This window comes from Pipra filicauda, unplaced genomic scaffold (assembly GCF_003945595.2).
Source record: "Pipra filicauda isolate LSUMZ 115617 unplaced genomic scaffold, ASM394559v2 scaffold148_size1903560_pilon, whole genome shotgun sequence".
Classification (NCBI taxonomy): Eukaryota; Metazoa; Chordata; class Aves; order Passeriformes; family Pipridae; genus Pipra; species Pipra filicauda.
Genome location: NW_024103973.1, coordinates 1,784,767 through 1,903,483, shown reverse-complemented (window position 1 = coordinate 1,903,483; position 118,717 = coordinate 1,784,767). Strand labels below are relative to the sequence as shown.

Genomic DNA, 118,717 nt, shown 5'->3' with positions numbered 1-118,717 from the left:
GCCTAAAAAATATTAAACTGACAGAGCACTGATCCTGTGGTTCATTAATGGGCATCATTAAATAGAGCAGATTTTGAGGACCAGAGGCAATAGACATTTCTTGTTCAGGAAACAACTCTGGGTTTTGTGTATCAATGCCATTATTTTTCTACAAACTGGGGTATTTTTTGCAAGCACTTTCCTGTACAGTGTTTCTTTTCTTTCTGCTTATACTCAAAAGGAAATGAAAAGATCCATAAGACATGTCTGTATGGTCTTGCTGCATTTGCCATTGTATTTCAATGGATGTGCTATTATAGAGGCAAAATACTTTGTACACAAGGGAATAATACATTGAATGGTAAACTTCCTTTCTGTGCTGGTGTTTATTTCCAAGCTTTGGGTTCCTCGGAATGAGGGAGGGGAAGAATGTTGTTTATATATAACCCTGCACCAAGCCCACAATGGAGTCTGTGGACGAGGGACCATTTTGGAGAATGGCCGTGACTATCCACTCATGTCCTTCTGGTTGGATAGACTGATGGTCCCCAATTTCTGCCCAGTAGAGGAGTGCCCCAATGTGCAAAACATACACAAGCACATCCCAGAGGTGTTCAGAGATGCCTGGTGACCAGCTGGTGCTGCCTTCATTGACCAGGGACATCCTTTGCCATGGGATGATAAGGGAGAAAAACAGTTCAGTTTGCAAATGTTTTTGAAGGATGAGCTGGGATACTGGACCTGGTCCACACCACTAGCAGTGCTATTGAGAGAAATGTGGGGAAAAACCCCAACTTTTCTAAGCTGGGAAAAATAGCATCAAATATACCAGAAAATTCAGGTAGAAGAAATTTGAGTTAAAAGGAAGCAAACGTGGGGACCAGCTCCCAGGAGGACAATCACATGATGAATTGCAGCCACTCTGACATCACCACTACCCCAGAGACTGCAGGTAAGAGTGAAGAAGTTGCATTTTCTGTCCTCCCTTGTATGTTACTCAGGCATCGTGTCAGAAAATGCTGCAGATCTGTTACTGCTGGCAACTCTAGCTTTTTCCAGCTTCTGAGTTTTCAACCCAAAGGAGAGAGGATTCCTTCCTCATGCTGTCTGAAACACTGTCAGATGCAGAAAACAGCATACATTATTTCCAAAGCTCAATTCTTAGTTTCAATGACCAATCTCTTAAGGATATCTTTATTTTCTATCATTTATCCTTAATAAATGATTACAAATATTTTAAACATGGGCTGCTGTGGGATTAAGCAAACAGGGTGTGTGCACAGTCCCTGACTCATATTTAACCTTCCAGCCCTGTATAATGACAGGGTCATTTTAACACTTTTAGTGCTTAGGTCCTGTTATTCTATGCAAATTGCAGCACTCTTCTTCAGCCTTGTTGTACAGCTTCAGAGACAGAGGCGATTGCTTCATCTCTTCAGCCTTCTGCCCCAATAATGGGTATTTTTCCACTATAGAAAAATAAAATGCATTTTGTTGAAGGCTGTTGGAAAACACACATCTCAAGGAACTAGTGTTAAATCAAGACATTTGCTAGAAAACCTTCTTCTCCACATAGCCCCACTTACTGTATTGAAAAGTGCAGAGAGGCAGAAAAGACTAAGGAGGGGAAAAAAATTTTCCACTGAGGCACTTCCAGACCTGCTCTAGTGGGTCTTTCCAACACAACTCCTCTTCCCAAACCGATTGAGGGCTGACTTAGAGGAAAACATTCTGCTGGGGAAGAGCATTGAGGTGAGAGACTTCTTTTATTATCAGGCAAAGGCGCAGAAATTCAACCCAACCCAGGAGTCATTAACAGCTGAAGCAGCTCAACCCATGTGGTAAGTTCTCCCATTGCCTGAACTATTCAAATCTTCAAATCAGGTCGTTGTAAGAGACACATTTGAGTTCATCCAGAAGTCACCAACCTTTGTAGCTGTTGGTCATGCAGTGGGAGGGGATGAGTCCCTTTGCAGTAAACATTCCTGGAGGCAGCTCTCCAGCTTGTATTGAGCAGGAGGAAGGAGCTGATGACCAAAAGTGGTGCCTGTCGGTCTCACTCCAATATTTTCCAAGTATTTTTGCCTGTGGAGTTATGCAGGCAATCGGAATTGTAGCCCTCCAGAAGCAGATTTAGTTGACAAGTTTCTGACCTCTCTTTGCAATAGTGAGATGGAGAACGCTAAGAAGTTATTTTTGGCCTTCACAGAAGAGTCTGAGTTTCCACTTCAAAGTTGGCTTAATTTTTCAGCTATTTTATATTAGCAAACGTAAGGCAGAGTTTAAAAAAAAAAATCAAAAGGAGAAAAGAATAGTGTTTTGACTTAACCCAGATGCTTTTTATACTTTATTTCCTGGGAAGTTTTGTTTGTTTGTTCCACTTTAAAAAAACAAACAACAAACCTGCGAAATTTTCCATGAAATTATTTCTGCCTCTCTCTAGTTATAAATATTGCTTCTGAAGTGTTTGGAGATGTGATTAGTTGACTGTAAGCACGGGGAGATGTGTTGTAGGTACAATTTTAAGCCAAGGGAAGCTGCTCCAGGTCCTCCAAGGCAATGGCTGCATATGAAGTGCAGAGGCTGAGGCCATGCCCATCAATCCATTCCCACCAAGAAAACCTCAGTTCTGTTGGGAGCAGAATGGTTTCCACATTACATTTCACAGGCTTCAGCACATGCCTGGCTCTAACACTCAATCTGAGCTGCCAGCAGCAATACTAAGCTGCAGCTACTTAAACATTTGTTGGTATTCAGTGTCTCCATTTCTGAGGAGACAGCATGAGGAGAAGAGCCAGCAGTCTGGAGTAATCTCTGAATACAAACGCCTTTGTATGTGGGGCAGAGGGTGCAGGGGGAGGCAGGGCTCTGCCTATTCTCTCCCTTAAAATCATTACTTGGCTCCATTCATATGCTTATAACTTCTTCATCCTTCTTTTAATCTGCAACTATATTTCAGATGAGCAATTAAATTAATCAGGTCTTTGCTGCATTGTCCTTTTCTAATCCATCCTCTCTGGCTGGCTGACCTTCCTCTTTGAAGCTGTTCACTGCTCCCTGCCTGCCTTCCCCAGCCCCACGCAGAACAGAAAGCAGCATTTGCTGTGAAACGCTCACGGTAGCAGGGAAGCAGGAATGGATCCCTGCAAACTCACTGGCAAGAGCAGACATGTCCAGGTTAGTAGCTATGACTGGCAAATACAGGTGGTGCCTCTAAACCCCCCCTGCCCTGGCAGGTGGGAGCAAAGCCGCCTGCAGCAGAGGACGCAGGCAGGTACCAGATGCTGCCAGGGGCTGGAGCTCTGTTTTCATGCATGGCTTGGGCTCCCCTGATGAAGTTGTCTCAGCTTGGTGTCCCAGGTTTGACTATCCCTTTGGAGCAGGGGCCACGTGTGTCGTGGTGGGCGTGTGCAGTTCTGCACTCGCCCCTGAGGCTGGCGCCTTGCAGGAACTCAGAACAAGCAGGTACCCACTGGTCCATTCCTGCCCTGCTTCAGAAAACGCAGCATAGCTGAACTGGGAAAAAACTGAATAACAAACCACGTATGGTGCGGGCTGAGCTGCTGGAAGGAGGCACAGAGCAGCAGTGGCCATGGAGGTTTGATTCCTGGCAGCACAGGGAGCAGAATCCTGAGTCTGAGCCTTGTCTATGGGAGCAGGAGGCTCTGGCCCCTTATCTCATCTGTGCTGAGGCTCAGCTGCTGAAACGCTTTGCTGTCTTCCTCTCTCCTTCACTGCTCTCTTCCCAGGGGATCCCTGAGGATGCCATGTCTCTTCAAATCCATGTGTCTCAGGGGACAGTGCCACCTGGATCAGTGGCACAGGGTATCTAAGGAAACCCCAGCAGATCTCTCTGATGATTCTCACTTGAGCTGCTGCTCCATTCAGGTAGGGCAAAGGGAGAGGTGATGCCCTTCAGATCCACTTTTCAAAGATATTTCTAAATTCTGCTGACTGAATTGCATAAAGTGGGGTGTCCTCGAGTCCTTTCAACAGCTCTTGTCAACACCGACAGCTTCATCCTGCTCTGTGTGGAAAACACAGTGGGTGTGCCTTGTGCTGGTGCTCACCTGGAATAACCTTTGAGAGCTGCTCTGGGAGAGGCTGACACCCAAGATAACCTGAGTATATCCTCCTCTTTGTCGGCTTTCCTCCATGTTGTGCAAGTGGTATGTGAAGCTTTCCAGGTATGACTTGCATTCAGATTTCACTAATGGCATTTCCCCACTTGATCATTCCCAATGGCTTGGGGCCTTTCAAGAGCTTAAGTGTATGGAAGCATTTAACTTCTGAGAATCAGAAGCTTTTGACAGTAGGTAGATCCTGGGCTGTTTGCCCTGGCTAAAGAACCAGCATCTCCAGCAGGTAAAACCAATGTAAAACCTGACAACACTGGTGGCCATAAAAGAAAAAATTTCTGTCATCTCAGGGACCATAGACAAAGTTTTGTAGATTTTCCCTTTGACCAGCTACCTAATGTCTGGTGATCTCAGCTACTACCAGCAGCCCAGCTTTGCCACTCCCCTATTTATCAGCAGGTTTCAATCCTGTGAAACTGTAAGAAAAAGGCTGTTTTCTTTCTCTCCCAAAAAGAAGAGACAGTAAAGCAGCCTTAAAAATATGAGTAAAAGGACCTTTCCACCTGCAGGGTGGCAAATGAATGATTAACGTGAGGGACTGAAGGACATCTGTGACACTTCCAGTGCCGTGGCAAGGGAAGGGCAGGATGGGTCACTCCTGCCAGCTCACCTCCTGCCATGGCTGCTGACACCTGCCTCTGCACCACCTCCCCCAAACTGGTTTGGTTTTTTCTCATTTTCGGGAATGGTCCTGAGAAGTAAAAGCAGCATGGCAGGAATGTGAATTTACAGCTTAAAGCAAATAATTCTGCTGGACCAAAAGAGAGCTCGAGGGAGTGAGGGGGGATAGTAGAAAATTACTTGTTGCTATAGCACAAGGATGTTGTGTGTAAATTGGCAGAGCCCCATTTGATTGCTTTGTTTAGCCTCAAATTGAGAAGAATTAAGGAACCGCATGAACCGGGGCCATCCACCACCCACCCCTTGTCAGACAGGCAGGGAGAGCTGTGCCGGGGGACTTCTGAGCTCGACAGCAAAGAAATCCAGTTCTGGGAAAAGCTGCAGTGCTGTCATCTCATTTCAGGGAGTGAGTAAGAGCCTGAAGGACGAGGAGGGGGTTGGAAGAGGAGCAGGAGGGAGGGAAGCGGGATGCACAGCCTGCTGATACTTTGCCACACCAGCATCAGAGGCCAGGGTGCCCGAGGTCTCTCCAGCACCCCAGCAGCGCCCAACCTCCCCAGTTTGAGAGGGCAGGGCCCTTTTTGTGGGGGTAAGTTTTATGTATCCACTTGGCTTCGCATTTCATAGCAGGTGCTCCTCTCCACAGAGTGGGACTGGGCTCCAAGTTTTTATTGGTGTGGACTCCAACTCCCAAATGCTATTTACAGGGAAATTGAAGACCGCCTTCAAAATTAACAATAGATGGCTATAAATCTTACTCAGTTCCCTAGCAACTAACACAATAAAATCCTAAGGTTAAAAGGAGAAGAGTTATTTGGAGATACCTTGGGGAGCACATAATGGCCATTTGCATTCCTGGGTGGGAGGACAGAAAAAAAATTCCTAGGATATTTACAAATGAGTGTACTTATTAAGGATAAAAGGTGAAATTACTCAGTACGGTTTTAATCAAAATACCTCAGAACCAACAAATCTAACAAAAAATAGTAGTCAAATGCTGTGATAAAGAGAACTCGGAAAATGTATGGCAATCTACAGAACTGATGGAAGGGTTTATTAAGTTGCTAAGCCCACTTTGTTCCCGATTCTGACATCTGAAGTGTGTGTAGCACAGACTAACCGTGTAATAAACGTTCAGAGTGAATTTGACCATTATGTGCCTGATGGAATATGCCCCAGAAAAACCTACGCAGTGCAAAAAAAATTAAAAACTGAAGTAACATAGCATGATTCATCCCGGCCTGGGTTCCTGTTATGCACAGCACAGATTGAAATTCCATATCCCCACCTCAAACTCGGGTTTATGCACAGCCTTTTCTCTGCAGTAATTGCAAATCTTGGAGCCGGAATGAGCGGAAACACTGAACTGTTTCGCTCCTAAAAGACCCTCATGGGGGCACGTTTACCCAGGAAGAGGGAAGCTTGGTGGAGGAAGGATGCAGTAAAATAGATGCCTGTTCCCTAGCACACTCCTTCAGCAGCTATGGCACTTAGAGGTATTTTTAAGCCTTCCTTTTGCTTTTTGAAAGGCTTCAGACAATAACTGCCTAATAACAGTCAGACATTTATAACCTTTAGGGTACTAGATGGAGACAGGATTCGTGTTGAGCTGTAATTCACCTGCACAGGCTGCTGGCAGGAGGAAACACAAGGGGACTGACCCGGTCCGTAACAGCCAAATTCACCTTGACATCACAGAGGGGAGAAATGGATGGGCCCAGCATCAAAATGAGAACTGTTTTCTGCCTTACTCCACTGCTTTCTGCTAGTGGTACTGCTGCCTTGGTGCTGATGGTCAGGGCTGGACTGTAGGAAGCCCAGGAGTGTCAGAGCTCATGGAGGGATGCTGAGAGCTTTCTGCATGTGAATATTTTAGCGGTGATTTCCTGACATGAGGCATGGCTTGCAGGATAGAAGAGCCGGGGGCACTTTCCTGGAAAGACTAGCAAATTTTCCTGGCTTCATACACAAATGTGTTGTGTCTGCCAGCTAACTCCCATCCAGAATTGCTGGACCAGAGCTGGAGGCAGACTTTCCATGGTCTTTGGTGGCATAAGTTGTCTCCATATTTCCCATACCCTTGTTGCAGTTACTGCTGTGGACCTGCAGCTCCTCTTCCTGGGTGGTAAGGGTTGCCCACTGGGCTTGGACACAAGTCACTTCATTGCTGCTATTGCACAAGCTGGTGTCCCAGAGGGAATGAAGGTCACCAGGAGAGCAGAGCCCTGGTGGGAGCTCCTTTTCTCCATGTGCAGTGGTCGGACACAATACAAGATGAGTCTTGGCAGAGGTGCAAGGTTGGGCACACAGGCTGGGACTAGGCAAGCAGAACAGTTCTGCAGCAACATGAGTTTTTCCTTTTCACCTCCTGCTGCCAGAGGCTGAATTTGCTTGTAGAAGTGCATTTATCTGACCAGAAGGAATAGCATGTTGGACCAAGATGCTCTGCAGGGCTTGTGAGCAGACCCACTGAGCCATGAGGGCTCACAGAGCCTGGATACCTTGTGGCCACTGCCCTACATCCCGGACTGCTCTCCTACACAGATCCCTCCCACACCAGTCTCTGCTCCACCTACCCTGTGACAAAAGCTAACACAGGAGCCGCATTTCACCTTTTCTGAGCTCTTTGATTTTAATTATAGTTATTTCTGTAGTATCAGGTACAAGAGGGAGCAGGAAAAGAAGAGCATCCCTGTCATTTCCCTCCTCTTGGCCATCCACAACTTCAAAGGAAAATGGGTCCATCTCATAGTGCATGAATGGAGCAAACTGGGTTTTAAACTGGTTTGGTCATGAGAAGGGCTGGAAGAAGTGTCATCCCTAGGCAGGTTTGGTTGAAACAGAAATGGGAGGGGAAGATGACGTATGGAACAATTTAAGTGACAGCAGAAACAATAATTTGTCAGACAAACTGTCTGGCATGTATTATCCATGTGTGTCTGTTTCTGAGCCTATTTGACAGCAGTATCTGACACCCCCCACCTCCAAGCTGAGTCTGCCTCCTCTCAAGAGGAAGATCTCCATGTTTATAATAAAAACAATAATACAAAATCCCCTTTTGAAAGTACTTCTTGTGGCAGCACAGGTAGGGCTGGAGCTGTGTTGCTGTCCCCTGCCCACCCAGCCATGCCAGGATGGTGCATCATCCCCTTTGCACATGTTGAGAACAAGGGAGTGGGAGTTTATTTCCTGAGAGATCTTTACTCTTGGCAGCTTTTCTGGGGGAGGAAAGAGGAGCATTCAGGCCAATGAGATAATGTATCCCCTCCCTTTCCCAACTGCATCCCAGAGATGATGTTCTGGCCTGGCTGTTTCCTTATGTAGATGCAGCATCTGAGCATCCCTAAAATATGATTGAGTCCTCCTGACTGGCCTTTTATTTGTCCTGGATGTCCTTGGCCAGAGACAAACTGCTGTCCCCATGAAATATTTATGTGACCAGGAGTCCCTAAAGACCTGACTCCATTGGGGTCTGTGCTACCTGAATATTTTTATGGCTTTGGGTGTACATGATTTCCCCAGATCCTTCACCAGGCACACCAGGACAGAGGCAGTGAGCATCCCTCACCCTTCTTATCTGCATCTTAGGCAGTCCCTTCTGCCCTCATCTTCCCTCTTCTTTTGAACACACTGATGTAAGTCTTCATGCTCAGAGCCTCCCCTGCCTTTTGCCTGTGTATCAAGGAGTCACCCACCAGCGCCTGCAGTACCTGCTGGAAGGAGCCTAAGGATACAAGCGTGCAGGGTGACAGGAAGGTTTGGTAGCTCCATGGACAGCTTGGGATGGAGGGAGGGGACCAACCTGCCTTGTTTTATGTAGCAATTAAGGACCTGCATCTTCATCAGAAGACTGGAGCTGTGATTCAGCACAGCCACACCTCCAAGGAATTTACCCTCCAACTTTGACTTACTTTTGCTGTTTTAAACTTATAGCAGATGTCCTCACCAGCCCTGTTATTGAGGGCGCACGGCACCTCTTGCAACAGCAGAGCAATTAAAGAGGATTTGCAGGTCACCTTTAAAGCATTTCCCACAGCACGTTTAATCTTGTTATAAGTCTTGTATCCAATACTGCTTTTATTTCAGCAGTTTTAATTGGAGTTTTAAATATTCTGAATCTTATGCAAGACACCCAAAGTGCTGGAGATTTTCAGACCCTCTCTTGCACAGCGTCTGTTCCCTGAAATGCCATTGTCCTTCAGCAGAGATAACAGTAACTCAGCACCCTGATATTAATGTATTCCACACTTGATACAGGTTATAGGTGGAGGTGTTTCAATATGAGGTCAAACCCCACTTTGCAACCAGTTGCCCACTGTGTGATGAAATGTGTGTGTACTTGAAGAGATCGCCTCCTCCCTCGAGAGTTTATAATATATTCATGCACCACTGTATGAGTTGGAAACTGGGAGAGAAACCAAGAAGGAAAATGATGAGGAAATTTAGCAGAAGGGAACACTAGAGGGAAGATGGAGGGTTTTGGAAAGGTAAAAATAGCAACCATAGAAAAACAGAGCAGGGAGCATTCGATATTTTCCCAGTGACATCAAAAAAGACTGTGAAAAAGAAAATTTTCTCCATGATAAAATTGTCTGCGGTTTTTTGGGTTTTCTTTTTGTTTAAGAAAGCCCGGTATGGGAGGAAAGAGCAAAAATCTCCCTGAAACTTTTTACCTGAGACTCTTCAAGAAGTAACAATGCAGCTGCATAGCTCCCGGCCTCATTTCAGCCTCCTAGACAGGAAGATACAAGTGAAGAATTGACAAAAATGAGAATTGATTAAATGAAAAAAAAAATTATCAAAGCGTTATGGTTTTGACCACCTGTGAGGCAGCAAGGCAAAGGAACAAAGAGGCAGGGAAGGAGGGGAAGAGCTGGCAGGATCTGCAAACAACCACAACCATGGGTGAAGCTGTGAAATGCTAATAGCGAAGCTGCTCCAACGCCACTGGGGACAAGTTTCCGAGGAGCCCTGTGCTCTGTGAAGCGTGTTTGCTCCTTCCTCTCTCCCCATGGTTCGTTTTGCTCTGCCTTGCGCCAGATGTGCTGTTTGATTGCAGACCCCAGGGGTACAGGCTGGTTGTTGGCTGTGGGGATCCCTTTGTAGTGCACTGTGTACAGGGCACGAGCAGGCTGATATATGGGCTGCCCAACCTCTCCCAGCCCCATAGATCCCAGCCCCACAGCTCCCAGGCCCATGGCTCCTGACCCCACGGTCTCACACATCCCAGCCCTGCTGGCCCATATGTAGCTCTGGGGGGACCGTGAGCTCCGGAGCAGTAACAGGTGCTTTGTGTCCTGGCCCAGCATCTCAGGCTGCAAATATATTTCCTGTGACTGTGTTTCTCCTTCACCCTGTTCGTGTTTGTCGCCTAAACCTGTTGTCTTGAGGAGGGGATCAGAAGCCCAGCAGGAACCCAAGATGTTTGCTCCGTGCCTGTGCCAGTAAAACCCCCCTGGCACAGCGCAGCGTGCTCAGAGCTGTAACACCAGCGTTTGCCGCTCCAGCCCTGCTAAATCGCACCTCTGCCCTTCGAGAGCTCAGGTTCTTTACTAACAGCCGAGCGTAAGGAGCACACTGGGCTGTGCACTACAGACAGACCCGGCCGGGCGCGCTGCTCCCGAGGGCGGCGGGACAAGAGCGCCGGGAAGAGCAGGGGGAGCGACGCTCGCTCCGGAGCGGGGCGATGACAGCGGGGGCGATCCGGGGCGGGGGGAGCCGGGCCCTCCCGGGGCGGTGCCTGCCGGGCCGAGGGGCGGGTGAAGGGGCGGGAGCGGCGGAGGGGCGGCCGCCGGGGGGGCGGGACGGGCCGGGGCGGCCGCTGCTGCCGCGCACTCGGGCTGGGCTGCGCTGGGCTCGGTGCGGGGAGCGCTGCCATGTTCGGCCGCGGCTCCCGCAAGCGGCTCTCCAGCCGCTCGGTGAGTTGTCGAGGGGGTCTCTCTCTCTCTCTCTCCCCCTTCGTCCCCCCGCCCCGCTCCGCTCCAACCTGTGGCTCCGTCCCGCCGCCCGCTTCGGCGCCGTGCGGGTCCCCGCCCGCCCCCGCCGCCCGCATGTACCCCTTTCCCCGGGTGCGTCCCCCTCTCCGGCCCCTCCCCTGCCCTCTCCCAGCCGTGCGGGTGCCCCTTTCCCCCGAGCGTGCCCCCTTTCCCCCCCGGGTGCGTGTCCCCTGTCCCCCCATCCTCCCCCCCGTCCCGCAGCCGGCGCTGACTCTGCGGTTCGTTGCAGCTGACGGCGTCGGGGGAGCCGGAGAGGGGTCAGCCCTGCAACACCTGCGGGGACCAGTGTCCCGGCTTTGCCCTGCACAAGTGGAGGTAAGGCCCGGCGAGACCCCCGTGAACCCCCCGGCCCATCGCCCCGACTCCTGCGGGCAGCGGGACCCCGGTGGGTCCCTTCCAGCCTCTCTCTTCACAGGGTTTTTGTGGCTCCCTCCCCGGTTCTGTGCGCATCCGGGCTGCAGGTGTGGCTTTTTTTGGGGGAGCGTTTGTGTTAGTCCTAAGCGTGTTGCGCACCCGGGGTGGGGGTTCTGGAGGCGCGGGTGGGTTTGCCAGCCCCACACAGGTGTGCCCCACAGGTGTGCCCGTGGCGGCCGCTGGTGCGGGGTGCAGCAGGATCCAGACGCGGGACTGGGGTAACTGGTTTGGTAATTACCAACTCGCAACCTCCCCACTGCGGTCAGGGGCTCGTCCTGCTGCCCCGGATCATGCCGGGGGAGCTGAAGCCGCCCTCACCTGGCGGGGACAATCTGGGTGGGGTGGGAAGAGGGAAACGCGGCTGAAGGCGTTCTGATGGTTTGCACCAAACCACTGCGTGAAACTCCTGCCTCCCCCATGGCGGGATTTATCCCCTGTCAGTGATGCCAAGCAGAGATTTAGCTCTTGAAATGGATGGCGGTGTGTAGGAATGAACAAGTATTTTTGGCTATTTCTGTTGTGTGTCTTTACAAACTTGACAGCGCCAGCGAGCCCTGGCCTCGTGCTGGGTCAGCACTTCTCACCTCCCCTCGTTCTTCTGCCTCGAAATGAGTTCCTGCTGATGGGCGATCTGGGACTTGGCGATATTAAATCTGGGCTGTGGGCTCTGGGAACTGCACACAGACATAGTAGGCCAGGGAGCGTGTGGCGACCTTTTAACCTTATTTTTCAGGGTATATGTACCCTTTTCTCCAGTATCTGCTGTGCTTGGCATTCCTCCTGGTCCCTGCCCTACTTCTCAGAGATGCATCTCAGCTGCTTAAAGCTCAGGTTTAGAGCAAGGAGGGGGATTGATATACCCCCATTGAGTTGTATCTTAAAGTTCAGCCTTGCAAATCATCTGTTCCTGGTGGCATTTGCCCCAGGGTATGGTGGGACAGGTTCCATAGGCTGAGGTCTGCCCCGAGGGATGCACAGCGACAGGTGGGGCTCAGCTGAGGTTTCCCGTGTCCTCCAGCCTGGCCCTCCACAGGTGCTGATGGCACATCCAAGTGCTCAGACCTTCAGGAGCTGAAGGTGTCCCTTCCTCCTGGGCTGCAGGAGATGTGGTGTCCTGACACCCTCCCAGTGATCTGAATCTGCCACGTGTGTTAATAGATTTATAAGGTCACCCCTGAGTTGTCTTCTTTTCAGGGCTTATGAATGCTTTCTGGAGCTGTCCCAGGTTTCCTTGTGTCATTGCAGAGCTGCTTTATAATGCTAAAAGTGTCAAGGGGAAATTTCAAATACAGGATGAGAAGAAAAGCTGTAGTCACCAACAGTATTCCTACCCTGCTCCAAGGACTTTGTGAGGTGCTGTGGTTCCTGTTTTAATGTGTCAGAGGGTGCAACTATTCAGTGGCTTTTGAAGAATTAAGTGAATTTTGATAGCACCCCATCGGAGGCCAAACGACCCAGCAGAAGGGGCACCCACTACTTGAGTAGTGTCAGATGAGAGGAGCGTTGTGGCTCTTTTCAGGTTGTGCCCTCTGCACTGGCACATTGTGCCACTTGGCCCAATCCTGCCAAACTCTGTGTGCAGGAGGGTCCAGCCTGTCAGGACCATCCATAGCCATCTCTTTTCCTGAGGGACCCCAGACATGGGCAAGGATTTTGGCTGAAACAGTGTGGGTTGTTCTAGCAGCCTTTTCTCTACCTCCCCAACGGCAGGAGAAGATGGGCACCCTTTGGGTATGGGTGGGGTCAGCCCCCAGAGGCACTGCTGCCTGTGTGCTCCAGGTTTGCATCCTGCTGAGCAGGTTAGACCTTACACCAAATTGCCTTACGCTGGGACTTCATGAGCTGAGAGCCCTCCTGCACACATTCCCATTTAATTGCCTTGATATGGGAGTAATTACGCAATTAAACCAAATAAAGGCAACCCATTTGCCAGAACACAATAGAGAGGAAGCATGTTCATTTTTTACTAGCCAGTGGTCTATTAATGCCAGGAATAGGTAAGCAGGCAAATTATTCATAGTAGTTTTGCAGGTCAAAAACATGCTGAGGAGCCTGTGCCCTCTGCGCACGAGGTGGTGTAGCCAGGGCCTGCTGGGGCTGCTCACCTGAATGTGCAGAATGAGACTGGAAGGAAACAAGGGTTTGCAAGGAGTTCTGCAGATTAGGGATATAAATCCAGATCAATTAACCACTAGAGATTTGTAAGGCTTTTTATAATCCTTTAACAGCAGAGTTTTGCTGATAAATGTAAATGGGACTTTTTTTGCTTCAAAGATGCCGACTGGTGATGTGCTTTAGGGAGACAGAATTTGTAAGCTTGCAGGCACTGAAACCATTGCTGAGATAGGCATTGTCTTATACCTAATTATGCTGGACTGTGTATTTTCGACTTACCTGTGATTTTAGGTGTGATCAGCCACTCCATTCAGCAGGCAAATTGCTTTGTTAGACGAAGATTTCTGTGGTTGTATGTCCCCTTAAAAGCCACTTTTCTCAGAGATGGCTTTGAGTATTGGTTGAATTTATCATTCCTGAGCCAGGGAAACCTCCTGAAAATAAATTGTATTCTGCAGAACTGTTTTCAGAATAAACCTGATCTCTGTACTGCAGGTGATGTGCAAAAAGAAGATGAAAGGGAATTGTTAAGTAATTAAATAATGTCCCTGTTTTTTGAAGTTTGTTTTTGAATCTTAGTAATTTTGCTCTGCAATTTATAATCTCATATTCAAGGTAGTGGGTGAATTAGCGTGTAGCAGTGTCAGCATATTTAATGCTATTTGGGTGGAAGAGAGGAATTGAAAACACCTCAGTTAAACTGAAGCCCTGTGTTTTATGCTTTCAGAGCTCTCTGCTGAGTGCCACAGATCTCTGCCTCTTATTGTAAGGCAGAAGTTCAATTTTCAGTTTTAAATCATTTAGCCCTGAAGAGGAGAAAGTAAGCGGTTTGTCTGAAAAGACTGAAGATTGAATTCCACCCTCCTTGGGTGTGAAGTCTGTGAAGATGCTGCTATCAAACTATAACCAGTAAAACCCCCAATTTCTCATGGTCTGAGCAGCAAAACGACTCCTTCCTCTCCTCTCGTTGCTTTCTGCTGTGGTGGGTTGTCAGCAAAGTGCACATGGACTGAGTTCTTCTGTGTGGGCTGCGGTCTGAAGGATGGAAATGGGGTGTACATAACCAAATCCTCATTAATACAGGTCGATGGCTTTGTGTGGAAAAAGGGAAATCAAATTCAATAAAAATTGAACTCCTTAGGAGCCCGGTTACTGTTTTCTAATCAGATCTGCATTACATTAAACTGTGTGCCATTCAGCTTGTTAACAAGCTTTGGCATTAAATAAAGCTGTCACTGGAGTTTGGTGAATGAATAGCCATTAGGAGTGTCTTTTGCATAATGTCTTGCAGAGAAAAGCCTTCCAGGGAGGTGGTCCAGGAGGAGGGAAGGGAATTTATAACCTAGTCCTGATGCAATTAGTGTGAATATGCAAACCTTAAAGGTGACAAATGGTTGGCTTTTGCTGCTCTTAAGCTTACTGTGAAGAACTAATTTCAGATTTACTCTGGGTGAAGTAAAATTACAGCCTTAATGCTGTAGTTAAAATAGCGAATCCTTCGTGTTGGGAGATTGGCATGTGTTTAGCACATGGAGCCATGGTTGGTTTGCTCCTTGAGAAAGCCTTGCAAAAACCATACTCTTGCAATTGAACAGACCTTGCTGTTCCCTGCTCTCTGCCTTCCCCGGAACGACCAGCTAAAAGCATAGATGCAGCACACCCAGACCTCAGGGTGCTATTTGAGCTCTGGTTTGAGGAGGGGGGATGTACCACCTGGTTTGCTAAGCCTGCAGAGGCAGTAGCATACGGCCGGTTTTCTGAGGTTTTCTGTCACAGCATTCGGATGCTGTGACAGAGAAGACAAATTTAAAAATAGTGTCTGAAAACCTTTGGAGAAGTCTTTGTTGCCATAGTTATTCTTCTGGTTTGCAGAAGCATTTAAAAAGCAGTAATAAACATGACATAAACCCCTGGCAAATCAGTCTTCGTCTTTAGTTTCAGTGTGAGATTATGTTTTACATCTTTTCTTGGAATATCTTCTTCCTTGCATGTGTTGTGTAATCTTTGTCCCTTGGAATCACGTTTTGCCGGGGAAGAGATCTGCTTCTCTTCATGTGTTTCCATCACACGTCGTGGTCTTAACATCAGTGGGTGTGTGTTTGTACAGAACATAGTGCCTGGCCCTTACCTTCCAAGGCAAATTTATGTGACTTGACATAATATTCAGTAATATTCTATATTAACAAGTTTTGATCGTACAAGTGTTTTGAGCATTTATGTATTTCCGTAACTCGGCATCTTGCTAAATTCTACTGCAGTCAGTCCCACTGAAGTTTCATCTCATCTGGCCTCGTCAGATCAGGGAGCATCTGCAAGGATAAACTTTTCAGCTTCTCGGGAGAGATCCACCTAGAGATCCCAGGTGATCAACCCAAAGGGTTATGATTGACCACTTGATCACAAAAACCTACAGACAAGGAAAAAGAGACGCGTGTCACAAGACAGTGACCCACAAAGGGGTTGTTGGCGTGTTTGAGGTTGCTGGGTGATGGTGGATAAGTCGCTTTGCAACTCCCTTCTCTGCCTTGTTGACTGTAGGCAGGGAGTTGCTCGTGGCAGTGGATGTTTGTTTTCTTCCTGTGTTTGTCCAGCGCCCAGCGCTCCAGAGGGTCGGGTGCCTGTGCGTGGCGAGCACCAAGAAACTCCGTGTTTGCAGCCTCCCTCTACATTCCCCCAGCACTGGCCCTGCCCAGGCAGGCTCCCATACACATCCTGGGCGCCTTTGGGTCTCCAGTTTGATGCCTCTTTCCTCATCCAGAGAGCAGAAACAATAATATTTGTAACGCAGCACATGAACGAATAACACCGAGTTCTGAAGCATTTGTTTCTACTTCCAAAAAAAAAAAAAAAGTACAGATTATTGCTTCCATATGTTTTCAGCATTTTTCGTAGGTTATGTGTCTTTCACACACACGCTCCCAGCTTTTCCCTTTCATGAATAACAGGCTTTGTGCCTCACTCCTTTAGGATTCAGATATTCCACACTTCCATGCATGTTTATTTGAAAGGCTTTGGAGATGTGAGAATAGCAATACCTTATCTTGAATGGGCTATGGCTGCCACAGTGAATTGTACTGGCCTGGTGGGTTTTAGCAAATTTGTCATTTTGCAATGGAGAACCTGCTGAAATAGGCAACATTCAGCCAGTGCGGGTCCATCCCGGTGCTTATCCATCACAGCACTCCTGAGGTGAGTCCCTGGGGGACTGCAGAGGGGCCAAGTGTGCTGCTGTCCCTAGGAGACCTGTGCCTGTCCCCAGGGGTAGGCAGGAGTCACCTGCCTCCCAAGGATACTGCATCATGGTGGAGGGGATGCAAAAAAAAAAGTGAAAGCTTGGTTGTGTCTGCTGATTTTAAAGCCTTTCACAGAAGGGTTGCTATCGTTAGTTTGTCTTTAACGATATTTTTTGTTGTATTTATTTGGTCGTAAGCAGTTCAGAAAGGAGAGGCTGCTCCCTGCCAGGTTACTCAGTGACAGAGTCCGTGTCCTTCAGCCCCTGTGCTGGTTTGGGTGGGGGTGGTTTGGTGGGGGTGGCTGCTGTGTGCACTGAGGCTCAGCTTGGGGGGATGCTGGAGCGTGCACTTAGCTTGGCATCAATGACTTCAGCTGTCCTATTTACTCACACCTGCGAGGTTAAACACTTGTGTAAGTGTTTGGAAAATCAGGTCTACTTTTTCTTTGAGTTTTTCCCCCTCCGTGGTAGTAGGGACAGAACAGGATAAGTAGTGATGCTTGTGCTGATCCCACTGTTCCCAGAGCGTCTTTGCCAAGGGGCAGCTGGGCCATTGGGATGGAAGTTTGCATGGGTGTGGTGTAGGGATCAGCATTGTCCTGCCCTGGGACAGTCTTTTCCTAATGTTGCATGTACAGTTGCATTTAAGGATCTCCCAAACATTTTTTCTGGCTTGTCCATTCCATTCCTTCATGCCCTGCTGCTGAAACAGCACTTTAAACAGCCGAGACTGATAAGGTATCCTGTTTGTGTTGGCTGGGAGACACAATATGCACATTAGCAGAGCATTACAGTGTCGGAGGCAGTATTGTCCCTGGCAAAAAGCCTAAAATAAATTCTTTAATTTTTTTGTATGCGATGTACAAAAGAGCAGGTGAGGTATGTGCTTGTTTCCGGGCAAACTCAGGGAGCCTGTTTGAAGTCCTTTACAAGCCACTCAGGATTGTATTGCAAGAACTCAAAGGAGTTTGAGACACTTGTTGATTGAATTTCAGCTGAGCACGGAGCCCTGCTCTGCAGCTGCTCTAACTGGAGCTGCCCTGCCCTGCCCTGCTCCAGTGCCACTGAGCTGTTGGCAAAAGCCAAAAAAGCAGAATTTCTCCTAGAGAACGGGCAGTGTGGGTACGTTTTCTGTCTGTTTTGAAGTGGCCTTGTGCAATTCTAGTTTTATGAATGGGGTGAAAAACCACTAATAAGCTGTTGAGGGATTTGGGCTGGTTTGGGGGGGGGTTATTCTGTTTCTGGAGTGATTGTGAATGACACTGGTGATGGAGGGGGACAGAGCAGACAAACAGCGCATTCTGTGTTTACCTGATATTTTACTTCTAAACAAATAATTTTAAAGGTTGGTGGGGGTTTTTTGCACTGAGGTTTTTTGGAAAATGACTACAGCTGCTTCTTGGTATGCAGAGAGAGGAATGTTACATGCCTTGTGTGAGTGAGCGGGTTTTGCCATCCCGAAGGCAGAACGGTGGCCAGCAAGCACTTTCCTGGTGCCTCAGCCATGGGGTTGCGCTGGCAAAGCACAATTTCCTCACAGAGCCTTTCAAGATGGATTTACCCGAGAGAGAGCGCCACAGAAGTGGGATGGATTGGAAGCAGGATGGATTGGCTTGCAGTGGGGATCTCCTTCAAGTAGACAGCTGTCAGTGCTGGAGACTGAGGTTATGGATTTGGGAGCCGTGTCGGCTGTGATTTAGTGGGACGTAGTGAACTGATTTAACAGCTCCTGAGCTCCCTGTGCATCCACCCAAGCCCAGGGAAATGAGTTAAATCACTTGTTGAAGTCTCTGCTGGACTGATGCGAGGGAGGAGGTGGGAGATGAAGAGTCACATCGGTCCCGTGACAGGCAAAGCTGGGCTGGCGTCCCTATCCACTTACTGAATTTTCCTTCCCTGCCGTAGCCTCAGCCCTCTCGGTCCTCCTCACTGGCTCCCCAAGGAATGCCCTGAGTCCGCTCTCCTCGCAGGACGTGTCCTGCTGGAGCCCTGGCGGTGCTGTGCTGCGGTGGCTGCGATCGCCCGCCCGGAGCGTGTGGCGCATGTTCCGTGGGGAGAAAAACTCCTTTAATAGAGGGTTTGCAACAGGCCTTTCACGAGCGTGGTGTGGCGTGAAAGGGAAAGCTCCCGGTCACCAGTTTGGTTGGATACAAGGTGATGCCCGGGATTCCCAGCTGGAGGGGGCCGGGGCGCAGCTATTCGGCTGACGCCCACTGAGCGCTCCCCTCCTCTTTGTTGCTCTCGGCTGTAGAGGGCTGTTTAGTGCTTTCAAGAGTTTTTTCATTGGTTTTGTTCCCTTTCTGTTTGCCTTTAAACAGTCAATCTGCAGCCTTTTAGGTTTTTTCAAAAGACGGTCTCCCGCCACCCCGCCCTGTAATCCATCCTTATTACACCAGTGAGTCACTCTTCAAATAATCAATTGCGTTTTCATTGTCTGGCTTGTAAGTCTATCACCGAGCTTAAGGATGGCTGATAGTATCAGCTGAGACCTTTGGCAGCTGGTTTTGCAATTTGTGATGCTCATTTGGATATTTGCTTTTTTCTCCGATGAATAATCTCCCAGCCGTGGCGGGGAAAGCCAGACTCTTCCCGAGCGCAGCATCTCTGCGGTCACTATCTAATGTTGGAGGAATTTGTAACATTAGCAGAATTGTCTGATGTTAGGAAAATTTCAGGGTGAGCCTCGCGAGCATGGCTGTAAAGAGCGTTTTTCACGTGGGCTCTGGACGCTCATCAATGCAGCCCTGATGGCCAGGGCCTGTCTCAGGTTCAGAGGTGCTTGGGCCAAGAGGTGTGGAGAGAATTCAGGGTGCTCCTCTCCACTGCTGGAGAGACTGTTTCTTCCCATGTGTGGCTCTTTGCTCATCACAGGACCCTGATACCAGAGATTAACACTTCGAGAGCTCAGTGAGACAATTATTATTCTTGCCATGGAAGGAGGCACTTTGTACTCAGCCATTGCAGCAAATATTTCATCCCCTATCAATTGCCCTTGTGCAGATGCTGCCGCCGTGGTGATAAAAGACATAATGGCTGCTCTTGCTGATAAGGGGAGTGTATAAATATAATTATTGAAATCCCTACACAGAGCCTGTGGATGGATGGAGAGTCCCTCTCCCTGTGAGGGGTTTCTTTTGCTCAGAGCCTGTTTGGGCGAGCAGGAGTCTGCAGCTCCTGGCAGCTGAAGCTGGAGCTGCTCGGACACAGCTGTGAGCAATTAGTAAAGGATGTCTTTTCCCCTCCCTCCACTTTCTTTCCTCCTCTTCTGCTTGAAACCAAGCCATGTGCTCCGGGGAGCCTGGAGGAAAGCCCCAAGCAGCTCAGGTTAGAGATACTCCTGGACCAGCTTGCAGGCGGCTGGTACTCAGTGTGGTTACACTCCAGTATGGGGTGCAGGTCTACGGATCCAACCCAACCTTGCAGGAAGTGTACTGCAGCCAAGGAGCCAGAGATTATTTAGATCAAGCCAACAAAAAAGTATTTCCATGGCAGCAGTAACCATAGGAAACCTCCTTAGCGTGTCTTGGATGTTTCTTGTTTCCTTGCCTTCAGCTGTTTGCTCTGCAAGCAGAGCAGTGGTTGCAAGTGCTCAGTGCCCTTGGTGCCACCACGAGTGGCCAGTGAGCCCATCTGTCCCCAAGGGACGTGTTGCTGCTCCTGGTTTTCTCTTGCACTCTAGTTGGTAAAAAGATGCTTTTGGAGGCTTCTTTATACGCCATAAAGTTTCAAAGCCACCTTTTTACCTTGTGTCAGCTCACAAATGCGTGTTTGATCCTTAAATACCCAAGGCATAAAAGTGAATTGGCTCCCAGGGTCCAATTCTTCTTTTCTATAGTGTCTTAGAAAGATGCTTTTATATTCCCTCTGGCTCAGCTAGTGATGCTTGGCCTTCAACCAAGACGGGGAATCTAGGACAAGAATCTCTGAGAAGAGCAGGATGAAGAGTTATAAAAAACCACAACGTTTTGTTGGGAGAAAAAAAAATGCTGGTATAAGATTCTGTTTAAAAAAATAAACTGGAATATTTTTGGTCAGCTTCATGTGGACACATTTACAGGAGGGCGTAAGAGGAGGCTTGTTTTCCTGGGTAGTGCCTCCTCTAGGAAATCCAAACTGTGAGGCGAATACAAATGCTGGAAATGGAGAGGCTTTGCAGTGAGTCACTGGAAGGGATGGGGAACCAGTTGTGCCGGTTCCCATGAGCAACCAGCTCACGGAGCGGTGGGGACAGGGTGGCTGTGTGGAAGCACCTGGGGGCCTGGGCATCTGGAGACAGCACCCATGGGTGCTCTGACCCCACCGGCCCCCTCCCATCCTCCCAGGTCACTGTGGAGGTGTGCCCACGGAGCTCTGCAGAGCAGATGGGCCCTGCTTGCAGAGCCGAGGTGTTGCACAGAGACAGGTTAAAAAAAGATGTCTCCTTCTGTGGGAGTGTGACACAGGGAGAAAAAATACATTGTGGTGCTGGTAACTGGGATTTTGGTGCTTGTGTATCAGACGGTGCTGCTCCGACCTCCCCACGCCGTCAGGTGCTTGTCGTGGCAGGGTTTGCTCTATGGAGGAAGACCTGGGTGGTCTTCAACCCATCTGCCTTGGGTGGAGGTGGACCCCAGAGCAGAGATGCTGCTGGACTTGGTGCCCTGTATCTTATCCTGACTCTTTGCGGATGGTTTAATCCCTGTTTTCGCAAAAACCCAACTCTACAGTAGTCAGACTTTTGTTTAAAATTACACAACATTTGACGAAGAGGCAGCAAGGCAGAGACAAGGCTGATTCCTTTCCTCTTCTCGCCTGCCAAACAGTGGGAATGGTCTTGACAGAGGTGTGGCCCTGTCATATTATCTGCGTTCAGTGCCATAAAGGCCACATGCTGAAAGTGCAGCCCCTTTAAATGTCAGATTTGAGAAGAGCTGGGACGTGAGAAGATAATAAAAGTTAATATTTGAAAGTCAGGTTTGTGCAGCATAGCTTGGATTTTTAATATCAAGTGCATAATTTATTACAAGGTATAACGGTTTCAAATACATATATTTGAATATGTTTTAATATTATCTTTCCTTCCAGTAGCAGGAACAATGCTGCTTTACAATAGAAAAATGATTTCACGTTGCCACGTGACAGTTTCAGCGTGTACCTCTAATAGATGTGCGATTTGTTGAAGTGTGAAGGCTATCTGATAAATGCCTGAATAATAAAGCTATATTGTTTGCTCTGATTTCCCTTTGCTATTTTCAAATGTATAAATAAAACATTTTCACACTGTACCCAGTGTAGTTCCAGTCCAGGCTTATTTACTTTCTGCTGATGCAACTTGTGAGAGACATGAATCTTTCAGTCTGACAGGAGAAATCTGGTGGCACCGGTATTGCATGGTGCACTTGAAATGATCGAGTGTAATTTTAATATATATTTTGTCCTAAGAAAAGTTGTAAGCATTTAGAAAATATTTTTAAACAAAGAAACATTTGTCTCATGTACAGCAGAGGGCACTCTGCATCGCTGCTGTGCTGAGTGGCTGCTGATCCAGCTGCCTGAAGGGGAAAAAGAAATTCCTGTGCTTACATTATGTTTTGCAGAAATGAAATACTCTTGTGTGTGTGTTTGCTTATATAGGGGTGTGAGTGTGTATATAAAAAGACACAGGGTGGCATATATATAAAAATAATCCCAGCACATAATATAAAACTTAAATATTCGTAGTGGTCGCTGAAGTTGGATGAAGCGCATGTTGTGTTGATTAATACTCAGCCTGCTGTTACATTGAGCTTTGGAGGGGACTGAAGTGTGCTGAGAGGGGAAAAACGAGGAGGCCCTAGCCTAGTGAAGGGTTGCAATCATCATCTTCCTCCTGAAGACACAAAGTCTAGAGACATCTTAGGATGCTGGGAACTACCCAATTCAAGGAAAGGTCTTGAAAGATTGGTAATATTGGGGAATGCAGAATTATGAGTCCTTGTGTCTAGAAAAGCAGCACATCTGGGGACTTGGGGGTTTCTGTGCTAGAGTTTGCAGTGCTGAGGTCTTGGTCTCAGCGCCACCAAAACTAGTGGAGTTGCAGGGCTCTTGTGGAAGTCATTGAGATGGTTCTTACCCCTACTGTAGAGGTTATCATCTGTGTAAGGAAACTTGAAATACAGAGTTCATGGCTGGAGCAGAAGGCAGGGTGAGGTGGCAGGGCTTAAATGCTGGCTGGAACATTGTTAGTTAGATGATGAAGGACCTGCTTGCTAGTGAGGGACCCCATCCTGCAGGTGCGGAGGTGTGTACTTAATTGGTCACAGAGATTGGGACTTCATCTTCTGTAATAAGGTTTCTCCAACAGAAATGGACTTTATTCTTTAATCTTCCCTGTAGTTAATTGCACAGACACTACCAAGGTGTGTTTCTTGTTGAACTCTTTGTGAACCTTGTGTTTCTTTTAAGATGGAATAAAGAACTCCAAAGCCAAGTCCATGATCAGCTTTTGACTGCAATGTGGTGCTGTTAAAATATTCTGGGCAGCTGAATTTTGTGCCATGCTTCAGGTGATGTGTTTTCTGGTAAAACCATATGATACTATGCTGAATGTTCAGGTTTTAGTCATTAATTCAAGAAGAATTCAGATTTCCTCTATCTACCCCAGTGAGCTGCTTGGATTGGGCTTAATCTAAATCTCTCAAAGCAGGGCTCCTGCAAGAGGCTGGAAGTGTCAATGCTGTTGTATAAAATATGGGGCTGGTAACAAGAGTGAGAGGGCATGTGGTTCAAGATAACCAGTTTATGCAAAATACACAGCTGGGTGGATTTTGCTACAGAGTATCTGCAGAGTCTAAAACGTTCAGAGGAATATGGAAATGTTGGAGGGGCTTTATAATAATGGGCACTAATTATGATGAAATGGATTTGGGTGGTAGAGAGTAATCCAAGATTACAATAGTAAGGTTTTTTTAAAGTAGCCCCTGCTATTTGGGAGGGCAGCAGAGCTCCTTATTATAGGGTTTAAAGCAGCCTCTCTGTGGGATTGTCGCAAGCAGCGTTCGCCCTTTACTGGTTATTTCACAAGGGCTTGGTACAGCTCAGACATGACATATGTGAATAATTTCAAGGGTACAAGCTGGCCTGTGTGCTGAGAAGCACCTTCTCACTAGGATAAAGATGCTGTTATATTGATGTGCCTGGATAATTGCTTTCCTGGAGGTCTCGCCGGAGCTGGGCTCTGGGAGGGGACATTTTGTCCCGTTATGGTGATTCCTGCATTGCGTGTTTTGGAGCTGTGAGAGCAACATGATGCTGCCACCACCAGTTAGGTATTCCTGCCTGGACTGGTGGGCTGGGAAGTTTTAGGAGAACAGTACTGGGAATGAAGTGTTATAGGTCTGGGATTGGGACCAAAAGCAAAATGCAACACCACAGCCTGGAGCACAGGAGCCTGGTTCTGCCCCACTGGCTCCAGGTTTTTGGGTAGGAGCAGATATGCAGAGCCAGGCACATCTGCTCATGCTGCTTGGCTTTTCCTCTCTTTTAAGGCTCTCGTGGTCTTTTTTCAGCACTGACTGTGCCACAAAGACTGGACTTAGCACACTGAGTGCCTCAGGCACCCCTCTCCTTGGGAAATGATGGTTATGAAATGTTTTGCAGGAGCTTGTTGTTAAAGGAGATTTGGCAATATAGGGCTTGAAAGGCTGCACTGGTGAGCTGTCCAGCCTTGTGCTGGAGACTGGCAAGCCTTAAGACTCACCTTAGCCAATGTCAATAGAAATTAAACTATTTAAATACACAGTTAAAATATGTTGTTATGTTAGCATGTGGACCTCCATGCAAGCTTGCTCTTTAACTGGATCCATTAAAGGACCCCCATGGAAGATATGTAGGAGGCTGGTTAAAAAGAAAATCCCAGTCTTAACTGCTTGTTTGCTGCCAAGTGGATTTTGGGCTGAGGTGAAAGGCGCAAAGACACCTGGGCTTGTGGGATTTATCTCAACTTTGGGACTCCAAAACCTTGTAGGCATTGAAAAGAAATGGGTTAAAAAGATGATGTGTGCTTCCTTTCAGGTGATGAAATCCAGCTGCCCTGTCTGCTGGCTTTTCCCTTCCTTGCTCCCACGCACAGTGCCCGAGCCATGGTAGCAGAGGAGGTTGTTAGCGATGGCTGGCACGTCCTTGTGGTTTAGCTCGGCCGTCTTCCTCAGCTTTTCCAGATGATCCGGGAGCTTGAGTAGTTCATAAAAGGAGTGAGTAGCCAAATGGACCAATAAAAGAAGTTTGTGGAAAGGCCCAATATATTTTACGAAGAAAGAAATGGATCCTCTAACGTGAGGGTTGTGTCTTGTAAAATTTTGCAGGGCTGCTTGTGCTGTTAAGCACTGGCTTCCTGCTCCAACCGCTCCTTCAAGCACATGCAGCAACTGCCTAAACTTTCCTTTTGGCCTGAACTTTTCAAGTTTGAAGTGAAATCTTAACCTGGGGAAGTCATGTCGTGAATTTCCCAGGGACTGGGAAAGTGATCTTCAGTGACCTGTGATAACAGTCTTCAAATAAAACCTGTCTGGCCTTTGCAGGACATTCCAGGCGAGGTAAAACACAGCTTTACATCTTCTCAATGCTCTTTGATGGCAACAACTGCAGCGAGAAGGCCAAAAATTGGCCTGACCATAGTTATTGCTGGGAAATGCCTCTGCGTGATCCAGGAAAAGTGAAGCTGTTTGGATGTGAGCAGTGAGTGAGTTTGCAGAGCTGGACGCTCCGTGCACACGCGGTGCTTCCAGCCATGGTAACCCGAGGAGTGAAATTTCAGCCCGGCGCAGAGGGCAAGCGCAAGGCTGATCAATGATTTAAATCCCCCCCCCAAGCTGTTTAACAGGTTTGAAGCTGGCTGTGGCACAAGGAGCTGGGGTGCCCTGCCAGCTCGGGTGGCACCATCCACAGCTGCAGAGATCTCATCTGCCCATGGCACCCTGGAGCCTGTAGGATGGGGAGGCAGCAAATGGGGCACAGATGCTGAACCCCTTCCTATTGTTGGAGGGACAAGTAGGGAGTTGCAGGAAAGCAGAAAATGAGGATTTTGCTGCTGTTTCAGTGTTTTGTGTATCTGTGCACAGGAGTGTCTGCAGCTTTGACCTTGATGCTACCCGACCTGTGAGATTTTTAACTGAACCTTTTTTAGTATTCTCCTTGTGCAGTCTGAATTTATTCCACTGGGCTGCAGAGATGTGCTGGTGTTCAAACCAGGCTTGAGTTTCAGGATTGATAAAGATTTGATATCATTTTTCTGTCTTGGTCCCAAAGGGCAAAGCTGCAGAGCCTAGCTAATCTTATGAGATCCATGTCTTTTTGATCTGACAGCTCCCAAGAATGGTTTCTGCTGCACCCAGACTTTAAAATGGACCAGATTCCCAGTTTCCAAACTGCAATTAAAATTTGGCTTCAAAACCAATTTCTCAGGTCCTAAATGCTGAAAAGAGACAAATTTTGAGTTGTGAGACCTCTGGGAAATGACTACAGGGACAATGTGTGCCAGTGCATGACCTTTCACTGAGGTAGGGATGGGGTGACCCCAACTGCAGCCAACTCTTAAGAGAAGAGTCCAGATTTTAAGGCAATGGCATTACATTCCCCAGTCACTGGAAGTCTTTACAGTTGAGGGGGTGGTTACTTTTGGAGGTGGTTTGGTCATTCCCAGCTTTGGGGAGCTGGCTGTGCCAAGCTCTTCTCTTCACTGGCAATGCTCAGCTCCCCTTTAGATTCATGGAAACACAACGATGTCTCCTCTCATGGATAGTGATGCTCAGAAACACTGTGGGATTGGATGAAGTTGCCATGCTTTTGGCTACTGGGCCCCTTCCCGTGGGCTTTCTCCAAGGCAAAGGTTGGTTTTTACTGCTGGAGCTTGGCTGCTGCTCTCGCTTCCCCCACGGCCACCTCTTGAGGGGATCGATGGCTGGTTTTGGCAGGAGCTGTTTTATTTCGTGCTTGCGAACACAGTGATCTCAGCTGTTTGCGGGTCTGCGTGAGGCTGGGTATTAGAGCTGCTTTGATGTCTGCACTGATACATCTTAAGGCAGCTCAGGATGATTTTATGCAGTAGCCCCAAGGTGCTTGCACAGAAAAAGGTGCTTTAGAAATGTAAATTTTGTTTGAGGACAGATTTTTCTGTGCTGCTCTCACTCAATTCAGGACGAGGTGGTAAAAAATGTAGCGTTTAATTAAAGTTTGTAAAGGTTTGGAAATGAATTGCTATAAACATAAAAGATGTAATCAAATGCCTACCTAATCCCCACCTTAAGGGCACATTAAATGCAGAAAGAGTATAATGTGTTGGAGACTGGATTGAAAAGTGATGAGGATTTGGGAACAGATCTTTTCTACCTGGAGCTTCTAAATTATTTTACTTCAGGCTTAGGGATTTAGACATCTACGTCTAACAGAAAAAGACGTAGCAGCCCAATTCTCAGTCGGCACAGCTGGCATCATTCTACTGAGTCATTTTAGCTACAAATCCATATGGCATGGCCTTATGACGTGCATTACAGCAGTGTCCTGACAGTGTATGAGATGGGAATCATTCCTCAGTTCATCACCGAGTAGAGGACTTTTCCTTCTCTGAAGTCAATGGCTAATTAGAGAAAAGCACCTGATAGGTTTCCAGTTGCTGGAATAGAACAGGGTGAAGGAGGAGATGTGGCATTACACAGTGTCAGCTTGGGAGCTGGGCTTCCTCAGCTGCAGAATTGCCTTCTGCCATCTCCAGCTTCAGTTTAAAATAAATAAAAAAATTGAATCAATTTTTTTATCCTGAAAAACTCAGTAGGAACCAAATGCTGTTATCACTCTGGGTCTCTAGAGAAATAAAATCGAGATGTGTTGGAGCTGCCTGGCTCCATCACCATCCATCACCATATCCCCAGGAGCCAGGCATCCCCAAGAGCCACTTTTCCCCATGGAACCCTTGGACAGTCCAGCTACCTTCCAGCAGTGCGATATCAGCAGGACCATGCCATGGTTTTGTTTTGCAGTTAGTGATATTTGGCTTTGTTCAGCTTTTGGTAAAAACCAGGCTATGTTCTGTGGTCTAACTGTGATCCACTGTTTTTTAAGGCATGCGAATTGTATGGAAATCACGAATATTTCTCTTTGTGGAGAAAGAAGAGTGAGATGTCACCAAAAGCCCAGCTAGACCTCTGTCTCGCAGTGCTTTGCTGGGATGGTGGCAGCAGAGGTTTGCATTCTTTGGGACCAAGGCTTGAGGTGAGATGGGGAAGGGCTGCAGGGAGAGGGCCCTCATGGATTGCAGTGATGTTGGTGGTGACAACAACACTGGGAGGAGCAGAGGTAGTGGTAGGGGATTGCCCTTGCTGGTAGCGTCAAGGAACCAGCAAAAGATTAACTCATCCTCCTAATGACAGAGGAGTAAAAGAGCCTGTGCAAAAGGGAAGGGGCTGAAATACCTGGTAACAGAGCCGAAAGTAGCCCAGTTAAGGATAAAATCAGTCCAATGTCTTATACTGCAGGGCCCCATGGAAACGGGGAGGGCTTTCTTTTTCTGTTGAATTGGGCTCTGCGCCAGGTGAAAGAAAACATTTTCCCAACACCAAATGGAAAAATGCAAGGCAGACGTCTTAAATGAACTGTTAAAGGAATAGAGCCGTGAAAAGAATACATTTGCTGTGAGCTGGGGTTATGCATTTAACAGATTTTTGAGTATATGCGACCTTTGCAGTTTGTAGAAAGAGAAATCTGCTGCAGAAACTCAAATCGTACTAAAGGCTGAAAGCAAACGTCAGAGTATCATCGCTTTTCCTAGCCTGGGCTTTGCTCGGGAGGAATGGACAGTATCTCTCTGTCCTCCTCCAAAATCTTGCTGCGTTTTTCCTTTCCCCTCTAGCCCTCTCCACGCTCTTTCTACAGATCACTGGCAGCTCTGCTTGTGCTTTAAAATAACCCAGGCTAAAAAGTGCGATTTGCGTTTCAGCGATTTTTGATTACACCCACGTCCTATATTTATTGCCGTTTAAATCATCTGTGTTAGTTTGAGATGTGTTTCTTTCGAGCAAGGCAAAAAAACCTTGACTCTGTTGCTAACTGTTGCTAAGGGAAAGAAGATATTTATTCATCAGGGCACTTCTTCAGTACTGCAAGGCTGGTAGCCATGGAGGAGGAGTGGAAGGAAAAGAAACGGTTATGTATTTAAGTCCTTTCTGTTATTGTTGTTGGACTCTTGCCATATCTACTGATGGTCAGCAGATGTCTTTTTCTTCCCCTCCCAACATTGTGCATCTTGGATTAGAGGTGCAGCTCTGGTTATGGTGCAGGGCAGCTGATCCCTGGAGCCTGGTGTGAAACCCAGAGAGTCCCTGGAATGATCCACTGGGCTTTGGAGAGTTCATGGTCCCACAGGTGTTACGAGGCTCCCATGTTTCATAGCTCTTTCCCCTCAGTCTCTCCAAAGACACTTTCTACTTGGCTTTCAGAATGTCCTTTTAAAAAATCCCATCAAATCAGAGACATCGAGAGCCAAAAATGATGCACGTGGCTGCGTTCCCTCCCCGAGCTGCTGCGGGGACGTGTGGCAATGCTGTTTGCTGGCTCTTGCCGAGGGAAGAGGTTTTCCTCTCAGCTGTCATAGCAACAAGAAAATATTGTTTTGATGGAGATCAAATTAAAAATCAAATTTGTCTCTTTCCTAGTAAGCAAATTGCTCACTCGTGAAAAATATAAATCACTTTGATTGGGGCAAAAGTCTTTGTAAGCACCTCTGTGGATTTCCAAAGTGGATTTTGCAAATGCCTCATGCCACATTATGTTCCTGCTGGGTTTATGTAGAGTGTCCCATGAATTTGAGCTTTATTTAACATTAGACTTGGGTTGAAAAACTTCCTTGGTAAAACTTGGGCAGTGGAGGGGAGGTGGAGAGGGAGGGAGACAGGTCTGAAGAGTGTCTGGACGCAAAAGGAATGACTCCTCAAATGTAGTATTTCTATTTTTTCAACTGAAAATACAGACAAGCAAACAGTAATTTGGTGGTTTCAAGATGCTCAGGTTCTTGGAATGCGAAGCTGAACACAACCTGAGAGTAGAGAGGAGGAGTCAAGTAAATGGGAGGGTTTGCGACAGAGCTGGGGAGAGGAGAACAGTGTGACTGTCTCTCAGTGCTCTCCCACACCCAAAGGATTTCCAGTTGGATGACTTTCTAAGCCAATGTGATTTCTAAGTATTTGGTGTCCCCAGGTGCCTTTCTGTCCTGTGAGTTATCTGAATTCTCCCTTTGAGCCCACACGGACTTTGTGCATCCACAGCATCATTTGCCATGGCTTGGTGCCCCTGCATGGGAGACCACCTTGCTTGGGTTACTTGGAACCCAGTTAGTTTCCTTTGCTGAGGGCATGCCATCCATGTGGGGAAAAGAGGAGGGAGAAGCAAAGACCTTCCCAGGCTGCCCACAGGTCCATGCCAGTACCAGGGCTGCACTGATGGCCGTGTTTCTTCTCAAACCGGTACTTGGAAGCTCAAGCAAGTAATTTCTGTTTCCCTTTTGGCTTAAAGTATAGTAGCAGTTGCAGATTTACTCAGCCAAACTGGTTCTGTCATCAGTTTATCTGTAATTAAGATTCCTAATTGATAAGGAAAAAGCTTTGTCATTCAATGTAAAGTGAGAAAAGGAAAGGGTTTTTCTTGGAAAGTGTTTAAACGTCGCAGGCATTCTTCTGCAGAAGTGAACAACCCCCTGTCCAATGTTGTGCAAATAATTGGGTTTGTTTTGTTCAAGAGACATCCTGTTAGCTCAGATGGTTTGTGGATGTAACCAGGTTTTTTGACTGCATGAACGACTCTGACCTGACATCTGGCACTGGAGTACAACATATCAAGGGCTGCAGGAGTATGTGGTGCTTTGATTGGAAATGGTCTCCCAGACTTAGGTGACAGATGGAGGCTGGGAGCTTCCTCCACATTATATGGGGTGCATAAAGTCTAGCTGTGGGTGAGAGGGGCTGTCCCATTGGCCACGTCCCTTTAACTGCTGTCTAGAGAGGTTTTGGTGCTGGGTTACCAGAAGCAGGAGGAGAGGGAGAAGCCATCCAGAAAATAAACAGGTTCAGATTTTGTAGAATTTACTTGTGGGCTTTTGGACATCTCAGCTTTCCAGGTACCCAGGTCTTGGTTCAAAAGTGGTGACTTTTTGTATTGAGCTTCTGTTTTTAATCTTTTTCTTCTACCCTGCTTCTCTGTAAGGGACTTGGTCCCGGGGACACACAGCAGCCCTGTGGGAGATGCTGCCTCCCCTGTGCCTGTCCTGGGGAAACCTGGAGCCCTGATCCCGTGTGCGTGCCACAGCATCACCAAGAAAGGAGGGCAAAAGCAAAGGGCTTGTTTGTTCAAAATGTCAGCATCGAAATTATAATGGAAAATTCCTTTTTTTCCCCCATGGAACTCCACACGCACAAAGCCTTTTCCAGCCAGCTCCCTTCTTTAGCACTCAGTATTGATTAGTGAAATCAAATCGGGCGACGTTGTCGTTATCTGCCGCAAGCTGGTGGAGGAAGTCACGGATTTCCAGTGGCACGCGGCTCTCGTGGAGCTCACGGCAGAGTGCAAGCGGTGTGACATTGAGACCGTACCTGCACGGTCAGTTATCACCTGCTTTTGGTACAATCCTCCTTGTTTTGCCCAGGCTGAGGTCTGCAGCGATGCTGGGGCCCTGTGTCCTCGGCAGATGGGCAGCTGCCCGCAGGCAGCGATGCCGCCGGGCGCCCGCCTCTCCGCACCAGCAGGCATTCGTTGTGCATTTTATTTTTTGCATGTGTTCATCTCCAGCATTACAGACGTGTGTGTGTGTGTGCAGAGCAGTGCTGGTGTGCCAGGGAGGATTATTATATTGCTGAAGGTTCTTTTTTTTTTTTTTTCTTCTCCCTTCATATATTTGAAAAAGCAATACAAAATTACATATATAAACGGCAACATCTGTTACGGAAGCCTGGCCCAGGCAAATTACTGCTTTAGAAAGTCAGTGCAGATCCTCCTGTGATTCACTTATGTGCTTGCCAGAGTCACATCATACCCACAGCGCTTTATTCCAGCTAGGATAGGTGTGTCTTTTTTATTTTACACCCACATCAAATTCCTAAAATAAGAGGACTGTAAAAGGAAAAAATAACTGGAGTTTATTTTCCTCTGGAGTCCATGGGATTCTGGAAGTTATTATTAGGGGTGAAGTCATCACAGAGGAGGCTGTAACCCTTGGGGAAGGGTGTGGGCGATGCTGCTCTTGCAGAAAGAAGGGTGGTGGTGGAGTCCCAGGGCAAGGGGACACAGGCACCAGTGGGAAGGCTGGAGAATTCCCTGTCTACATCTTGTCCATGTCCATCATTTCAGCCAGATGGAGACAAGAGTGTTTCAGTGTGTGTCCCTCCTCCAGTGTGGTGGCACTGGGAGCAGAGCAGATCTGCTCTGGGTGCTCCAGGCTCCACCACATCTGCAGCACCATCCCATCACTGGCTTAAAGTGCCCAGGCCACACTGACAGCTGGATGGAGCTATTCTTTATTTTTACTTCACGTAAAACAGAGTTGAATCCTTGTTACCATGGAAACGAGCAGCCCTAATTATAAGGAGTTTGATTCACTGGATGTAAAAAGCTATATAATTCTTCTTTTTCTCTCTTAAAAAAAAAAATAAAAAAGGTGTATCAGAAAATGACAACCCTGTATCTGATGGAAGGTTAATCTTGAGTGTTTTCTGTATGAGTGGTGTTCTAGAAACATAGAAAATAATAGTTCTGCTGTTTCTGTAATGGTGAGCCAGGCTGGGATCAGCAATACCATCCTTTGCTGCCCATTACTTGTGCGAACCATGGCTGCCTTCAGGCCAGCACTGAAAACAAATCAAAGTCATTGCATTCTGTATGATTTTCCTTTTTTTTTTTCTGTTGCATCATGTGTAGCACGAAGAGAGGAGATAAAGCCAGAGGGCAGAGGTGAAAATGTCTCCTGCCGGGAACTCAGGATTGCAGCCAGGAAAAGAGCTCAGCACCGCTCGGTGCGGAAAGGATTAAAGTCTGTGCAGGGCCCATGAATAGCCCCATTGAGCAACTGCGGGGCTGGGAGTTATGCAGTGGCTAAAGTGTTTTGCCAGATCTGCTTATTTTGCAGACAGCAGTGAAGTAACATTATGGTTTACAGCAAAACAGGATGCGAGTCAATATGTAAATGCTGAATAAAGAATGCTGCGTGTGTGCAGTGTGGCCTTTGCAAGTGATCTGAGTTCATCCTCCCCATCCATCTGTCCTTTGAGGGAAATAGCTGAAAACTGCAAAAATTAGGGTGTGTTTTCTATCTTGGCTCCTCGGCTTCTCTTTCTTTAAGCAGACAGCGAAGGGACCATCCCAGGCAGGTCAGAGCATTGGTTGTATTTGGGTCAGGAGGGTTACCAGGAGGGCAGAGATTTGCACATGGAATTGATTATTTTATTCCATTTTTAGAATGTGCTTACTGCGGTTTAAAACTCAAATTCGTCTTTTAACGCAGATACTTAAATCCTGGCCTGAAACCGTAGCTAAGAGGAGAGCATTAAATACTTGCTAAATCCCTATTTCAAATAAACATGTGAGAGAGCGGCTTTCTAGTTTACTGGTGAAGAAACAAAGCTGATATTTTAGAATTTATCCAATTAAATTCTGCAGAGTGGGCTGTCACGTGAGGATAAATACATTTAGGGCCACGTCCCTTCAAGCATGAGAAATGGGGGGACAGGTGAAGAGGTGTTTTGGTGTAACCTTGTCCATGCTTGTGACAAAGGCTTTTTCCAGCCCTGGGTGTGGTTGCTGATGAGTCAGGAGTCCATCTTCCACCTGAGAAGGGCTGGCATGTTCTGGTTGTATGGCATCATGGAAGGAACAAGACCAATTGTATCAAGTTTATGGTTGGACTTGATCTTAAGGATCTTTTCCAACCTAAATGATTCTGCGATTCTATGATTGCCACCCTTGTTTGTGTCAGTATCTGCATCATATGGATGAGAAACCAATCTGGGAAAGGTTGGAGGGCCACAGCAGCTCAGCTGCTTCCTTGGGGAAGCCTGGGTTGCTCTGTGGACTCTCCTCATGGACTGCACCCTGCTGGGACACCAGCATCCCTCTGGCTGGGTGGGACACACCAGTCCCCCATCAGGATGTTCCTCCATCGTGAGCAGCTCTGAACAACCTGGATAGAGGGAATGCTTTCTATCTGTGCTAGCCCAAGGGTGGTCTGATGTGTTATCGCACTTCACTTTTGTGGGGATGATCACCACCATCAGACACTCTTTTAAGGCCTGGGGAAATAATTTGGGAATGGGGATGCTGTTTGCAGAAGCAGGATGGTCGCACCCTATAGTGTGTGCAAATGGGATGAGGGAGCTGGAAACCCCAGGGATGCTCGTTCTGCAAATGGTTTTCAGTTAATGGGGTCCTGAGATCTGTGATTATGTGGCAAATTGTGTGCTTAAAGTTGTGTACACGGATGGTTTATCAAAGACAGCAGAGCTGACTCCGGTGCTCAGTATTGGGAGTGTGTTTCAGTACCTTGAACTGTAAGAAAGGATCTAACCCCAGCCAGGGCTTCAGCTGGTCTTTTTCTGGACTGAAAAAATTTTTAAGCCTTTTAAATACCTCAGGTTTTTTACAAGATATCCATTTCTGGTTTTAAAAACCCATCACCACGGTATAGCCTATCAATGTCTGACAGCTGTGACCAGGTAAGAATTACCGTGTCTTGAACAGAATTTATGAAACCACAAATTACCTTTTACCTATTGAGAATTAATACAACACTCGTGGTTTCAGACTAACACAAAGGAACCACAGTACTTTTTTCTTTTAACAGTCAACTTGTGACTGATATAATTTTTTAATGTGCACCCCCCCAAATGTTTGGAATGTATAAATATATATAGCACATTAAAAAAATTATAAAAACCATTAGGCAAGAATAGCACGTTAAAATGTATTTTACATGTTTTTCTTAGGCTCAGTTGACCATATGTTAAAATAAACTTCAGCAATGGCAACAGTTCTTGTTTGAGATTATGTCTTAATAAAATAGCATGTGGGTGGTAAATACAAGCAGATACATTTCTGCACAGGAATTGGGATTCAGCTATTTTATATGATGCTTATCTAAACTATCCCCACTGAGTAGCTTCCACCTGCATCGTCTGCATTAGGACATGGTCCCATTCCCACTGGAGCCAGTGGGACCTCTCCAGTGGGGTCGGTGGGCTGTACTGTTGCAAGGGTGTGTGTCCTGTCTTGCCCGTGGGGTGCACAGCTACTCCCCCTGAGCACATCACAGAACTCCTGGATCTCCTAAAATCCTTGGTAGATGTGATACTGAGACAGCAGGTAGGACCTGCAGGGCTTGGTGCCGGGCTGTCACATGCAGCCTGGGTTGGATGCAGGCACTGGGAGCATCCGACCCTGTTCCTCCAGTATGACATGGTCCACGCTTGGAATGGGGAGGATGCCAGGCAGGCTGGGTAATTGCATTTTCACCTGGCACTGGTGTAGTGAGGTGCAGTGCAGCAGTAAATGAACAGCTAAATCTGCATTAGAGACAGACAGTGAGCAGTGTCCTGGTGTTGCTGTCACCAAGGGACTGACTCTACCTGGGTTCAGTTTGGGGTGCGTGCCCTCGCCTCCTGTGGTGTCCCAGCCCCTCTGGCTCCCACCTCTGTGTCAGACCCATCCCTGTGTTATTTATCTTCGCTGCTGATTGTTTACTTAACTTTGCATTTATTCAGGATTTAACTCTGCAGCCTGTTTTAATTGGTGGGGCTGTGGCGTTGTTGTGCTAAACTCGAGACAGATGGTGCTTGAACAGGGACCACACACAGAGACCACAGAAATGGTGCTGGCCAGGCCAGCCAAGCAGGGTCCTGTGTGGATACTGGTGGATGGGAACCAGCACCAAGTCCGGGATGCTTTGCTGAGCTGCCCAAAGCTCAGGGTGGGGAGAGGCAAAGGGAAGGGGCCGTGCTGAGTACAAGGGATAACATCATCTCTCCCACTCACTCATCTCTATTTTTCTCGTGGCACAGAGTTTTTCCTAGAGGAGTAGTGAAGAGTTTGCCAGGCCCAGCTCCATCACCTCTGTCACAAAAAAAAGCCTTTTTTGCTGTAAGGAGCGGGTGGAAGGGCCCTTCAGTGTGATTGCTGGAGTGGTCCCTGCCCCTTGCAGGCAGCGTGGAGAGAGAGGACAGAGCCAGGCAAAGGCTTTCAAAGGAAGCAATGTAATGCCTCCTTACTGAGCAGTGTGGCTGGACATCATTATCTCAGTGCACAGTTGCCATGGTGTCTGGCACACGTTGGCATGAGTGCTGGGATAACGCTCTGCCCAAATGCTCAGACAGTTTGTTCCATTGCTCGGAGCCAGGGAAAGGAGATGACCCCAGTCCTGATCCCTAAAGAGCTTGTGGCTCCTCAGCATGAGCAGGAGGAAAGTGCTTGGAGTTGAGGCGGGTGAGGAGCCTGGGAGGGGATACAGGGGTGATCCTCTACCAGGAGATCCCAAAAGTTGTGCTCTGCTGCAGCAACTACCCCAGGACCCCCAGGGAATCACACATCAACCCGACCTACATGGCTGTCCCTGTGCTCTGATAGTTATTATATCAGTGTGTCTCCCTGCACACCCTGGCAGCTCTTCCTGCAGGGGAGTTGTGGGCAAGGAAGCTGTAATCCTGGCTCCAGCAAGGTGAGGCTCCTCACAGTGCTTGCAGGACTCTCTTAGAAAATACTGGTAGAAGTGAAAGGGAGGAGTGCTTCTAACTGGTTATGAGGAACAGCTGAGGGAGTCAGCCTGCAGAAAAGGAGACTCAGGGTGGACCTTATTGCTCTCTACAACTACCTGAAAGGAGGTTGTAGCCACATGTGGGTCAGTCTCTTTTCCCAGGTAACAAGCAATAGGACAAGAAGAAATGGCCTCAAGCAGCACCAGGGGAGGTTTAGATTGCACTTCTGGAAGTAATTATTCTCTGAAAGGGTTGTCAAGCACTGGAACAGGCTGCCCAGGGAGGTGGTTGAGTCACCATCCCTGGAGGTATTTAAAAGATATGTTGATGTGGCACTCAGGGACATGGTTTAGTGGTGGGCTTGGCAGTGCTGGGTTAATGGTTGGACTTGATGGTCTTAGAGACCTTTTTCAGTCTAAAGAATTTTAGGATTCTATAGGCTTGTTCTCTCCTTAAGAGGATTACAAGGTCTTTAGGGCAGAGATATCATCCTGGGCACATGTTTGTATGGTGCCTGCTTTGCAGCTGGGCTTTCTCCTAAGGTGTAGGTGTCCTCACTTCAGCCCATGCACCAGCTGTTGGAGATTTAGAGCAGAGCGTCCTGAAGAGACGGTCTTGCAACCAAAAGCACATCTTGGTGACCTCAGACTATGAGTGAGAGGCTGTGATTCACAGGGGCCCTCTGGTGAGATTAGAGATTTACCCACTTGAATTTCTTGAGATCTCCAAATCAGGAAGAAGCCACTGATGAGGAGACTTGTCTTCTCTTGTCCAGCCCTGCAGGTGGGCAGTAAAGCTGGTAGTCAGTGGTTTTGTGAGCTGCCAGGAGAGCCAAAAAAATGTGCTGACCATGTGAAAGTGCAGGGTCTGTGCAAAGGCTTTTTTGTCTCCCATGTGGAAATTGGTTTGCAAGTAGAAACAAGGAACCTGGGAAAGGTTCTGCAATTAGAAGCTCATCTGTCTGTGACTCTGGTGGGATAAAACACCTTCACACCTTCCTTGGAGTAAATGCAGGGTAACAAATGCTGGGATCCTGACAGCTGGATTAAGGGTGATTATCATAGGATTTCAGGAGTATTAACATGACAGTAAAATCAAAAAGAAACCCTGGGAAACACCAAGAAGCACAATAGGAGAGGACCCATCCTGTCCATCTTCCAAATGGCTGAGTGCTTGGTGTGGTCCAGTCAAAGCGGCTTGGGAAGCAGGAGCAGATCCAGGGCTGGAAACCTTGGATACAGGGCTATATGGGAAAGGCAGAATCAGATGTCTCAGGGTGTAATTCACCCAGTACAAAATAAAACGCAATCCTGGTTTGTTGGTTGTGCTGCAGCCAGGGTGCTATTATGTGCATTTTTATGAGGCATTTTATCTAGAAGTGCTTTTTCTCTCGAGGACCCTTTAAATTGATTTTCCACATCAACTTATTTTTATAATTGCATCATGTTTACTGATTCTGGCTCATGAACTTATAACATCTGAATGCTGTAATCATGAGGCAGCCAGCCTTTCTGGGGAGACTGCATTGAATAAATACAGTACAGAGGAACAGATACAGTCAATTAATTAGCTTTCACACAGCCTCGGTACCGAAGTGACTCACAGGGTGTTTATCCAGAGAGTTGCACCTTGCTCTGGGCTCTGCCCAGGGGCAGGTAGAGGAGAGGTTACCTTGTTTCAGTCGGCCGCAAGTCTGCTGGTGCAAGATGAAAAGCAGCAAAGTGGGGCCTCTGTTCAAAGCTGAAGTCTGAAATCTGTAAATAGGAAATGGAAATAAACAGGAACAAGAAGAAGAAAAAAGCTCTTTACTGAAATGTTTGATAAACAGCTGAAGTAATGCAGATGAAGTGTGAGAGAGTTTGGAGTCATTAGTGAAGTAAACAAGGATTAGACAGGATTTGAAGTCATTTGACCTATACATTTTTAGGGTTTTTTTTTTTGGTACCAAACTTGTATCAGTTACCTGGTCAGTCATTCAGGGAATAGCATTTTACTGGGGAATATTGTTTTTCATCACCCCAGCTGCTGATCCGTGGTGCAAATCTGTTGCCATAATATTTTAATAGTCATTTCACTCAACTCCTCCTGCAGGGCTACAACTGACTGTGAGGTAAAATGGTGACATAAAGCAAAAAGCTGTCCCTTGCCACAATCTGACACTTCCACTCGGAAAAATTTGCCTTTTTAGAACCATTTGGGACTCACAGAAAATGGCTTTGCATTTTGGGGTGGCTCGTGGTGCATGGAGAGCCTTGCCTGGCATGGCAAGGATCTTGGAGCTCCAACAACTCCCTGGTAGCAAGGTGGGGTTCCTTCTGATTTATACTCCATCAAACCTTCCCACATTTCTCGGATTTTCTGCCAAAATGTGGGTGCGAAGCTTCGCAGGCCTCGGTTCAGGCGTCGCACTTTGTGTCTGTCATTAATAAACAGTATTTACATAAGTAAGAGGGTGGAATATTGCTCACAACCCTCGTTTGGTGTGGAGTAGCTCTCCACTGATAAGCTGTTTATGTCGAAGAGGAAAATAATGTTTAAATGGAACAGATAAGCAAATAGCTGGATTTGGCAAACAGATGTGAGAAGTGGAGTAGAAATCAAATTGTGGAGTTGTAATAATAGGTAAAATCGTAGTCAGGCTGTTCAGCGTCCTGGTTCCTCTCTGCCTCTCGTCCAGCATCCAGGGACAGGAGGAGCAGGGGTGTGGTGACCTGCCCCATAGCAACCCGAATGACTTCTGGTGAGATTTCAACCCATGGTGAACATTTCTTTAACAGCACTGATGAGAAGGAAATTTTTCAACAGCTTTGGGAACAACATGTCAGTGGCAACAAAGCAAGTTTTTAATAACGTTTACATAGGAGCGGAGAACAGCATTTTTCTCCCAGGATCGGTTGCTCTAACACACAAGTCTGTACTGGGATGCTTTGCTAACGTGATTTATTACCAGCCTTCTTATTATATGGCCTTTCTAAATGATTTTTTATTAATTCCAAGTGTTTGTTTGGTCCCTTTCAAATAGCAAAGGAAAGAGCCAAGTCTGACAGTTTGATAGTTTGACGTATTTATTGAGATCTGTGTACTCTGGTTATCACTCCCTCCAGCTCCACAATGGGTTTGTTTACCCTGAGTAGGGGTTTATGTACTGCACATGGAAGTACCATAAAAATTAAAACAACTTTACATTTGTTTTCCTTGCTATCTGAGCTCCAGCCTCACAATCCATCCCAGTCATCCAGAGCTGGGAGAATTTGGTGGGGCAAAAGCAAGGTGTGGCAATTCTCATTTAAATTCTCTTCTTCTAAGGTAGAAAGCCCCATTCTGTGTTGATAAAATACCTTATGCTCAAAAATGAAATCTCGGTGCAAAAGAGGCACAGATTAAAGGAAAGCTGTCATATAAAGTCTCCTTGGAAAAATGTAAGCAATATATGTGTGTGCTATAGATGTACTGTATGTGCAGATACTGTTCTTTGTATTCTGTTTTATTTAAAAAGAGAGGTTTTTGCAATCTCTGTTTAGGAGTGGTGTGGTCCCATCTGGAAACCATTCTTTCAGACATGCATCCTACACAATAGATCACTATTTTGTTGTTTAATATGAGCCCAGTTCCCCCGAGCATTTGGTATATCCAGGCACTGGATGTATTTCTTATCATCTATATTGCTTCATTAATACTGCACAAACCGACCCTGGAGCTGTGCAGCCGCTTTTGTGTGTCTGGTGTCATCTCTTGCAGCCAAACGAAGGCTCGTGCCAAGGAACCGAGGTCACAAATCTGGGCACACAACGTGCTTTTGGGGCCGTTAACCACCATCACCTTATTAAACTTGGACTCCCGTTTTATAACCCTCCGACCCAACCGATTGCTGGAGGTTTTTGTTTTGTTGGGTTTTTTCTTTAAAAAAAAAAAAAAAAAAAAAAAAAGAAATTAAAATAAGCCTCAGGTTGAGAAGTCTGAAGAAAAATGTATTTTTGTGATGGCTGAAGATGGCTTTGCCAGCCTGCAGGGTTGCTGGGTGCTGGTCATGTAGAAGATGTACCTTGGAGTCAACTGGATGGGGACCATGTGCTTAATTTGAGGTGCTAATCTGGGTCCTTTGTTTTTGCATCCATGGCACAACGCAGATTTAAATGAGCCCCAAACAATTCTCCATAAGATGGGAATGACTTTTTTCAGCTATAATAAAAATGAGAATATTTTCTGCTGAAAGTGGATAGGAGAACATGGAAAGTTCCCAGTGCAGCTGAATGTGTAAGGGAACCCCACTCCTCCTCTGAAAAGGAGGAAAGAGAAGAGAAGGGAGTTCAAGTCAATATGGAAAGCAGTATTGGAGCTGGGAGGAAGGCAAAGGTGTGCATGGGATCAACCTTGCTGAAATCGAGCAGGATTTGTTACTTCAGCAAAGAAGTGTTTGAGCCTTTCTCAGTGTTTGTCTGGGAAGAGTGATGTGCACTCACGGAACCATAGAAACAACAAATAATAACTGTGGCACTAAATGGCTTGCTCTAATCAAAAGCAGACTGTTGTGGTTATATTTGAGCACTGTCATTACAAGAAACTCTGTAATGAGTATTTTTTTTTCATTTTTCATTTGCATCAAACAGATTCCCTGTATTAACATTAACGGCCTTCTGTGGAGCCCGAGGTATTTACAAATTCTGTGGTGCTGCTTCAGTCTTGTGGGAAGATTTTCAGTTCTTATTTAAATCACCCAAGACAGTTATGCTGGGCAGATTGGAAGCATGAACTACGTGGAAAATAGCACACAAGCTTTGCTCTTGATGAGTGGTCTATAGTCCTATGCTTTTGCTATGACTACCAGAGCTCTGGTAGATAAAATATGTTATGTATATAATATGTATATTGACATACTGTGTTGTGATTGTGATGCCAAATGCCCAGAGCATCTGAGAAGGTAAAGATGGAGCATCTTTCTGCTAACAGTAGATGAGGCTTTGTTTTCCTCATTTGCTGAAACCCCTCTTGTAGGAAACTTTGGATTGTGATAGTTGATAATTGGGTTTTATTCATAGGGTAGTGGTCTTACTAGTTGAAATGTAAGTTGCCAAAGGTGCTATGGTTAATCTTCTTTTTGGATGGGGAGAAAATGTATCTGAAAGACTTGTGCTGACATTCTGTAAACAGATTTTGCTGTGGCATTAGTTTAGTTTGCAAACAAAAAGCCTGTTTGTAGTGAGTGGAGTCTATCCCTAATTGCTTGGCAAAACAGTGTGGCTGAGGACTGGTAGGGAGGTGTATGTCCTCTTTTTCACCTCGCAGTTACCACAGCACTGCTGGTCACACCTGCCTTCGCTTCATGATGATTTCACCTCCATCTCCAACAGCTACTTGAAAGCAAACTGTCCGCCAGCTTCAGCCTCTCATCTCTCCATGGTGTGAGCAGGGATCACATCTGCACCTGGGTCGGTTATACCAGCAGAAAATCACTCCTTGAGGGTGCGTTGCATGGATTTGCAAGCCCTAGCACAGCAAAGGTGATGGCTGAGGGTTTTGGTGTTAGGTCAGTCAACATCTAAATTATAGCCAGGACCTCTGAAAAAAACTGTAATTTGGGATCATTGTAAGCATGGGAACAGCCAGTCTGTTGAGGGGCTTCCCAGAAGGGTTGAGCTGAGGAGAAGGTAGTTCCCTGAAGAAATGCCTCCTTTTATCTCAGGGCAGGTATAATGTGGTGATGCAGATTGATTTGCTGTGGGTTAAAGCATGGAAGAAACAGGTTTACTTCCTTTGCCAGAGACCACAGAACGCAGAGGGCATGTGGTGTCCTCCAGCAAAGCACAACAATGAACATTTAAGGGAACATTGCAAGTATTTTAATGACTTTTCCCAGCTATGTTTGTCCCTTTGCTGACCTTAGTTACGTCTGGTAGACCTGTAAAAGCAAGGACGCTCAGTGAAACCACACACGAGCAGCACGGGGCTGTTTAAGAGGGAAGGACAGGGCTGCTCTGAGGTTTCCAGAAACAAAATTGTGAAACCAATTCAGGATTCTTTGGTTCCAGCTAAAATTTTGCATCCTAGCCAGTTCAGTACTGTGATCACTCTGGGGAGAGAACAGGGCTCCAGGCTGGGGTGTGATGAACAGGGGCTGGAGTTATCTCTCGATGGATTTTTTCTCCAAGAAGTGTCTTTGCAGCAGCAAGGCATGGCTATCTGCATCCTTGTCATGTTTTGGTGGTGCATGAAAGATTTTCTGCCTTCCTTTTTTTCACCTCTGTTTTGTTATTTTCTGGTCCTCCCTTACTTTAATGAGACTGTTTCCACTTGATCATTTCCCAGAAAAGAGTTGTTAAAGCAAAATCTCTCCTTGTTTTGGCAGTGCTGTGGGATCACTCCATCTGCAAGGTCATCCCTCGTCAGCTGAGACATTGGGTCAACACCCTGGACTGATGTGTCTGTACAATTTAGCACATGTTCAAACTGGAAATGAAAATTCTCCTTCTCAGGTCAAGACATACCTTATTTAATTCAGTGTTTAGTTTTCAAGGATCCAGAGAGCTCACAGAGTTTTGGAATACTTGGTCTTGTGTCAGCTTTCGTTCTCTTTTGGCACCCAGATGTTAATATATGGATGAACCAAACAGTGATGCTGATGAGCCCATTCCCATCCCTGAATGCATATGAGGAATGAACGAGTGTCTTGGCTGGACTGAGCACACGCTCCCACTCTGTTTATGTGACTCCACGTACCTTTGAAATCGATGCGCAAATCCACATGTCACCACGATACGTCCTCAATATACTGAGCATATGTGCCTTGGGAGCTGGAAATAACAGAATCAAAGTGTAATTCAGAGCCAGCCGTTGTCGGTCCAACTTCATTTATCATCATCATTGTCCTTATCAATTGTGATTCTGACGGCGGGCTGCTGTTGGGCAGATGATGGCTCTTTTGTGGATGGTGCTGTTTGTGCGCTTGGTTGCAGCGCAGCCGTTTTGGCACAAATAACACCAACTGTGAAGTTCCTTTTTCATAATATTATTTTTCTGCTGTTCATGTTTATGGCATCTTGGAAGCGGAATGTAGTTTTGCACGTGATTTTTTTACATTGTGGAGAAGTGGTCCAAGAGTATTTGGTATTAACAAGATGTTTCTTAATGGGAAACATCTCTGTAGATACAGGCTCAAGTTTTCATAATTGCGTGTTCAGTAACTACCAGTTGTGTGCTCATTTAAGCAGATGTATCTCCACCCATTCCCTTCAGTTCATGTTTAATAGGATGATTTGTTCAGTCGCGAGGCTTAGAGGATTTCAGTCAGCCCAACTGGCAATAAGAAATAAGGGAATAATAAATTTTGCAGAAGTTGGTGCGTGATGTGTTTAAGGTACAGGAATTACTAACTGCTTTTTCAGACGTGAGCACAGCCAAGTCTGTTACACACCAGTGCATGACTGTGTCATGCTGCAGTTGATTTCTTCCGCTGCCTCTTCCTGCGTGTGCAGACGTAGCCAAGGTCCAAGACGCACGTGATTACTCACACGATCAGTGCCCCTGCCCCTTGGGGCACTTGACTGGACTAAGGAACCTTGCATGAACCCTTCTTTTTTTTGTGATTAGTTGGTGAAAACATTGACTTTGTATCTTGCACACGGTTAGTTTTGCAATAGGCTACTACTTTTATACCATTCCCTGCTCTTGAAAAGATTTGCAAGGTGTTAACCGTTCATCAGAGATTTACTATTGAATTCTGTGGTTGTTCGAAGTTCCCAGCAGCTGTTGGCTTTGAATCTTCCGGATACATATTGCAGAAACCACTCTCTTCTACAAGTAATTGTTATAGCAGGGAATATTTTGGCCCTATCTGCTTTCCAGCACTATTCGTTACAGCCTGGGTTTGTGCGTTGGTGCTCGAGCGTTTTGCCACCTGCTGATATCTCAAATACTGTTACGCACACAGGTGAGCAGAGTCCTTTAGAAATGCCTCTAGCACTCCTGTATGCATCTTAAGAGAGGAAAATTCAGTCTTTTCCTATACTATTCTTATACATCATAGCCTTCTGTTGTGTTTTTGAAAGCCAACTGTGCAATTCACATTTGGGCTGTCAATAAAAATGCCCGATGCTTTCCTGCAGTGGCTGTAGAGATTTGTTTTGAGTGCCTCTCTGGATCTCACATGGTTTGATAAACATGCTCAGTGTATCATCCCTCCCTCTCTGTTTCCTGCAGTGATAATGGATTGTAGAAACCTTAATAAGCAAATTCAGGCCAATCTATCAGATAACCAAGTTGAAAGACATCGCGTCTTTCACTCAGCAAACAGATGCAAGATATTAGGGCTTCAAGTCACAGACCTGCATGAATTTAATGGGGAGGTTCTCATCATTCCCAGGGCCTTTGCCTGGAGTTGTAAAATAAATTATCCTCATTAATTTTAATATTTCATGAAATCTCATAAAGTGATGGCTTTCTGGGCAGATTAATATAAAAGCCATAAAATTCACATGAGCCATATGTTATCTGAGCACCAAATGGGATGCCTGGGATTCTTACCATCAATATCCTTTTAAATTTGGCTTCAACAGTGATTCATGGCATACTCATCCCTGATGAGAACCTCGATAGTGCGAGTGGCATTACTTCAATGTGCATTTGCTCTGTCCAACTGGTTATTTGACTGTTTTTTTGGAAAACCACCATACATGGAGTTTGTTGGCTGTTTCATCTGTGTAAGGTCTGCATGGTGGCACGGTACCAGCAGCATCAGGCTGATATGTGGTGAAGTCTCATTTGCTCTGGGTCAAATATCTGGGCTCAGTTTGCCAGGTGGGTGCCTTGGTGCAATCCTGAGCTCTTTGACAACTCATTTCTACGCTAGTGAGCCAGCTCAGATTCTGCATTAAATCCACCCATACTGTTTTCTCTTCCTGCTACCAGCCTCTCCAGGCTCCTCACATTTAAACAGGTCTGGCTAAAAGCAGATGAGAGTGTATCCTCTCTTGGTCCTCCTGACTCTAAAGTTAATTTGGGAAGTGTTGTACCCAGTCAGCATTATCAGGTGCTGTTTGTAAACATACAGTATAAAACACAACTATGCTTTGGATATTCCTCCAGAATCTGTACACAAGTCTTTAGAAAGGGGTCTGCCAGCTCAGTTTGGGGGTTTTCATTATTATTTTTTATGTCTTCCTTGAAAACCCTACCAGCATCAAGGCTTTGCTGTACCAGCATAATCACAGGCACCACTTGCTACCTGGCTCTGCATTTTGCTCTGCCTCTCCTCGGATGGTGCATCTGTTCATTTATCTCAGACCCATCTATCACTTCTTAGCTCTCAGCCTGTCTCACCCCAGCTAGTTTTTGGAAGGGGGATGCTGTGAGAAGCCTGGACATTTTGACATGCTGGTCTCCCCTGGCATGCCAGGACCCCCCCTGCAGTGCCTGCATCCTGGAGCAGTGGATCCGAGGTCCCCATACCAGCACTGGTCCCAGTGAGGCAGCTGGGATAACTTATTCCTGCCACTGGCAACAAAACAGTGGTGTGGTTTGGTTGTGTTCACTTGCTGAGGAGTTAAATCCATCCCTGGACATGGATTTGGGATCCACCCTGGACAGGGGTGTTTTGATTATAATTGTCTTAATGCACTTTTAACCTGGAGGCTATTCTGTGGCTTGCAGGATGGTTTTAAAAATCCTGTGCCACGGGCTTTCCTGTGTGCTGGGTTTTAGTACCATTAACGAGAAGCACAAAACTGTGTGTGTTTTTCTTTCTCTGTTTGCTGATACTTAACAGTCTAATGTGCTTAAAATATCCCAAGTTCTTCCTAAGGCACCAATACAGTTTATTTCTTAAACAGTCAGTTTTCAGCTTTTTAGGCTGCTGCTTTTTCTCTAAAAAGAAGATCTCGTGCTAAAAAAAAAACCAAAAAAAACAAAACCAGATATAGTTATTACTTTGGAAAGAGGGGATTAGTTGGCAACATACTTATGGCTTTGTAGAAATAAGCCATGAGGCATGAGTCCTTAGCCCAGTGGAAGTGTAGTTGCTGTAGTTGCTGTTTTGTACCCTTTTCATGCTGATTCCATAGCACCGTAGATGCCCAGGGATGGTCTAAGCAGAGCCCAAGCCCTGTCTGCTGTGTGGAAGAGGAAATCAAGCCCAGTGCTCTGGATTGGCACTGTGAGACTGTGGCCTGGCCTGTCTCTTGGATACCTCTTGAGAGAAAAGTCAAAGGTCCCCGTCTAATCAAGGCAATCCAGGGGCAATTAAAAGCCTGCAGGTGTCTGTGCTGCAGAGTGGGTGTGGGCAGTGGTGAATAAAGCATTAAGAAGCGAACAGGAGAAAGGCACCGGGACTGAGGTTCAAAACAGAAAACATATGAAGTGTATGGATAAGAGCATTAATGCCTCATGATGCCAAACCTGCCTGGATCCCTGTGCGGCCACTCGCTGCCTCCTGGCTGGGGAGAGGGGGGTGAGAGACCAGTACTGGGAGGGGAGTGGGCACCCCACGTTGCCATCAGTGGGAAATGAGCCTTGTCTGGGATCTCCTCATCTCCTGGCCATCTGTGTTCCCTGAGCATCCTCATCCCCAAGGCGTCTTTTCAAGCCAGAAGCTGCCCCAGCAGTGGTCCTCTCTTCTCCAAGCCTTTTTTTGTCCCATTCTTGGTCTGAGATGGGAAGGCAGGAGGCAAAGATGGGGAAGGCAAAGGCAGGGTTAGGCTTTGTGATGGTGCTGCCATATCACTGGCCCCATGGGTTGCCCTGCTCTGGCAGGCAGCTCCCTGGAGGGAGCAGAGTTATCAGGAGGGCTGAGACACGCTCACATTTTGCCTTTGCTGCATGACAGCAGGGTATCACTTTAAATAGGTTTTCTTGATGTGTTTTCCACTCTTCACTATCCCTTTGGGATTTTGGCGTGTCTGAGGCAGGCAGAGCAGGTTTCCTAGGAGAGAGACAGTGCAGCACTGTGCCTGCTCACCCGTCTGTGTCCCCAGTGGCGTGTCACTGGCTGTCTCAGCTCCAGGCGCAACACCGTGACATCCCGCCCTGGTGTTATCCGCCTGCGGTGCTGGAAACGTCATGAGGCTGAAAGAGCGTGGGGAAAAAAAAAGATGCAGCTCTGAAAAGGGCACAGGGGTGTTCCTGTGCCAAACCCACTGGGGCTGAGCAAGGGTTCAACTGGGACCCTGGTACAGATCCCTGCTGTGGGATGAAGATGTATGTATTGTGGGAGTGTTGGGAGGAAACTCTCCAACAAGCAGGGAGGAGAGGAGGAGGAGACGGAGAAGCCATCCATGGGTCAGGCAGCCCTGGCCACCCCAGAGCTGTTGGAGATTTTCATCCTTCCCCTTGTCCAGAGACAGTGGTTTGGGTTTTCTGGTGGTATCACTGAGGCGGGCTCTTCCCAGCTGGCAGGATGCACAGGGGTTAATCTGAGCATCTTTCCACTCTTTCAGCAGAAGGACAGCAAGTCCTAGCAGTGTTTTGTTTTTAATATCGGTTGGCCAATGCAAGAAAAGCAATGTCAGAAAAAACCTCTTCCAGTGACAATATGATTAATTCCTTCTTAAGGAAAAATAAAAAAAAAAAAGAGTTGGGTATTTTTTTCCCTTTTTTTGCCATTACCTAGAGATGGTCTGACAGTAAAGAAGCCATGATTAATTGCACCAAAAGAAATATAATAGACACCTTTTCTTGGCACCATCTGAATTTTGTATGATTTTGCTGTTATCTCGTTGGCTCAATGCAGAAAAATTATCTCCAAGGCTGCCGTAAGGGATGTTAACTTCCTTTTCCTTATTACAGATTGATCTTTGATATCTGCTTTTCTCCAGGAGCTCTTTTATTCCCACAAGTGATACAAACCTTCTGCTGTTTTCCATATATTGCACTTAAGTAGTTCAATACCTTTGGAAACCCATATGGGATCATTTAATAAAGAATCGATGATTGCCATGTTTTGAAGGTTATATGATATGAGAAATCATATATTGTTTTAAAAGCTGAATATATCTATGCTGTTGATTTCAGATAAACCAATATTTTTCTAATAAGGCAGAGAAATGATACCTTCTTTTTGTTGTTTATATCCTCTAGAGTGTGAATATTTTTCCGTCTGTGGTTTCCAGTTAAATGGATTTTCGGTCTCTCTGAAATTTCTGCTCAAGTCCCAGCAATATTTGCTTAAGAGTAATCAGAGTATTACCCAAATCTCTGTTCAAAGCAACAGTGACCTTAGCAGCAGTAAGCAATAATTGGATTATTTTCAGAGATGTAGGAAGATTCACTGTAATAACAAAAGAAGAAATACCAAATGATAACACCACTTCTCTGCAGCACTGTAAGCCGTGGCACTTTCCATAGGATAGTTTTAATAGCTTAGCATATTATGAATACTGAGTGAGAAAGGCAGAGGCTTGGGGAATAGATGCTGCCTTGCAGTTTGGGGTGATGCATTTGCTTATGGGGGGAGTTCTTTTATCATAGAATGATAAAGGTTGGAATAGACCTCTGGGATCACAGAGTCCAACCATTAACACAGCACTGCCAAGTCCAGCACTAAACCATATCCCCAGGTGCCACATCCACGTGCCTTTTTGTTGATTATTGTTATTATTATCAAAGTACTTTTGTTGGGATGTGGTGCTCTGTATGTATAAAACCTGCACCCAGGGCAGCTCTCACCTTGCCTGCATGGTGATTTTCAGTGAGAACAGGCCTCACTCTGATGGTGCAAAGGCAGAGGCCAAAACATCCTGCTTTGATATGGTGTGGGGCAGCTGAGGCTGGGACACTTAAGTGTCCTGGGTCCATCCTGTACACAGTTTGACCCTGGGTGCAGGAGCAGCATCCCCATGGAGCACCAGGCAAATGCCAGTGAGGTTTCCTCCAGAGAGGCTGGGCTGCTGCGAAGACAAATTGGAAACCATTTGGAAGAGCAAATCCATACCAGCCCAGTGTTGGATGAGCCTGATTGCCTCTCTTTCTGCTTTTAATTGTAATGAATTATCTGGCTCCGCACGGCAGGGTGCCGAGACTCTTGGCTGAAACTTGTGTAATTCACGTAAGTGTTTACACAAAAGCCAAGTAAATGTTAAGCTTCCTACAGATTCCAATATACATGAAGCCTTGTTTGTATTCAGTTTGGGAGACTGGTGGAAGCAAAGCAACCCATATGGCTGTGCGTTGGAGCAGGGGACATATGTGTGGATATGAACACACGTGGACGTGTCTTTTGTGGCATTTGGGGACATGGTTTAGTGGTGGACTTGGCAGTGCTAGTTAATGGTTAGGCTCAATAATCTTAGAGGACTTTTCCAACCTAAATGATTCTATGATTCTGGGAATTGTACATGTTAAAATAAAAATTTTGACCTTTAACTTTCCCTGGAGTGGGTTTTGCAGTGACCTGTCTGATTACCTCCAAAAAAAAAGTTCTGTATAATTTTGGTTTATTAAGAGAAGCTCAAGGGCACAGGGGAGTTTTTGCTGCTTGACCACTAAAAAAAGAGACTTGTGCCATCGAGGCTACCGGTGTCCTTTGAAGTCTCCCATGTGCCCGCATCATGCTTCTAATTACTGCAAATGAGCCTTCTGCAGCCCAGGCTGCTGTGTAATTCTAACCAAGGCTGCTTGCCAGATGGGATCCCTCCCAGGCAAGACCTTGGCAATGTCTGTCCCCATGATGGTGACAGGGAGCAGGTCACATGAGCAGGATGAGATGTTGGTCCTGACCTGTGATGGCAGCTGGTTGTGGAGCAGAGATCCCTGAGCTTGTCTGTGCCCTGGTGCATTGAGAAGTGACCCTTGGCTATAATGCAGCATTTGGCTGTTCAGAGCACCAGGTCTCTTGGCTTCCCTTTGACCTGAGAGGAGCTGAGATTTGGGATGCTGCACATCAGCCAAGCCCTTCTTGTTGTCCTGATGGGGACAGGTTTGCTTTGAAACAGCAAAACCAAACCAGGCTGTTAGAGATTTTGCATAAAGACAATTCCCTGGGCACAGTGCAGCCAGGAGATCTCTATACCTGGATGTAATTTATTTTTAGAAAGCACGTTTAGGCGCATAATGACCTCATTACCATGCCAGTTGCAGCCCTGCCTGTTTAAGAGTATTTAATTGTTTTCATTCCCTGAGCACAGCCGTTTTAGTGCATAGGGCAGAAGCAGAAGAGGGAGGGAGGTTGTGTGACTGGAAACAATAAGGATGCTGAGGCAGAGATTGAAGCGCTTGTCTGGAAGCATCCCTGTAAGAATCCCTCCCCAAAGCATCCCAATACTCAAGGAAACTGCAGTGTTTTGGAGCCCTTTCTTCTCCCACTGCCTTCTGAGGAGTCACAATTTTTTCCTCTCTTAGGTTTTTCTGTTGAAATAAAAAGAAATGTTTGAAAGGCAACCCAAGCTCCCCTTCATCATATGTCTGGAAGCTGGGGACTGAGGAGAAGGATTGAGAATGTGCACACTGCCCCTTCCCAGCCACTCCCCAGGGATTTCTCTCATGCCTGCTTGCCTCCTCACTGCTCCTGTGCAAGAAAGAATGTATAAAAACAGGTAAAAGAGAGAGGAAAGGAGGGGGGGGAAAGAAGACTTATGTTTCTCTGGCAGTGGTTTCCTAAGGAGCTGTGATTATTCAGCAGCAGTGGAAAAAAATACAGAAGATGTAAATAATCTTCAGGATTATGCTAAAGCCAAGCTTCAGTCATTTTCTTGGAAAAAAAAATGCGTGAGGCCTATTCATTTAATAATGATCAACCAGAATTTCTTTAGAGCTTCTTATATTTTCATGAAAGGGATCAGTTGTCTTGAAGAGAAATGGTAATTCTGGTATCTACAAATACCCTTTGCTTGGGAAGCGTGGGGTTCAGGTTGGTGTGCTTCTGTGATTGGGCTTTTTCGTACTGTTTGCTTTTTATGATACTCATATACATTCACGTCCATGGTTACACACTAAAATCATCAAAAGCAAAGAGTTGGTTTATCATGAAACGGCAAACCACGGCTGTACTTTGTGGTGTAGGCTGTATCAAGATAAAAACATGACATGATTTTTAGCTTTCCCTGTGTTTATGTTCAGTGCCAGAGGTACTTCAGTGATTTTGCAAAGAGTGTATACATTGCGGTCAGGTTTTCCAAAAAAAATCACAGTATCTTTCAAAATCTATACAAATCTTGCTTACCCTGCTGGGCTTAATTTTAGACTATTGAGTTTATTGTTCAAGGAGGAAAAAATGGGTTTGTTGTGTGCTGTATTTAATCAAGTGCAGCAAAAAACTTTCACAGGCATCGTTCATCTTCACAAGCCAATTTTTGTTTCCATTTTAGTTGTAGAAAAATCTTGCCCCAGTAAAATGAACTCATTTATTGTGCAGATCTGATGGCACCAAGATTACAGCTGCTGGCAGGTATCGGCTGGTTTATAGGGACACTCCCCATATGGATTTTTGTTTTTATGGGATTTCAGTGTTGAGAACTGTGTGTTTAATCACCGTAGAATTGCCAGGAGCCAAGGATTTAGGGATGCTTGGAAATAAGGGAAAGTGCATGGTGTTCCCATTGCAGCTTCCAAAATGTGAGATGTGCTGCAGTAGCCTGAGGCTGCTGGATTTCCAGCAACTGTTAGGGTTTAGGATGCTCATACATTCTGAGACAGCTTTTATCCTTCACATCCATCCTCCCTCCTGGGAAGCTCATCCCCATGGTTAACCTGGGTGTTATCAAGCAGTTACTGCCATCAGGAGTGGAGGAGGGCTGTGGTCCCTCTCTGATCGGCTCCTGTTCCATTCCTCAAACTCTGGGTGTTTCCATGGAGCACAATGCCTGAGGTGAAGAAGGGAAATGTCCACCATAGCTTGTGGCAAGGAACCACTTGGTCCAGCAACGAAGTGTGGGGTACAGCCGGGGTTACACTTCCCAGCAGACAAGGCTGCAGCTTCAGTGTCTGCTCTGGGGAAGCCTGTTGACTGCAACTACTGAACGTTTTCATATTTAATGAAGACTTGAAGAAACGTCATGATTCACCAGTCTGGGCTCTGGTGGCCTGTGGGTAGTTCAGTATGTGCTTTGGACATGGCAGGGGTCACACGTGCAAGCAGCCAGCAAGAGGTGCCTGGCTGGCAGTAGCCTGAGCAACAGGCGTCCTCACTTGTGTAAATTTTGGGCAGACAGGCATGAAAATGCATGTCCTGGGAGTGGTGTTAGTAAAAATACTTGGCTTTGTACCAGGCAGCCCTTTGCGTGGGGGAGATGCTCTGATTTATTGGTGCGGGAGCTCGTCAAGGTGGGACAGTGGAGCTCACATTGCTCGAGAACAAATCCCAGTCATCACCACCCAAAGACCTCTCTGGGGTTTGTTTCCAGCAGCTTTTAATTCAAGAAACAGTTTCTGTCACTCCAGGTTCAGTGACAGGCAAAGAAGTGGTTGAGGGAGAAAGATGTGATGTGTCCTAAGCTGCAGGAGGGGAGTGATGGTATTTTTCATAATTTGAAGCATTAAAACTATAATCTTCCAGTTCTGTTTCGGAGCATCTGGGCTCTCTCATACCTCTGTGGGCTCCTACAGCAATATATTCTTCTCCAGGTTCACATATGCTAGGGGTGGTGGCCTGTAAGCTATTCTGGCAATACAAAAGAAAAAAATAAAAAATAAAAGGCTGGGAAGGGGGCAGGGAGGCGATGTGATGCCAAGTGGAACAGCTCTGTCTTACCCGCCTCGAAGAGAAATCATCGAACGCTGAAGGAGACAGGCTCCATCGCGCAGATTAATGTGCAGTGTTTGAAAGCAGCCAAAAACATTTTATACACACAAGACGAGGCTGGAAGGAGCTGGGTGGCTCATCTCTGCAGAAGCCATTCCTTTCCCTAAGAGGGCATTAAAAAAAAAAGGAAAAAAAGGAGAGCACAAAGGTCTCCAGGAGCACTCAGCCACTCAGGCAGTTTAATTGGCTGAATGTAGAGCTTTACAGTTGGGATTAATATGGATATTTCTTAATAATGTGTCACCTTGTCAGGAGTTTCAGGGTCAGGACTGCAAGGCTGCACAGTGCTTGCAATGAAAGTTGTTGCCTTTCCTTCTGGTTTTTATTATTACAATAGCTCCCAATAGTGCATATTGAAAGGAAGATGTTGTTAAGTTGGTTTCTTCATTTCTTCCTGTGCAACCAGTGAAAAAAGTGGAAGGGTGAAGGGAGGAATGGTCTGTAGAGGTTGGCAGTGGTGGCTACATGGCGGGTTGGCTCACAGGTCCAGGCTGGCATTGACGTGCACACCAGGACATGCAGCATATCAGCGTAAACATGGAGAGCTCAAACCTAAGCAAATCCCACCAGAAAGCAAATAAAAGAAGTGATTTAGCAGTGCTGGAGGTCGTTTAAAAGGACCTAAGACCATTAGCATTTTTACAAGCATTTTTCGACTGGTCTTACTGCCTTTTATCTCTGTGGGTCTCCTCTGAGTGACCACCAGCACGGTGATGCCTGCAGGGAGGACGCTGCTCCCCTGTGCCCCGCTCCCAGCCACCTGGGGGATGTCTGCTGCCGTTGTTGAGGGTTATTTTGCTGCTTCTGTTTCTCTGCTTTTTTCCTTCATTTTCTCACCTTCCCTCCCCTCCCCTCCTGGTAATTTCAGAGGGGGCTCTGGGAAGCCCACCTCCTTGATCAGCACGCGTAATTGCCGCCAGCCCTAATGGGATACACTCAGAAGAAGGTTTCTCTAATTTCCCTGTGCTCCTGCCTGCCCTTGCCCCTCTCCAGGAGTGATTGCCTCTACAGCTTTATAATCAACATCTCTCCCAGTGCAGAGAGGTTCCTGTGCCTGGAGCCACCACAGAGGGATGAGGCTGAAGCTTTCCCCACTCTCTGTAAAGCCATTAGCGGCATAACAGCGAGCAGCAAGTGCACAGCTGATAAAAGTCTCAGTGAGGTGCTTGCTCCTATAATGATTGTCTTTCATGCATAGATAATTTTGATAGAGTTGGACTTCCGAAGCCCACTGTCATCGGGGTGGAGTGAGCTGACCTGTTAATCGTAAGAGGAATTAATGGGAATTACAGCTGGTGGAGGCTCCCTCTCTGAAGAGCTGGTTCGGGGCATAGCACTGGAGGGGAATTTAAAAACCAAGCAGTGTGTGTTGTCCTTGGAGCAGCTGCAGATAAAGTGGCAGCGAGTCAGTTCCCAGGGGAGAAGGGAGGTGTGGAGGAGATAAACTCCGGGAGCACAAACACCAGATTAACAGCCTAATTCTGAGCATGAGCACACATGCATTTTCATTGCATCCACTTGGTAATTAATGCAGACTTTTAATTTAACCAAGAGGGAGACCAGAGCCACCAGGAGTTGCAGCCTTTCTGGTGTTTTGTCTGTACCCAAAGAAGACCCAGGTGAGATGTCCTGCATTACCTCTCTTGATGGTGCTCCTGTGGTGTAAGTTGTTTTAGCACTTATGACTTGAAGTGAGCTGAAATTCAAAGGATCCCTGCTGATGCTTTACCCTACCTGAGGTCCTGGCTGTCTCCAGATATTATCAAACAGCTACTAGATACTCTACCAAGCATTTCCTTTGAGTTTTTTTTTTAGAGTAAGTTTCCTTTAAAATGCCATATATCCATGTAGCCTGCAGAGACTAAAAGAATAGCTTATCTCATCCATACAGAAGACCCATAAAGTCTTTAAATATGCTTTATACTGGTGCTTTTCAAAGGAAGGGCTGATTGCCTGGTCTTAAATATCCAAAATGTGGTCCCTGCGTGCCTGAGCATATGTACACAAGAGCTGTCTGATGAACAGTCAGAGACGCTGCCCAGACAGACTGTCCTTAAGAATTTATGAAGAATAGCACAGCAAATTGCATTGAAATGCTGTTGTCACTGTGCATTCCAAATGCACATATCCACGGTGTGGAGGAAAGGACAGCAGTTAGTCCTGTTAATAGTGAGCGTGTTGCTCATGATGATAGAATGGTTTCTTCTGTAACAGTAAAAGGAAGGTAAATAGCATTTGGTCGGTTCCATGTGTGCATTTCAGGAGTTTTTAAAAGTCTTTTTACCAGTTTGGGGACTAACTGTTAGGGAGGAGGGGCAGGTTTTCTGCAGAACTAGCAGCAGGCTTGTACTTTGGAAAACATGAAGTTGTCTTCTTCGAGGGCACCTGGAGAGAGAAGCCCTGAACAAAGGTGATGTCCTTCCCCAGCACAGGCACTGGTGGGACCTTGGGCACCATTGCGCTGTGGCAGCCAAGGAGGAGTTTTTCTGTCCACATTGGCTTTCTCCAGCAGCAGTGGGATTCTCCATTTCCCCTCTGAGCAGCAATGGTCCTGCCAGTGCATGGGGAACAGCATGACCAGAGAGGGGGAACTGGTCTGCAAAGAAAGGGCTGTTTCATGAGCAGATGAGCAGGAGCTGAGTGTCCTGAGTAGCAGCAGCAGTGCTGTGGATGGTGCTCTCCTGTGGCAGAGGCCAGCAACGTGAGTTGGGATCCGAAACCCACAGCCTGAGCACGTTGGAAAGGAAACAGGGACACAACCTTTACCTGAAGTTCTATCACATGATTGCAAATGAGAGTGTGAAAACCCCTATGCAGAATACATGTTCAGGAATGGGGGAGCACCTCTCTTAAATAATTAATTTTGTGACCTTCAGGATGTCATTTAAGGATTTAAGACCAGGAAAGAAAGTACATTGCACTGCTCTCTTCTGTTGCTATCCCTGGCTCGGCTGAGGCTGAAGTTGGCACTGGGTGGCACGTGGGTGGCTCTAGCTCTGTGTTTGTTGTGGGGAAGCTCAGAAGGTCTCTGTTTTCTGTCCCATGTCTAGTGATGAGGTGCTACTGCTCACCTACTGAACTACCCAGGTTAAATAGCACAGCAAGGAAAGCTCAGACATGCAGAGGAGGGTGGGGAAAATATATTTTGGATATTCTGTCAGTCAGCTTGACACTAATTGGTTGCAGTAAGTAATCGTTCTCCATGTAAATTAGACTCCAATTTCCTCTGTAGTCTGTCTGTTTGCTGTGTGGGCTTCGGTCTCTAATTAGGCTCTCACGTGGCAAACCTGGTTTGTAAGCTGCTTTTGTTCCTCGAGAGCCAGGCTCAGCCCTCCCTGAGGCTGCCTGCGCTCTTCAAGCCCCGCTCCCAAGTGGGATGGTTCTTAGATCAACACTGCCAAGGTCTAAATTCTTCTTCTAATGTATGTTTTGATTATTTCTATATTTAAAGCTTGCAGCAGTGGGGGGGGCTAGAATGCAAAGGGGGTTCTTGAGCTTACAATGGGAATACTCCTCAAAAGCGCTTCCTCTGTGTCCCTTGAAGCCCTGCTCACTCCTCCATGAATAGACCTCATTGAATTGCTAGCCTGTGCGAGGGCTGGGGCAGTTTGCCCACATCTGGATCCTGCTGCCTGTCCGCCGGGACACCTGGAGCGCAGACCACTGGCTCCCCCCTCACTCGGGGTAGCTGCGTGTGTGCATTCAGAGCTCACCCAGACGCCAGCCCACGCCCTGGAGCTGCTCCAGGGTTGCACATCTGTAACCGAGTGCAGGAATGTGCTGTTGCACGAGAGGCTTTTATCCCTGACTGTCCGTTGTTTGCAGATGAAGGCAGGATTCCAGGTTGCTGCCTGCAGCAGGCAGCTGCCCGTGGTGTATCCCTTTGCTTTCTGACCCACTGCCAGCAGACCCAGTGTAGCCCGAGTGTCAAGAGTGAGCATCGTGGCCACGCATCTAGATTTGTGTGTACAGAGGAAGACGTGTCCTACAGTCAGTGTCTGCACCAGGCTGAAAAAAGAAAGAAAACCATATGTTTGGCCGGCCAGGCTGTTTGCCAGCAGCGCTTTATGATTCAGTAGTTACCTTTGGGAAATTCAGTATAACTTTAGGAACCATGTGCTGACTGTTTCTGCAAACCTCCTCCATACGTGTTACAGTCCTGCCCCAGATGTGACAGCGGTACCAGCAGGCGTTCCGACACATACTGGTTTTATTGGCATCCTGATATTTACCTTACTGACTTTTGATCCGGTGATATAGGCAGAGAGTTGCCTGCTTTCTTCAGCACTCTTTCACACAGCTGTGGTATTCTCCAAGTAGGTAGATAAGAAACTTTTTTGGGGGAGAAAGAGCGAAGCAAATTGTGAGAGGTTTGTGGGTTTTTTTGTTATTGCTTCTCTTCATGTGATTTATATACTGGCAAGGTAACTTTGCTTTCATACCACTAGTCAAAATTGGAAGGGATGTTGGCTCTGCAAAGAGCTACATTTGGGTAAAGGGACAGGATTGGATCAGGGCTTAAGATTTTCACCAATAAGCTAAAACTGTGGTGGGCGTCGCTCCGGGCTGGCGGGGACCTGCCCTCCCCAGATGACCGCAGCCGCTGCCGGGGCGCAAGGCAGGCACTGCACTGCCTGCCCGGGCACTGCCATCCCCGGAGGATGCCCCACGCTGCGTCCTGCCCGTCCTTCCCTCTGCCCTCGCCCGTTACAGGGGGGTTTTCCAGCGTGTGAATGCCTGTTTAGCCGGGGTAAGTAATCGTGCCCGATTTATAGCATCTGAAAGTATAAGCCGCTTTAATGCTGTACAAATGTTTGCATTAGGAAATGATTTTCTTTTTCAGCCCTGATTGCTGCCTGCCTTTGCAAGCGCTGGTTCTCGGTGCAGGCAGAGCCCAGGGGCAGGCAGGGGCTGCCGGGGGCCAGGCACAGCCCCGCCATTCCCCCAGTAGCAGGCATGTGCTGTATCTTCTGCTAATATCTGGACAGAGGAGAACTTTTCCTTGATGCAAACATGACTTCTGTCACCAGCCCCTGAGCTGCTCCTGCTTTTTCACTCTATTGAAAAACCCCTGAAGAGTAAAACCCTGCGGGAGGCTGGAGCTTATCTTCAGCTCCGGGTTTCCAAACGTGCTGTGTGTCTTCTCAGCTGTTGCAAGGATTTGTGTGGAATGACAAAATGCGAATTTTGTACCTTTGGCAGCTGTGTTAAATGCAGGATAAAGGGGTATTTTTAACTTTGAGATGTTGGATTTCTTATGCCTTTGTTAGCATGAATTCAGGAGAAAAAGTCCAGTTTTCTTTCAGGCAAAACAAAGGCTTCTTTTGAAGGAAACAAAGTCTTTTAAGTACTTAATCAACTTGCTGAATTCAACTGCTTTAGGATAATTTAGGAATTAAACAGAAGGAGGCTGTGTTACTAACAAACCATGGTTGTGGTTGGAAACAAGGGTTTATTCCTGCTGGAGAGGCAGAGGAGCTCACAGTCTGTGGATGTCTGCTCTGGGCAGAACTCCTGGGGCTGTTCGCTGTGCAGGGGGGTTTAACAGCATCCTCTGTTTGCCTTTGTTTAGGCAGTGCAAATTATTTGTGTGCTTTAGGATTCCTTCCCTCTTCCAGCAGATGTTTTATCTGTGCAACTGGTGAAGTAATTAGAGAGAGAGACGTGGCAGTGGTGTGCAAACACGCCTTGGGGGGGGTAGAGAGATTCCAGAGTCCATCCCCTGGGGGCAGCTGGCTGAGGAGCACAGTCGGCACAAGATACCTAAACCAAAATTAATATGGCCCAAAATATTTGACTTTATTTCTGCAATGGGGTTGTTCTCCCCACTGCCAAAAACAGGGAGGGGCTGCATCCCAGGGCAGAAGACCGTGCTGCTGCTTACAATGAATTTCTCTCAACATGCAGATCATTCACTTGGGATTTTTGGAGTGGCGGCTGGGGATGATTAAATGTTCAGTCTGGGGGAAATTACCAGGAGAGTTGAGTGTTTTCCTCAGTGGCTTTGGCACCAGCAGTGGGGTGACATGGGAAGCTCCCCCCGCATGGATCGGGCTGTCTGTAGGTTTTGAAGGCTCCAGTTGCATGAGAATGTTTTTGCTCTGCTACCATTTAAATAATGGCAGCAACATGCTGCTTCCTCTAATGATCTTGATTAAGTTATTGGTTATTTCCTTAATTAGCTACTTCATCTACTTATACCTTAAATGAGTCTGTTTGTTCATCCAGAGGAGGGGGGAAAAAAAGTTCCTGTTTTTTCTCTTTTAAAAGGTTTTTTTTTCCTCTCCAGAAGGCAGCTGTCATCGTAAGTCAGTAAGGGAGCTCAGGTGAGCTGGCTTCCCCAGTGCTGCTGCGTCAGGGTTCTGGTGGTGGCTGGCGGTGGAAATATGCTGGCATCTGTGGCTCTGACTCCCAGAGACGGGTGTTGATGCTTCCCGTGGGCTGACTCTCCTGGCAGCAGTGAATTTGAAATGAGAGAATATAGATGTTTGTTTTTTCCTAGCATCAGTGTTATGCAAACAAAGTAAGTTGCAGTGGTCTTCTGAAAGCTCTCTTCACATGTATCAACTGACCTGGGACTGGGGTGGTATCTCAGGGGCAGTTCTGAATAGGATAATGCTTCCTTCAATCCCCAGTGGCCTTTAAATTTCCCATGCATTAGCACGTGGCACTTGTGTTGACCACCCAGTGTCTCTCCACAACACTTCAAAAGCAGCCTCTCCAGCTGGCACCAGTTCTTCACCAGTATTCCCCACGCACCATCATTTGCTGCCTTTTCTCCTGATTCTCAAAGAGGCTCAAATGTTTCTCTTTGGAGAATCCTTGTGGTACACGTGGCAGCAGCCGGTGCCCTCATACCAGCCTATTTGTTCCTTCTTTTGTAGTGTTTATTACTCTTAATGATATTCCCCTCCTCAGCCTTGACTTCACACCCTCCCCAGCACAGAACTCGCTGAAACACGTATTGCGTAATGAGCCCGCTTCCATATATAAATCGGGGAGACAGAAGCTGGGACTCTCCCAGCTAAAATGGAACTAAATGCTTGCCCTCCAGTTACATTGTAGCACCCGTGCCAAAAAATTATGTATTTGGGAGGAATTACCAAAAGTTCTGACGTACGCAAGCTTTAGTCCTTTGAGTCTCTTACATTTTTAGCACTTTGGCATGAATTTGGGCTGTACGGCTTCGCTCTCTCAGAGGAAATGTTTCCCATGGCCCAGAGCATCGCCCTGCAACGCAGAACCACAGGCAGCAGCACAAACGTGTCTCCAGCACCAGTGCTCGCTCCAGCCGGGACGTGCTTGGATGGCAGCACTCGAAATCCCACGTGTCACATTTGGCAGCATGCACAAACCCCAAACCCGGTGCTGCCAGCCCTGGCTGACTCTCAGTGCTCAGCGTTATTCTTGTGCTCTGGGGTATCCCAGGGGGATTGCAGCTCTCAGTTTGGTTTGCAAAATAGCTGAGGGTTGGTGGGAAGGACTCAAATACATCAATTCTAGTGGCCCAGAAAACAATGTCCTAGTATTTCCATATCACGAGGCCTGAATGATTGTCATGACATTGCAAATGCAGCTGAGGTGGATCTTGTGGTCAGCTGTGCTTTGCACACCAGGGGTGAGCGTCACCAATGTAGCAATGCCTCTGGGTGATTTGTGTTCCCTTCCACGTCTGTCCTGTATTGCTTGTGTAACCTCAGACAAATCATGGACATCCTCCAAGTTGCAGATGGAGGGAAGCAGCAGAATTCCTGTTGCAGCTGTTCAGGAGTTGGTGCCAGAGCAGAGCCAGCCCCAGGGTGGTACTCAAGAATGCCCATATCTGGACAGTACCTGCAGTGAACCCCTGTTGTGGCCAGGACCTCCAAATGCAATGAAAAAAGACAATAAAAACAGACAAATAACTGCACTCAAGAAGAAAGAATATTGTTGGCTTGACCCCTCTGCTTTTCTTTCTCTGCTGATCCTGGGAGGAGGTAGCTGAGAGGAAATATTTGCTCTGACAGGGTTTGACCTTTCTTTACATTCCTTGGAAATCTGTGTTTGGATTTTGCCCTGTTGGTGTTGGTTTATGCAGTAATGTTTCCAGCAGCTCGATCGCATGGGTGTAGTTCCAACTCTTGGTATTTTGTGCAAAGATAAAAAAGAAAAAAAGATGGGCCTGAGTAATGAGGTGGCTATTTAATCACAGCAGAACTTGCAGGAAAATGTGCATTAAATATTTATGGGACGGTATTCATTAACATTTTCCCTCTGTTGGCACTGGGCAGTGCAAGAAAGTTGTCGAGAGAATTGGAGTCTGTGTTACACAGCCACAGACCTGGAAAGGGCTGCAGCAGGGGAAAGGCATGAACGCTGGCTTTGTTACCCGATGAGTCCCTTGTAGCTGGCATTGCATTTGGAGTTGCAGCAGTAAGCAGGATTTCAGTACTTTCACTTACAGTTCTCAGAATGCTCACAGTAAATATTTTAGGTGTGATTTTTCCGGCTGCCATGTCTGATGTGAGTGCGAGTGGCTGACACCGAACCCCTGGTTCACAGGCAGGCAATTAGAGAGATAAGCCTAAGTGACTTCACGTGTCTCCTTTTTAGATTGCTCTGGTCTGAGTTGCTGTAAAGGGCTGGGATTAGCAGAGATTGAGTTCTCAGGTCTCTGGAAACCGGCTGGGACTGGGGGCCTCCTCCAGCATGAGCTGTAGGTACCAAGTTACAGAGTGAGTTATTCAAGGGCGTGAAATGATGCCAGGAAGATTAGAACTGATTATAAAATGGTATTAATGCTTTCTTCATTAGCAGCATAGAAAGTATCAAATTACTCTGGTGATAACAAATGTAAGAAACACTTTCAATTTATAAGTGAAGGTATTTAAATGGTTGAAATGTATTTATTTGCTGACCATTGCATTCTCAGATAAAGGATTGTGGTAAGGTATGTTAGACTTCCCACAGCATAAATGGGAGGTCTGAAGCAGTAGCAACCTGATGGATTGAATATTCCTGTGAGATGACACAGGCTCATGTATCATATTTTAGGATACCTCGTTCTAGACCAGTACCGTAAGCCCAAGACTGGTCTCAGGCTCGTACCAAAAGCAGCTTGGTTGCACAGGTCTGCCATAAATGGGCTTTGGGGCTGAAGGCCTGAGATGCTGGCCCTGTCCAGCGACAGCAAGTGACATGCCCAGCTCAGGCTGTGCCCATGGGCATTTCCCTTGGGGGAGACTAAGTTCTTCTTGGTATTGCTGTCACCAGGAGACTGCTTTGTCCTATTTCTTGAGTGTATAAAAGGGACATGCACAGAGAGAGAGCTACCTCCTTTACCTGAGTGCCTGTTGGATAAAATAAATGCTAATCTTGACTAATTAGCTAATAGACTCGCTGCGGATGTCTCTGCAATCCATTTATGTACTTGAAACCCCCATTTATTTTCACTGGCACCACACAGCAGAGCAGCAAGTGAAAGGTTTGACTGTACCACGCTCTTTGCTCTCTGATATGTTTCCCCCATCCTTTGCATGAGAAAGGAGGCGGCTGATCCCCATGGCAGTCACGACATCGGGTGTGGTTTGTGCCAGGCGTGCAGCACAGAGGGCTTCTCACTGCGCCTCAGCCTCTGGTCTGTCTTGTTTTTCACTTAGCATGAAGCGATGCCTTGTAGCACTCCAGTAGATTGCTTTGGTTAACTTGCCGCTGACTTTTCGGCTGCCTAACTGGTCGTTCAGGAAACATTCAGCCGCCTGTTTGCAGTTACTCCTGAGCTCTCCACCCAGCCTGGGCTTCTTTCTTTCATGAGGAGTTAAGTTTCCTCGACATAAACATTTACTGCTCTCCAAGCTTGTCCTTATTTGTTGTCTTCATACTCGCATTTTCTTAAGCACTGCAGGAAACAGTCACTTGCTTGAAGAGCTTGGAGCTCACACCTCCAAACATCTTCACAGAAGACACTTTCTGAGTGTCTAACACCCACTAAAAATCACTGGGAACTGAATCCTTAACTACTGCCAAAATATGCAGATACCCTGAGGATCTGACTTCTTCCCTTGACCACCTCTGTTAAACTGAGGGATAGCAGGAAGGAAGCGAGAAGAGCATTCCCTCCTGGAGCGTGAGCACCAGAAATGATTCAGAATTAGTCTGGATCTAAGCCACAGCATATTTTTGCAGTTTAGTTCCTGTAGCCTGTCACATCAGCAGCTTTGTAACCCCTGTGCTGATTGGGGATGTTGATCCAGCCTGTAAAACTGGTGTCTAGGGGTGAGGGTGGTGGAGGAACACAGTTATAGCTGCATACAATTTTTCTGTGCTATATGCTCACTGCCGACTTTGTTGTTGTGTTTCAAGGGAAGTTAGCTTAGAGATGCTTCAGAGAACAACATTGGACACATACCCATTCGAGGAGGATGGTTGTATATGCCCCCCATGAATGATTTTTGTCATGTTTTGCCATTTTCTGTAGAATGGCTCATCTCTGAGGCTTCAGAAAGTTGAGTATGGCAGGTTTGCCTCAGCGTAGAGGAGACAAGGTTTTGTTCAAAGTCACATGCAAAATCATAGTTGACATCAAAACTAAACCCAATTTCATGTCCGTTCTGTAAGCACATGGTGCTGCTTGCTCAGGTGGAGGTGGAGGCTGGGAAAGCAGATAAGTGCTCTGCTCTGTGTCTTACGTGGAATGAAAACTACCAAAGTCAAAACTTTTGTCACGGCAGAGATGTTCAGAGTACAGCAAGTGTCAAATCCTTGGCCATGGTTTGTGCTGGTGTGTGCAGCAGGCGCTCAGGGAGGGGAAGGCAGCTGTTGAGCTGCGATTGCTGCTTATTACACTAATTACAATAGTCTCGCCGGTACCGTGAGCTTCCCTTCTCCTTCCCCCATCTGTCGGGTTGGCAATCCATGGTTGCTCATCTTTTTGAGATACGTCTGAAGTGCTTAGTACCACAAGGAGCCCGGACGGCGCTCCCGCTCTGCATTCCCTCAGGGGAATGATCGCAGCTTGTACAGAGAAGGAATTGTGGGGGTTGAGCTGCTTGCCCTGAATTAAGGCCATGGAAAGGGGAGATGTTGCCCTGACTCTGCAACTCCACATTTCTAAAGCTCTCGGCCAGGTGAACCACCCTAATCTGGAGCATCTCAACTTGTTTGGGATGGAGGGAAGAGGACAATTCCCAGCACTTATGTTGTTGCCTTTTTTCCTCTGTATTTTGTTTTTTGCTCTGTACCAGTGTAACCAGTCTAACTACTGGTCAAAGCAATCCCCTCCAGTCTGGGCATGTCACTGGAAGGCTCCCAGCTTTAACCCATCCACTGCTTTCCTCACCTCTCTGCTGCAGGAGCCTGGCTGACCTGCCTTTGGTGTGCCCACTGTCAGCAGCCAAGCTGACCCCCAACCTACTGTTCTTTTGTTGTAAGGAGACACTATGAGTTAAATGCTCAGCAGAAAGAAAGCATGGCTCCTTTGGATGCCCACCTGGTTTTTATTTCCCTGGGGAGGGGTTACACCCAGGGCGCTTGCTTTGGAGAACAGCCCACTCCAAAGCAGCCGGCAAAATTCTTCCTGAGCCACGAAACAATGAGACTCACTAAGTCTCTAGCAGCAATAATTGCTTCTAAAAAAGGCTGATGTATTTAGTCTGCTTATGTTTAGCAAACATATTTGCTTCGCCCTTTGAAGATAATGCTGCATGCAGCACAGCATGGCAGGGAAAAAAAGAGGAAGAAATGGCCTGTGTTTTTAGCACATTTACTGAGCAGTGGCTGGTGGGAGCCATAGCATTCAGTAATGCCTGTTAATTGCCAACAGTTGGGTTTGTCCACCCCCTGTGGTGCTTGAGCTGTGGGCAGTATGCCCTTGTGGAGTTGTACAAGCTGGCAGTGCCATGGCTGAGGCTCTGGCTGGTGGAAGGGAGCAGTAGCCTAGCACAGTGATTCTAGTTTGTCTGCAAGTGTGGGGCACCCGTAAAGTCCCCTGGCTGGGGACATCTGCAAGTCATGCCTTGGTGTGGCTATGATGAAAGCAAGCATCCTTACAGGATGGCTTTGACCCTTGCCTAGGACTGTTATCAGGCGTGTGGGTCTGAGTCTGGCACAGTGAGGAGGGATGCTCCTGTGATACTGCCTGCATTGGACCCTTCCCAGGGAGTAGGGACAGTCTGGGACTGTGCAGAGGAGGGAGCCCGTGCTGGAGTCAGGGGCCACGCTTCTGGCCAGCCCTCTCCTGATACGATCTTAATCCCTCCCTGCAGGTCCTGATCCCCCCTGTTCCTAGAACCGACTGTATAGTTGCATCTCCCCGTAGATGACGATAAGATAAAAGCCTGGCCGTGTTTTACAACGAGAGAAGCAGGTTTAGAGGATGACAGGTTACAGGAGAAAGGGATGCAGGTTTCCAGCTGCACGTTCCCGCCGGCGTGGCCGCCTTTGATGAGGGCTGTGATTGATGCTGTGTTTGGAGCAGGCAGCCATCAGCCAGCGACGCGCTGACCTTTCCCTGACGGGCTGAGCGGCTCTAATGATCTTGATGGAGCTGGCGATTTGTATATTGGGTTTGATGTACAAGGCTTGACACGGCATGGAGGAATGGGACTGGAGTATGACTGACAGCCCATTCCCATTAAGGATGGTGAGGCACAGGCTGTTCTCTAGTGATTCCTTTCAGTGAGAATGCTTTTGACGAATTAGATTATAACAGAGAAGTTTTGATGTTAAATATTTTCCTTTTAATAGCTTCCAAGCAGTTAAAAACAGATGAGAATGAAGTAACTTGCAGGCCAGAAGGCTTATCACTAAAAAGGCTGTCTAAATTATACACTTAATATTTAGTGAATTATTTTAACCTAACTTTAATGTTCAGTCCTTAGGCAGATAAAACAATGCAGTAGTTTGCATCTAGGATTCTTTTTTTTTCTGTATAAAAAGCTGTATAAAATTTCAAACCCTGGACTTCTTGCAGGCAACATTAAAACCTTTTAATTTCCATGAGTTGAGCTGTGTATAAATCACACCCTGGTTGGCACATCTCGTGGGTGCTTGTGGCAAGAGTAATGAATTTCATGGTTTGTTATGAGCTACTAAAACCAACACAAACACAGAAAGCCCGTTGTAATCTCAGCATATCATTCAAGGAAGCAATTTATTCCTAAGTATGAACAAATGTCAAGCCACGAAAACAAGTTGTTCTTACTAATTAAAACAAAGGGAAGAATAGCAAACATCTCTTGTCATGTGTGTGTAGTGCCAGGCTGTCTGGGGGACACTGGAGCTCCATCCAGCTTCAGCCAGTGGCACAGCCAGGCTGGGAACCTCGCCATCGCTTAGGACAGGATGACCCTCTCTGTGCATTCCAGGATGAGCACTGGGCCATGGTCCTAAGAGAGCTGGGACTGGGAGACCACCTAAGCTTAAACTGAGATGTCACTTTTCATAATTTTATTGGGTTTTTTATGTTTTGGGCTTTTTTTAAGGTTAGCCTGATTGTAGAAGTCTTGTAATGGGTAGAGTTTGGGGTGGACCAAAACAGCACGTGCCAGTCCATCTAATGTCATCCAGGTCTACTTCTTGATACAAAAACCCATTTGGGCATCTTTCTTCCCACTTAGCAGTTGCGAGGTGAAAAGCCGGGTGCATTCCTGACCATGTCTGATCCCCCCTGTGTCTGCAGATACACTGGGAAATTTAAGACCTGAAAAAGGCTTGATGACATCATGAAAGCCCCTTTTTGTCTGCGACCCTAAGTGCGGGGTTTCCTCCCCGACACGTTACAAGAGAATTGGCTGGGTCCAAAAATGCGCTGGATTTACCACCTCCCTGTGCATTTAAGACAGTTTGGGTGAAAGCAGCAAACAGGTCTTTTTCCGTAGCTGGCAAAGGGCAGGCAGCTGTATCTCCTGGGCGGGAGTAGAAACAAGGCTACCTCAAACCTTTGGTGGTTTCAGGGGAGTTTGGCTGGAGGTTTGTGCAGCCCCAGGGCCTGCCTGCGGCACCCAGCTGGGTGCAGGGTCTCACGTGGTGTTGGCCAGGGCAAGGGAAGCAGGAAAAATCCTGCTGGCAGCCAGGAAAGAGATTTGCACAGTGTGGTTTAAGGAGGTAAAAACCAGACTTGTGTTACTCATCCAGAACACTGTGCTGGCTCAAGACTCACCTCTGAGCATGGAGATGGTTGAGGCCCCTGGTCTTGGGGGATGCACATCTTTGATGGTGGGACCAGGCAGCGCATGGCTAGTGCAGAGGGGAGCTCAGTGACTGAAGACAAGAAATCCTTAGGACATAACCACTGACCCGAAACACCCTGTTAGACAGGTTTGAAGCCAAAAAATAAAATAAAAATCATCTGATGTGACAGCAACCCTGACAGTGTCAGGCAGCAAGAAGGGCGGCAGCAAGGGAGTCCTGAGCTGCTGCCAAGGCACATGTCAATGCAGACTTGCAGGGTTAGTTGGTTATCCTGGAAATACATCTTCTATTTTGTGTAAATGGAAAATTAATTCGTTGCTGATCAAAGGTTTAGATCTTTGGAAAACATACCACCAGATAAGCTGAAGATTTATGCGTTTCTTTTGTAACATATTTTCAGTGAGCACTTTATTGTTTGTGGAAAGGCCCCAAGAAAAATATGTGATTACAAAAATAACTGTGTTGAGTTTATTTAGCTTAAATTATGATAGTGCTTTAATGAGGCTTTTGTAGACATCATTAAAGGACACTATTAAAAAGTCTTCAGATGAGAAACCTATCAGGCTAGCAAAGGGAAGAAAACCACAGGAACAGCCGGGTTGTTTTTCACATTCGGTTACAAATGTGATTTCAACATATAAAAGTAAAAAACGTAGTAGTGTCGAGTTAAAGCTGGAGGCTATGAAAGCCTTACCGTGTTAAGCTCTATAAAGCTTCTTGCATTAAGGTGATTAAATAAAATGAGAGAGAAAGAGATACAGCGATTGATGAAATGCCATCGTTGGTGTGCTCCGTGTGTCACGCCAGGGCATGTAGCCCTTGGGTAGAGACAGTCGGTGGGTGAGGATCCTTTTGGGGTGCCTTGACATGGAGGGGATGGGGGTCCAAGGCAGTGATGCTCAGGAGCATCAGCGCAGTGCGCTGGGTCTTCTGAGACATCATCCCTGTGTTTGTGTGGTTCAGGGCTTCCAGAGGACATGGGCGGCACAGGCTGAGCTCACAGCCACAGCCTCGTTGTCCAGCTCTGGCTGTGCACTGGAGGGTGCCAGCCAGGGCCGGGCTTGTTGTGCTGGGGGAATTGGTAGGAAATACAGAAAATTGCCTCTAAAATCAGCCGCAGTGCGTATGGGCTGTACTTCCCCTTCTGCATCAGCTGCTGCTGGGCTCGATGGTGTTTTAAAAACTAAATTCCTCCTTGCAAACTGACAGCACAGATCTCTACCCATGGCTCTGCCAAAAATGAGTGGAAGGCAGCAGCAGTGACAGCAGGAGGAGCGGGACTGTTTTGGTCGGTCTCAGGCAGCAGCCGCATGAAGGTACAAATGGCAGCCCTGAGGAAAAGTGGAGGAGGCCAAGTTTTGGGATTAATGATCTGCATCTGATGTTGGTCTCTCTGCCCCTCCCTTCATCCCATTTTTCTTTGAGATAAGACACCCCTGCTTCTGGCATTGAAAGATGTGGGGAGGGTCTGCTGCCTTGCTCAAAGAGAATAAAGAAAAAAGAGAACTCAACCTCATTTAAAGTCATGACCTGTATTTCATAACTCGAGTTCTCCAAGGAGCTTTTCCCATACCTTGGGCATATCCCTATGTGTCTCCTGAAGAGCCAGGCATTTGGCTGGGAGGAGTGGGGCTGTACCCTGCCACGTAGGGTCATCTCCCTTCCCTGCTTACTAAGAGCTTTTTGCAGTCCCCTTGCCTTTCCCATCCAGTGTTTGCAAAGCTGCCTTGTCCAGCCTCTCATTCTTCTGCTTATCACTGCCTTGTGCCCAGTGACCACACTGGGATCATCCTGTCCTGGCACTGGGGTGGGAGCTCTGGCTCTGCAAATTACAGGGGTGAGTGTGGGAACGGAGGGGAAAAAAACCACTGTGGGTATCCAATTCTGCATTTCTGTGGTCAGAAAGAGCAATGGGAAAGTAATCTGTTATTGTGCCTGTTGCTGTGAGCCAGGACGGGCTCAGTGTGGGGAGAGGGACCTGCCATCCCTCTCATCTCAGGCAGGCTGGTGGTGTGTGCAGTGCAGGGGACAGTCTTCGTCCCCATGGGCAGCATTTTGGGGCAGCAAAAGCTGGAGCCTCTGTGACATCCCAAGGTAGCAGTGCTGTGCAGTGCCCTGGCATGCCGCAGCAGAGGATGTTCACTAAATAATTCAGAAAGGCAACTTGATCTGACATTCATCAGGTTAGTAGCCCGGTGACCTTGAGGGCACCAGCCTGCTGTCGCCGTGTGTGGCTGTGCTGTGCAACCCATTGTCATCAGGAGAGTCAACATTGTCACATGGAGCCCTATTGATTGACAGGCAATCAATACACCGAGATTATAAAATGCAGCATTTATGAAATGTGGGCTCTTACAATAATTTGTTAAATTATCTGTAGGGATGAGTTGTGCAAATGGCAGAAAGTTTAAAGTTGACTGGGTTTGGCTCTTTCTCATTAAAACTAGCAACAAAGGGAAGAAAGATGGTGCTACATTTACAGGCAAAGCTGTCCATCTGACACCTCTGCACTGAAGCAGGGGCTTTCTGCTCCTGATCTTTCTTTATTTCAGTAGCTTTTTACTCTGGGCCGTTCGCTTCGTTGCTGGCAGTTGTCAGCATCCGTCCTTGTAATGGTGCGAGTCCTTCACGTGACCTTTGATAATGTGCTCCACCAGCTCAGTATTCTCCTTGTTGCTTAATGAAACACCCATTCCACCTGCATAATGTGCAGAATCCGTCAAGAAATCTTGTGTGCCTTCTGGAGCCATTCCAACACATGACCTTTTCACAAGCCTTGCAGTAGGTAACAGTATAATGGAGCAATTGCCAACGAACCAGCAGCTTTCAAAGCAGGAAGGGCTCATTTCCATTTCCCTAAGACAGTTGTGTGTCCAAAGGTGGCAGTTTCTAATCTGATTTCTTGTCTCAGAAGAACCTGTTTGTTGGATTTTGTGGATATTTAGATTTGCAAGTACTGGAAACAAGAAGTCTGCCAGGAGCAATGACGATCATGTGTGCTGTTTGGAGACACAAAGCTCTTCTGCTCACAACTGTTCATGCAGCTGAGGTGTTATAAGCATTGGTCTTGCTAATCTTTTACTTCAGCTCATGATTCTCACTCCCATTTTATCTTTGTGGATCAGCTTAAAAGTTTGCAGTTGCTGGTGTGATCCCTTTCTTGGGGTGATCAGTTGGCCAAGAAAGCCGAGCAGAACTCAGCGTTAGGATGCTTGGCTGTGTGGGGATGACACTGCGACACACCCTGGGGTGGGATCATGTCAGGCTGGTGTGGAGCGATGGAAGCTGCTGGAGGTTGTTACACAGAGCACGTTGCACAAGAAATGGGGTCGAACACTCAGGCTCGTGCTCTGCCAACCTTTCCCCAAGTCCGAGGCCGGGTGGTGGTCGTGCTCCAACAGCACTTGGAGCACTAAGAGACACTTTGCTCCGACGTGTTTGTAGCTAAAGGGCCTTTGCTCCTTGAAAGATAATGCAGATAAAGACATTTTACTCATGTGTTCAGTGAAAATTAGTGCCTACAGGACCTGCTGTATGGAGCAGTTCTTGTGCCAGTTGCAGCCCTCAGTCACTGCTGCGTACTTTTAGCAATACCTTTCCAGGGAACAAGGGTAATTTCTGCTCTACAGCTTTTCTGCTCAACATTACCATTTTATAAGCAGGCTTCTTTATTTGCTTTTGCCCAATTCAGTTTTGTCTCATTTCCTTTGTATTGTAATTAACATGTTCTGAGTTTAAGAGGAAAAATAAATCATCTTGGGGCCATGGCATGTTAACCATAGAGAGGCAAGCTGACAGCCTGCCTGCAGTGCCAGTTCAAGCTGGAATGGGCAGAATGGGCCAGTTTAGGAAGCTAAAGGATACAGGGGAATTTTTCCTACAAGTTCTGTTGCTCTGAGGAGTTGGAGGAGACCATCCTTGGTGCTGCAGCCATCTCCAGCAGAAGCCTTTTCTCCATGAAAGGAAAGCCTGACCTGGCTGGATGCAGTAACAGGGTCAGTGCTCAGCTCTTGGACTTGCAGTGCAGATTTAATTTAAATGGGGAAAAAAAAAAGAGGGAAAAAAATTAGTAATAATAAAAGGAACTGTAAGTGCTCAACTATTTAATCAATGCCCCTGAATATTTTCTTTTGCCTGAAGTTCTCTGAGCCAGTTCAGATCTCTGCACATTCTTGGTTTGTCCCACTTGGCTGAGTAATTTGGGGAGGCTCTGAGTGGGAGCTGGGCTTTTTTGTCCCAGCTGAAGATCTCGCCCCTGAGATTTTTGAGTGTAATTCCATGTAATGAAACCTAATTTATGAGCCTGAGAAATAATATTTAAGGCATTTGAGGCTGCAGAAAGACTCACAGCTGTAGTTTCTGCATCCTTCTGTGTTCTGTAACCATAGCTAATATTGCCAAAATCAAGGGCTCTGAAATATGTAGTTGTCCAAAAGATTGGCAATTCCTGGCTCCTGTGTCTCTTAGTGTCCATTCACCTGGCTGGCATCCCCAGCCCTTGTCAGCCCTAGCTGACATCTTCATGCCCTTTGTTATCCCAAGGTTGGCAGTTCACAGCCTCTTGTCTGGGACTGCTACCCAGAGCTCCATCTGCATTTCAGTCTCCATCTCAATCTGCAGTTTGCAACCCCAGCTATCTGGACCAGATGGATTCCTCACCAAGAAGCACTGTGCGTTGGGCAAGTTTTATTTGCTTTCGGTGGGGTTTTTTTGGGTCTACAGAAACTAGGTTTTTGAATATCACTCATTTTTTGCAAATGCAGAAGCTGAGAAGTACACTCTCATCCAGTTGACTTGAATTAGAGAGCCATTTGTGACCACCGAATTCCCAAGCAATGGACTTCAAGAGCAGCAGAAGAGATTTGGCAATGTAGCTCCTTCCCTGCATTTTCTTTTCTAAGGGGAGGGAAACACAGGGGAAAGAGGCTTCAGCATTCCCGTTGAGATAGTGTATTCCTGGGGCTCGCAGTATTCACCTGAGACACACATAAAAGGTGTGAATCGTTCATCTGTCGCGGCCGTATGAAAGAAAATGTATTAAAATATGCAGTGACCAAAATGCCACGCTAATAACTCGTATTTCCCAGAATATTTAGCCCTGCTGGTGCACAAACATGCTGCGTCTAAAAACCAGTAGGGAATCATAGCAAACGACTGCAGAAAATAATTAAGAGGGCATTGAAAGCCAGGAGAAAAATGATACGTTGCTCGGAGCCAGCGGATCATTGCGTTAATGGCCCGTGTACCTAAGAAAGGGTGCCTGAAGTTTGACAGCAAGTCGAGGTTCGGTCAGCATCAAATGAGATGATAGTTGGGGGAAAGATAATTAGCGTCTTCACACCATTCAATTTGGGCTGTTGGTGCGGAGCCAACTCTTTGAAACACGCACACGCAAGCCAGTGAGGAGGATTGTTGTGGGTTTTTTTCCCCTGTCCCTTTGCCTAAGCAGCCTACAGGATTTATCGATTTGGAAGAGCGGGCTGATTTCCATGTAAATAAACGGGCGGGTGGCCGGGGCCTCGGCGCGCGGTCCGGGTGGGATGCGGTGACTTTGGCTTGCTGACATCATTGCTCATTAACATGCAGGAGAGGAGAGCAATGCAACAGCAGAGCCCCGCGCCGCTCCCGCGCCGCCAATTATTCTCCACGGGCTGCATCGCTCCTCGTTAATGCCTTGCGCTCGGCGAGCAAATTGGACATCCTCTTGCCACCTCCAAGGGTCATTTAGTGAAAGGCAGGCTGGAGGGGGGGAGCTGCTGGATTCATTTGGATTGGGAGCAGAGAGGGAGGCACCCTCCGGAGCTGGATTTCAGAGCGAGGCAATTGAAGCAAAAGCTTCAGACGCGCGGGGCAGGAATGGCACGTTTTTCCACGGCAGGTTTCCTCTGGAGACGTGCCGCGGTCGGTTCGTGCCTCCTCTGAAAGGCTCCGACAAAACCCCGTCTGGCGGCAGGCGCTGGCGGTGGGCTGTGCCGGGGAGCTCGGGATGCTTTATGGCACTGCGGTGCTCCCGCTGGTCCTGGGAGCAGCCCACCAGCCCAGAGCCGAACGGGCACAGCTAGGACAGCTCGGAAACCCGACGGATTCTCTCCCCCTGCACTGTCATTGTCAGTGGGAACAGGTAAGGAAAACTGCCTTTAGCCAGCGACTTCAAAGTTGTCGTGGATTTTTAGGAGGGATAGAAAGTAGAACGGAGGAGGAGGAGGAATAAGCAGCATTCCATGGATGCACGCAGCTGCGTGCTAACTTTGCTCGGTGTGCTGGTGGTGGTGAGCTGCAAGGGGCTGCGCTGTTTCTCCAGCCTTTGCTGTTCTCTGTGTTTATTGATGTAAAAGGTTAATTGTTAAATTGCATTTCTGCAGCTGCAGGACATCAGGGAGAAGCGCCAATGCCTCTGCAATGGACTTTGTGTTTTAAAAATAATCAGGAAGGCTCAGCTGACTCTAATAGGAAATAAAAAAATCCTCCTCTCTCGGTGTTAATTGTATTGCTCTGGTAAATGCAGCTCCTGGAAGCCTGTGTTCTCTGCATATTTTTTGAGCAGACTGTATGCAGGCTGGGGCTGCGAATGAGGATGTTGCTGTTCAGATGTTTATTGTGGTGGGTTTGCCTTCCTCAGGATGGAAAGTTTTAAAGTAATAATCTTTCTGCGCTCTTCCTTGTTCATGCCAGAATGCCGAACTATAAACCAACCTAGAACTGCAACCCGGGGGTTACGTTTTGCAGTGCAATCTTTTCAAGTCCAATTTCCTTTTCTTTCCTTGTCCCTTGAAGGAACATTTTAAGCAGATGTGACACAGACGTGACCTGTGACCGCAGAAAGATTTTAATCCAGTTACTCTTTGTTTTCTAGTCATGATTGCTTGACGTTGCTAAACACGGATTGAATCTTTTCAAGCCGTTGAGGATTAGCGCTGGACAGAAAAATGCCAAAATAATTATTCTCACTAGATGCAGTGTCATCCTTTCAGTTTTAGCTCTCTTATCTTGTAACTTATCTGACTTATTTTCATTCAGTGATTATTTCGCCTACTGTGGGAGCACTTACACGTCTCGCATCACTGCGTTGTGTTTATGAGTGTGCCAGCTTGAGCCTGTGATAAAGATTTGTGAAGTAAAACTATCTGCAGCTAACAAGATTATATTTTGATTCCGCGTTTTAATCTCCTCCTGTTGTGTGTTTTCTGACAGCCAGACTCGGCTTAGCAGAATGACCCAGCCTTGCACACTTGCTGTTGGCAGCCTGGCTCAGGCTTAGCCGACACAGGCACGGATCAGGCTGGCAGTGTTTGCTTTCGCAAGCAGGTCGATATTGCCTGTCTCAAGGGATGCTGTCTAAGCCTTAACTTTTGAAATAATGACAATTTTTAGCCTAGATCATCCTGCTTCTGAGCATTTTGCCTATCCAGTCAGTTTTTTTCCTTTAGGACATAGTGCCCGGGAGAAGCTGGGATTGCAGCGTGTTTACAGCTTCCCATGGTTTCTGCTTGTCATGCTGCAAATACAAACTGATGAAGGCCCTTAAAATAGCACGTACAGCCCCGGGGCAGGTCGCTGGGAACCCGCTTAGCTTAGCTCATCTGGATAGATGGGCTACAAGCCTGGAATGGGATGGGGGAAAGAGAGGGGCAGGAAGATAAATACTGCCTGTGGAGAGCCCAGGGTTATGCAAACTTGAGAAGACAGTGAGGATCCACATGCTGAACGGAGACAGACTTCTCAATAGAGAGATGGGTTTGGATGCAGGGGGAGAGCCCAAATTTTGCTAGAACCCCAGGCTCAGAGAGAATTTTCTTCGTTAATTAAGAACAAAGCAGAAAGAACCCCCATCTCTGCATCTTGTTAGGCAGAAAAGCCATCCAATGGTATAAGTAAAATGTGACAAGATAACCCTTGGGATAGGACAGGACTTTGTCATGCAGACCCACATTGGCTCTTGGATGTGGAGCCCAGAGAGAGAGTTTGGCAGGGTCCTGCTGTGCCTATTCCCCTGCTACCTCCCCTTCCCCATCCCCATCAGCCAGGGAACCCGTTGGTCTCTGGGGTCCTTTGAGTTGAGGTTGTCCTGCCATGGGGGACACCAAATCCCTCTCCTGGATCTGCCCATTCTGTACCTACTTCTTCCTTTCCAAATCACGAGATTGTTTTCAGCATTGTTTGCCCACCAGCTTCATGCCTGTTCTTCTCTTCAGCTTGGAAACTAGTGGTTTGCATTTCTCCGTGACTGGGGAAAAATATGTGTTTGTTATTGTTTCTGTATGCTAAGAGCTGGACCTTTAAGGGGGAAAAAAAAAACCTAATATAAATATGCTGAGAGTAGTGGTAAGCCTGTGTGCTGGCAGGCTGCCTCTGTCGAGTTGGATGTGACAGAGCAGCCTGTTGGATGTCTTTTCTCCTGGTAGCGTGGCTGGGCAACAGGCTAGGGCTCACTGCAGCTTCTTTTGCCTCTTTTCTTTTACCCACTTAATCTGCAGCTCACATGGGTGTGTAGCACTTAGCCCACGTCTGTCTAGTCTCTATTATGAAAAAAAAGATACTGAGTCTTCTGCAAAATGTCCTGAGAGCTCCAAGCAGAGAGTTCTTCTGAGAGCTGCTGAGTTATTAATATCCATTAATTTAACCATCTAATCTTTATGCATCAGAATTTTCATGGTTCGTGTCAGGGGTTGCAGCTCATGGGAGCAGCCTGGCAGTGTGGTTCAGGTCAGGAGGGTGTTTAAACACTCTGGGGCTCTTACCCAGCTCATGAGGAGAAACTGGAGCCCGAGCAGGGACCAGTGTTCACTGCAGAGCACTGAGGTGTACCTGGGCTCCCCAAAACACCCTGTGATGCACCCCAGATCCCTCCCTGTGAATTAGCCACAGGTTAGAAAGGTTGGTCGTGCTTGAATTCATGCTGGGGTGTTGCTGCGAGATCTGGCCACAGTTTGGGGCTGTGGTTCTGTGACTCCTTGTTTGCCTAAGAGGGCACCAAGGCAGACTAGATGAGGAATTTGGGGGTTTGTGCATTGTGTTTTGTTCTGTCCTAATTTCTTGGTCACCTCTGGTGTGCTGATGGTTGTTGACTGCCATGTGGTGCCTCAGACCACAGACAGCAGAATTGGAAGAAGCCTGGAGGCTGCCCTGGGCTGTGCCATGGGAAAGCAGTGGTTTGGTGACAGGGCAGTGGGGACCCATGGGCAGATGTTCCACCCGTTTCTCAAATGGATGGACCTGATTTGCCGTGAAGGCAGAGCAACTGGAAAATTCTCAGAGACTGCTTTTGCTCTGATTTGGCTGCAACTGGCAATACTGGGGATGGTTCTTTTTTTCTTTTTCTTAATTAAGCAAGAATAGCTTTTGCAATGGTAAAGAATGAGTTTTAAAAATAAAATTAGTCTCCAGCCTGAGACCAAGCATGGACAACATCCATAGGGGAGAATTTTTCCAAGAGTGGAAATGAGGTTTGTCGTAAAAGCTTCAGTGTCATCCTGGATGCCTTCCCAACTGCTGCTATTGGCACTGCAGAGGTCAAGGAGGAACTAAAAATAACACTGGAAAGTTGGGTTGCTTTGAGCAAATCAAGTGGGTAGAGAAGATGGATAGGGAAGGTGGATAGGGAAGGTGGAGAAGAATCTGACTTGCAACTCCTCCATCCTCTCAGTGTTTCCCCACCTACTGTGGATCTTTACAGAGATGGGTGGCTATACGTGCTTCCCTATGGCCATAGGTGTGTGGGGGACTTCCATCTGCAGGATGCAACCAGTTTGATTGCTGGATTATTTCTCTCTTCCTTGGTTTCTTGGCATTGCTGTTCTGCCTGCTCTGTTACTGCTACCTGATGTTGATCTTTCAAGCCAGCTGTTCCCACAGCATGTTGTGTCAAGTCACTGTTGGCCTCCCTTGGCTGTCCTTGCAGGCCACCAAGGGCACCTTGTCCTCAGACTTTTAATTGCTGCTCCTGTAGGTGCCCGTGTCTAATTCACTCCTCCTCCTGCACCCCAGCTGGGTGGGTAAAAGCTTTCGCTAAGCTTCCTTTTCAACCCAGGCAGCACAAAGTCTTTGCAGTTCATTCCCACTGATAGTTGGGGGTTTTTTTCAGCTGAAGTGACTGGAAGAGCTGGGAAGCTGCAGAAATTTTTTTATCCAGAGAGACTCTGCTTTGTCACTGAGGTCCGTGGGACCTGTGGCCATGGGCAGCAGATGCTGGGGGCTGCTGGGAGAATTTGGTTCAAAATACAGTGTTACAGATGTTGGAGAAAGAGTCAGAAATTCAGCCTAAACTCTGTTTTGAACACAAAAGCTCAAAGGCTCCTCTGATGGAGCTGACGTTCAGGGATTTGGTGGGGAAGCCGTGACCGGATGGTGCCTGTATTGAAGAAGAGCTGCTGGGCTCTGCCTATGGCAGTGAAGGACTATGTTAATTTTTCCGTTTAGGTAAATGTTTGCCCTGCCTGTGGGGTCTGGAGAAATGGGTCTGTGTAGCTGAAGCTCACTCAGAATGGAAGATGCCTCATTAGCTCTCAAATGAGGAGAGGAGGTAACAGACAGGGATATTAAGACGCCCTTGTTAGGAGACTCAGGGGTCACATGAGCTGCCCCAAATCCTCAGCCTCTCCCTTTTCCGAGAAATCTTGTGATTTTTGATTTACTGACTGGCTGACCCAAAAGCCTCATTGCAATCAGAATGATGGCACGAGGCTGGAAAGAAATCAGACTGCTGTGTGTCTTAAGCCAAATGGGAAGGGAATTGCCCATCTACATTTACACACCCCGTCCTAGCCTGAGCTGACAATTGCTTTTTGAGGGATTCCAGATCTTGCATGTTAATGTGTGCACAAATGCATGCAAATCCTATCTTAGGGAGCACAGCAAAAGCATTGCATGGCCCGGCAAGGCCATGGCATTCTTGCTTCTTGCTTTGTCTGGAGACTGAGCTGCTCCCCGATACAGCCCATTTATTTCCATCCCAGAAGAAACAAGTGAGAAGCAGAGATAAGCAGGGCTGGTGGGTGATAAGGGCTGTTTACCGAGTTCCTCCTTTGTCCAAGAGGAATTTTAACATTTCTGCCACAATTTTAAACTCTGCCTTCATTCTTGCTGTTGTCAGGAAGGGGTTGAGCTCTTGTGCTGCCCTTCCTCGGAATATCTGCGGGTCCCAGCCCGGGGAGGCTTTGCCTTGGTGCTGTTTGCTGCCCTAGGTTATCCATGCCCACTCACCAAGCTGGAAGAAAAGAGCCCTGCAGCAAGGAGCTTTTCCTACAGGCAGGGGGTGTGCTGCCCTCACAACCCCGGGGAGTTCTGTCCTGCCTGTGCCAGCCCAGACCCCAAAACACGCAGGCTATTTACTGGGAGAAGTCAGCTTACACAGCTCTTTTACTGGAGCTACACACTGTTTGCAAGGACCCCCTTTGCCTTGGCTTCAGGCTGTCCCCCATTCCTGTTCCCCAGCTTTCTAGCTCTGTTTCTGCTTTCCCAGTTTGGAGTCTGCAGGTTTTTCACAGCAGGGAGACCTTATCTCTCTTCAGAAAGCTGAGGTCATGCTCACAGCTCTCTCCAGAGCCTCTTGCACAGCATTAGTGTTTTCAGTGTGGTTTAGCTTATTGTTGGTGCCATCGCTGTGATGAAAGGGCTGTGGGAGACTCCAGAGATGGCAGAGGCTGTGCTTTGCTAACCACGGCGCACAAGGGACTGCCTCGTCCCAGAGACCTCAGGGGTCAATTGGGTTCACATAGAGCTGTATGTGGGTGGACCCAGGCTGGAAGCGTGCTTCTGCATCCCAAGTGAGAGGGACTTGGGAGCCAGGTTCTCTGATTGATGTGCTGGGTCCTGTTTGCTTCAGATTTCCTGTTCTCATCTGTAGAGAGAAAAGGCCTGATGGTGGATCTATTTGCAGTGTCCCCCTGCACCAGTGTGTGGGTGGGGATAGGACTGGGGATGGGGGTTAGAGCCTCCTGAGAGAGGACTGGCCACTGTGCCAAGAGCAGCACGTAAAAGCAGCCAATGCAAAATAAAGCACATCCATCTTGTAACTTCATCACATGAAGCGCTGGCCTTGAGGAGAAGAAATTTTTCAGTCTGTTTTTGAGCCATTGCTGCTTTGTACCATGTGAAGTCAATTCAAGGCAGGCTCCTTTCCAGCTAAATCTGACACCAGGAAATGTTCTTTTTCTCCCCATTTGCTTCCCGCCGTCCTGGCCCCGCTACAGGACAGCTCTGTGTGCAGCTCCGTGCCGAGCAGCCCTGCCGATGCTCCCCAGCCCGTGCCTCCCGCAGCAGCCTGGCTGTTGGCTGGCTCCTGCTCTTCTTTCCTCCCTTCTTTCCTGCTTAACAGCTCCTTTATTTACCCTCCATGCCTAAAGCCAGTCGTGCTGTCAGCTCTCTTTGCTTCGTTGGGAAACACAACTTAATTGGTTTCTCCTCACCCGCTCTCAGCTCCTGGAATGAAGTGATGCTTCAGGATGTCCCCAGCTTTTAGTAACACGTCTGACATATCTCCAGCCTTTTGTCCTCCCTGATGTTGGAGATCTTTCTGAGTCACTTCCCTGAGACAAGCTTGCAGACCTTTCTCTGGGATGAGAGCAGGATGGAAAGGCACAAGAACGAAGCTGGGATTTCCAGACAGTGATTGGCGTTAATTTATCTGTGCTTAAAGAACACCTGCCCACGTTCTTCTCGAGTTGTGTGAGGTTGCACAGGCAGCAGAAGTTGCTATTGCTGAAGCTTTGGTGGTGGTGAGGTAAGGCTTGTGTCTGGCCAGAGCCAAGCTAATGGGTTTCCCTTTGCAGGAGGTGCCACCCCACCTGGGCTGCAGGGCCCTGTCTGTGGTAACGTGTGTGGCACACTGAGCATCTCCAGGCTTTGTTGCTCATCCCGCATTAATAACTAACGAGCTGTCGCTGATGGGAGCAGGCAGGCTGCCAGCCAAGGCTCTGCTCCTCTCCAACACCCACCAGCTCTCCTCTGTGGTATCAGCACCCACAGCACATTGTCACTCTGGTCACTGCACGCGCGGTTGGGTGCTGACACGTGCATCGTCTCACTTTGTGCCGCTCCGCTGTGAGTGGGGGGGGAAATACTGTTTTTTTTCAATTTCATCTCACATTTGAAATGTACATTTTTATATTAAATTTTTACTACAGGGAATTATTTTTAATTATAGTGAGCTGGAAGAGGATAAAATAAAGTTGAGTAAGTGAGACATATGTGAAGAAGTCATGGAAACCTGATCATAGAAGTGGAAAGACACTCCTAGGACACTGGGTATTGTTCCCATGAAACAACATATCCTAATGTAAAGAAAATTGTGATTAAAGCTGTTAATCTTCTGCTTTTAATGAGGGGAAAGGAAGGGAACTGAATATCTCAAAGGCAAGATCTTGAATTTTGTACAGTTTGCCCAGGGAGGGTGACAGAAACCCCATGTCTGGAAATGATCAAGTTTTAATGGTGCAAAGTTGTCCTGGCTTGGGGACATCACTGCTGAGTAGACAGGCTACCTGTGTCATTTTCATCCTTTGTTTTTCTGACCAGGGAAGCCACTCACCAGCAATACCCCCTTGCCTGGGATGCAGGAGAGAGGGTAGGGTAAATCAGCTTCCTGACCCGGTTCTGAAGCTCCTGGCTGAATGTGGGATGAGCTGTGGGATGGTGGTGGGAATGAATGACCTCTGGGGTCTACTTGATCATACATCTCACCTATTCACTTTTTGACACTGTTATTTCAAGTCCTGATTTATCTCGTTTATTAAAAGCCAAGACCTCTGATACTCTCCTGCCATCTCTCATCTCCTGGACAGGATGTGTCTAGACGGGAAGAAGGCAGAAACCTGCACGCTGGCTTTTTCCACTTAGGAGTGCTTATGCTCCCAGCATTGCCACTATCGAAGCATGGACTGTTGGGTTTGTCCCCCTTTGGAGCTAGTGATCGATGTCCTGAAAGTTAAAATTTGGCTAAGGAGTCCTAAACTCCATTAGAATAACTATCTCTAATGCCAAATCTGGGGCTCTGGAGATATGAATTATTCTTAACATCTTGTTGCCTATTGAACTGCTTCTTAATCATATACTGAAATAAGATGGAAACAGCAATGAGAGCAGTGGCTTTGCTGAGGCAGAGCGCCCTTCCACGGTAGCTGATTAATTAAAGTATTCACATGAAATGGTACCTTGATTATTTTTTAAGGAAACAGCCAGAGGCGATGCCAAGACTCTCCGACTGGACGCAAACCAGACGCTGGGGTGTGTGGGGGTCGCTGTGTGGTTTAGATCTGATGAAAGGCAGGAAATGGGAAAATCTGGCAAATCTCCCTGGCTTGACTTAACGGAGCCTCTTGACTTTTGCTGGAGTGCATTTTTTGTGCTGTAATGGCCAAATGGAAATTTAGACTTGAAGCTGGATCCGAGTGCTGGTATGCTTAGCTGGCTTGTACACAGTGGTGAAAAAGAAGGAAAGGTGTTTGAAAATTCCAGCCCCTGGATTTAACTGTTGCTTCCCTCTGAATTCCTTCGTTTTACGTTAGAGCAGAGAAACCTGCAATGGCAGCGTTAACTTTTCCCTTGCTTTTTGTGTGGTACCTTATTATTTCTGAGATGTCTCCCTCCTGCTACCCAAGTGAAATCTTATCTCATTCCTCAGAAGTCAGTGGCGCTTCATTAGTGCAAATTAATTCAGAATCCTGTGTGGTTGCTTTAAAATAGACACCATTGACCCAGCCTGTGGAAGAGCATTGAGTTTTCAGAAATAGAAGCCAATTTATCAGCATTCCCTTTAACCTCTTTTTCTTTGTCGGGGGATGTTTTCAGCCAGGTTTGTCCTTCGCTGTTACCCTGGTGAAGGGGTGTGATGATTAGAGGGATGGAACACCTGTCCTATGAGGAGAGGCTGAGACAACTGGGATTGTTCAGCCTTGAGAAGAGAAGGCTGGGGTGACCTTATTAGTACCTTATCAGCCTTTTAGTACTTGAAGGGGGGCCTACAGGAAGGCTGGAGAGGGACTTTTTACAAGAGCATGTAGTGATAGGACAAGGGGGAATGGATTTAAACTGAAACAGAGTAGATTTAGATTGGATATTAGGAAGAAATTCTTTACTGTGAGAGTGGTGAGGCCCTGGCACAGGTTGCCCATAGAACTTGTGGATGCCCCATCCCTGTAAGTGTTCAAGGCCGGACTGGATGGAGCTCTGAGCACCCTGGTCTAGTGGAAGGTGTCTCTGCCCATGGAAGGGAGTATTGGATCTAGATGATCTCTAAAGTTCCTTCTGACCCAGACCATTCTGTGATTCTGTGTTGTCCTTGCAGCCCTGCAGATAAATGCTCGGATTCAAGCCTGTGAAGAAAATCTCACAGACCACAAGCTGCAGGAACAACAGCCCCTTAAAAGAAGTGTTAAGAATAAGTGATATTTGCAGTGAACTAATCTAATGTCTGTTAAATTGCAACCTGTGGGCTGTTCTTTCATTTCTTCTTGTGCTTTCCTCCCTATTCTGCTGAGCTGCAGCAAGTGCTGCTGAGCAGGGTGGTTAAGATTCCATTGTAGTGTGACTGTGGTTTTTGTAGCCTCCCTTAATTTAATTTAGCTTTATATGTTCAGACTATAATCAATTTTTATGCTACTTTAATAAGCAAATTTATGCTATCAGCATGCTAAAGGGACTTGTCATTCACAGCTTCCCAGTCAATCAACCATTTTCCTTATTAGTGAAGTGCTCAGCTGTCCTAAATTCAGTAACAACTCTGCAATTACAGCTGGCATGTCAACCTGAACCAGGCGTGTGCATGGCCCTTGCCTGTGCTGGCCCCTGGAAATGCTCCTCGTGGTGCAGTAAAGGGACAAGCAATTGCATATCCCAAAACATTGGGCAGTCTGACTCAGCTGGATTGCCAAGTGTTGTTACAGCAAGTATGGACTTTTAGTTCCTCCCTCTAAGAGACAAATCCTGCATTTGGAAATGCCTGAGCATAAGAAAGGGTTGAGTTTAGTCTCTGCAGGCCAGTGACTGGCAGGAATCGCTTTGCTTTCTTATTTAAAGTGCAGCTCACTGAGGCATCTCCTTTTTTTCCTCTCCCCTCCTCTTGCAGGAAGATTTGCCTTCACTGTAAGTGCTCCCAGGAAGAGCACATCGTAACAGTTATGCCTCTGGAGATGGAGAAGACGGTCACGAAGCTCATGTTTGACTTCCAGAGGAATTCCACTTCTGACGACGACTCAGGCTGTGCCTTGGAGGAGTACGCGTGGGTCCCGCCCGGCCTGAAGCCCGAGCAGGTAACGATGACACCACCCAGTTACCAGAAAATAATTGTTCTAATATGTTCTTTGGAAATAGTTTTCCTGATTTTTCTTCTAGGGGCGCAGGCATGTGGCTGTTTCTGGTGCACTAGAGAGACTTGAGAGACAGATCTGGTCTGAATGCACAAATGGAGCAAAATACACATGTGATCCTTGCAAGGACCTGTGGTTTTCTGCATCTGTAGATGTAATTGGCAACTGAGAGAGGGGAAACAAAATACTTCCAGGGTGGGATTTGTTGTGGTTGTGCGAGGGAAAAGATACAGACATATCTACTTATGTTTCATTGGGAAAAAAACGATGGGACTCCAGTGTTCCCCAGGGACTCAGTGCTTGTATTCTGCCCTCCTGGATTGCTCTGTGGTAAGTCCAGGGCAGACAGTCAAAGCTGGTAGATTACTATGAAAAATGGGCCAAAGGCTTTGTGGTTTGGGTTTTTCAAGCATGATGTTTGTGCCTTACTGGAAGGAATAGCTCAAATAAAGCTCAAGTCTCTTGATGCAGGAATTGAGCAGGATGGATTAGACCTCAGCGTGCTGTCTGTGTGGAACAGGCATTGATTCTATTCCTTCCAGTGTACATGATTCCTTTGGTTTTTATGCTAGTCTTCTATGTGTTCAACTCAGAACTTAATTTGCAGAGGAGATTGCAAAATGAGCTTAGCCTTGATAATTGCTATGGCAATCATTTTAAATTGTGTAAGGAGGCTGGGAGAGGGTGGAAAGCTTTCATTCTTACTGTTGTAGTTGCTGTCCTTAAATACTGTGTTTTCATGAGCTTTTATTCAGACCGGCTTAGGCATTTCCTGAAATATTTTGGCACTACCCATAGGCTGTAAATATTATCTGTCTGATTAGAGAAAATCCAGTTGTTTGGTGGTTTGGGGTTTTTTTTCTTGTCTTTATAAGCCTCGCTCAGCCTTAGCTTGAAACTCCACAGCACCGTGTGTTTCATTTGGTGCCATCCAACCGTGCAGATCAGGCAGCAGCCTTGTTTTCTGTCACCTTCCTTATGTTAGAGGCTCCTTTTGTGCCTCCCAGGAGGCACAAGACATGGTGCGTGGACAAGTGCAGATGGTCCTGAACTAGCTCTGCTGGTCCTTCATGCTGTGGAGGACCTGAACCAGTTGAGTTTGAGGAGTCCTGTTGTGAAGGATCAGACCCAAGGTGGTGCCACCTGCTCTCTGCACTGTTTTCTGTCCAGGCGTGACAGTGGCTTCTGGAGCCCAAGCTGGCCCATGCTCCTGTTGTTTTGAGTGGAAATACAGGTATTTAGTGACAGGTGGCACCTGACCAGGTAGATATGGTGTCTAATAAGTACAGCATGGCATGGACAGCAATTGAAACCCACTTTGAGCATGGTGGTGACATATTCCAGAAGACCTGTGTGCTTCTTTGATACTTCAGGTGCTCTTTAAGAGCTCCTGTGCTATCAGGGAGTTTGGGATGCTCAAGAGAAAATAGAAATCCATTAGCTCTATCAGTAACTACTGACATCTCATGCATTACCCAGGTTAATGTACTTTTAGGTTCTTCCAGCATCTATTTCTTGCAGAAGTCACAGTGCTCCTCAATACGAACACTCGTTTTCTCATTATGCTCCTCGGTCTGCATTACTGGGCCTCTTAGCAGATTTGCCACTTCAGGCCTGTCTCTAATCACCATGGAGATGAAGAGCAGCCGTAAGCGGAGCCGGAGACAGGCACTGAAATCTGTCCAGCAGAGCTCATTCACCAGCCCTTCCATGAGTTTTCATAAGTGAGATGAGCCACTAAGGAGACAAAAGCGAGGTGTGACTTCCCTGGGCTGTGCAAGAGCCAGGTGTGACTTCTCTGGGCTATGCAAGAACCACACTGCAGGGCTGGGATTTGTCCCTTGGTGAAGAGCAGCACCCTGAATTTCATAGAATCATAGAATGGTTTGGGTTGGAAAGGACCTTTAAAGGATCATCTGGTTCCAACCCTCCCTGCCATGAGCAGGGATGCCACCCGCTAGATCAGGTTGCTCAAAGCCACATCCAACCTGGCCTTCAGCACTTCCAGGGATACAGAATTTCTCCAGGAGTTATCATGTGGCTGGGGTATCACAGGGCTGGGAGTGTCCCAGTGTGCAGGAAGGGTCATTTGCTTCCTGAGGGGTAGGAGATACCTCTGCAGTGACTCTCTGGAGCTGTGCAAGGCTGCAGACAGACCTGTGGCTTTTTGGTCAGTGAGTCAGGTGTGTGCACGTGATGTGGAGCCCCCGCAATGCTATGTCTGCCATGGAGCAGCTGGTGGGCTCCACTCTGGCTGAGGACACTGATGTCAGTCTGGGCTGAAAATACAGATTTGCAGGCAGAGAATTCTGCCTTCTGCTGTTTCGCTGTTGTATTTTTTTGACGTGAAACAGATGAAATGAAACAACTTTTTCTGCAATATTCTACTTTATTAAAACCTCTACACAGCATATGAACTGGGGAGGTAAGTGTTCCCCTGAAAGACTAATGCAGTTTTCTTATTATACTTGGACGACAGCCTTCCTACCTCACTATTCTTGGGAGACAGTGTTCACATCTCACTCAACGCAGCAATTTACAGGATTTCAGCAGGAAGGAGTTGGCCTGCAAACATGACATCGGTTTTTGGCAGTATCCACAGGTCATTGCAGAATTTGGAGAGTCCCTTCAATCCAAAGCTTAAATTATTAAGTGTCATCTAGAGGGGAATTGACTCAAATCTATAAGGTTTCACTGGGTTCCTGGATACTAATTCAGGCATCAGCTGGTCTGTGGTACCTGTCAACTAGTCAAAATTTTGTTGGTTACTCAGTGCCCACTACTGAAGAGAAAAAAAAGCATTGGTCCAGTGTTCACAGATATTGATCCAGACATTGAAATGAGGAGTGGAGCTGGAAGTTGTCCCTTATATTATGAGTCATCAGTGTGTAAGATTACAGAGTCCTTTACTCAAAAGCCATCTATATTATATGTTTCTAAATATGTTCATAACACAGGGATTAAGACAGCAATATAAAAAAATTATAATACCACTGCATTAAGGTAGGATAAAAATTCATCTGGAAAAGCAGCTAAAACATATGCCATTGCTGCTCAAGAAGAGGGATATAAACCGGAAGGACACTGGAAGTACTATTTCGTTGAGGAGACTAGAAGAGCTTGTTTTGTCCAGCCTAACAAATTGAAGGATTATGATCACTCCCTGTGCATTAAAGGAGGAAGAGCAGTTACTCAAGCTCCAACTTTGGCACAAGAAAATAGATATAAATGGGCTCCAAATGCATTCAGGCAGGAAATTGGAAGAGATTTCAAACCATCAGAGGTGTAAGGCTCAGTGGCAACCTGCCAACAGGGAGAGCGATGGGTAAAAACCCGAGACTGAGCTCCATAAATTACAAAGTGATTAGAAAATATGGTTTCTTGTAGTAGCAATCAACTACACAGGATGGCCAGGAGGCTCCTGTGGGGTCTAATCCCACTTGGATTGGACCTCAATGAGAAGCTGTCGTATGGCAGAAGAGGGACTTCTCTTGTGGAAGATAAGGAATGGCAGAGGTGGCTGTACAGAAGCTCTGGACAGAGGCTTTGAGAAATACTCTTTCTCTCTGCCTGCAGTTCAGTGGTTGGATAAAGAAATAACTGTGAGAGTCTTGAAATGGGCAGACACTGATAGAAATGTGTCCTCAGCAAAGCAAGATCCCAGACTGAGCCTGGCTGCAAAGTCAGGGGAGGCAACTTCAGGAGCCAGTTTGTCTGCTGGGGCTGGCAGTCTGACAGCTGATTCTCCCTGGACTGACATAAGTTTTGAGGGCAGATGCTTAAAAATAAGTCCTTTTGTGATGTGTTTTTCACATTTTTAGGCAAGGAAGGCATGTGTAAATACATGTGAATGTGCAGCCTTGAATTCCTTGCGCCTGTGGTTTGGAGAAATCCAAAGGGGTTATAACATGCCAGCTTGAATTTCTGAATACAAGGGATTTTTGAGGATTTCTATCTTTATTGTGTCTCAGTAATAGGAGCAGCTGGTTATGGGCAGAGATTTCCAATTAAACAAAAGATGGAGCTCTACTTAAGCTGTGGTGCAGCTTTCTGTATGGCTCCAGCATGCCAACATTTGAGACCCTTGCATGTGCCATAAGAACTTACGTCCCTTTTGTCAGTACAGTTGCTCTGGTTGAGGCCCTAAAAAAGTTATGAAAATCTCATCTGAACTAAAATCAGCAGCGTGAAGGTTCAGGGGACGATTTTCCTCTAAGGCAGCTGTTAGAACTTGGACCTCAAGAACTTTGCAGTGGTGTGAAACTCGTAACTGTCACAGGGAGTTTATTCAGGGGCTGACATACATGTTAATTCCTCTTCTGGGTCTTTTGCAAGACCTGCAGCAAGGGCCTGAGTTATAAAACCTCCAAGTTTCATCAGTTGCTGTTCAGGTCACGCAGTGAGGAAAGGAGAGTGGAGGTGAACCTACATTGAACGTGCATTTACACCTTACCTAAAGATACCCATTTTCACCACCCTGGTGTGGTAGAAAGTACATTATCTGGGCCAGGCATCTCTAGGGGGACACGTGTCTCATTTGTGCCTGTGGGTCATGGTCAAGTGCATTGTACTTTCTCGTCCTTTCTTGAGACTTCTCAGTTCAGCAAACTGTTTCACTCCTCAAGAGACTAAAGTCTTGCATGCAACAAGGAAGGAGTAAGAGAGACCAAAGCAATCCCGTGCCCCAAACATATATAGTAGTGGGAGCAGAGAAGCTAATTTATAAGGACAAAAGCTCCATGAAGAGCTCTCCCTTCCTGGCAGGGCAGGGTGGATGGGAAGCCGAGTGTGCTGAGGAGAAGCTGTAACTCATGAACCCCAATCCCAGGAGCTGCAGCTGCCTCTCATTTTGCCCCCTAACACACGTGCACACTGGAGTATTTTAAGCCAAAAGCCGCATTTCAGCACAATTTTAAAAGCTCTCCAGTTTCACTTTGAGGTAGCGGTAAGTCCATCACCTTCTCAGTGAACTCTCTCGGTATCTAAATAGCCTGGCAGTTAGCGGCTCTTATTTCAAGGCTGGAGCTGTCTAAATCCAGCCTCCAGGCATCAGACTGTACCGAATGCTTCCCAGCTGCTGGATGGAGCAGCAGTCCCGCACATGGAATGCTTTTTCCATGTGTGATGCCATTGCTGCGTGACTTGGGGGCGGCTGGGGCGGGTTAGGAGATCCTAGAGCTATTCCTTCTGCCCTGGAGCAGAGTGAATGGAGGAGTGTGAGTACATCCATGCTGCAAAAGAAAACATGACAAAACCATGTGTCTGGGCTTTTGCTCCATTTCTGTATCCTGGGGTGTTGGCCTGATCATGGTGAACCCATGGAAGCTGTTAAAATTACTTAATCCTTGAATAATCTTATTATGAGGGAGGGAGTCAACTGCTTTTGGTGGGCCACAGAAGTCAAACCACTTACCTGACATGGTTTGCTCAGTTCTGAAATTTGAAGCAGCTGTGTGGTGGTCAGCAGAGGTGAGAGGCAGGGGAGGAGGGAGTGGGAAAAGGAAACTGAAAAGCCCTGAACTGCACGATATAAACTTGTCCTGGAGCTTTATTCCACCGTGCAATTACAGCTTTTCCATGTTGCAGCATTATGCTAGTGAGCTATCCTGTGCCTCAGAAATCCAGGAGCATTTTAAGTGTGATACACGGGGGAATGATCAACAATGATCAATGCAGCAGATGATCATTATCACTCCTGATGCTCCAGGGGACCCTGAGCCCTGGAAGAACGGCTCTGCCGGTCAGGACCTCGCAGCACAGACCGCTCTTGGATGCTATTGAAAGGAGTGATCTGGCTCCTTTTAATCCAAATTCAATTTCTGCTTAAAAAAGAAAAATCATGTCATACACTTTCACAAGTCTAAAACGTGTGGATGTACGGCCTTCATTCAAATGTTCCTCTTTGATGCCAGCAGGAAGCAATGTTTCCGCGGGATCTCTTACAGACCAAAAGCTGCTCCAAAGGCTTGGCAGGAATGGATGTCATTCTCAACTGGGGAGCAGCAACACTCAGACGCCTCGACTGCCGTTAGCCCTGGGAGAGGAGCGTACAGAGAGCTGCAGAGCGTGCCAGAAAAAATAGCACTTAGAAAAATTATTTTTCCTTTGTTCCCTGCCTTTGTCCCTCTGCCTTAGGAGCGGGTTTCCAAGAGCAAACCCAACATTGCAGGATGTCGGACTGCCCGGCGCCAGGGATTGCATCTGCCTCCCACCGCCGTGTGCCGGCACATGGGCATGCTCATGGATCTGGGGGTGATACAGGTCTTCTCCCAGCTGGGGTTTCAGGGTCTCGGGGGGCACTCCGGGTCCCTCTGGGGTGCGTGCCTGGCTGCATCCCCGCTCTTGGCAGACTTAGCCAGCAGTTCCCACTCTCCTCTCTGTTTCAGAGCATCTGGCCTTGCTGTAAGGATTGTTTTGCTTCAAGAAATAAATAAGTGCTTTGTATCCTAATGGCCTTGAAAAGGAGGACGTGCCAGATTCAGGCCAAAGCACACTGAACCCGTTTTCCAGGCTCACACATGCTGTCATCTGTGGAGCTCATGTGTGAGCTGACGTGTACGAGCACTTGCAGTGTTTTGCAGACACATTGGCAAGGTTATTTGCATGTGACTTGTTTGGGATATTTCCCCCTTGCTTTTCTAAGGAAGGCCAGCAGGAATGAGAGAAATACTAAAGCATCAGATTTGTTTCTCTGTCAATTTTAAGTGCTCGGTGTAAAAGATCATTAATCCCTGATATGTGTTGTTCCGAAACCGGCACTGGGGAGGAGCAGGCAAGCCACAGGAGCAACCCTGCTCGCCTGGGCCAGCACAGGCTTGTCAGAGCCACTGGCTGCCTTCCCCCCTCTGCAGCCAAATCCTGTGGGAGCTCGCACGCAGCGAGCCAGGGACAGGACCACGACTGAGTGCACGCACGTCAATGTGCCGACAGCTCCCCGTGCTGCTGTGCTACATCCCTGGGTGGTGCGGGATGGATTGCCAGGGCTGTGGTACCCCAGCATGGTCCCAAGGGAAATGATACTGTCCTGGGCATGGGTAGATGTCAGACAATGCTGTGTGCCTGTATTTTGGACAGGCTCCACTGTGTGTGATGATTTACTGCACTGTGCCTGAGCAGTGGCTGACGCACCAAGGTCCCCTTTTTGGGGACATCTGTGTGCAGACACCGTACTGCACACAGTGCAGCACGTCCTGCCCTTGCAGGGCTCTTTGCAAAAACCTTGCAGATGGTTTTGCAGTTTGTTTGGTTCCATGAAAGCCAGGTGGGATTGCCCAGGTGGATGTGCCAGAGCTGTGAGGACTGAGCAAGTCGGCACCCGTGCCAGGACACCTCGTGCTCCTTTGTAGTCCATCCCAGCAGCACAGTCATTCCAAACAGCCCAGTTTGGTGGGTGCTTTAGGAAGATGTGTTGTACTCAGGGCGAGTACAACCAAACACTGCTTCCCAACAGCAATTTGTGGCATAAGAAAAATGATATTCCCCCTCCACCTCCTTTAATTCATTGATCAAAGAGATCCTTCATCAATAGCTTAAATTTACAGGATGTTTGCAAACTTTTTCTTCTAGGAGGTGTAAGACGTTGCTCACAGACGCTCATGTGGGTTTTGTCTTTGGTCACTCTGGGACTGTCAGGACAAGCTGCAGTCCTGCCTTTATTTAGCAGTCGGGGTAGGTTTGTAAACAGTCAAAGTTAAACTGGAAACACACCCCAAACCTAGGAAGACTGCAGAACACAAAGGCATTTGTAAACTAACGTAATTACTTTCCTCAGTGCCTTTGAATAAAGTTGGCTCCACTTAAAAGGCTTTTTCTAACCCTCATTTTACATTATGTTCTTTCCTTTCTCCTGGTTTCTTTCTCTTTTAATTTCTATATCCCTCTCCTGTCCCATGCCCCCTTCCCCTTTTTGCTTCAAGCAGCTGTTAATTTCCGAAATGCGTATCAGTTTTTGTTAACAAAGCTTGGTGTTTGGACGTTTCCCTTTTGAAGGTGATAATAACACCCTGGGAAGATGGATATCTGCTGTGCTGAGTTCTGGCGACACAGAGCCTGTCCGAGTGCCTGGGAGATCTCCCTGGGGCAGGATGGGGCTTGCCCAGCTGGCCAGTGTACCATGGCACCCAGCACCCACAACTGGCCTGGTGTCCAGCACACTGTCCAGCCCATCCCCCTGGCATCTGCGGCCTCGTGATGTTGTCTGAGGCCTTATTTTAACTTACAGAATCACAGAATATGCTGAATTGGAAGGGACCCACAAGGATCATCGAGTCCAACTCTCAACCCTGCATAGGACCATCCCCAGGAGTCACACGATGTGCCTGAGAGTATTGTCCAAATGCTTCCTGAGCTCTGTCAGGCTTGTATTCCAGATTCCTCTGCAGTTTCTCTCATCCAGATGTGAGTGGAGGTCAGAGCGAAGTCGGGCAAATGGAGAAACTGAGGATGAACCTAGTCTGGCACCACGAGTGGCTCCTGTGTGTTAATGATGCTTGTTTGGTTAATCTTGGGCAGAGCAGATCTGTTGCGAGGGGCAGTAGGAGTGTGTAGAGCTGCGGTGTTGTATGGCAGAAGTATTTAATAATAAAACAGTTACAGATACTGCACGATTTAAAAAGGAAATGTTATCCATCTGAGGTCATTGCCCCTCGCTGTTGTCCTTGTCTGGGTGCAGCTCATGTTGCAGAGCGTGTAAGGGCAGTGAGGAGCCGTCCACCGGTGCATGGGGGGTCTGGCCCTGGCCCTGCAGGGCTCCCCAGCCACGAGGCTTGTGCGTGCTCCAAACCAGAGCCGGACGGAGGAGGAGTTACTGTAACGTAAAACAGTGACCTTTTGTACAAAAGCAAAGTGCAGACTGAGCAGTTTTCGTTTTCCAGCAAGTTAACATTTTCTGCATGCCTTTTCCCTGAAAAACCAGACTGATCTGAGAATCCCCTTTTCCTTCTTTTATTTTCCTTATTCTTGAGCCAGATGCTCACTTGGCGGGTCAGAAATGCAGCCGGCTGAGCACAGAGGCAGGGATGCTGGCAGCCTGTGGCACTGTCCCTCCCAGCCTTGGCTCTTCCAGCCAGGGAGCTGGGTGCATGCCGTGGGAACGGGTGATGGATGGGAAAGTATTATTTGCACAAGCGTGGCTTAACGTCAGCCTGGGCAAGGGGTGTCCTTTTGCTCTTCATCTGCACTCTGGGTGGATCTCTTGGGATAGGAGCAATGCCCCAGGTGAAAGGATCTGTGCAGCCCTCTGGTTCAAGTTTGTCCCCAGGAAGGATGGTGGCTGGAGGAAGCCATTGGCAGGCATAAGGATTTCCTCCTCATGAGATGTCCCGCAGGCGCTGGGCAAAGAGTGGCAGCTGTCTCCATTCCATCCTGTCCATGGGCACCCCTGCGGAAGGTCCCCCTGGCTGACGCGGATCCAGAGCAAACCCTTTCAGGTTATTTCAGGCAACAGAACACAGGTTGGAGCCTGTTATATTTATTTTGCTTTGCTTCTCAAACCAAATTGCCCATCCCTGCCGAGCTATGTTGTGGGTCTGATGGGAACCAGTTCCTGCGGACCTGCTGAGACTAAATGGAAAACTTCCCACCGGAAACAGGAGCGGAGCTGGGCACATACATCCTGCTGTACTGGGCTCTGGGAAGGCAGCACCCAGGCTGCTGAAGGAAGAAGAAAGAACCCCCAATCCTTGCTTTTTGCCCAGGGTGAGCGTCTTAGGGCTCGTTGCTTTAGGAATTTGGCAGCTCTTCAAAAAAAAAAAATAATTTATGATCTCCTTCAACTTCAAGGACTCAGTGGGCAAAAAAATTTCATTGCAAGAAATAAAAACACAAACTAACCAATGTGAGCACAGTGCACAGTGAGCAGCCTGTTTGCACGTGGGGAGTTTGGCAGGAGAAGCCAGCAGGAGTGTGTGCCGGCCGGGCAGGCAGCAAGGAAGCCTGGCAGCCCAGTAAAGGATAATGGCATCTGGGACATCACTGGAGATTTTCAACTGCAAACTCTGCTACAGGCTTGCTGCATAAACTCATGGCGCTCATTTAACATTGTGATGCTGCAATTAGTCCTTTCCAGTATGTATATTTACCACCTTGTGTAGCACATCATAAGAATTTAAGCGTTTTCAATGTGCTTTGATGTCCCTGGATGAAGGATGCTCTATAAATGCAAAGTAAGTATTCCAATGTACATAGTTTGTTTTCTTTTTAACATAACAAAATACTTTGCAGCCATTCTTTCTTTGACAGTTTCCATAGCTGGTGGGTCTGTTTCTGCTGTGCCTTAGCAAAACAAATTTAGGGTTTTGCAGTGGCATATGCTCAGCATATTCTTCAGCTTCATGACACAAGCAGTTCCCTTGTCATCAGCACTGCAGAGTTACGGGTGGAAATCTGCTAAAAATCTCCCTTTCTGGAAAACATGATGATGGGGAAAGGTGGATGGTGACATCAGTTTGGGGAGGAACATAAATTGAGAAAAGCACTGGAGCAGCTCTGCTTGCAGGTAGCTCTAAATGAGAGCAGGGAGTGAGGTGAATGCAAAGCAATTATTCCTGAATAAAGACAGGTTTGGATATTTATTCTGGAATAAAAGAGTATTTCTTCCTGTGGAAGGTAAGTATGTTTATAAGCCACCTCTGTCAACTTATGAGCCTACAGGCGAGCTCTCTTGCCAGCCACCCCTGTGTGACCTGACCCTGGTGTCCCCACCCCTCCCATTGACCCACGGCAGCTTGTCATCCACAGATGCTGTGGGGTTGTGTGGGCAGAGAGGGCTTCTCTGGGGAGAGCCAGCACAGGTGGTGCTTTCTAGGCCAAAGTCCAAAACATACAGCGAGGGAAAAAGCTGATCAGAAGCTGCTGCGAAGGAAGTGTCATTTGGGAAAAGCCCTGTGAAAGCTGCAGGCGGTGCAGCCACTCCAAAATGAATTGCTGAGAGCTGAGGGAGCATCTCGGGTCTAATCCCACCGCGGCAAAGGCAGAAAGCTGTGTGTGCTGGCAAAACAGCCTGCATCTCTGTAGCCAAGAGCAGATTTAAGGAAGCCAGCCAGCCTTCTCCTCCTGCCCAAGCATCCAGAGGCATCTGGGTCTGCAGAGAATTGCAATCCCAGCCGAGCTCTCCCTTACCTCTCCTTCTCCTGGTTCTTCCCAAGCCGTTCAGCTTCACTGTGGCCATTTCAGCGCAGATCAGCCAGTGAGTCCCCTCCCGGTGCTGGCCCGGCCCTTCAGTGCACGTCCCAGGTGTGGCAGTCGGAGGAGAGACGCTGGGGTTCAGGGTGTGCTTCCTCTCCGGGCTGCACTGCGCTCCCAGCGCCGGGCACGCCGTCCTCCAGCCTTTTTAATAGCCGATTTTAATTATACGCTCTGAGACAAAAGAGAAAAACTAAGCCTTCCAACAGATTTTTATCTGCTGTTTACTTCCACAAATTGCTGCAGAAAAAAACCCGGAGGGTTTTGATGGAGGTGGAGGCTGAGATAGCCGGCAACTCGGAGGCTACCGGGGCGCAGCCTTTTTAACCTCCCCAGCCGAGGCAGGTGCCGACACATCCCCGCAGCCGGCGCAACATGCTCACGCTATGGAGGCTGACCGAGCAAACGGTAACACGCCTGCCGCCTCGCCGGGGCTGCCACCCCTCTTCCTCCGAGGAGAAAAAGGCAGGAAACCCAGAGCAGCTCCTGCCTGCCTTTCCATGCTCAAAATCTTTGGGAAGACCCAGCGCCCACTGGCTCGGGGGGTTGGCTGCTGGCTGGGCATGGGGGCACGGGCTTGGCCGGGGAACCCCTCTGCAGTCCCCTCTCTTGCTCCGTAGGTGCACCAGTACTACAGCTGCCTGCCCGAGGACAAGGTCCCCTACGTCAACAGCCCGGGAGAAAAGTCTCGCATAAAGCAACTTCTGCATCAGCTGCCACCGCATGACAATGAGGTCAGTGTCCAAAACTCCTCGGACATCAGCAGGGCTGCGGGCGGAGAGTGGATGCACCTCCTGGGGTTGCTTGTGGGGAAGCATGGCTCATCCTTTCTCAACTCCTTTTGCTTCTTGGGGGGATTTACTTGAAGTTTGATCATGTTGCTATTTAAGTGGCTGTGTTTGCTCCCTGCTTTGGTTGTGTTGGAGGTGGAGAGTTGTTTGTTTCTGAAGTTAAAAATTTTTCATCAGTTCTGCAGTTCTCTGAAATAAAAGCATTTTATCAGCCCTTGGAGGCCAAAACCCCATTAAAAGTGGCTTGTAATGCTGTTGAGATCATCTAGAGACAGATACAAAGTTGTAAAAGCCTTTTCCCAGGTGCTGCTTCCAACTCACCTTGGGAGTGGGAGTGAGTGTGCCAAGGAGGGGCTTCACTTGGGCTGAGCCTCATGAGCTGGGAGAGCCTGGCAAGCCAGAGGTTGAGTCAAGACCAGTCAGAGCAAATAAACATTCTTACGTCTTACAAGAACGATGTGAGGCAGCAAAAAGGGTCTGGTCTTTTGACATCCTGAGCTCACCAGTGAGAACGCTGGCTTCCCGCAAAATTTCCCTGTGTAAACAAAAAGAATCGTTTTCATGCTGCTTTCTGAAGAAGCCGCTCTGGAAAATACATGCAGGTAACTTGTTTGGTCTAGGTCAGATTTTAACAGGTTTGCCTGCGCGTGGCTGGGTGCCACGGGCACAGCACAGCGCTGCCAGCGCAGGGGGAGCTCCAGGCACCAGGAAGGGGCTTCTTCCTATACACCCTCAGGCCCCGACCTGCCTGCCTGCTTGCTTTCCTGGCATCTGCTTGAAACCCACAGCCTCTGACAGCCAAAAATATGAGAATAAATATGCACAAATGATGCTACTGCAACCCATGTTGCTGCAAGTTAGACACACAAGTCTGTGTGTATTTTCTGTAAATTGGCACATTTTGCATCCAAGTTCCCCTCATGCTCGATTTTGCTCCTTTGAACACTCAAGGTGTGTTGGTTGCTCACATGAATAACCCTGCTCGGCTCCATGAATCTGCTCTCCTGCATAATGGAGACTGGATCGGGCACTGGTACTACACGTGGCTGCCTTGACTCTCCACTCGTATTCTCCATTGAGGTGCAACCAGCCAAGAGCTAAGCCTGCAGGATGAAAATAGCCCGGAAAACCTCAGAGTTTTATAAGCTTTGGGGAGATGGCATCATTCACTGTATCATTTTATTTTACTTATTTCCTTATTACCTTCCAATGCAAAGATTTTGGAAATGTACAGACTTGACCCTGTGCTGGAAAAATAGTTCACAAATCACTGAAACTCCGTCATTTGCACAGGGAAAAGGGGCTGTGCTCTGGAAATGCCAGTGAAATGTTTTGAAGACCTCTGCTATAGGAATCTGGTGGAGAAAGCAGGAAAACCATCACTCCAATTGCTGGTCTGGGTAGGACTCTGAGAATCTAACTTCTAAGACTTTTCTGCAAACTGAGCAGCCAAAAAGCAACCTTTCTCTTGCCCTTTCTTCTCATCTCAACCTCTTGAAATTCCGACCAAACCCCAGATGACCAAAGCCCAGACACCTGCATTTCTCCTGTGTCCCCTGAGCCAAGGGCAGAGTTTGCATAGTCCCCATGCTGAGGTTTGCAGGGCCCGTGGGACTGCAGCTCGCTGTCTGGGGAGCCAGGAACACTCCTAACACTGAGCATCACTTGTGTTTTTTAGGTCCGCTATTGCAATTCATTGGATGAGGAGGAGAAGAGGGAGCTCAAACTCTTCAGCAACCAAAGGAAGAGGGAAAATTTAGGGAGAGGCAATGTTCGGCCATTCCCTGTAACTATGACAGGAGCCATCTGTGAGCAGGTGGGTAGCAGCTGATGAACTGGCACTTGAATCAGTGAAGCACCTCTCCTGTGAAGGCAGGCTGAGAGACTTGGGCTTGTTCAGTCTGGAGAAGAGAAGGCTCCAGGGAGACCTTAGAGCCCTTTCCAGTACCTAAAGGGGCTACAAGAGAGCTAGAGAGAGACTTTCCCTATCACAAGGAGAATGGCTTTAAACTAACAGAGGGTAGGTTTAGATTAAATATTAGAAAGAAATTCTTTACTGTGAGGGTGGTGAGACTCTGGCACAGGTTACCAGAGAAGCTGTGGCTACCCCGTCCCTGGAAGTATTCAAGGCCAGATTGGACAGGGCTTGGTCCTGGTCTAGTGGAAGGTGTCCTTGCCCATGGCAGGAGAGGTTGGAACTAGATGATCTTTAAGATCCCTTCCAGCCCAAACCATTCTATGATTTTATGAAGCTCGCGGGAGAAGCGCCCGCTCGTGACCCCACCAGGTACGAGCACTGGGGTCTGTCAGGAAATGTTTCAAGAGCACCCTGCAATATTTGATGTGGAGTAGTCACTTCAGCTCCTGGCACTCTGCAGGGGGTGGTTGTGAGAGCATCTGCTTGGTAATGGGTGGCAGTGGGTTCACCCACACCCCCCGTTAGTCACCAGCTTTTCTGACAGTGCGGCGGCCAGATCAACGGAGGGGACATGGCCGTCTTCGCCTCGCGAGCGGGACACGGTGTTTGCTGGCACCCTCCCTGCTTCATCTGCAGCGTCTGCAATGAGCTGCTGGTTGACCTGATCTACTTCTACCAAGATGGGAAGATCTACTGTGGCAGGCACCACGCCGAGTGCCTCAAGCCCCGCTGTGCCGCGTGCGACGAGGTAAGAGCCAGCTCACCCCAGCATCTGCCGCTGATGCTGCTGCCTGTGGGGGTGGCGCAAGAGGGTTCCCCTTGCTCCCTGGGTGGCGTTTTCCTCTCCATCCATCCTGACCTCTGCATGGAGGCATGCACACAAAATATGATGGCTTGGCTTTGCCAAAGGTTCAGCCAAGCTTTTCCTGAGGTTTCGGGTATTCTTTGTTGCAGTATGCCTAGGACTGTTCAGAGACAGGTCCTTGTCTACACGCAGGGAGCTGGGGGGGTTCTCTGTTTCCAGTAGGAGCACAGCCCCCATGCTGTGATTTTAGCCCAGGTGGGTGTGGTGGTCCTCCTTTCTCCTCTATTTTCCCAGAAGAAGCCTCTGATGGGATGAGTGCTGTGTTTCCTACAGTCAGTCATGTCTGAGCATACACACTAAGCTGAAATAGGCTTTAAGAGAGGCGATTAACAGGCTATAGGAAGCCGAACAAATGGAATACAAAACTGATATAGAAGACCATACAGAGTCGTCTCTGAGCATTTCTCAAGTGTCAATCTCTGTTTAAAAGGCTGGTGAAGGAAATTGTTCTGGTTTTTAAAGTTACAAAAACCATAGTGTGGAAAACCATCTGTACTATAAAATACCACGTCCTATCTTTGCAAGCGTGTAATAGTAAATATCCAAGGCTATATGCACTTCATATCTGAAGAGCATTGACGTATGTATCCAATTAAATTTGTAGCATTACCAGTGAAAAACAACCTCTAACCATTCGATTGGCCCTATTTCTTTGTGGCTTAGGCTGGGTAATTTTTTTTCACGTACTTTTTATCCCTGCAAATTCTTGTTTAAGTCTTTCATTCAACTCCTTCTTTAACACGCTTTTCTTCTCCTGAAACATCCAATGCTAATTGTGAGAAAGGGTAATTCAGGGCTAAGAGGATCTGCAGGTGAAAAGGTTTTAGTGTGCCTTGTGACAGGGCAGAGAACGAGGGAGCAGAGCCAGGGCTTCTTGGTCCCTTGACTTGGCTTGGGAGTTGAGATGGAATGGGGATGTGAAACAGAGACAGCAAGAAAGCATCTGCTGAAAATATTTTAAATGGCTGCTTCACCAGCTCCCCCTTAACAGTGCTCTGTGCCTCAGTTTTCCCACTGGTATAATGACTGCAATCACCTTGATAAGCACACAGGGTAGGGTACTGGTGACTGTGAGGAGCCAGGTAGCTCTGTCTTCTCTCTCCCCCATAGAGCTGCCACTTCTCCTTGTGCTTTTGCTCATCCTTTGTGCTCAGGTCCCTGTTTCAGAGATGGGTAAATGTGTTCCAGTAAGTGGCTGCTCTGTTCTTCAGAAGTCCACCAGATCGATAGGTTGTGTATAAGCGTGTTTATTACCCTGATCGACCCTGTCAGCTGATGGATGAGCTTCGAGCACGTTACTGCAGCTCTGCCTTAACGCTTTGCAGTCCGGGCAATAACTTGCTCCTGAGGTATTTGCATTTTAATAGATTTTCCTATGAAAGGATGGATGCCCCTGCCACAAGCCAAACCATGGGAATTTCTCGCGCTGGACTGGGGTGGCTAGCTGTAAAACTTGGAGGTTGTATGAACAAATGGGAATAGCTGCCACGCACAGACCAGAGGCACAAAGGTTGGTGTCTGTGTCCCAGGACCCCTTTCTGACCAACTCTGCTCCACGTTTGTGTTTTCCCCCCAGATCATTTTTGCTGACGAGTGCACAGAGGCCGAAGGGCGGCACTGGCACATGAAGCACTTCTGCTGCTTTGAGTGTGAGACAGTGCTGGGGGGGCAGCGGTACATCATGAAGGATGGCAGGCCCTACTGCTGCAGCTGCTTCGAGTCCCTCTACGCTGAGTACTGCGACACCTGCGCCCAGCACATCGGTACGTGCCAGCAGTGCCAGAGGGCAGCGGGGCAAACCTCTGCCTGGGAGGTTGTTTCTGGCAAGAGCTGTTGCTTTAAGACACTGTGGGGCTGCAGGCAGGACTGCCTGTGGCTGGGGTCTGCTCCAGCCTCTTGTACCCCTCTCCCATCCCACCAAGGAGGTGGCACAGTGATTTGTTTGGTCAAACCACTGTTTATCCCTTTCTGTAGTCAGAGAGGGGAGAATTAATTATCAGAGGGTACCTCAGGAGCTGTGGCAGCTAGTGGTGAAAGCCTTCCCTGGCCTAATGTAACGCACGCTTTTTTTCCTTTAAATCTCATTTTCCTGTGAACAGCCTGATTCTTCAACACAGATTTTTCCCATCCAAGCTTGCCAAAAGATCACTGTCAGAAAAGGTGCTTGTTCATTAGGCATCATTATTGTTTCTGTTTGCCTTTTTAAATCAGCCCTGCAGATAGGTGTTCTCAGACAGAAAGAAATAACTCATGAGGGTCCATCTGTGTTTCTAGAACAGTGGTTTAAAATGCACTTTATTCAGGGGGATATGCTGTCCCCCAGCCGGGTGGGCTGGGAAGCACCTTGCTGCTCTCCCCAGTCCCCTTTGCCACTTGGCTGAGCACTTGCTCGTGAGCATGCAGGCAGCTCTCCCTTTGCCCACAGAGGTGAGCTCACATGTTCAAATATTTCAGGGGCTGCAGAGAAGGAAAAACCAAACATTTTGCTCTTGTGCACCAGCCAGATGGCACAGGGAGGGGAAATTCAGGGCTTCAGTGAAGCACTTGGGAGGATGCGTTTGCTGTGACCTGCAGCACATCCTTCCCGAAAGCTCAGCTGCAGAGCGGTGAAGAAGCAGCTGTTAACGCTTCTCACACACTCCCTTCTCTTGTGCTTCCCCATCTGCTGATCTTCAGTCTGACCAGCTGGCTGGAGCCTGCTGACTGTTAGGTTTTCAGGCTAAAATCCCTGTTTTGGTGCATATTTGTACATTTCTAGCAAAGGAGGGTCTGCAACCGTTTTGCTGCAAGTTGCTCATAGCAGTCATTAAGTGCTGTGCTTAAGAGCCACGTAAATCAGAGGTAAGCATGTGCTTGTAAGGTTTGGGTTGGGTAGGTGAGGATAGAGAAAGGAGGCTGCGCTCCTTCCTCTGCAAGATGGCTTTGGGCAGTGGAAAAGGAGCTGATAGGATCCCACCCACCGTCTTGTCTCTTAATTGCCCACAAGTGTAGCACTCCAGTCTGTATAAAAGCATTTTACTCGTTACAAGGGGAGAAAAAACCTGATTACACCAAACCTAATTTAGGCTGGAATAAAACAGACCATTAACATACTGCTCATTTATAAGTTATCTGGCAGCACTCGGCCCCCCAGCGACACGGCCGCGGCGGGTGTGTGAGCACATGCTGTGCAAACAGGGGGTGCAGCACCCGCCGTGCTGGCCAGCCCACGCTGTGCATGGCAGTTTCTCAGGTAACGAGGGTTTTTGCCATGAGCAGCAGTTTAAACAAGTGGATAAATGTTATAATTGAAACCTCAGGAGCTTTGCTCACGGCTCAGACTGAGAGCAGTGTGCAGACGTGTGCCCCCTGGGGTTTTGCTGGTGGGGGACAGACTGTTTGCATCAATTCCCTTACTGAGCCCAAGGCGGGCTGGCGAAGCAACCCAGGAAATGCATCTGGGTGCAAGGCAAGGGTGTGTGTTTGACCCCTGGGGCCAGCTCTTTCTATTCTGTTTTGGAGAAGGGGTTCCAGAAGACAAAATAAAATTGGGATGGGGCCGCAGCAGCAGCAAGGGACAGGGATGTCATCTGCTCTGTTACATGCTTAACCAGGGCAGCACAAATTCCTCATTATGGTTCAGTTAGAGGCTTTTTGTTTTTTTTAAATAGGCAGCATGTTATTGCTTTGACTTCAAGGACTTTATGGAGAACTTCTTGCATTCCTTTGCTTTATGATCGGAAATATCCCCATTTAATTCAAAATAGCTTGAGGCATGGTTCTGCTGCCTTTCCTAACATTGAGTAACTCCCAAGCAAAGGCCTGGAATTAGAACTGGGAGGAATTAGAAATGGGATTAGTTTCATGCGTTGGAGAAACCCTGAAAAAGGACTTTTGAGACTGAGGCCAGGTGCATGTCACTCACAGGGGATTATAGAGTCATGAAATGCTTAAAGTTGGAAGAGACCTTAAAGATCATCTTGTTCCAACCCCCCACCATGGGCAGGGGCACCTTCCACTAGACCAGGTTGCGCAAAACCCCGTCCAGCCTGACCTTGATGCAGGTGTTGTGCAGTGTTAAGTGACCTTGACACTGTGCATCTTCCTCCTCAAGGTATCGACCAGGGCCAGATGACATACGATGGCCAGCACTGGCACGCCACCGAGACCTGCTTCTGCTGTGCCCAGTGCAAGAAGTCCCTGCTGGGACGGCCCTTCCTGCCCAAACAGGGTCAGATCTTCTGCTCCAGGGCCTGCAGCATTGGCGATGACCCCAATGGCTCCGACTCCTCCGACTCGGCTTTCCAGAGCGCGCGAGCCAAGGAGTCCCGCCGCAGCGCCAAGATCGGCAAGAACAAGGGCAAAGGCGAGGAGGGGGCACGCAGCCCGTGCAACCAGCTGCAGGTCACCTCCAACCGTCTCTCCACCGATGTGGACCCGCTGTCCCTTCAGATGGATCTGCTGAGCCTGGCCAGCCAGACACCAAGCCTCAACAGGGACCACTTGTGGAGGAGCCGGGACGAGCTCTATCACTACGGTGGCAAGATGGAGCAAAGTCAGTCCCAAACCCCCTTGCAGCTTCTCAGCCAGTGCAACATAAGGACCTCCTATAACCCCAGCCAGGTCCCAGGCTCGCAGCCAGATTTATGGGCAAAACATTTCAGCAACCCAAAGAGGAGCTCCTCGCTGGCAATGAAGAGCCACGGCGGCAGCTTCATCCAGGACTGCAGAGAGGACTACTACTCGGGGAGGCTTCGCTCACAGGAGAGCTACAGTGACATGTCCAACCAGAGCTTCCCTGAAGCCAGAGGAAGTGTCAAAGTCCCCAAGTACGAGGAGGAAGAGGAAGGTGGGATGCCAACACCGCAGTGCCGCACCCGTCACCCCATCAATGCCCTCAAGTTCACAGAGGACCTGACGCCCACCGAGCAGACTCCCCGGGGCTCCATGGAGTCCCTTGCACTCTCCAATGCAACAGGTATGTCACCCCTGCTCCTGCCACCCATAGACCACCCCAGGATGCCCTCCATGTGATTGAGTCCCTGGTGCTCTGGGTCAGTGCCATAGCAGGTGTCTTCTCATTATGAGAGTGACCGACAGCTTGGGGACCACGGCTCGGTGACATGGGCTTGCCTGCCTGGCCCCCGTGTGCCTGGCAGCCCCTCTCCCTTTGCTTGCTGGTTTACCAAATGCAGGGCTTTATGGATGGCTGGCCTTTCTGTGCAGCTCAAAACAAGTATTTTCAAGCTCTTTAATCCTCCCTTTTGTGAAGAGAGGAGTAAAATCAAGGCCAGTTGCTAACACAGAGGCAGATTCCAGGCTTCAGCGCTTGAAGGACTGCTGTCAGCTGCCTTTGCTGGCTAAAAATATTTTTAAATGCTTTGAAATAGGCCCAGTTAACCCCTTTTGAGTGTTATACCATCCTCAATCACATGACTAGTTAAATTCCTCCCCCTCTGTGCACAGCTCTTTAATTCCTCTTCCTGAATCCCTCAGTAAAAACTGCAGGGAAAAGCCTGGCGAGATGCTTGTCCTATCAAGCTGAGCCCGTTTCTCACGAGAGCATCCCAGGGTCATACTTCTCAGACCTCTCACCCCAAACGTGTTTGGGTTTCATTTGTGGCTGCGGGGATGGGGGTGTGTGTCTGTGTGGGACTCTGGTCCACAGCTGGCACTGGGCAGTCTCAATCCTTCCTGCAGCTCGCTCTACTCCACTCATGTGGCACAGCTATCCTTGCTTCTGAGTCCCTCAGCAGAGAAAACTTCTCAGGAAAGAGAATAGTGGACCTGGTTTGCTCGCCAGAGATGCTGCCTTGCTGCTTCTTTGTGGCTCCCCTGGCTTTTCTCTGTTCCAGCTAAGCCGTGCTTGGATTTGGGCAGGTCCTGCACCTGAACCCCTGCAAAACAGAGTCCTTGTCGCTGGCAGTGAGTGGCCTGTGGAGTGTTTGGTACCCAGTCCCGAGGATGCCCCACAGGGTGCTGGCACTGAGTGGTGGGGATGCACCGGCGAGGATCGCTGGGCCCATGGAGAACTGAGCCCGGCTGAACCCGAACTCTGGGCTCTGCCCTGCCTGGATGGACAGGTTTGCTCTGCTACACCCTTGCCTCCTCACCCGCTCCTGGGATTTGGTGTGTTTGTTTAGGGAAGCTGCCAGCCCCATGGCAATATGTGAAATGATCTCTGTGTTCAGCCAGGATCTCCTTATCCAGCAAGCAGCAAAATGGGGGAGAGAAGCTAATGAGCTGGGAAGGGTTTTGCTCAAACAGCCTCAAATATACTCAGAGGAGTAGATGTGAAATGGAGAGGGAGTTGGGAATCGCTCTCTGCAACAAGATTTCCCTAAGCAAAGCTCCACATTTCCAAAGCCTCTTGTGTTCCTAAAAACTCGTATTGCGTAAACCCCATCTGTACAAAGAGTCTTGAGCAACACCAAGCTCGGATGAGTAGTCCCTGCGCAGCGTAGGGGTTGTTGCATGCTTTGGAGCTGAAGTGTAACAAGTTATTGGGGATACAGGTCAAGAGGCAGGAAATATGACAGGGCCTTCATATTGGAGTGAAAATCATTCTGTCTTTCATTTTAGAAACCCCTTTTAAGAATGCTGAGAGGGAAACCTCCCAAAGGCACCCATCCTCCATACAGAGCCAAAGTATGAGTTTCCTTACAGGCAGTGCCTGCCTTAACATTTCACTGCTTTCCTGCTTTCTGGAGCAGATGCTCAACGTGATGGGGCTTGCAGCAAGTGTACACCGTTCCTCTGCAGAGCGAGGTGATAACATTTTTATTAATGTGTAAGGTTCTAATAATTTTCCTTGCTCTGGGAGCTGGCTCAGCTGAGCTGGTGGCACTGCAGCAGCAACAGGCAGCTACCCCAGGGCCATGTCTGCAGTTATGGAGGACAAAATTATCATCCAATTTAATTGGCAGCATTTTGAGGACAGGGAGACTTGGTGACCTGAGGGACAGCAGGTTTTTGGGCAGGTGGTGTCAGGGCACACCACCCCACTGCCTGGCTTTTCCCATCCCTGCCATCCCCTCTGGGGCCAAGCAAGCTGCCCAGCAGGCACCCTGCAGAGCTCCTCCCAACATAGCCTGGGGGTCTAGCTCATCCCCTTCCCTCCACCCCGCATTCCCCAGCTCTGCTTTGCCAGAACCTCCCAGGCATCCACATATGAGGTCCCTTTGAGCTACCGATGCTGCACAGTTGCTCCACCTTATAAAGTGAAATAATTAACACCGCATCCATCTAAGGTTTTATGGCATCGCTGAAAATGTTCTGGTTTTTATAGGGAGCTGAAGGGCAAACAGTCCCTGACCTGCAGAGCACATGTTAAAAGCTGGTCCCTCCCTGGCAGCAGATTTTACCGTGATGTTTCTATTATGACTTTAACTACTAATTAGCCGGAGACGTCAGTAAATGCAGATAACTTATAGGGTGTGCAGCGGTAATCCCTGTCCTTTGGCCGGAAGGCTGCCTGCTGTGAGCAGATGCTGTTCCTTATAATATTTCAGGGCCAGCCATTGTGTAGGCCAAGATCTACGTGACCCCAGTCTCCTGCAAGACCCCAGGTTTCTACCTTACCCAAAAGGCTCTATTAATCACTTTAAAGCCAATTCCTCATGGATTAGTAAAGAGGTGAGACACCGTGTTAATTCTGGGCACCTGCCCTCACAGTTCTGGGTTGTGCTCTGCTGTCACCGTGGGCATTAGTGCACCAGCAGACACAGTAGTGGCAGAGGTGGTTGTGACCCTCCTTGTGCTCTGTTTTGGGGTTTGAACTAGGTGGGAGTGTCTCCGCTGTGCTCTGATTTGTGCTTGTGTAATTGCCACAAGTGCTGATGTGATTTAAACACATCCAGTGGCAAAGGACAGAATTTCCTGCTGGTGGAGGGCATCTCTCCTTCCCCTGCACGTTTCTGTTTGAAAAATCCCTTTTCTGCCATCAGCTGAAGACTACAACAGACTTTGATCCACTACAGTTTGGAGACTGGGTCCTCCTCTTGCCCAACATGGCCATTAGATGGAGAGACAAAGAGCAAAATACATTTCCCAGCCGTTTTCCAAGAGAGAACTCATTTTTGCTGATGTTATAATTTTATATTATCTTTTATATTTTTATTTCCTTTGGCTGCTTTTTTTTTTTTTTTTTTTTTAATGGCATTAGTAACAACACAAACCAGTGGATCCTACAGCAATGTTTACCTCATAGCTCCCTGCATTAAGCCATCAGGACAATGCTAAGATTAAATTTGTCCAGGAAGCTTTGCTCATAATGAGAAGCCTGAACCAACCAGAGGTTAGTCACTTCCCAGAAGATACTCAGTCCATCAGCCCTGCTCCCAGTGCTTGTGCTTGTGTTCCCCTATAAAAAAAGGTTTTGCAGGCACTGTGTGCGCCTGGCAGCGGAATTAGAAATCAAGAACTGATGTCTGCTGATTCCAAGCAGTTATTTCCAGAAAATGCCAGCTGGTCAAATAGTCCACTTAAGAAAGTACCTGCAGGCTAAATGTTATTCTCTTAGAACAGTCTCTGTGTGCCCCTTGCAGAGAGCAGGAGCGCTTTGGAGGTAGAAGTGTCATTGAATGGTGACACTGTTGTGTGCAAAGGAGAAATAGATTTCAAAGGATTCCTTGAGAAGATGAGTTTGGGTGAAGGGAACAGCCTCATCTGTCGCAGTCATAAATCCAGTTTAAAAAGATGTTAAACAGCAGTGCTGTTACAGGGTGAAATGTCATTTCACTTGCATGGCACACGTTGCTCCTGCCATCAGTGTTATGAGATACCCAAAGGCTCCAATTAGTTCATTTTTCCAGGACTAGACAACAGTTGTGATATACCCAGCAAATGGAGAGAAAGGACATATGAGTATGCACGTGGGTCAGGGCTGATCCCTGCATGTCTGAGTTGTAGTGACCTGACAGCATCATCTTCTCTAGTCCCTCTTCTTCCTCTGCTTGAGGAGGAGCTGAAAGCTGCAGGACAGGTGAGGGGGAGAACAAGCCATGTTCCTCAGGGACAGGGTTATATTTTCTGGAGAAACATTCATTGATCCAGTCTCTCCTGCACTGAGGGCTTGGGAGCAGCTCCTGAACACCCTCAAGGATGGCAGTGAGGTGTGAGGGATCTGATCCCCATGTCTTCAGCAGCACTGCATCCTGTGAGGGCTCCTCTTCTCCTGTGGGCTGGAGAGGGCAGATGCCCCAGGCGCTCCAGCTGAGTTCCAGAAAATGACAAGCCAGAAAATGACACATTTACTGTTCCTGGCTTTTTCTGAGAAAAAAAGGAGGCTCCCAGCTCTCCAGCATGTTCTTATCACTCCCTTTTCCCCAGACACGGGCAGCACAAAACTGCTTCCAAGTCGGAAGATGAGATCCTTAGGAGGATTTCGTGCAATTTTGAGACCTGAGTATAACACTCCCCAATCCAAGCCAGATAATTTCGAAACCCATGTGAAGATAAAGGTTTTCCATCCCAAAGGCCCAATGCCAAAACACTATAAAACCTTTCAGGAGTGTTTCTTCTCCCCCTTACTCGCCTCTTGCTGCTCAGCCTGTGGGAGGTTTGGTGTGGGTGCTGCAGGATCAACCATATGTATGGCTTCACCCCTTCAGTGTCACACATGGACAGTGCAAAGCATGTAAACTAACAACCAAACCAGAGGAGACCCAAAATGGACTTCTAAAAGGACATGTTGTCAGGGTAAGCAATGACACATCATCCCCAATCCAGCGTGTTGGCTGTCCTGCTTCATCTCAGGAGCTGGGGATGGTAATGAAGAGGTTACAGGGAGGCTTTTGGGTTAAAATCCAACCCCTTTCCCAAGCAGCACTCGCTGAGAGAAGGACTGATCAGGTGGGAAATACACCCTGACATCCATGGGTGGCAAATGGGGGCACACCATGGGAGGCTGTTGGGACCGCGACCCACTTGGTGAGTGCTCTGCTTTCCCCCAAATCGTTTAGTTTCCTCAATTTCCAGTTACATAAGGGTTCTGCTTTATTTCTGCACACCCTGAGGTCACTCAAAAGTGAGATGGGGCTGAGCTATAAACAAAGCCCTGGGCAGGCTGTTTCTCCTTAAGTTCCTTTTTAGTTCTTGGGATTGACCTTGAAATAAACTTAGTTTGAGGGGTTTGAGGATGTGCCTGCCTGATGCTGTGGGAGAGAAGGCTCTGACACAGGGGGCTGGACATGAGATGCTGTGCTGCATTTAAACACTGGCTGTCAGGGCTGGCTGCCAGGTTTTGGTGCTGGCAGGCACCTCTGTGGGGCTCAGGTGGTGAGGGCTGCAGTGTACACGTATACGTGTACATTGTGATAAATGTAAAGGCAAGAAGCAAGCGTCAGCACAGCCCTGTTTGTTTGCAATATCCTAAGTCAGGGCATTTTGCATTCCCCTGCTGGGGTGAAGCAGCTGATGCTCTCTCTGCAGTGGGATGCTGGCTCACCCTGTGTTAGGCCCAGCTTCATGGGGAGTTTGATTTAATGGGGGCTGGGAGCTGCTTCCCCTCACGGGGGGCTCCACTCCCAGCCTCACACCCAGCCTACGCACTCTCTGCGGCCTCTCTGCTGTCATTTGCCGAGTGGTTTAATAATTCATAATTAATGCAACTTGCAGCCCCGGTTTAGCAAAGCACACAGTGGGGTTTAAGCGCCTCTGAGTGCTTTGTTGTGGCAAGGTTGCAGAGGTGATGCTCACGAGGGATATCTTTGTGCTGTCACTTTGCTTATTCGGGTGTTGTTTCCCTTGGCAATGTTTATGGGATAAACACGGTTCTTAATAGGGGTGGGGAGGGACTTCAGAGGGGATTGTGCAGCGTGTTCTCAGCAAACCTGAACGTTAACCAGAAGCCTGCTTTGTGTTCCTGGCGCTGCAACCAGCTCGAGTTCTGTATCGAACGCCCGCGGACGAGCTGCAGCTCTCACTTGTGCTCATCCGAAAGGCGTGCGTTTCCATGGCTCCGGGGTGAAATACTGAGCCTGGCAGCCCCACGCAGCGGAGAGCGGCAGCAATAAAAACCTGCTGTGTCCACGTGCGCCGCGGTGCCAGCACCGATCGGGCCGTGGGGCGGCCACCAGCCGGTGCACCGCGCGGGCGGCAGCAGGTGCCATCTCTCCTCTTACAGTGCAAGGGCCTCTGGGGCAGCCAGTGATGGATGCGCTCAGTGGCTTGGAGCATCGTTTTGCAGCAGGAAATTTTGGTGGGGTCAGCACGTTGCCCCTGGTTTTGCACCCTGGTAATGGTCTTGTGATGTGATAGCAACCATCCCGTGCCACAGGCCCAGAGCAGGGCTTCTGGTCCCCTGGATGGCCTTGGGAAACAGATTCTCAGGTTTCCTTGTTAGAAAAAAGTCAGGGCTGTGTGATGGGGTCTCCCCTCGCATGCTCTTTCTTCCAGGTTGGGGCTTGCTCGGGTTATTAGCTGTGTTCCCAGATGAAACACTTCATTAAGAGGGAGCTGCAGCGGCTGTAAATAAATATTGGTAACTCAAGAAGATGGGGCCTCGTGCACAAGTGTAGCTCTGGAATGGCAGATAACCTCAGGAGACACCTTTGCGCTCTCCAGGGCAGTGTGGGAGCGGGGACTTGGAGCTGCCCTGCGTGTGCCTGGGCATCCCTGGCCTTTAGGTGCCAGGGAAACTCTCCAGTGCTGGAGCCTGCCCCAACCACCTTCTGCTGTGATTACACAGGGAGAGTTTTCTTCTTCTCCAAGCTGAAATTTTCCTTGCAGGAGTCAGCAGACCTGGAGAATTAATGTATTCCCTCCTCTTTGCAAGCATTTTTTTCCATATTTGAAGGCTGTTATTATATCCCCTTCAGCCTTCTCTCTTCTAGACTAAACAATCCCTGCTCTTTCAAACTTTATCCCCAGGTTATACTTTCTAGATGAAATTTTTTTTAGACAAATGGTTATTGCTGTCCCCTGAACTCGCTGCGGTCATACCGGAGCTCTCCTGGCTTGCTCCCACTATGCTTTGCTGAGCCTTTGTCGCTCCACAGGGAGGGACAGGATCATATTGGGAGCTTAGAAAGACTAATGTGGGCCTAACCCCACTCATGATGCTTTACACTGGCATAAATGTAATATTCAGCCTGGAGGCACCTTTGTGTTCCATGAGGATTTTAACTTGCATCCTCAACCTAATACCTGCTCTGGGCATCATAAGAACTATGCAGAGCTCTTGGTGCCTTCAGCAATGCTGGAAAAGCACATCTTTGCTCCTGAATGAGCAGAATGAATCCTTCACTGTCACTATGAGCAGATGGAATAAAATGTCCCTCTCCCAGACGCGGTGTTTGCTGGGTCACTTTGTACTGTGGTTCCCAAAAAAAGGCATGTGCACGTGCAACCTGCCCAGTCTGCCTGGGAAGATGCATTTGGCCCTCAGCAAGGAGCCTTTCCCACTCTGTGTTATGGAGAAATGAAGCCACTGGATGTCAGGGTGGCTTTGCTTTGCTACAGCCTCCCAAGAATGGGTTCCATCACACCCCAGCTTCTGTGTGCTGGCGATGATGGTGGTGGACGTGCTCTGTGCAGGATTCCTCTTAGAATCAACATTTTCCCAGCAATTCAAGATCTTAAAACGTGTGTGCTTAATTATAATCAGGCTGTCTGGATGAAGAGCCAGAAACATTCCCTGATTAAACCTCACGCTCTGAGCCTGAGCCGTGTGTGTATTGCAGGCTCCTTATTTGAACTCGCTGCCCTGTGCTGACCAGCAATTCCAAGGGGAAAAGACTAAAGCATTCATGGTGTCTGCTGGAGGTGTGTGTTAGGGGCTGGAAACCCCTATCCTGCACGAACTAAACTGGTGAAGTGCTGTCTCTGCCTTTTCCAAGCTGGAGCACCCTGCTTACCGCAGCTTGCTTTACTCTTGGCAGAAACAAACAGGTTTCACTGCTGGTCGTCTTGCTTGATCTCGACCACAGCATTCCTGCCCGTGATGTGGAGAAGCAGATGTGTCTTGTTTAATTTAAAAATACTGTTTTGCTCTTTCCGTGTCTCCAGAGCCTCTCCCCAGATGCTCAGTTTTGTTCTTTGCTGGATGCAGCACTGGAGGAGGGAGATGGCTGTGAGGGGTAGCTGTACCACCCAATGTGGCTGGCGCTGGGGGCAAAGCACCAGCTCGCCCCACACCCCTGTGAGTGAGATGAGGTCAATCCCTTTTAAACAGTGCTGCCAAAATCAACCTGCTGATGCCACAGAAGCATCCTGTGCTGCTGGATCTGCATTCCTGCCCAGTACTGCCATAGCTTGTTCTTATTGCGGAGCTGCGCCGGTTCTCTTAATGAGGAGCTGCATAAATGTCACCAAGGGGTCATTTTCTTCAGTGTCAGCTATTGTCTGACAGGTCTGATTAAGGCCACTGTGATTCTCATTGGGATCAGCTCTGCCAGCAATCCCACTGTTGCTCTGGCTTTGCAGGAAGTCCTTGTGCATGTTACCAAGTTAATTTTCCCTCACTGGGGGTTGCTGGGCTCCTCCACAGTGACACAGGAGGGAGAGAAGATCGCAGCTCCAGCAGGGAGGAGAAACATGCTGGGAATCATTCACTCCCATAGTGAGCATGGGTGGGCAGGACTTTGAAGGGTACAGGGAGCCCATCCAGAACTGTTTTTAAAGGGCAGTGGTCAGGATTGGGTTTGCTCACTCAAGATCAGCGTGGGTTAGGAAAAACAAAAAAGGCATGAGCCTGGCTTGGAAAGTGTGTCCTTTTTGAAACAAAACATGCCTTTTCCTTTTTTTTTAACCCAGCCTCTCCCTTTTCCTGCAGCATTCAAGGATCACCTTCACTTTACCTTCCTCTGTAATCATAAACTCCAGAAACATCCTCATTTAGAGCAGAAAAGCAAAGGTTCAGGGAGAAGTGGCTGTGGCACTGAGACTCGGGGAGCAAAGCCAAACCGTGTGAGAGCCAGAGTTCTCCATAGTGCCACCGAGGGGAGGGTTTGGAAAACTTTGTCCAGTTTGCAAGATCTGTTGATTTTTTTAAGACTGAATCCAGAGAAACCCTGAAGCAGCTCATGAGTGGGGTTAGTGACAGCAGCCCACGTTCTTGTTCAGGTTTGGCAGCAGCAGCTAATGCCGAAGGAGCCGAGTTGTCGATGAAATGCAGACAGCTTTTGTTAAGGGAAGAGGAGGTTTGTTCTTGAACTCTGGGCTGGGTTGCTATTTTTTTTAATTAATTTACAAAGTCATAAATTCTCAGTGATTGCATAAAGGCAGTGCGTCATGCTGGAAATCCTGCTGATGGTGCACAGCTCTGCGCATTGGGTCTGCACCGGGAGGCTGTCAGAGAGGGACAGGGAAAAGAGAGCCAAAGCAAACACTCTGCGTTTGATTTGGGATGAAATGGATTTCCTTTGAAATAACTTGCGAAACATGTTGTCCTGAGCCTGCAGTGCAAGCATCGACTGCTGCCACTCGTCAAGCCAATGGGGAGATAGAAAATAGTCAGGAAACACCCATAAAACAGGACAAGGACCTAGGCAGTGTGGGGTGCATTGTTTCTTCTTCATGAGCAGGTGCTGAGGAGACACCCCGCTTCCCTGCTGCCTGGTGAAGGCTTTCTGGGCTGGAGGAAAGCACCTTGTAGGAGCTCAGGGCTTGTTGTCACATCAGAGTGACCCAGTGAGTCACCTTCCCAGGCAGGGCAGCTCATCAAGCTGGAGCTGATACTCCTGGCTCCTGCCCATGCACAGCTCCCTGGATATCTGTAGGGATAGCCTGACCCTCCAGCTGTCCCACTGCTTACAGGGAGGTACAGAAGACTCTCTTGTCCTGGGGTGTTTCCTTGTCTCCTGGGAAACCCGACTGCATGCACGTGGCCAAGGCTGTGCCTTCGGGTGTCATTCGGGGATCTGTGCAGTGCAGCATGGTGACAAGCCTGAATTAGTCAGAGGCCCTGTTTTCATTTGCCCCGACGTTGTTCAGTCCTCCAAGCACAAGGTGTGGGTGCTGGATCATGGCACCCCAGTTATCTTGGCGTGCAGGAGGCCTCAGGTTACCTCTGACGCATGATTTCTCCCTGGCATCGCTGGTTATTCCTATCAAGTCACAGACAGTGTAGACATATGGGAAAGGAAGTCGTGAAAAGCAACTTGGAGTCCAACACAAAACACCTTAAATTGGTGTGATTTCCCCAAAGGAGGAACTGCCTGCTCTTTAAAAAAAAATAAAAATCCTCCTCTTGAAAGGGCTCTTCAGGACAGCATCGAAACCACTGAGTTATTTTTTAAAGCAAAATCCTTGGGCCAAAACCAGCCTCCACCCTCCACTGATAGAAAATTCTCCATCTTAACTCTCTTTTTTCCTTCCTTTGCCCTTTCCCTGCAAAGGCCTCTCAGCAGATGGTGGAGCCAAGCGCCAGGAGCATCTCTCCAGGTTCTCCATGCCTGACCTGAGCAAAGACTCAGGTATGAACGTCTCGGAGAAGATGAGCAACATGGGAACCCTGAACTCCTCCATGCAGTTCCGAAGCGCTGAGTCTGTCCGCAGCCTGCTGTCAGCACAGCAGTACCAGGACATGGAGCCCACCCTGCACGACCTCGCCAGCCCCCTCGGCTACCGAGAACGGCCACTGCCGGGGCGGATGCACCAGAGCTTTGACTATGGCAGTGGGGTGCCCGGGGGCAACCTGGGGGTGCAGGAGGTGCCCAGACATGCCCCCATGAGTGAGCGCACGCGCCGGCGAACTACCCTGCGGGATGACGACCGGCACTACCGCCCGCACCGGCCCCGGCGGTCTCGGCGTTCCCGGTCGGATAATGCCCTGCACCTGGCCAGCGAGCAGTGCTACCGGCTGAAGGAGAGACCCTCGCTCCGAGCCAGGGATGACTACGACCCGTTCATGCACCAGAGGAGCTGCAGAGAGACGGTGGAGCAGGGTCCCCGCAGGGACGTCTACGGCCACTGTCCCCGGACGGTGTCGGATCTCGCCTTGCAGAACCACTTGGGCGAGAGGTGGGGGCCCTACTTTGCTGAATACGACTGGTGCTCCACCTGCTCCTCCTCTTCGGAGTCCGACAACGAGGGCTATTTCCTCGGGGAGCCCATTCCCCAGCCCACCCGCCTCCGGTACGTGACCAGCGAGGAGCTCCTGCACAAGTACGGCTCGTACAGCATGCCCAAGTCTTCCACAGTGGGTGCCAGGGGACAGTTGCACAGCCGGAAAAGACAGAAGAGCAAAAACTGTATCATATCCTAATGGCATCCTTGCCAGGCACCTTGGGAGAATGTAAATTAACTCACAATCTTGCACTGTTTTAGATCATGTAAGTGCTTTTATTGTAACAAAAAAAGGCCCGAAGAGTGGGGATTTGTAAGAAGGTTGTAGACTGGCTTCTATAAATAGTCATAATCCTGGGCACGGTGAATATATTTTGCACATCTTACTTTGGAGAAAAAAATTTAAAAAGTTCACTTTAGCCTGTAATATTTACCCAGTAGTTTCTCCTCCTTCTCCCAGATACTGCCACCCCTTTGAGCTCTGTTTGTCCATACGTTTTGGTTGCCACTGTTGACTCTCAGCATCAGTTTGCCGGTAGCTTTTGCTTTCCACCACGTTTTTGTTTTCCATTAGCCATGTTGGTAGGTGATTTGTCTCTCAGACAGTGTGGGAACCTAAGTTATTTCCATGGTTGTTGTAAATGCGATGTAAATGACAGTTTGGAGAAAATATTTTTGTATTTTGTAATATCAGAGTAATTTCTATATCTTAGGAGTCACTGGGAAAATGCATGCACGTTCAGAATTGTTTTCAGCCAGAGCTAACCAAACAGTACTTTGGATCCCCCTTTCCATTTCATCACCAAATTCTTTAAGTATATCAGTGAGAATTTTCATTGGTTTTTGAGGTTTAGTTTTTTTGTTTTAACTCTCTTTTCTGTTAATTTGTTTTGATCCTGGTCAATAAGGAGAGCATTTTCTGATTCATTAGGTCTTGATGAGGCCTCAGTGGCATTTTGAAATCTGCTCACGCCTGTGATTCACAGGTATGCTCCACCAGTCGGATACAGGAACCCTGACAGCTGCAAAAGGGACTTTTTTTTTTTTTTTAAATTGTTGTTATTAAACAGGAAAGAACAAAACTACCAAATGTCTGCAACATTGTAAATGACCAAAGCCGGAGAAGGAATTTCACACCTCTGTAGAGAACGCTGAAGTTACTAAACATTGAACTATTATTTGGAGTAAATAAAGTGTAAATGGTGCAATTGTGTGATGTCAGCATGACGTTGTTTTGAATATAGACTTGTCTTATGGTGCTCTAGTCTCCTGGGTTATGTTAACTGCTGTTCATTACCAAGTGGAAGTCTCAGTATTGCCTACTGCCTAACACATATGAGAACACCTGCAAACTGCTCCCCGTGGGCCCCATCCTGTCTGGTGAGACGCCCCCACCCCTCTGGGGCCATGTGGGGCCAGGGGCTTGACCCCTAAGGGGGGCTCAGCCCCTGCCACAGAGCCAGGACAGCCCTCACCGTGGCAGAGGGTCTATAAATAGGGCTCAGCTGTGTTGTATTTATGGTGGATGTGAGTTTGTTCTCTGTGTGCTTTAATCCATTGGGGCTCTGCCATCCCAGCATGTCCCAGTTGCAAGCCAATGAAAGGTTGTCTCGGTGCTTCCCAGAAAGAAGCAGGTTTGCAAAAGGGGCTCTTGGCACCCAAAGATGCGGGTTAGCACCTGAGGGTGTTAAGATAAGGCTGGGCTTTGAGCCACAGGAGGGCTGAGAGCTTAACTGGCTTAATAGCCCTCCTCCCATGTGCTGCCAGCATCTCAGGATGCCACTGCACCTCCAAGCCAGCCCCTGCCCTGCACCAGTGGGAATGAGGGTCCCACTGCAGGGATGGCACTGGCATCTCTGGCACACATAGGGACACCCTGATGCCTACTCAAAGCAGCAGATGCAGAAAAATCTGGAAGATGGATGTCTCCATACCACAGACTATTGCTAGGAATTTTTTTGTTGTTTGTAAAGGACAATGTGATAATTATTATTCCTTTAAAAAGAAAAAAGAAATTACACTTAAGTATATTTAAAAAAAATGTTTTTTCCAGTTGGAATAAATGGAAGTATTCATCCAAAGGGAAGAGTCTCATGTGTATGTTTTTTGCTCTTAAGGAGTAGTGGTTAATTGTGAGTAGAAAACTTGATTTTCATTAAGCTGGTGTTGCAATAAAAGCAGAAGAACCAGTTCAGCCCCGTCCCTGGTGTGGTTTTGGTGGACAAGGAAAGCATCTCCTGCACACCACGCACCTTCCCCAGGGTTGGTGTCCTGGACTAATTTTTTAGTGTTAAAAAAACCAAGTCATAGAATCACTAAGATCATCGAGCAAGATCAGCTCAACACACTGTGTTCACTAACCCCATATCCCCAAGTGCCACCTTCTGAACACTTCCAGGGTGTTTTGAAGTCTTCACCTGGTAAAAGCCAGCACTGCTCAGCCAAAATCCCTGGTGGGCCTCTGGCATAGTCTGGGAGAGATTTCAATGTGGAATTTACAAACAACATCCTTTTTCTTAGAAAAACCACAGATCTTTCCATGCTTTCCAAAATAGACCTGGTGAGTCGGGTAGGGGTATTGTTTTCAGGAACAAGTATGACACTGGAACTGCAGGTTATTATATGTATTTTATATTATTTAATATGTACAGTTTAATTCACTGTCAGTGATTAAAAGGACAATGAATGTTGTCTGTAAGCTGTGGTACAGCTGAGCTACTCTTGTACACCAGGAGCCTGGATTGCTCAGCAAACGGTAAAACACTAATTCCCAGGCTTTCCCCTTTTCCTCCTAGCTGCTTCTCCCCAGGGCTAATGGAACAAGCTGTAGAAACTCCTTGCAACAGAATTGCTGCACTTTTCCCCTGCAATTTTATACTGAAATCCAGGGCACAGTGCCCCCATTCACAGGATGGTTTTGCTGCTGGATGCAGCTCTTCAAAAATTTGGTTCTCACTGCAGAGCATCTCTATCCCTGCTATGACTGGTGTACACCCCAGCTTTAATGCAGCCCTGGAATCAGAACAGGTGGGCAACAAACTGGGGAGGTGAGAGTGTCTCAGGTGATGCTCCTCTCTCCTGGGCCCTTCACCAGCACAAGAGAAAGGTCTCAGATCACATTTTATAAGACAAGTTGGTACAAATTTCAGCAAAAAAAGTGCAAATGCATCTTTCAGACCTTTTTCATTTTTCCTACAGGCTCCAGAAGTCCTGTACACTTGGAGACACGTGGTCAAAAAAGGAAAAAAAAGAATGCTCTTTTTCGTCTTCTTTAGCCCATTTGGAGTATGATTAACCATTCCTGACAAACCCACTGAGCTTGAGGGACGGAGCTACCAGCCTGTAAAATTTTGCTCTGTCGCCATCTGGCCCTGCTGGTTTCCCTCTCTGTGCCCGCTGCGTGCGGGTGCCAGCGCCCCGTGGGAGCAGGGGGCACACACAGACATTTACTTTCATGTCTCCAAAACTAAGTGAAGGTGACACCACCTGAAGCTCAGGATGAGTGTCAGTGGGTCCAGTTTCTCTGGGCTCATTACTGGCTGAGGGAGTGGGTAGCTTTTTGCTGGGTTGCCCCAGACAGCTGTGCTGCCAGAGTCGGCCTGGCACAGTCACTGTTGCTTAAAAAAAATAAAATAATTAAATCCGATCAGGTCTATTGCTGCCACAATTTTCTTCCATAAAATACCTCTTTTTTTCCTCCCTTTTTTCCCCAAGAAGTCCTTGGCAAGACCTGCCAAGTGTGAACCCAGGGGATGGACTAGAGTTAACCTTCATTGCAAAACCAGCATCTGCATTGCACACTTGGCCATAGCCCGGGTGGTAGTGAGAGCACATCATCCTTTACATCTGTGTTCCCAGCAGGCTCAGTATAGGCCCCTGTAACACCTAAAACACCCCAGTGTTGGCAGCATGTCATCCCAAAAGTCACTGAAGCTGTGCAGGGAAGCTTCCAGCACACTGAGACTTATTTTTCAGGAAGGCAAAAGCCACCCAGCCTTGGACCCAGTGCACATCAGCACATCAGCAGAGCCTCTGCAGAAAGATGCAGATAACATAAGTGTGAGGTTAGAAATAATCAGCAGCACCCTGATCTGGAAATTATTTTCCCCAGATAATCCCACATTTGCAAAAGGCCCAAGTGGCTCTGGCATTGTCCACTGTGCTCGGTGGCTTTGCAGAGCCATTTGCTGATGAAGGTTCTCTGAAAGACAGCAGCACTGAGTGGGGGGTTAATTAATGGGAGCTGTTAGATGAAGGCTGAGGGCTCTTGAGAAACGGGCACATATTTACCCTCACAATTTAATACCCCCAAAAGCCATGCCTGTGTAGCATTGGGCTGGCAGCACCCACCAGGCTCTGTTCTGTCTGCTTCCCAGCCCTCTCCCCAGCCCCCAGCTAATCTGAGCTCCTGGGCTTCAAGCTGCCATGTTATCTGATGAACTTTACTCTTTCAGGCTAAAAAAAGCTCCCTGTTCCTTGCATTTACATACAATTATGCTATTCTTGAAATCTAGGCTGTCCTCATTCTCCTGGAGATTATCTGCCACCATTTAGAT

General features: G+C 47.7%; 1 protein-coding gene across 3 annotated transcripts; it reads left to right on the top strand.

Moving 5' to 3' along the window:
* Positions 1 to 10,600: 10,600 nt before the first annotated feature.
* PRICKLE2 (prickle planar cell polarity protein 2) lies at positions 10,601 to 116,242 on the top strand. Of its 3 annotated transcripts, XM_027723012.2 has the most exons (9): positions 10,601 to 10,657; positions 10,965 to 11,050; positions 83,179 to 83,362; positions 95,221 to 95,334; positions 97,070 to 97,207; positions 97,854 to 98,057; positions 99,751 to 99,937; positions 102,268 to 103,131; positions 113,492 to 116,242. In XM_027723012.2, exons 1-9 carry the CDS (start codon positions 10,616 to 10,618, stop codon positions 114,358 to 114,360), a joined length of 2,688 nt encoding a protein of 895 aa, XP_027578813.2. In that variant the 5' UTR covers positions 10,601 to 10,615; the 3' UTR covers positions 114,361 to 116,242. The 3 variants fall into 3 exon arrangements, with proteins under 3 accessions (XP_027578813.2, XP_027578816.2, XP_027578814.2); XM_027723015.2 differs by lacking the exons at positions 10,601 to 10,657; positions 10,965 to 11,050 and adding an exon at positions 57,615 to 57,699; XM_027723013.2 differs by lacking the exons at positions 10,601 to 10,657; positions 10,965 to 11,050 and adding an exon at positions 72,735 to 73,239.
* Positions 116,243 to 118,717: the final 2,475 nt, after the last annotated feature.

Excerpts from the sequence above, each read along its gene's own strand:
- PRICKLE2 (XM_027723012.2), top strand. The coding sequence starts at position 10,616 with ATGTTCGGCCGCGGCTCCCGCAAGCGGCTCTCCAGCCGCTCG. Across the intron at positions 11,051-83,178 it reads TTTGCCCTGCACAAGTGGAG|GAAGATTTGCCTTCACTGTA; the intron begins GTAAGGCCCGGC and ends CTCCTCTTGCAG. Across the intron at positions 95,335-97,069 it reads TGCCACCGCATGACAATGAG|GTCCGCTATTGCAATTCATT; the intron begins GTCAGTGTCCAA and ends TGTGTTTTTTAG.